The 144179-nt window shown below is 41.7% G+C and overlaps 1 protein-coding gene across 1 annotated transcript; it reads right to left on the bottom strand.

Moving 5' to 3' along the window:
- Positions 1 to 30818: 30818 nt before the first annotated feature.
- Positions 30819 to 108674, bottom strand: sema5a (sema domain, seven thrombospondin repeats (type 1 and type 1-like), transmembrane domain (TM) and short cytoplasmic domain, (semaphorin) 5A; the record flags this gene model as incomplete). The annotated part of the gene is made up of 21 exons (XM_079234626.1): positions 30819 to 33118; positions 36235 to 36446; positions 37269 to 37313; positions 39232 to 39387; positions 39567 to 39737; positions 41857 to 42066; positions 52224 to 52449; positions 61239 to 61386; positions 65023 to 65166; positions 65817 to 65998; positions 68825 to 68942; positions 70713 to 70920; positions 74034 to 74238; positions 79033 to 79168; positions 80962 to 81247; positions 82530 to 82743; positions 86988 to 87086; positions 89800 to 89862; positions 97773 to 97818; positions 100180 to 100279; positions 108527 to 108674. The coding sequence occupies 21 exons, from the start codon at positions 108672 to 108674 to the stop codon at positions 32999 to 33001; spliced, it is 3237 nt and encodes a 1078-aa protein (XP_079090752.1). The 3' UTR covers positions 30819 to 32998.
- Between the last annotated feature and the right edge of the window lie 35505 nt (positions 108675 to 144179).

Here is a 144179-nt window from a genome sequence, read left to right as displayed (position 1 = left end):
CACAATTCAAGTTTAAATAGAAGGCAATGTCCCCGTTTTAATAAAAACTTTGCCCAAAGATGACAAACATTATTTTGCTGCAATCATGTTGTGGATTCCCTAACATTCCAGTTCCTGTTGGCAGGATGTTTCTTTGAAAGCGGTTCTCTAATGTGGTGAAGTCTACTTGCATCAGTGCAGTCAGCAGAAAGCCTAATCTTTTCAAAGTTCTTCGCCTCACCTGTGTTTTATCATTAAAAAGGACACCTCCACTCTGTCTCTGCGATTCTCAGTCTGCCGCCAATGACCCAAGAATGTCAACTCAGCTCTTTGATGTGGCATTGATGACTGGCCTGCTCGCACACAAACACACACAGAGACACATCGAGAGCCACAGTCGGCCTGCTTTCCAAAGTCCCAGCTGTGCACAAACACTTTAACTTCAGCATCTGTCAAGAGTGCTGGAGGAAAATCTGTTTTAAAAAAATAATAAAAGGCAGCAGCCCTTGTATTGAGTTTCCTGTTTTCACTGTGGTGGTACCAGTGTTGTTCTGGTCTCTGTGTATTGATGGAGCAGGAGCGATATCGCTGCTTCCCATTCGGCAGAATAAACAGTCGCTGTAATTGATGCTGGCCGGAGGGGAATGTGTTCAGTAAGAAAGTACTGTTCTCTCAGAGGGTTTAAATAAACATTTCTCTAGTAGATTAAACTGGCCAAGAAAAGAATACTGTAAAAATTATCCGAATAAATGTATATGCACGGACATTAAGAAAGATTCCTCATACCAGCCAGGTGCTATTTTCTTCAAGTGAATTAAGTAGAAACTGCTTGGCTCATCAAATGTATTAATGACATTGCATCGATGGATGCTCTTTCTGTCTCCATTAGTCAAAGAAATGTAAAAATTGGTTGGGCTTTTTTAAACTTACAACGATGGATGAACACTTAGCAGAATTTATAGCCTCCTCATCCATAATGACTTATGCAAATTGGAGGTTAAGTACTGAGTTGAGATTGTGCAGTTAAAAAAAAAAAGATGCACGTACAAGGATGGATGGATGGAAGGATAAACTGTGCCCTTGATATTTGTCTTTATTTGTTGTGTGGGATGTGAATGTGTGTCACCATGGAGCTTAATCTATGTATATCTCCGAGATATCTAAAAGTGCTTTCGAAAAGGTTAATGTGAAAATGACATGTTCTCCATATGCTCTCTATTTGCTTTACAATAATTGTGGAGTTATTTATACAGCAGATGTGGAAGTGAACTAAAACTTTATATTAAAATAAAATGAGAAAAAAAGATGAAAGTAAAGTTCTAAGAAAGAAGACATGCATGGGATGTAGAGGATCGCTGTCGTGATACTTCATTTTAGAGGCATTTATCAAAGGAATCATTGTACTATGAAAAAATTAAAATAATAATAAATGCAATCTCAGTCATTGTTTTCAATGAGAATGGGCTTTTAGTCGTCAAGAGTCCTGTTTAAAACATAATCACAGTGTTTTTCCCCAAGTCTTTGCATTGTCCTCGTGCTCAAACTCTACTGGCACCAGTGACGGCCCTAATCTTACCCGGTGCCTGATAAACAGCCGTGAGCTGTCTGGTGAGTGCAGCTCATCAGTGGCAGATTAATGTCCAGCTGTACTGCCCGCACCACGCTGCGAAAGAGACGAACAAAGGGAGCCCGAAAGTAGAATGACATTGTAAAGAGGGAAAGATTGACTGTTAGTGCCTGAGAATTGGGTAAAATATAGAGAAGGCGCCGAGATTGAGAGAGGCACACAAAAACTACTTTCCTCTGAGGAGTGCAGGATGAACAGAGACGGGGTTGGTGAGGATAAAACAGTGACTGACAACAGGAACAGGCAGGAGTGCAACGGCAGGCTGTACAAGGTCCCTGACTCTGAATTTATTACTGTGCTTTCGGTGCCGTGGGAGGTGAACCAGGGTGAGTTACAACATCACCTCACCCTATTTCAGATTTGACTCCTGTAGAGATAGCCTCAGAGTCACACACACACACACCCCCCTTTACAGCTAGAACCCCAAACTGGTGGGTCTCTTACGTAACAAGGTTCCAAGAGCAATGTAAAAAGTTTATACCTTCATCAAACGCAGGATGAGGAAAAGAGGTGATATGTAGCCCCTGAGGCGGAGGGAAGCATTTAGGATGTATTTAAAATGAGCAACTGTTTGTGTGATTAATCATCTTCTCATATTGTGCCGAGCATATAATGGGACAACCGGGATTTTGCTCAGTAATTACTGTTTTATGGAAAAATCTATATGTACGAAGAATAATTACAGGTAACGGCATGAAGTACTGTTTGTACTGCGGTATATCATTGTTATCAATGCAGCAACACAGGAATTATGTTTTCTGTTCATTTGAGAGATTGGGAATTATATTTGTTTGATATGCAGAGCTATAGACATTAATTTAAAGTGGAGATTAAAAACTGTTTAACGCCACTAGGAAAACAAAACAAAAAAGTACTAAAAAACTTAGTCCACCTGAAATTTCAACTTTCAAACAGCTTGGATACAGTTAAATCAGGGATCAGCAACCTTTTTGATGTGAAGTATAATTTCTTTATAGTCTTGTTAATCAGTGTGCCATATCACCTTAAGGTTGACATTAGGTTTAACCATGACACATCAAAATGTAAATCTCCAACGGTTGTGTAATTTTATTCTATATGTGCACAGCAACCTTTTAAAAAATATTTTTTTTCCACAATCAGCACATTGTATATATTATAAGATTGCTATTCAAGAAGAACACCATCCTCGTGAAAACATTCACATCTGAGTTGAAATCACTAACCCTTCCAACCTTTCCCCAGTCTTGTTCATCAGCAATTCATGTAACACATTCTGCAAAGAAAGCAACAAGTGCTGATGCAGAGTGGGTGAGGAAATGACCTAAATGTCAGGCAGCGCAACGGTCCTGGTGAAAGAGGTAATTGTGCATGCGGATGAGAGAACGCGTATTGCTCGTGCCATTGGTTAAGCTACCGTGTGGCTGAGGTTTCCTACCTCTGAGTTAAATGATTGCCTGTATTTGCCGTTTCTAAGTAAAATATTAACTCTCGTTTTAGTTCTGTTTTGGTCTCCGCCAACTCTAAAGTAGCTCTTTAGCTGCTAAGTACTCTTCACTATCTGAACCCAACCCAGGGTTCAGATAGTGCAGGCCTTGTTGAAGTAGTAAACAGGAATACATAAGCTACACTACATACACTTGCAGGTACACTGTCCAGATTGACCGAGTGAGCGCCTTCTCTGTGAGAGCAACGTCATTAGAAAACCGCTTGAGCATCACATTACACAATGTATCACATCAGAGGACCAAACAACTGCACACCAACACACTCGGTTAAGGATCTCATTTTTCCAGAGAACCATTACACCGGAGTCTGATCCAGAGCCAGTGATTAAAAAGAGCTTACACGTAGCAGTTTTTCTTTTGGAGGCATTTTTAGTGCTATGATACACTAATACTAATACTGTTGCTAAGTAACTGGTACAGCAACTAATCTTTTCATCATTGCACAAATATTTGAGAGAGAGCTTTAACATTCACAGTTAGTTTTAAAGTAGTGGTAGCAACATGACATGTGATGTAATTTGATAACGGTAATGTTTGAAGAAAACAGGAAGGGCGCTTTTCTTCTACCTTGCCGGTGGCTCTTCAGCGAAGAGTGTGAGCCCACATTAAGTTATGCTAGGAACACTTTTAGATCTGGAGGAGGTTTTCTTTTAATCAAAGGGTAAAATGAAATAGGTAAACTATGGGACAGCCTCATGTTGGGAAACACCAGAAGAGCTCATAAAGCTGCAGTATTAATCTGCTGACTTTGATGCCCCAAACCATCAGCTTTCAAAACATTGACATTGAGTATTTTCCCGTTTATATTTTAACTGCATCTTGCGTTGCACAATTGTGCTATTAATATAGTTAAAAGCAGAGTGAGAAAACAAACAAAGGTTTATGTGCATGAGCAAAAAAACAAAGTAACAAGATGAAACGCGCAATACAAGTTAATTTATTCCCTTATAACACCTCATTGTTTATGCATTTCAAACTTCTGTATTGATGAAGCTGCAAAAATAAAAAGAGGTGAAACGTACAAACAAAATTATGATTATGTACAAAACACATCCTTGTTCTTAATAGAAAAGAAATATTCACCCAGAGTACACCGTAGTAGACTTTTGCCAACTTTATAAAGTTATAGTGTTCCACTGAGCCATGACAGTGGGATAGTTATCCAGCATGCACAAGGACCCTGAAACTGAAGCAGCTAAATAGTATTCCGCCATCATTCAATTTATCACTTCCATCTGCGCCTTTCTGTGTCGTTTTCTGTGAAAAGGGGCCTAATACTTAAGTATTAATTAGAATAAAAAAAGTGCTCATGTAACTGAACTAACACCAGTTTAATAATTGATGTATTTTGGTCATTCCTTAATGCAGCAACATGGACGCAGCAATTTCAGGATGATTGATTTCTTTAGTCAACACTGATTCTGCTAGTCAATATGGCCCGAAGCAACCAATTTAAAAGAGCAGCCGATGCTACGCAGATATATCACTTCTGGTGTGGCTTTTCTCTCAGGTTGACTTCTCATTCTGTGTTTTTACTTCAGCAATATACTATCATGACACGTTATTACAACTCTTCTTCTGTGCAGTGGTTTTAAATCTTGTTTTTTCCTCTCCACAGTACTCCCAGTAATGCTGTTTTCTTCTTCTTCTCCCACCAGCCAGTTAATTGCAGTTAATTAGGATCACCTGTGTGATCCAGGTGTAAATCAGTCCCTGATTGGGAGGGTAGGATAAAAACCAGCAGGCTCTGGTCCCCGAGGACCAGGATCCAAGGTTACTGCTCCAGTCTCGCGTTCCTGTAGAGAAATATAACTCATAAATTGAGAGGCCTACCATGTTTTATAAATTTAAAATAATGAAAAGGCATCTGCTGTATGAGTCTGCAATATATTTCCCTCAAGATTTTGGGGCACATGCTCATGTATGCATGTTTACATGTCTCACTCACTCACTCTCTCACTCACTCACTCGTTGTGTAGGCAGAGACAGGAGACATGCTTTACCAACTTATTCACAAATGCTATCTGGCATCACAGATTCACTATATGGAAACAAGCAGAAATTAGTTTCTCTGTAGTTTCAGTCTGAGGCGATTTTGTGTATGTTTCCAAGTAAAATGGAAATGTCTCCTCAATAAATGTTTTCATAAGGAATTAACTAGAAGTAATTTCAACCAACTCCCACTCTAAAAAACGTTGTGACAGTATTATTTAGAATAAGAAAGAAACAACTGTTATAATTTCCGCCTGGGAAAAATACCTTATTTTTTTTACTCTCATAAGGTGCACAAAACAGTGCTTTTAATCGCCCTTCAGAATTGATCTGTCATTCTGTTTCGAGCACAATTTCCTTTCTGTTTTCCCGTTATAATGAAATGAATTACACATGTTCTTTTCACACCAGTATAAATACTTATTTAAATGTTTTATTTGTATTTCTTTTTAGGGACAAATAAAACATAGATACAGACACATGTATCATAACATGTACAGTCTCAGCTGTAAATGATTGGGAAAAGGTGTTGTCTGTCTTTTTCGAGTTGTTTGCTTTTTTTAGGCAGCCCATCGATGCAAACGTTGTTTACATGTCTCACTCACTCACACACACACTCTCACATACACACACACACACACACGCACGCATGCACTCTCTCTCTCTCTAACAGCAGGTCTCACCTCGAGACAACTGCTGAAGCCTAACTTTGGCCATTTATCTGCAGACTGATATCTCGAGGTTTCATGCAGGATCATGAACATCACCCTGAGAGATGGGGGGACTGAGAATATATCATGAAAATCCAAGAGGAAGCAGAGCAACATTCGAAAAGTGCTCTGGTTTAAGACAAGATGAAGTGCTGCTTTATACTATGTTGTTATTCTGATTAAATAGCAAAGAACCAGAGGTGTTACATCAGTACTATGTGGATATTTGCAAGATAGCTCTGGAGATTGATAAAAAACAAACCACCTTGAAGTCGCCATCATATGAAAATGCTAAACATTGCACTTTAAAGCAGTCCAAGACAAAGACAAAGAACATTTCTTTTCAAGGTCTTGACTCTCTCATTGTTCCAGTTTTAATTAGAGTCGTACACCCAGCTTCTTGTCCTCCCTGATGTTCCCAGCATCCCTCAGGTTGTTTCTGTTTAATTGGGATTGTATAATGCAACTGTTGTGTCTTGGAAGGGAAACTTTGAGGAGGGAGAGAGGAGTGTGTTGTACTGCAAGCAGGAAAGAATACAATTACAAAAAATAATATTATCAACTAAATGTGAAGAATTATAGGCTGACGTCAAACGGGAAGATTATTAGATAGCAATTTTGTTTTGACCGGCTCAGAGTTTCAGCACTTTGGTCCTATTTTGCATATTCTTGCCCTGCCCCTGGTTTTTAGTATTTACTACTACTATTTGTGATGACTGTATTTAGATTGTATGGACGCAATAGTAGAGGTGATTTGGAGCATGTGGCCAGGCATTACACATTGCACCTTTTTAAGAAAAGAAGTTGTCACAAGCAGTGATTCCATGAACATATTAATATGCACACTGAAGTATTGCATTAAACATCCCAAACTGCCCCTCCAGCACTTATACCTCCTAAACCAGCAGTCAGCCTCATCCAATAGCTTCCAAACATACGGCATAGATAAAAAGGCAGGCCCTTTTATGAATAAAGGCATGATATTTGCAACAACTTCAATAATACCGGTTCCGACATGTGTCAGCTCCTTCTGTGGAGGAGGCCATGCCCACCCAGCGTGCCCACACAACCCCACTCGCATGACCTAGGTAGACACCTTTTCATGGCCAACATTCCAGCCTTTACAGCAGCACTTCAAAACAACCTTGATCCTGCTTTCATTTAGTTCCTCATCAAGGGGTTTAAAGTAGTCTTCCACCCTGGAATTTTCATACAAACATCTATCCCTCTCCAAAGCAAAAATATTCAATCAGATATAATCGAGCCAGATTCCCTCGACCGCTCGGTATCCCAACCAGGAAATGCTCACATCATCATCATCATTGATCTTTCAGCACCCCACAGCAGTATAATTCCCAGGATCAACAATATGATTCTGAATGAAGACTTCTCTCTTCATTACACCACTATTAAAACCATGTGATAGCCCTCATAAAACTCGCTGGGAAGGGTCGTGGCTATTGCAAACAGACATCACCACAATTTCCATGTTCTCCTTATTCAGCCCGACCTCTGGCGGTTCTTCAGCATCTGCTGGTGAGGCACATATTTATTCTCCATTAGGCTCACAGTTAAAAAAAAGCAGACCTAAACTCTTGATACCCTATCAGAAGCCTTTGGTTGGATCCTGTCTTACAACCCTAAAATGTGTTGTTTGTTGTGCTTGGGTGAAATGGCGGATTCCCTGCCGATGTTCCCCACAGCGCATTCGGCTAAGTGGATGATCTACAAGCATTTGAGCTTTACTCATCAGTCTTGTTTTTTTTAAACATCTTGTTGATGATATAATCCTTGGTAGTGAAAGTCTGTTTCAATTAATGTAGTTTTGGATCAAGATTATTCATCAAAGCAAACAACTCTTGAAAATACAGGCAAAAGTCAGCCTGGAAAATTACTCCACCCGACTCTGCATGCAGCATTATGTCTCATTTCTTGATTTGGCTCACTTATGCTGTCTGCTTTCCTTCTGCAAACGCCCTTTACTCCCATTTATGTTTTTCACGAGTGTTTTCTTTTTAATTTTCACTGGCAGGAAGAGACCAATTGCAGACAAATATCTTGAGCTTCAGAATAAGTAAAGCAACAAAGTTGCAAGCTGACTGATGAGGAATTTAAGAAGGTAGAGGTGTATCTGCTGAAGCTTTACCAGTTAGCAACAACTGAATAAGTGAACCAGTCAAGCACCAACGATTGTACTGCTCAGTCTGTTACGCCAAGGGGGAGCTCTCTGTTATTAGTTACCTTGAGCTCCGGCCTGGTCTGAACAGATAGACCTAATCTAACCATCTTCTGTTGAAGCATGCAGAGCAGAGGCAGCTAATTATGTATTCCTACGAGTGGTGAAGATGATGAGATGGGAGGGCAGAAACGCAGACAGTGATATCCAAATAATATGTCACTCAAATACCTGAAACTTGGACCACTCCAGCGGCCTATTTAATAGTCTAGTTTAAAATTCAGCTTTACTTTGGTCATGGGGGAAAAGAGGCCAACATCCTTCTCTTCCCGACTGACAAAAATGAGTGAAAATTTAAGGCTGATTTTTAATGCGGAATCAAAGATTCAAGACCCACAAGAGAGGGAATGAAGAAAAAAATATTAATAAGGGTTTCATGTTTGCAATTAGATCTAACGACCGTTTTTACCCAGCTGCATAATGTGGAATAATATTTTGGCAATATTCCAGTGTATGCTGAGTATTTTATCTGCACCCAAAGACCTCTAGCAACCAACTTGAAGAAAACTAGTCCAACGCTTGTTGACATGCCTCGGCCCGCTGAATAAGAAGAAACGGAAAAATGGTGCAATTATGTTGAATTGAAGTGAGAATATTTTGCATTTATTTTTTAAAGCATTGACATAATTCTAAATCCAAGAGTATGCAGTTTGAAACTGTAGAATATATTTATTTATGCTCGGCCAGGCTTTGGCCTTTCAACAAGGACTGGACAAAAATGAACTCATACCACTATTGCAATATTATCGAAAGTACAACTTAGTGAACCTTTTTTTAATGTTATGACCAATGTTTAGTCATTTTATAAGCTACCATATGGTTTAGCTCCCCCATCATTTAAACAATGTATTCTATCACCTCATGGTGAAATAAGACATCAACAAGGGGAAACTGTAGAATATACAGTGGAACAGTGGAATGCTTTCCCTACAATTTTAGAGAGTGTAGTTGTATTCACTGTTAAAAGGGTCACGTTGTCAAGTGCCTCTCTGCCTGTCAGAGTCTGCTCTTTCCCTCGCCGCTGCCTGCTGCTCTGTAGCCGGTCTGAGAGCGAGCTGTGCCCGCAGGTGCTTGTGGAGCTTTTCAGCTCTGAAAAGGCAGATAAGTCCCCGTTTATTTAATAATGGACATTTGTGTTGTGGTATTCAAACAAACCATCCGTCAACAGGGAAATAAAAGCATCTTGTCTGCTAGACCGATCTCTTGAGAGAGCTCAAGCCGAGGAACACTCCCCACCAGCTCCAGCCAGCTCACAGCGGGATCTGAAATTCCATTAAAAGAAATTGTACAAAATGTTGGCTTCTGTTGTTGTGCCGCTTTGCATTGTGGGATACAGTAGGCAAGGTTGACTGAACATACTGCATATGGAATACTACATTTTTGCCAAATCGGTATGTACTGCTAACAGAGTATGCAGTTTTGAATACAGCTAGAGTGTGTGAGGGGGGGTATGCAAGAGGGAGATTAAGACAGGGAGGTTCAACCTTGGTGTGGTCCTCAGGGAGATAATTGCTAGGGCCAGAGATGGAGACTAAGCGACTAATGAGGCAAGTCACTAATTAGCCACGGGTGTCACTGGCCTTTCTACCTTCACATGCCATGGCATGTGTGTGGGAGTGTGTATGGTAGAGACAGAGGAGGAGGACTTGCCAATATCATTTCAGCAGGTATGCATTTCTATCATCAATTTAATAAAGAACAAATCCAACCGAATACCTTATTTGTTTGCATTTATAAACAGCCTCTAATAATTCAAAAATGCCTTATTTACAGTTAATAGCACAACATAGCAACATCAATGCCTCAGGTTCACAGCATGTCTCACGTTCTGCCACGAGTCTCCATTTATTGCCCATTTCCCCCCGTCAAAGGTCTTTAAGATACAGACAAAGCTTTGCCAATGTAGGAAGATGTGTGACATTGATGTTGTACAGCATTATGGAAAGTGTTGCCAAAAAATGCATTTGCCTCAAGCCATCTCTCCTTGGGTGTTGGAGAACAGGGAGTCTTCAGTCACCCCCTCCTGAAACTCTTCTTGCCAGGGTTCAGGTGGTTAAGTATCAGTGACACATGCAACCGGCCCTCAGTTGGAGCTACTTGTGGTCCTTGAGGCTCTCTGTGGGGAGTCTTTACAACCCATCAACCGAATATCTCCCAAGCTTTTGTCTATATCGCTATACATTACATTACATTTAATTTAGCTGACACCTTTATCTAAAGTGACTTACATTTTTGCTCTACACACCGTAGACACAGCAACGGGGAGCACTTATGAATTGCAGTAAAATGAATGCTATACCACTCACCATAACGTCAGCCAGGAGACTGAGCAACCTTTGTGTTTTCTTGGTTCATCATCCAAACGGCATGCTTAGAGATGGGCTCCAAAGGCATTTCACAGGTTATTATTCTGTTGGTGTTACAGTCAATGCTGCTGTATGAATAAGGGGTGAATAGGGAACTTCAGCTTTGGCTCCAGGCCTGACTGTCTACTTCATGTCAGTGTTAATAGGTCTGCCCCCTGCTCTTGTATCTAACTGATCCCATCTCAAGCCCAGGTCAAGTATTGTTGTATTAGTCCTCTCGCTATGGAACCAGCCAGTGTGTAATGACCTTCAGACATCCCTCTGGTTTTGCTGTGTTTTTCTCGTCGGCTCTTTAGCTAGAGGGCAGAGATGATGGGACTTTACTGTAATTGCTATAGAACAGAAAATTGGAGAGCTGCCAATCTTGTTGCTTCCCATGTCTGCGAGCACATCAGTCAATGGTTAGAAAGCCTCTCAATAGCATTGACTGGGATGAACATGATTCACCTTTGATTGGCTACAAGGTTGGTCTATTACATCGTTTGTAAGTGAAAATAATGCTGCTAAAACCCAAACAAAGAGGATATGGAATATCCCAGAATGAGAAATGCTTTCTACGCTCATTTCCAATCATATTTTAAAGAAGACTGCAGTAAATCAGTGGGAGTAATACTTCAGATGGCTGAATATATATATATAGCAGTGTTTTATTGCTATTTTGTTACAGTACTTTGTAGTTTGTGATTTGTTTCACGCGTGGATGTAACATTACAGCATTCCTGGCGCTGCAACCTTTTCAGTACAAATCTGTAACGTGATGAAATTCACACCAATGTGATTATCTTTGGAAGTACGGCATGATAAAGACATGTGAAATAATGAGCCTGGTGTTTTTCCTCCACTGTGAGTGTTCTTGATAAGAATTACCAGGCGCCATCCTTTCTGCTTCAGCAGTTTGGAAATTGTCCTTCTATTACTTTTCATAGGTAGCACGGCTCCATCTCATATCACTGTGCCTTGTTGCATAAGCTTTGCCGAACACATGAAAACTTTGAGATTGTACCCCCGACTCCTCAGGCGTTGATTGATTGGAATAGATCTGTGGCACTTTTACCACCGCATCCTCTCCTTACCGCTCAGTAGGGCAGTAAAATGAATCTTAAGTGAGGGATACAGAATACTAAACACTCTGAAAAGGTCAGTCAATATCTAATTGCTTTGTCAACTCAGTCTTTATTCATAACCTAAATATTTAATATTGTCATTAATAATGTAGAGGTGATGGTCAAGTTTCAACTCACAAGATGGTATCCGGGAAGATCTCATTAAGCATTTTTCATAATGAATGACATCTTTCCTGTCAGTAACAGGCTGCTTAACATGGAAACTCACACCTCCGGGAGAGATCACCTTGTCTCCGATGTGTGAAATGTAAAACAAAGGAAATGAGAAAATGTTTTATCTTATCATGAGGATAAAAGATAAGAAACCCTGCAGCGGCTGTGGGCATAGTAATGCCAGCATTGTCTGCTTTCAACAAGGGAATGTGATAATGTATTTATTTGATGAGATTTCGGTTTTTAAAAAGGTTCACTACAGTACTGCTTATCTCACACACTACCGGGAGGTTGTCTCTCAATATTAGCAGTTTTGGAACTTCTTATTTCTCTATTCCCAAATATGAAGACCAATTCACTTCATTTTTAGAGTGAGTTGCCCTCCACAGTCCTATCAACTGTAAAACAAGTGCAGCAGCCACCATTGATGTAGTTCTGGCAGAAGCTGAACCAAGAGTGCGGATAAAACACTGTGCTCCGAGTCACGCACTGAAGAGCAAACTTTGTCAAGCTGGATTAACACTCACAAGCTCCCTAGCAGGAAGGCAATTACTTGTGTTAACACTGATATCCACTGCAACGCCCCTTGAAGGCTGATTTCTCTTTGTGTGTGTGTGTGTGTGTGTGTGTGTGTGTGTGTGTGTGTGTGTGTATCTGCGTTTGTTTATGTGTGTGTGTGAAGGAGAGAGAGGAGATGAAGAGCTTTCTTCCCTTCTTGCCTTACATGGTGTATATGTACCATCGGGGCTCAACTGCAATAAAGACAAACAAACAGTAATGAGGTGACACTGTGGATGTGTGTATCCGTGAGAGAGAGCCTAATTTGCACCTCGGTGACTTCATTTTAAACTCTATTGCATCGGAAATATATATACAGTATACCATGAAAAGCTATGCACCTTCTTTCAATTAAAAGAGAGTGCGGGCACAACAATGAGCTGTACTGCAGCCTAACCGATAATTAAGGTTTGGAGGGCCAAACTGCTATTTTGTACTCGGGCTCAAAGGCGGCCTTTAGTCAACAAAAGCTGAGCTTTTGAAGTTTTTAGTCTGAGCATATCCTCGAGTTGGGTTTGAAAGATTTGGACGGTGGTATAAGGGCAATGAATGTATTCATAATAGCAGTGATATGTTCGATAGTGTATCTCTGGGGAAGTCTATTTTTAGCGTTATTGTCTTTACACATAGAATGTATGCCTTAAAAGTTTCCTGACATAAAACTTTCTCCAAGCATTTTTTATTTTTGTGTGACATCCGTCCCAAACTTCTGAGCTAATGCACTTTTTGTCTCATCATGTTGCTTTTTTATTATTTTTTTATTTTTACTTCAGAGCCACTCAGATGTTGCTGCTGTGTAGCAAGGTCACCCCTACCAGCACCACCGCCTTATTTTTTTGTTTAGGCCCCACACTGGCAAAGCCCCCCTTCCCTTGAACCACACACACATTTATGCACAGACCTCGTCATCCACCTCACTGCATCCGTGCTACCCTGCCCCCCAGGTGGATTGACAGCTGATCACTGTGATTTACACACACACACACACACACACACACACACACACACCTACACACACACACACACACACACACACACACACACACACACACACACACACACACACACACACACACACACAGAAAGAGAGAGAGAGGTTTATTAGAGACTGATACAGCCACTGAGGAATACAGAAAGAGAGCCAGACAAGAGAAACAAAGAGTGTAAAGCAACACTGTGAGAGACAGAAAGAGGAGAAGGTACAACAAGAGAGGGAAAGAAAACGAGAAGGAGACAGAGGCAGAGATAAAAAGCGAGACAGAGAGCATTGAGTGTGCAATGTACTTGAGTGAATTGGCTGGTGTGTGTGGTGAATTTCAAGCTGTGTGTGTTTGCTAATACAGTCGAGGTAATAGTGTTTGTAGGAGCTGCTGGTTCAGGAGTGGGTCTGCTCAGAGGAGAATGGGGCACCTGTGCCACTGGTTGAATCGCTGCTGTGGAACCGCTGGCCCACAGAGCCATTAAACACTGCAAAGCCTCTTAATCAGCCAGTGTCCCGAAAGGACAAAACATGCAACCTCGACCTGGAGTGCCATCGAAGCCCAGTCACAGCAACACACACATACTCGCCCAAGCGCTAACTGAAAAGCTCATTTTCAAAGTGAAACTAAATAGAGTGAGTAAAGTCAAGGTGAGAGCAAAGAGAAGAGAATATTAGAAAGGATGTTGTCTTTTGTCCTTCTGTGAAGAGCGGTTGGGTGAGGTGGTTGACATTTACTTTGATGCTTGACTTGAATGAATTATTCAGAGTATTTGAATACATATTATATCTTTTAATTTGATATTACAAATTGTTCTGCTGAATCTTTTAGCCCTGATCGCGCTGAACAAGTTTAAAATAGTTCATAAGCTATTTTCCCAGACAGATTTGTCTGAATTAATTTGTCTGATTTATCTGAAAGCACATTCAGTACATGGGGCCTGAGGTAACATTACCAGACTACACACACCAAATCTCTCATCTCTGCCAGTGGGTTCTTCTCGTCTTTGTCTACATTGAACAAAATAATCTTACAAAAAACACATTGCATGAAACAAAAACACTAAAGGTTCCTGTCTGCTCTTGAACACCAGAGGCCATTGCTGTTCTCTTCAGATATTCTCCGTGCTGCATTGCTTGGAAATCCCCATGCTCCTCCTGCCTGTTCATATCTGTGCTTGGAGATCTTTCTTAACAATTGACTTATTAGTTGGAGACAAGGAGCAATGGCGGACACGCCTCAGCTCCAGCTTCACGCTGAGCTAATGCAGCTGCCCGGGCTCATTTCTGAATGCTGTTATTGTAATTGAGATGTTTTTGGAAAATCAGCAGAAGGGTAAGAGAGGTACCCCGTCCTTTTCTCCAGTTAGAAATAGCCTTCATGTCTGACAGTATTTGATGCCGAGTATGTGCTTCCTGTTCTGGACCCATTATTTCCTAATGATGAATTTCTGCTAATGGTTAGTCTCTCCTGTGCTGCTCTGTGGTGCTCACAATGGGCTTCTTGTTAATTGGCCTTTTGACAGTGATGCCCACCCACTGGTGGCCAACTGGGGTTTGATAAATGAGGTGCTCACTTTACTTTCACTCCCTCCATGCTTCATGTTTGGAGAGTTGAGTGAAGTGGGTGTTTGTTTTCCAGAGCACTTCATGAAAGGCAAAGTACGCTTTGATGCACACGACCACTCATAAGAACCGCACAGTGAACAATACTCTGAGCTCTCTGTACTGGCCACCTCAAAATGAGTTCACGCGTAAGGCTAACCCTGCAAATACATTGAGAATTTCTGGGCCTATTTAGTTTTTTTAAGGTGTGTATTGCTCTTCAGAGGTCAGATGTATACAATATAGGACACTAAAAGTCTGATTGCAGAATAATTCCCACTCATAAAAGCATCAGTGGTGAACACCAGGTGCTTTTTCAAAGCTCAACATTTTGCACTTACAGCAATCACACAAGTCGATCCCAAATAACAGTTTTCCCACCACCAATAATTCTTGGTGGACCAGAATGCAATGCTGCTCAAACCGCTCAGATTTCTTACTTGACCTACATAGCAAACCATTTTCTATGTTCCACTCTAGAAAATGCACCAAACCAAATCATAAAGGCCCTGACAACCGACTTTCTCAATCAGAAATTTGTCTAATAAAGTTGTAAACAATTTTGGTTAATTCACATGCTGGATGTTTTGTATTTTTGATGTCATCTACTTCTTTGCCCCAATTAAGGTGGAGCAATATTAAAATCCAATTGCAAGTTGTGTCGTTGTTTGCTTATGTTGTTAATAAAACCTGATGAAGCAGCTGAGGTTGCAAGTAGTACACCTGAAGTTGTTGTTTTTCTTTTTAAAACTTTATATTTGACTTTTAAATATTTAATGTCACAAACAAAAACCATGTTAACAAGACTTTAAAGTTGCAGTCGATGATGTGGGTTAAGAAGCATATGGTGCCAAAAGGTATCTTTCCATAAATGGAATATGTAATTAATACTGTAGAATTGTGGATGTAAGGCTTATTAAACAGCTGAAATACAGTAGTGACCTCCAGAGGGCACTGAGGTACCAAATTAACCTCAGGTCAAGGTAATTTACCAGAGAGGGTGCACAGATTCCAGACACTCTATTGCCATTTCTACACTCATCTCACCAAGGCTGCATTATTTCCTATTATAATAGTCCTGCTACAATTGGAATTCTTACCAAGCGTCACTCTGTGTCCTTGCAGGAATCGTTTATTGAAAGTATGGCTGCTTTTAAAACTTATAATAAGTGGTAGTAGGTCAATCAACATGCCGGGGAATCTTTTGACCAAATCTTCTTCTAGCCTTTGTTTTGCCGATATTGTCCTGTGTTCGTCATTGCTTCCTCCTCCCCTTCTGTGTGTCTCTTTCAGTTTACTTTTAATTCCATCTTGTACTCCACTTTTCTCCGTACACTGTGTTTATTTCCTCACCCGTGCTGCGGCTCAGCCTCTTAATGGATTGATGTAAGTGCTCTCCTGGTGCTTTGCAGCTGCTTGTTGTTCTTTATTGCAGCAGAAGCTTGGCCTTAAGGCGATGTAGTTTCTTGTTTATCCCGCAGTAGGGCGACGACTGATGCCCTTGATGAGATGGCCCTGTTGCAGTCAGACTCATTAGCTAGCAGATGTGAGGTGTCGCCGCATAGCACAACATCAGGTACCGTTGGACACCTTTTTGCCATGGTGTGAATAATACATCAAATTTAGTCTTCCTAAGTCAGTTATTATGCAGTCGGCAATATACTTCCCCTATCTGGCCACTAGCACACCAGAGGACAGACAACACTGCCAGCACACCTCCGGTGTTCTCTATCACCTTGCATTTGAGTGTACAGTTGCCTAATTATGCGTGGTGACACTGCCCCATGCAAGACACATTGGGAGTCACTGGGAAGGACATGTCACAGTGTTTGATACTATCTCAGAGGACAATCGCAACAACAGAGGAGGTGTGTGTCCTCTGGCCTCCAAATCCTGTTGGTTGTGGAAATTGATTAGAGCATCCCTGTGTGAGGAGGCCAAATCAGATCATGTTTGCTGTTCCCAGTTTGATTAGGGATTAATTGAAATAGGAACCAAGCCTCCCGGGAGAAGGATGGAAATAACGAGGGTTGCAAAGCTTCACACACACTTCAACTCCCTCTCACTTTATTGCTATCTTTGGTTTGGCTATCCCGCCCTAATACACTCTCATCAAAGGTGGAAGAACAAAACAACTCGCATGCATAATCACCCATACTAATTGCTCATACTAATAAAGCCTGCTCTGCTTGCTTAAAATATCTTACATTTGGCTGACTTCAATGCCTGTCGTGTGATCAGTTTGTGTGTGTGTGTTAGTACGAGAGAGAGAGAGAGAGAGAGAGAGAGAGAGAGAGAGAGAGAGAGAGAGAGAGAGAGAGAGAGAGAGAGAGAGAGAGAGAGAGAGGCTGATTTCGCATTCTGCTGCAGTGTTCACCCAGCATTATATTTTGGGTGCTCAGTTATGGCTGCATGCGCAAGGGCGTCTAGTGGTTACGGGGACTGACACTTTCTCGAAACACCTTCTATTGCGTGTTTTATACAGCCATTGCCTGCTGACTCTTCAATCACTATTCTTAACTAGTGATAACGTAGAGGGGAACTCAGCGGGCAGGCAGCAAGATTGCTTGAAGTGTCTTATACGATGACTTCAAGACAATTGCTTGCACACAAAACCGCTTGTTGAATAGAGTTGCAGGCTCAAAACAAAGGTGACTGTTTTTAATCTCGTCATGAAATTGTTGCAAGGTTTACTAAAGATTTTTAATTGTAGAATTGAACTATGATTACTACTATATGAGCTAGGTAGGAACAGACAAACACAGTATAATCCATTACTCACAATTTTGCCTTTGTATTTGTGTATTTGGAAAGGCTAAAAAAAACACCTTCTGAATTATTGTGTATGGGGTATCATTCTTGCAACAGCCCCATTCACATCACTTCAACATGTGGGGTAATGGAAGGATTGACCTGCTTTGCCGCTTTACATTTCGCGGGGGCTTAGTCAAATACCATGGCCTTAATCTTCATGATAGAATATGGGTTAATGAAATCAAATGTTAATATACAGTAGTTCAAGGCAGTAATTTGCATCTCAACAGCCAGATTCTACAATCAGCATCATATCCCACTGAGGAATAATTTGCATGTATAAACAAAGAAAGTATGTAACAATTTAGTCAAGAACAGCACCTCACTGACTTGAGTTTAAATATAAGGCTTTGTGTGCGACCATTAAATGCTCATTGCGCACGTCCATTAAAAACTTCATATAAACAGCAGTTGGTGTAAGTGCTCTTGAACAGGCACTGAATAAGTTGAAACCCCTCCGACCTCCTTTCCCCACAGCAGGGGTGATATTAGTGTTGTATTACACTGTGAGAACTGCCTGATGCTCAGCCATTGTAAAAGGCTTGATTGCTGTCGTGCCGGTTAATATGGGCCTACTACCGCCAGGGTTGCTCCATAAATCTCCCTCGTTCAGCTGCTTCTGCTCCTCTGATCATCTTTTCTTCTTTTGATAGAAGCCATTGACCAGAAACATTAATAAGAAGAAGTGCTTTAGTCATGGCCCATAAAGTTACACTTTGCAGTCGTTAGAGAACACTGGGAGGAAATCATTTGTTGTATTTTTCATGTGAATACTTTCAAAGACAACACAGTCTGATGAAAGACAACAAGACAAGCAAACCATTTGAGTTATTTTGTGTTCTGACGGACAAAAACATGTATTTGAAATCTGTTTTTTTAATACAATTTATCACATTATCTTTCACAATTCATCATGATCGCGTATTGTACTGGCTGCGTGGTTGATGATTTGCCATCTGCAGATTAGCATAGCCAGCTTCTGTGAGTAGTGAGACATTTGCTGTGTTAAGTTTGTGTGTCTAGTCAGTGTCTGGGCTTTTATTTGCCGCCTGATATCTTTGGATGTGTATCCTCAGTGGAGAGTTTTGTATCTGAATGCAGACTGTCGGTATAAATTCAGCATACATTTATGTGTCCTCTCTAAGAATTGTGATACTTTATCCACTTACCGAATATCTATTTCTTCTCATCTCTGTGCCTTTCTATGTAATATATACTGTATATGTGTGTTTGTGTGTATGACTGCGTCCTTGAGGCCTGTGGAAATGTGAGGCTGTGTATTAATGCTTATGTGTGTGTTTCTCTTCTTTCTCTCAGGACGAGCAGTGCCATCCGTCTTCTGTGCTCAGTAATGGGGGCTCAGGGTGGCTTACGCTTGGCCCCCTGATCTGTCCTCATTTGGTTGGCATTTTGTTACGGGCCAGACAGTCTTCCTGTGTCACCGAAAGAAACCCAGACTACCCCACCCCCCCTCAACCTGCCATTATCGCCACTATTTCTGTTTTCCTTTTCATTCTCTTCACTTCTTTCTCTCTGTCTCACTTTGCCTGACAGAAACAAACAAACAAAGACACACACACACACACACACACACACACACACACACACACACACACACACACACACACACGCAGACAAACATTTTTCCTCCCTTGTCTGCATCTCAGATTTTGCACCACAACCACAGAAATGAGGGAAAATTAACACAAATTGGTATGAATCCCCAAAAAAGAAGCCAGGGGGTAAAAAAAGAGAACATTTTGAATTCACTATCAACATACATTCTCAATGACAGCTCAGTGGCTGATGCAGGGTTGATCCCACAAACTCTGTGGCTCTGACTGATGTATCCATAGTGGATTTAAAAAGGTATGCAATACAAATAAAGGCGGACGAAAGTCAACCTGATAGAAGTGATCTACCTCACCTGGCAAAGGATAAAGCATGCAGGCGGTATGCTGCAATACACGCTGAATACCCTGTGGCTTAAAACAGGAGCCGGCAGCAGCCTCATCTCAGTTAAAGGCAATTCCCCTTCACAGTGGTTCTCTAGCCCTGAGCTGCTGGGTCCAAAACAAAGCCAGTCAATCTAATCATGAGAAAAGGTGAGTGGGGAAGGGAGGAGAGAAAAAGAGATGGAGGGAGGCAGAGCAAGAGCCGTTTCATGTATGTGTGCGCCTGTTCAAGAGAGAGAGTGAGTGGGAGCTAGGGCTCCACTACATCAATCCTATGAACTCAGAGGCCCCTGCCTGGCTCTCAGAGGTGTTTATGTGTCTAAAATCCAAAATCACCCTGTCCATTGCTCTCACTGTCTGAGAGAAGACTGTGAGAGATGCTGCTTTTTCTGCCCACTCTCAAACCTCTCCTCTGGTTCAGCAGTATGGACATCTTCCTTTTTGCATATAGTCCCCGATGTAGTGCATCTACAAAATGTGTACTCACACAGAACAACACTTTTATCCAGTGCAATTTTATGAACTCTTTAAACCCCAAAGCACAAAACACACCCACAGAAGCCACATGCACACTTTGTGGTTTTCTCTTCAGCTCAAGGGAATGAAGGTCCATTGTCTGCGAGGTGAGCGCTCAAGTCTAGTCAGCACAACATGGCTTCTCCGAGCTGCTGGATAGCCCTACTGCTGAGCGCTGCAAGTACAGTACATCTCAATTTGTTCTGGGAGAGATCAAATTCTTCTGCCTTGCAAATCCTACCAAGCAGCAGGCGAGACACACTATGAATAAATGGAAAAACTGAAAAAATACAATAGAGCTGTGTTTGAATCACTAGAATCCGATTGGATCCTGAGTATCTGTATCTATGAATTATCTGTGGGGAGTCTGGTCATGCTGGATGTGAAATAAATCAATAAGATTCAGGATAATTACTTGCTGAATGTTCTGGAAAATTGATTCTCATTTTTGCATTTCGTAAATAAAAGGCATATTTGCTGTGAACTGTATAGGTGAATCGTAAAAAAAAAAAGGATGATTCATACAAGTCTAAAGCTTATTCATAATCACAACCTCCTGATGGAGGTTCTTAATAATTCATTTGGAACTGGCCTGAAACAGAAAAGGATAAAGTCCTTAAAGGTCTGGAGAAGGTTGAAAAGCAGAGGTTGAGATGAGGAAGGGCAATTCTATCCTAATTACTGTCATCACTCAGTCTTGCTCTTAATGTATCTGATACTCTTTAGAAAATTGAAATCCTCAGCACTAATACCTGATAGCACCTAGCTGAGGAGGAGTTTTACCAAGAAACTGTTTCTTGCTGATATTTTATTGCTTCAAGGTGGTCAGAGGTCAAGTGAATCCCCATTTGTTTGTATAAAGGAAAGAGCATGTTGACAAACTAGCATTTAAGTTAAACAGGTTAATGATTGATTAACATTCATTTAAAAAGGTAAGCTATTCACATTGTGACCTTTAATTTCATGGCCAGTTTGGTGTTGCATTGTCCTTGTCTTATTTTCATGTGACCAGAATGTGACCACTCACAGGTTAAATTAAATAAGGCATCCGTTGGCGCTCTAACGTAAGGTGCAAATGTTAGCATTTCTGGCTAAATAGCTTACTTAGCTCGCTCTTAAAGGCAATGGGTTTATAATGCTCTACACGCTATATCATTTTTGGGGTTTACAAGTTATTTTAGAACAATATGTCTTTCCGGTCCATTCTTGTGAACGTAATATCTCATGAACGCTTGGAGAGAATTCTTTCAAAGGTGGCACATGAACTCAAGGAAGAGCTGATTCAATTTTGGTGGTCAAAGGTCAAGGTCACTGTGATCTCATGTCCGGCCCATTCTTGTGAAATCTCAGGAACGTCTTGAGGGAATTTCTTCAAATTTCTTCAAATGTCCAGGACTCAAGGATAACTAAATAATTGATATGCTAATTATGACAATATCACACAAATGTTAAATAGGATAAAATTATGAAGTGGATGGACATGGATGTAAACTGACTAGTTGGCACAGGCATCAACCACAGTGTTCCTGTGTAAAATTGCAAAACACGTTATAGCATACCTGATTAATAATAATAATTGTGTATGCAACACATATGCCTTAAAATTATCATAAAAAAACTGTGGCCGGCATGTGTGTGTACAGTGGCCCTCAGAAACATGCAATGCATCCCTCGATTGTTATATGAAATGCATGCATTACATTTTAATCGTCCGCAGTCCATTTCAGGACTTCACTTTCAATACCAAACCCTTCCTAGCTACTACATCCTACTGCATCCTACTGCATCCCCATGAGAAGCATCTGTCAGGTCAGGTTAAGAAAATAAAACTCATAGAAAGCCTGCAGTGCTATAGGAATAAGGTTCTGTCATCAATGCTAGTGCTGTTAGCCAATGTCAGCGTTATGAATGGGCCACTTTGCAGTTTAATGGGGAACTGAGACAGAAAAGATTTTTTGTTTTATGTTCACACTTTTCCTTCACTGCCCTCTATCATAATGCTAAATTGGAAATCATTATTCAAAACTTTGAGAGGCCCTGGTTTTCCCCTTTTGTTCTCTCTCACTTCCTGAGACACCTTGCTGAAGATCAATAGCTCATCACAAGGCCCATTAGCAAAGAGGATAACTCTAATGGGGTGGTGAAATGAAAAGTTGGTTTATTCCGAAGCAGTTTAGCCTGATTCTAATTGTTAGTTGAAAAGAGGTAGAGAAGGATGGGTTACAGGACGTTTTTTAAATAGGGCACAAATTAACACTGATTAATCCCGTAAACAGCTTTTGTGGCTGACTTGTCTTTAGAGCTACATGTGCTATTTTCAATGTAATTGTAAGGGCATCCAAGTTTAAAAAAAGGGATAGGTTGAGGCTTCATTTTAATCCAAACAGAACTGAACTTGCATCTTTGTGATATTAATATTTCATTTAGTTGTATGATGCCGGTAGTCGAGGAGCACAAGAGTTTTTTCTTCATAGGAATGTTTTACTCTTACTTATATGAACCATTAATACCAGAGTTGTACGAAACATGGCGATTGCGTTCCTGGACCCTGTAATGATCGTGAAGTAAAACAGGTGCCCAGTCATTACACTTCCTCATTCTCCATTGTTTTCTAGTTAAAGGTAATCAATTTCCGTATGAGCTTGAATCCCTTAAGTGTTTCACTGTCTATGTTGAGAGCTTTCATTAATCACCTAGACAAACCTTGGAGGGATGCTTAGTCCTTTATTGGAAATGTTGAAAATGTCAGTAAAACAAAACCTTCATAATGTTTAAAAATGAAAGATATGTCAACACCAGAAGACGCAATAATAGGAGTAACTTCCTCCATCTTGTTTTCTCTGCCTGTAGCCATCGACCCAGGTAGACTTGTCGACTTCTCTCGTTCACTAACTTTCTTTTCTCTCTCATCTCCTCCCTTCCTGTGGCACATGAAGGGCTTCATTTGTCATCCAGCAGGTGATGAGTGCAATGTTTTTCACCCTGACCTCTACTCTCTTTCTAATGAGATATCAGCTATACTGCTTCATGCTCCCACAGCTAAGACTGAGACCTGGGTCAAATCACATTTGAAAACACTTTTTCACTATTTTTAGCCTCTGACGGTGTCAGATGTGATGGCTTTTCCACATGGGAAACTGCAATTAAAGCTAAACATGTAAGACTGCTACCCAGGTAAAGTATATGAAGTAAAACAAATGTACAGTGAGTCTGAAAACATAAATATTCACCGCCTACTCTTCACATTATATTACATATCTTTTCCTCGAAGATCAGTTTCTGGCAATGTTGCGTCTCAGGTGAAAAATGTTCACTTCTCATGTCAAGCCTTCACAATCAGAGGACTTAGTCTATCTACATGATACATGTCATTGTCTTCTGTTGAAATCTTAGCTCACCTGTCACAGTGATCCGTCATGGTTTTAGCCACAGCTAAAGCACTTTCTAAAGTACACTTTAGAAAGTAAAGCACTTTCTACGAGGTACAACTAGGTCGTCCGTGCTGCATATTATTGATTTAATTTAACTTTAATTCAACTTCCAGCTTAGAAGCTTCACTGCTACCATCACAAAGAGCATAATGCACCACTCCTGTGTCCTGCCCACATTTGTTTGCCATTTAAATTGATTGTTTTTCTGCAACTGACAAGTCAGATTAAACTAGTATACCAATAGTTTTCTATCAGTGATCTTGTTTGCTTGAAAGTCATATTTGCTATATTCCAATCCAATGGTTTACAAAATACTGATTGTAGTAATGGCAAGTGAGTTGCCCAGAAGATATTTAATCATTTCTTAAATGAGTTCAGAATGAGGGTTTCGGTGGTTCAGATAGTGCTATTATTTTTATTTTCAACAGTGAGGGCTCAAACGCCCGATCCATCCATTCCTGTTATGTGTAACTAATTGAAAATGCTCAGGAACACGTTTCATGACCTTGACACCAGGCCCAGTGAGCACCAACTGTTATTAAACGTAGATTTTTAGTTGAAAACTGGGTGATATTTGTTCTTAACGCCTAAGGCCTATTGTCGTATTTTCAACCAGATAAAATGTGACGACAACATTAACAAGTCAAAAAACACCAATTTGTTGGAAAATGTGGATAGTTTGTTCAGTTGTAGGTTAAGATAGAGATAATATTGGTTATTGTGAATATTTTTCTCCAAAGCACTATTATACTGGTCGGTGAAATGTGGTTAACACAAAGATGTAATTTGAACGCATTTAATGTTTCTTATAAATTGTCATAAATATGAAAATATAGTGTGCTGCCAACAAGATGCTCCCAGCACATCATAATGGGAGCAAAGTACATTCTTTCTGTACAGAGAAGCCTGGATACCAGAGTCAGAGACACTGAGCTTTCGATGAAGGATGAAAGGAGAGAAGTTTTGCTTCCGGCAACTGAACTGGATAACATGTCGATTTGTGTTATTTTATTGTATTTACATAAGGAAATATTTCAAGCAGAACTGCAAACAACGCTTAGACAAATGAAATGTGACAAGGGGCCCCAACGAGACGAATCTTTTGTCACAAGCCAAAAAGGTTGGAAACACTGGTTTAATCTTTAATAAGGTTTTATATTTTATAATCATGTGTTTTTTCTTCTGATGTATGATATCAAAAGTAAAAAGTATATATGGAAGGTTGAGGGAAAGCGGGTACATCTCACACACTCTGTAACAAACAGATGATTCACAACAGTGAATTGCTCCCTATTCTGAGGAATAAAATAAATGGGATCCTGATTCTATGAATGCAGAAATAATATCCACGATGATTCACAGGCATATGAGCATATGAGCACATTTCCTGCTTCATAACTGTCAGCTCTACTTTGAAATACAAGTCATTTAGTTGTAAAAGTTTCCACACAGTCAATATTTTGGTTTGTTTGAAGTTTGGTTTAAAGGAATTTATTATGACTTCTATCACTGTTTATTATCTCAAATATTGATTCAAATGTTATGCTATTTTCAGGAATAAAAAAAATAAATTCAGCTCAAGGCTATGCTGAATATTTGTATCAGATTTTTTCTGAAAATATTTACAAGAAGTTGGAGATTGTTTTTGAAAAAATGTGTTGAATGTATTAAATGTGTTGAATTAGCAGCTTATTATGACCTTTTATTCAAGTGTGGCCTCAATGATCAGTGAGGCTGTTTCAGGTTAAATATTTATAAAATATTTATTTACTACTCACATATTAATAATGAATTGCGAAAGTTTTCTGAAACATACAAAGTTTTTCACAAATAACAAGGACCAGTTACTGGAACTAGCCTTGTCCTTAACAATGAATTAATAAATGATGACTACCTCTACTATTACTAAAATTCACTGTACTAAAGAAAATAGAAAATGTCCTTGCTCTTTTGTCAGCAAACTCAGAGCAAGAAACCAAATTAAATGTTGCAGGATTAATAGTGACAGCCAACATAAAAGAAGCAGAAGAGCAGAAGTGACTCTGCAAGTGGCCATGAACAGCCAAAACAATGAAATATATCTAATGCAGATTCTGAAGGTAAAATTAGATGAATGACTTGAAGCTAAAAGCTTATAAATCACTTCATGCAAAGCCTGAGAAAGTCACATAATATAAATGATTAAACTATTAATGTCAGTTCCACAGTTTTATTATGTCTGTTTCACTATTGGAAGCTTAATAAAACATAGAAAATAGGTTTTCCATTTGACATATTACACTTTGTCTAAATATCTCAGCTGAAAGATATGTAGATATATAATTTTGTTTTATTGAATTGCTTTGTGGTCAGTGCACACAAAAATGTAATTTTTTTAGCATTGTCCACTATTTATCCCCAATCACTTTTTTTCCAAAACGTGATTAGCTACATTGTGCTTTGCATTATGGGACAATGGTGTCCATCAACATCAAACACACACACACACACACACACACACACACACACACACACACACACACACACACACACACACACACACACACACAACAAAAACAAAATCTACCAATTTTACAGTACATGCTGTCATTTTTGCAGTGGGTGCACTCATGCGATCTATTGAGATACAGCCACTGGAGAAGCTAATTCAGGCTGACAGCTTGAGACCTCTGTTACTGTGACATGACTTACTCTTCTCATGGCAACATAAATCCAATTCACACTTTGAAAGTGGAAGTGTACTTGAAGGGGAACTGCAGCGATTTTACACATGAATGTGTGTACTGCTCACTTGGTGCTACAGCTGCTGCTGCTGCTGCTCTTCAGAGAAGCTTTCAAAGCGCCACCTCCACCCCAGAATACACCTGTAGGCTCTGAGTCTAAGATAGTTTCAGTCCGAGTTGCATGACTGAAATATGTTTACAGCTGTCTTGAAAAGAAGTTAGAGAATTTGGACAAAACACATTTAGCTAAACCTTTTCTAACCTCAGGGCCTTTTGATCTATCACCCAATTTCAATATTCATTCTGTGATTTAAACTCAACATAAACATGCGATTATGTATTATTTCCATTTCTTTACAGGGAAGATTGCTTTCTCTGTTGGTTTGAATAGTCGAGTGGGACAGTTCAACACCTACTATTGAAGTACAACCAAATCTTTATCAACATTGGCAATGCTTATAATCCTAGTAACAAACAGATGCCCACTGTTCACATTCCTAATTGTCACAATGCTTTATGAATACATAATTACTTATTTTTAGTTATCTTCTTATTCAGGCAAGTTCATGGCACCAGTCAGGGAAGTTTACTTCTTCAGAATTATTGCATTTGATGGCCGCAATTGGTAACTTTTGGACTTTGGCTGCACTGCAATAGCCAGAAAGCAAAGTTGAACTGGAAAAACAACAATAACCAAGGTAATTTGTGCCTCTCTAATGCATTAACTCTACAATGAGATGTGGTGTACGTGCAGATTCCCACTGGGTAGAGTCTTACCGATAATCAAAATAATCACATAAGCACTGTCGGCGGCTTCAGTATGGTTCATGGTCACAATATTAAATTGCTTGTTTTCGGTGAACCAAGACATGGTTAAATACTAAATAACCAGCTATTGACTAGTCATCCTGAAGAATTTAACAGTTTTTTTATATTTTGCTTTGATGAAAAAGCCCTAAAATTACTGATCTAAATTACCTGCTGTTAAGATTTAATCTGAGTTGTATAAACTGCAAGTCAATATAGAAACATATGCTTTTGTTGTTTCTTTTAATAAAGACAACAGGGCAACAAGGTGGATTACTATGTTTGGATTAGATCGTTAATTACCTCTATGTAGTAATCTCAAGAGGAAGAACACATTCATTGGCACACTTGATCAAAGGTGATCTTAATGAGAAATGCTTCATTGTGTTTGCCAAAAGAAAACAGAAAACAATGTGCCAGAGATGCTCAGCATATTTAAAATAACAATGTAGGGCTACATACATAGCATACATGTAGTAAAATGAGAAAGAAAATAGGGAAATGTTTTAAGTTCATTTATGAGCACAAACTAATACAAAAGCAATTGAAGCAACGTGTTTAAAACAGTTGAAAATGATGAAAACAAAAAGTCATGTGAGGCTGTACATTGAGCTAAATGCTAGCAAACTAAAGCTAATGAGCTGAATGCTAACACACTCAACATTTTAGTTTATAATGTCGCATATGTTTGCTTAATTATTTTAATTATTTCATGTCTGGGGGAAACAATTGTGTGCAGACTGCAATATAAATAATATAAGGAATTCAGAATGAATATCTAAGTATATCTAAGTTTTCAAACTTCTATAATTATTTTAATTAGAATCTTATTTAAAACAATGGAGTACAGCTCTGACTTGGGAAACCAGTATTAGCCACTGACATTGCACTTTGAGATACCTTCCCGCTGTACCAAACCCCATAGCTCTCCTCTATAGTCCCAGTGAGTGAATCTCGCCCTGACAGAGCGCCTCTGTTCTGAAAGGTCTCCTTCTGTACCGATACTGAGGAAGCTGAGCAGCGCCAGACCAGCTGGGCACGCTGAGGAGAATCAGGACTTGTGGGGAAGCTGGCAGGGGAAGATGGAAGAGACATAGTGGGTAATTGGAGCGCAGCGATATCCGCCATCTTGGCTCGTTACCTAAATAACAGCTTTGATAGAGGTGAATAGGCCCATAAAGGGTTGTGGTGGAGCTGATAAGCTTCAGTGTGGCTTGGCTGGTGTTGCGAGGCACTTGGCATCCATGAGGGCTCTTGGCTTCCTGCAGCTGAGACCTGGATCGGCGAGACGGGCACCTGGGATTCCAGATGTCTTGGGGTTGAATCTATGGTGGCATCTCTTAACTGGCATTAGTGCCTACGGTGACATTCATCCTTCACTCTGGCATGATGGAATTGGCAGCACAGAGCCAGCTTCCTATCTTCCCACACATATCTGTCTGAGTGAGTGCAGCTGAAAGTTGTACTCCTGTCTGGGATGAAGAGAAAGCAGAGTTTGTGCAGGAAGCTAGGACTGCTGCTCTATCTGGAAACTTGGAATTTATACACATGCTAATAAAATGAGTATATATTCCAAATATGAGCAGTAAAAACACATTTTCCTTGAAATGAAAAATATTTATCTTTAAGCATGCAGCCAGGGCATTATGGAGATTAAGGCTGCTTTGAAAAATCTCTCTCATCTGTTTGCTTTGAATACGTATAGCACTGCTAATCTGGACTGAAGCTGCATTAAGGAATGTTTGCTTCAAAACATACAAGTACGGAGAAAAATATTCTTAAGAGGTTGATGTAATGCTTTGGGGGATGGGTAAAGAATCTTCCGTCTGAGTTGGTCTATTTACAGCCTCAAAGTAACAACAAATTAAGTGTCAAATCACCTTGGCTTCAGGTGGAAACAGATACAGAGTGATGTGATAGATAGCACCGTGGTGCAATGCTGTGAAAAACATCTAATTTAAAGGTTCAGTGTGTGTCTGTGTGTGTCTGTGTGTGCCTGTGTGTGCATGTGTGTGCACGGACGACCGCGTACTAACTGTAAACCCCACTGTTAAAGGATTCCACTGCATGACAGGCGTCAGTAATCACTGATATTTTCCTGCAAAAAACACAACATTTCATGACAGCTCATAAATTGCTGAGCAGTCTTCAGTCTTCCCTGGGGTTGTTTAGTCAACATCTACTCCCATCACTTCTCAATGCTCATGCAAACATAACGCAACAGCATACATTCATCACTGGGTTTTCCCCCTGAAGGCGTTTATCAAAATTCACTGCGCTGCCTGCATGGGGTCCCACACTCTGCTATTAGTTCTTCCGATTCTCTTTCTTTTTTAGAAAGTGTTGGCGGGATTAACCATTGGCCTTGAATAACAACAGCCGATTCATTAGTAGTCAGGGGACATCATATTTGCAGTATTTGTATGGTTATTCCTGCTCATATTACAGTGCCGACGGGGAGGCAGATCTGCTCAGGAGGTGCTGAAAGGCCAGCTAAGGAACAGTGATTCATGTGAATGAGAGAAAATCGAGTCTCGAGAGGAAAAAGACGTGTTTAATGGGACGTTCACGCTCTGTTACCTGCCTGACAGGAACAATCTCCTTCACTCACCTTGTTTGCCACTCATTGGCCTCTGTATACAGGCTGCTAATTAACAGAGCTCCTGAATGCTGCATGAGCAGAATGGTTACATGCGCAGAGAAACCTGGCTCATTTGGAGAAAGCTATTTATAGTGAATGCATTTAATATTCAAATCACATCACAAGGGTATCAGTCAAGGAAGTATTCAGAAAACGTCCGCGGTAGCAGAGCTTTGATACTCTAGATTAGCTGTTTATTGGTCATTATTTTATTCTCATACAATTGTCATACAATAAATGATATTTGGACTCCATAATAATACAAATATATTAATATTAATTTAACTGAACTTTTTATATGTGACCTTTTGCCGTCATCTGAATTTAATTTTTTTGCCTAAAGTTACAAATTCCTTTTGACCAACAGATGAAAGCAATGCCCATATAAAGGTGTTAAATATGAGATTTTGAGTATTTCTACTGCTTCTCAACGGCTCTCAACATTTAGTCATAAAGCAAAGAATAGCTGAAAAGTTCAAAGGTTGCCAGTCAGTAGGATACATCACGTGGGAACCATAGCTGTCTAAACCACATCAACATACACATACATAAAAAATAAGATGATGGTAGTCCATCTTGTGCTGCGAGTCACATGTGATGACACTTTGACTTCTTTATACTCAGCAAGCATTCACACAGTCAGATTCTCTGACAGGCACACGCCCTGCTCTTGTGACCTTTAGCTGTGACCTTTATCAGTGCCAAAATGCTACTTTGGGAAGGTAATTTATTGTCCCCAGCTCTGCTGTCAAAGAGGAATGTCACATGTGTCTGACTGACTACGAGCTGCACAGCTCATGTTGCTAGGATGGTGTTGCAGGAGCTTCAATCTGCTGGCTGTAGATGTGTGTGTGTTTGTGTGTGTAATGTACATTATATGTGCATTCAGTGATTATTCATCAATAAAGGTTTGGTTGGTCCATTTTTTTAGGCATAACCGATGAGGGAGAAATGCCCATTTTTGGAAGTGGTCATACAGCTTTCCAACCTTTGACACACACATGTACATGTCAGTATTGCCCAAAGCAAATGTTGTACTTGCTTGTATAGACATTGTTTTATTCATTAGCGGTTATCAAATAACAACAAAGACTAAAGTGAATTGTCACGTTTCATCTTTATTTAAGTAAATTAATCAGAACTGGGAAACCGTGTCTCATAGATGCAAAGCAACACACATTCATCATCAGCTCCGGGAAAAAAAACAATGCGTTGAATATATATAACCTTAGTTCGGACAAACCTGATTCTTGAGCCCTGCATGTGCATACACACTCGCATATATACCCACTGTCCTCCAGCCCTATACAGTAGGTGCATATGTGCCATCTGTGTGTCTGCATTGCGATCTCAGGTATTAAGAGTGAACTCAAGGTATAGAGATTGACTCAATGGAGTCAGATGGCGCTAGGCTGTACATTGGGCTGGATTAGCCCCCCACCACCCTTCCTTACTCCCAACCGACCAAACGGCGGGGTGATTAATAACACCCCCCTCATTACCCTCAGCACACAAATGGGACGTCAAGTTGAAGGTTGATGGAGGAACAGCACTGTGTGTGGTGTTACACGCCATCATACAGATTAGAGTTTGGTCTTCAGACATCGCCCCCTCCACCTTTATCCTGCTGCCTTGTGCGATTTGTATCCTTCAGGTATCCTTCTTCTGATGCCATTTGTCACTGCAGGGCTGTGCTGAAGTCTCCTTTAAAAGTCGGGTGTAGGGACTCTTCTACTCCTGTTTTCAGTGATTTATGAAGTGCTGGTGCATGCTCACCGCGCTGTGGTATAACAGTACTTTCCTCGAGGAACATCAGAGTTGTCAGAGCAAACCACACAGGACAGAAGTGTCCCACACTTGTAAATGCTTTCACCCTGGTTCAAGCCATCTTCAGGTCATTTATAAGAGTTGCAGAGAAAGTCACATTTTACAAGATCACAGCTCTACAAATGAGATATTGTAAAAATGAATCTGTATAACTCACACTATGACACAAGTCCCTTGTGTACGAAGCAGATTTTAATTTATGCACAGTAACACAAGCAAACTTTAAAAGAGTTAGTTGACTTTGAACTATTGAACAACCTTATATGTGGCTGTACACTCTGAACAGAAATATCTCAACTTGATGAATAGATTTCATCTCATAGTACATGGGTGGCACTCCAGTTGGGGTTCAGGAGAGAAGTCTTTGCTGCGTCTGTACAGTAAATGCCATTAATTAACATCCTGATCTCACAAATTACGTATTTAACTCAGAAGCCAAAGGAATAGCGAACACTATCAAAATTCAAAAACATTATTTTTTGTTTTACAAAAAATATAAAAAGTACGGTGACAAGGACTGAACTTGATGTCGGCTGATATGAATACTACTGATTACTTGTCAGAATGCGCATAAACGTTTTCTTTCTTTTCAAAAGGAAATGTTTTATTCTTTAAACACTTGAGACATTGAATAAATGTATTTAGAAAAACTACGGACATAGGCTTCAAACTTAACATTCTGTACAAAACATGTATACCTTTAAAAGCAAAATATGCAGAAAATAAAAAAAGAGAAAAGCAAAATAAATGGTACACTAATCACTGCTAGCTGCTAGAGCTTGTAACAGAAAAAAAGTGGACAAACTTGACCACAGACTTCAAATATCTACATCCTGATTTTAGGACTCGGGGTGGATGTTGATCCATCTGGAAATCGCTGCAGCAATAATGGTAAAATAGTCACCAGGCATTACCACAGTCTTTGTTTTTATGACTTAGAAAACCAGTCCTGAATCAAAGACCAGCTAAAAGCGCTGCTTGCGAGTCCCCAAACCCTGGAATGCGATCAACCATGCAAAAAACAAAACAGAACATCAGAGAAAACACGTCAGATGAAGTCATGCAAAGCGGTTTTGTGGTTATTTCCCATCATTACAAATACAGGTCTGTTTTAGAGGCGTTGCAGGAAAGTTAGAAGGGGATCACATTTCCCAGTCTTCGTTTTCGTCCACATTGGGAATTCCAGTTGTCAGTTTCTCAGTGAGAGGCAAGGCAAGTTTGCCCACAAAAATTGAACTTTCCGAGTGTACCCCAAGGCACCTGAGAGAAAGTGGGCATTTCACTCTGTTGGCAACACTGCAGTCTGTGTTTTCATTACATACCAGCTGCCATAGAGTATGAGTGGGACTATCCCCCGCATGGTGTCACGAATCTCAATACAAAGCACAAAAAAAAAAGATACAGTCAAAATGGATGACAGGGTTGGTGTCCCAGCTATGATATGGAGTCTGAACTGCCAAATAGAGGCTTAATAGTCATCATAGGTGTTGAGGTCAGTGAAGTATGCGTTTGTATAGGTCTTCCCGGCAAGCTGTGGGTTGAAGTACTTATTTCTTTCCTCCAGAATCAGATTGTTTTTGTTGAAGGCCTGTGGATAAAATAAAAGAAACGGAGGAGAGTCAGTATGGATCAAGGGATTATTTAGCCCAGATGGCAAGGTAAAAGCAAATCCATCTAGCCCAAAAAAGAAGAATAAAAGGAGCAACACAAATCAATGGGAGGCCGCTCAGTGAATGAAACATACATTTCACAGAGCAAGGTCAAAGCGTTTGCAAATAGGCTGGAAAAATGATAAGCCACCACAGGGCTAAATTATTTTGATGCATGTCCGTATGTCCACCTCTGTCATCTCTAATACCCAGCATCAGCAGTTTTTATGGACATCCAATTGTTGGTGCTCTAGGACAATCTAAGCCATAACAATTGATCAAGAGTGAGTCTCTTTTCTGTTAAACAATAAGGAAGAGCCATGGGGGCATCTTCTCTGTCCCCGCGTGACAGAGAAAACACGGAATGAGCTTCTGATGTGGTGCTCAATACAGCATCAGCAATTTGGCAAATGGATCCGTTCATATGCAGTCTGTTGTAGAGTGTGTGTGTGCTGGGAGTCCCTTGGGGCAGTGTAATTGAACACTTGATGATGCTGCATTTGCTGTTGATGGATGTTTCCAACTGACACTGACAGGGGAGTGTGCTGGACAAAAAAAATAAAAAAATCCTATTTTTGCTTCATTCCCATTATGTGATTTGCACACAAAGGGAATGTAATCAACACCACTGCAGCTTTGGCGACGGTTATGTGTCTCTGTAGGTGGTCCCATGGCTTATTTTATGCTAATAAGTATTGTCGCACAGCTGTGCGACAATACTTATTAGCATGATCTACTTTGTCTTTCCGCCTTAAACTCTTTTAATTGGCTGAAGAATGATTATATTTTAGTTTTTGGTGCAATGGTGTAATGTACTTAATCTAGGAAGTGGCATTAGTGATAGAGAGGTAACAGTGGAGCAAAATAAACAGCATAACAATGACGTTTTCTTCTTAATCCATCAAATTAACCATCAAGTAAAAACAGAGGACAAAACAAGAAAGACCAACATGAAAAACACATGCAAATGGAGGCACTTGTTGAAAGAGAGGAAAAAAAGGAGGGATACACTGCCTTCTCACAAGCCGGGAGGGAGTGGGGGGGGGGGGGGTGATGGGAGGATGACGGGGTCTGAGCAGAGAAAGAGAAACTAGAGTCTGTACTCCAACCTGCCAAACACAGGAAGTGCCACAGGAAGTGGAAGGGCAGGGCACAGTGGGGAAGAGGAAGTAGTGGTGGTTGGGGTCAAAGAGTTGTTGGGGGGAATCGAGAGGCGTGTTGTTGTAGAGGTTAGTAGAACATTTCCAGGCCGCGCATTGACACCCCCATGTTAGCAGAGAGAGGCTGGTGCATGGCTGGGTCGTCCAATGGCAAGAGTACCGATACATCTGGCTGCAAGGAGAGGAATGGGCAAGAATCATCCTCAAAGAAACCCTGAGGCTGTATTCTGTCTGAGCCTAAACAGTCACCATGTAGCTGGACATAACACTGCTGCTCCATGGTGACTTAGGTTGGTGATCATCTAGACAGCTGGAAATACAGAACAAAAGTAATGACTCATAAACATTAGGATTATGGCCAAACAATCTCATATTTGGCATCAGGTGTTCATCATTCCTCCCTATAAACTCTCAAAGGAGATATATTCAGTTTTGCACACTTAATGTTTGAATATTCACTGCAACAACCAAACGGTTTAAGTCCAGTGAGTGAGGCTTGGAAGCAGAATGTTCTTTTGTAAAAAATTAGACAGTGATTATTTTTCATGCAGCTCCTTTTGTATTTCCACGTGGTCTGTCTATATTCATATCCGCCTCTATCTGTAATTGGACAAACTGAATTATGCTCTATGCGTCTGACTCTAATTGCATGACAGATGAACGCTGCTCACACCTTTGTTCTGCAATGAAATTACATTCAGAGATGTTTGCTTCCAGCCAAAGGATCCGTTCTCACTGACATTTTCATATCTGATAAGTAGAGTTTGCAAACAGAGATCCAAGTATTCACTTAGTTTATAATGTATGTCTGATTTTGAAGACTTCCTCTGACAGAATATCAAACACAAACAAATCGAAAACCTGCCAAAAAAAATCCTGACGTATCAGCATTGCAATAAAAAACAAGTTATAATACCAAGCTGAGTTTCAGTGTAAAACTTTGAAGAATACCAATTGACTGTGTGCTAAACCCCCTACCTTGAACATAGAGTCTGTAAAGCTTTGCGTTTCCCTTCACTTTGTACTGTAGCTTCTCTCTATGATTCATGCCATGTAGCCTTGCAGCAGGAAGACCAACAGGCGCAAGTCTTGAAGTGGCACGCTGGTGCCAAACCAAAAATATTTTGAGGCAAATTATTTTATTGGTATTACATCATGCAACCAGATTAATTTCTTCTGAAGCTTCTTTTTAGGGTAAACAATGCACAGGGTGTAGACGTTATTAAAAACGCTCTATAATACATATCACAAGGATGCTTTGAAAAAAGCCCAGCTGCTGCATGGAGTAGCTATGGACGAGCACTAATCACCAGCTCAGTCTGCCACTAAAAGCCTGACGTATCAGTGGATAAGAGGTTGTTTGTACCACGAGAGTAGCTGGAGCGCCGTCACGGGATCGGATGCAGCCAACTGTCTGCAATTTTGGATGCAATAATTAAACACACAAAAAAACCTGTGTCTAAGCAGGGAAATGTGCAGATGCAGAGCATCTTCGCTGATTACCTTCCCACGCACCGATTAGTAATTAGTATGTTATGAGAAAGCAGTGTATGACCACTGACACAGAACAAAGTCACACACTGAGACACACAGCAGAGGAGCACACGGAGAGAAGATATACGCACAACTGTCTATCCGTTACACAACTAGAGAGTGTCAGTGCACGACAGGAGGTGGTGTGACAGTGAGAGTCATGCAGTAAGAAGTGTATTTAATCACAACTGACACTGGAGGAAGAGGCGAACCGTTGCTCAACAGCGGGGTGTGGGAGTGTGACATCAATTGATTAGGCCAAACAGTAAGGAAATGTTACAAACTGCTGCTTTGCCTCTACCCATCTGGACATCAGTCAAGTGTGACCCGCAGTGAACCCCAGTGCAAACCTGTCCACAGACCTTGATGGCTTCCACCGAGTCGTATTTGTCCAGTTTGTTGATGTGGTTGGTGATGCTGGTGTTGAGCGGTGCGGCTGAGATAGGGTGGATGACGGTGGCGTCGTGAGACTGCTGCTGGTAGCGCTGGCAATACGAGTAGACCAGCAGGGTGACCAGACAGCCGAGGATGGAGCTGCTGAGCCCCACGGCGATCATGTGGAAGAGGTTAAAGTCTGGAAGAAGGCAGGAAGGGGGAGAAGTGAGATGGAGGTAATTCTCTATCAGTTCACATAAGTGAAAGTGGTGATTGAAGCTGCAATTCATATGGTAATGATGAAGTGTTCGGCAATAAAAAAAGACACTTCTCTTAGTCTTTTTCTCTTTCTATTTTATTGTTCAGACTGTGTGCAAGTGGGACTGCAATACAGATGAAAGATGTGCGCCCTGTTTGTATCTGCCATTCACATGCAACTTTCATTTAGATATTGTGCATATCAGCTATACACAGCTATTTACGGTAACACAATTTATAGTTTAATTCTGTGTTATTTATAAAAGTGTCTGTTGCCGGCCAAAAATGAAAAGAAGAAAAAGAGAATATATTGAGATATTTAAAAGAGTTAAATACATACATACATATACTATACATATATATATATATATATATATATATATATATATATATATATATATATATATATATATATATATATATATATATATACACAAATATTTAGACTGCTATATTAAGCAATTAAGCAATCATTTTGCCAGTAGAATTGTAATATAATAACTGATATGCTGATGTTTTTGTGCTTCTCTTAAGATGTCCTTTTTTTCTTTCTCGGAGTGAATCATATTTAAGACATAAGAAGTACTTTGACTTCCTCCAGATATGAGCAGATTTGTCTTTAATGTATCTTTGGTGTGTTTACAGTTGGATCTATGTGTGTTAAGCAGTATTGGAAAGCTACCTTATAGCCAGAGTTATATGTATATGTGTATGGCCAGGTGTCTCTCTCTCACACACACACACACACACACACACAAATTACCTCCACAGCGCCTCTCCTCCTGACTGGAGCGTGCAATCGAGACTTCTGACAAAGGCAAAGAAACAGCAAAAGGAAACAGAATTCAGGTTAAAAAATAATGTACATTACACATACACTCTTGTTAGCATGACAAATTGTACCCTTGAAGGTTGAGTGTAGAAATGAAAGCTGTACCCAATATGGAACAGATTATCGTAAAAACCCCACAAGCTAATCACGGCTGTGGCACCTGGAGCGGTTTATGAAAAGTATCAGCTCTCATTAAAGGAAATTAAGTACAAGACGTATCTAATGAACCTTAATGGACTACCTTTCCCATTAAAAGGGATGGATGATAAGGTATAAAAGGCAAATGGGTAATTCTATAAAGACCTGTGAAGGGTTTTCATGATTATTATATCCCTGCTAATTAATACAGAAAGGTTACACATTTGTGTTTCAATCAAATGTTTATTCTAAAGCCACAATTAATGAATCCTGAAGTTTAAGAACTCCAGAACTACTTTTCCCCCAAATATTTACAAACATTTCATAGCAGTTTTAGTGTTTGCAGTAATGCAATGTGAATAACATAAGCATCCTTTGTAAAAGGAAGACATTTTAATGACCTCTGTGCAGCACAGATCAATGCTCTGGGCTGTCTCGCATTACTGGCTGTCAATATGGAGATGCCGTCTAAAGATATATGGTTTGTGAGATATGTGTGCGTATGTATTTTTTTTTTTGCGGGACTTTCTGAACTTTCAGAAAGAGTTTATTTAAACAACTGTTCACTACACCCGCCCCCTGGGCATCGACTGACTTATGCTTAGCAGCTGTAACTAAACACACAACAGACAGTAAAGGCAGGTTTTTTTTTTTTTTTTCAGGGAAGGGTCTCCATAAGTCTTTCTAGATTTATTGCAAGATTTATTATATCTTCAACAAATTGATCAAACGGTTACATTAAAAAAGTCTTTCACGTGGGCCACGGGTCAAAAAGGTTCACTTCACATGCAAAGGCTCATCTCTGTATCAGAGTTTTATATTCTCATCACCATCATATAAGCAGCTAGTCTGTTTTGAAAAACTCAATACAAGTGAATATTATTACTTATGGCTGATTTAATGTCTCTAGTGAATACAGACAGCTTGAAATGTAAAGCAAAAATAAGGCTGGAAGGGCTGAGAGAACAGTTCATTTCACTGGCTGGAATCAATAAAGTGGATCTCATCTTACAGTTATAAAAACAAGGATCTTACACCGTTACTGCACTTACATTGTTAACAAACAACCAAACAGAAAAGCTGTGGGGCACACTGTCTATTTAACACTACTATGACTCATTCTGAGAAAGGCTGCATTATTAGCACAAAAATATTGGATGCCAGAAAATATTATATAAAAAAATAAAAACGCTTGAAAAACCAGGTACAGAAAACACCTCACAGGAGCAATTTCCCCCTTTCCATCTAACATGAAAAAAAAAGTAAAACTGCTGGTGTAAGTGCTTTTTACATGGCCTGACAAGACTCCTAGACTCATAATGAAACTAATATAGCAGCAGGGTTGTTGGAATGAGTAGGGAGACTGCCCTTAAGTGTAGCACCTGGGTTCACGCCCCCGTGTAATCACCTGCCGCACTCGGGAGTCCTTGAGCAGGAGACACTCTCCCTACCTTGCTCAAAAGTGCTGCCCTGCCGCTGAACCTGACCTCCGACCTGATACGAGTCCCTTAGAGGGATCACTAACGTATTTCATTATCACAGGATTCTCGGAAATAAACTGAATTGCCGCTGAGGGCATATGGTGGTGGGTGATGGAGAATAAATGTGTGTGTGCTCAAAGTTGTGTATTAAGTCATGCATGAGTGGCCAAGACATTCCAGAAGAAAAGCAGTTTTCGTTTGGACACGTAGATGGCTGTATTGGTGAGTTTTTTGTGAGCGTGTGTGTGTGTGTGTGTGTGTGTGTGTGTGATCACCTGGTATTAAATTGGAGTCAGGGGAGCATGGCCTGTTCTCGCTGTTGTTTCCCGAGCACTGGTTACCAGTGGGAAACAGGACATCACAGTGACGCACGCGCATCTGGGCCCCGTTGGAGTCACAGTGGGACCACTCCGACCAGCTGGACCAGCTCTCTAGGAACGGCATTGACAGTATATCTTACAGTCTGTGAAGTGTATGTGTCCATATGTGTGTTTGGATGAGTTGCGTGACCCCTCAGCATGAGTCTAAAAAAAATAATCAATGAACCTTTGATGGATTGGTGGCCGAGTCAAGGCCCTAAGCTACTTGTCATTGAGGTGTGTGTGTGTACCTGGACAGGATTGTGTGTTGCACAGTGCCTCTTCAGTGTGCAGGCCTAGGCAGATGTCCCCTCCATAAGCTGGCGGGGGGTTGCTGCAGGTGCGCGTCCTCATATAGTGTCCCCCGCCACACGTCACAGAGCACTTGGACCATGAAGACCAGCATGACCAGCTGCCGTCCACTAAAGGGAGGATATCAGTGTCGTAATGTTTATGTTAATGCTAAAAAAACTGAATGATTATAAACATTTTTTCTTAGGTTATTCATGCGTATACAGTCACTAAATTGAACAGTTTCTTGTTTTCTGGGAGAATATTCCCCCAAATTTGTGCTTACGTGTTTTCTGGGATTTGTGTTCCAGGTCATTTGAAAAGACAATTTCCTCTGAACATCAAGTGATTGGAAGTCATTCCAAGCCATTTCAAACAGCGATGCATGACGCAGAAATATGAAGCAATTTGGACATGTGTGTGTGTGAGTGTTTTCAAATAACAGGAAGTGTGCTTCATCCAGCTGTTACAGCAAACGCCTGACCCTCTCCCCCCCCGAACTCAACAATCTTCTCTGATTAATAAAGATAAATGAAGCATCACAATCTGTCTTTGTTGTTGCTCGTAACTGTATGTGGTGCCAAGCGGCAAACGCCTGAAAATTCAAGACAGCATCAGCACACAAAAAAGATAAACAGAGGGAAAGAGGGAGAAAATTAAGAGAGAGGGAACAAGAACAATAAAATGGGGGCAATCTTTGGCCGTGAATCAGAACAGAGGGAAATATCCATCGCCAATCATGTCGATAAAAACCTTACTTCATTGTGGCAGAGAGATATTACCTTTTCGGAACCACTTGAGAATTGCTTTTAAAGACCTGATGATGGCTGGCAGCACAGTGCAGGTAATTGAAGTTGCCGATGCTTTTTTCTCATCTCAGTGTAATTTCTCTATCACAAAGCGACACATAAGTCGATTCCTGGCCATCGATGACGGATCGTCTCATCTCGGGCGCAGACGCAAGAAAAACACGGATTCATTTGTTTCCAAAACAGATGGATGGTGGCATAACACCTTCTCCTTCATATATTTAAAAAGCACTGGATTAGCCATAAAGGAGGATTACAATTGGTCTACCAGCACGGTCGGCTTGCCTCAAAGTAATATCTCACTTTCAGAGGGGTGCTAATTGAGTAAGCATTAGTATTCATAACTACTCAGGCTGAGTTAAGTCGATTCCTTTGGGGGACAGGAGAGCGGAGCTGATCATCAACACACTGTAGCGATGATATTATTACAGTCAACATCCCAGAATAGGTGTACTACATGTATTAGCATAGTGATACAGGGCAGGAAAATCAAAGCGCATTCACTCTACATTATAGGGGAACATTAGTGGCAACCACACAGGCAGAGTCTTCCTGAACAAAGCAAGTCTGATGCTCTTAGGTTTCAAAGTCTTCGTCTGAGCTCACAGCTGATAGCACCTTAGCGGCCGCACTCAAACTGTTGGGAGCTGAATGGCGTGCACTTTCAAGGAATGAATTAACCGGCTGTAAAAATATAATCGATGGCCGTGCACTCTCTTGGCTTTTTCGCTTGGTAACGGCGTGGCAGCAGTTATGAAGACAAATCGCGGCTGCTGATATGATGCGTAGATCCAGGATCTATGCTTTTTGTGAGACACCTAAACCCTACTCCAGAAAGATTGATTAATAATCATCTAAAACAACATTCCTGCTTGTCTACTTGGCGCCTATGCAGGATAGCAGGTGTGCTTTATGCCAAACTAAGCACTGGATTTCCATTTAGACAGCTTACTTCCCTTTTCAGACAGAGTATTCGTTTATTGGAAACCTTCCTCTCTCAGCCTTTTGCTAGAGGAGTGTTGAAAATGCATTGTCTAGGGGCTTTTCACAACAGAACAAGGCCTCCCATAGCTGGCAGCATAATTACCCTGCAATGTAATTACATACTTGATCGCCACAGGAATTGTCTCTTCGATTCCTGGTGTAAATTGGGGTCTTTGTAACACCTCTTATCTGAGACTGATTTCTTTTGTGGTTCCCAAAAATGTGAAGTCATGTTGTCACTGTAACCCTTTATCCATTTATCATGGAACAGCATAGTTTGAGTACGGTGCAGTAGTATGTATTTATCAAGTGTGAGTGACAAAGAGAGCTCGCTATGTAAATTACTTCTGGTATTGTGAATGTTCTTATCTCTGTGTCCTCTGTTTGATGTTTGTGTACAGTATAAGTCTTTGCAACTAAAACTGGCTTGTAATGCGCAAACGTGTGCATTTCTTACCTGGACAAGGAGTGATGTTACACTCCTGATACTCTTGTGCTTGCCCCAAGCAGGTCTGACCTCCGTACTTGGGCTCCGGGTTACTGCAAGTCCTCTTCCGGCTCCGGATCCCCCGGCTGCAGTCTCTGCTGCACTGGGACCAGGAATTCCAGGAGGACCAGCCACCGTTCACCGTGTGGCCTGAGACCCTGCCAAGGCGAAGCACCTCTCCTGTTGGGAATAGATTGGGGACTTTTGTCAAAACAATTTCTACTGGATGTCACGCCTGTGGTGTTCCTAGCTTTTCTCAGCATTAAGACATCACTTCCTATGAAATCTTGCTGTTTTGGGCAAGAAAGCAGATGATACTTGTCCTCCATTCCTGGCATCACTGCTCACATTTATTTTGAAGAGCAAGACGAGGGCATAGAGAGTCAATAGCAGCTCATGATACTTTAAAGCTTTTAGATCTATTCAAAAAGCTTTAACTTAATTTGTGCAAAAAGAGCAGAGCCCACTACATGTTTTGTGTGGCTGTTAAGTCATATTCTGCAAAGCGATTCAAGAGATTTAATTAAAAATCACCTCGCGGAACATTATGTGCACAGAGCGTAGAGGCTCATACACACTGTCAATCTTAAGTTCTGCCTGTTTATCAAATCATATTTGAAATTTTACTGACGTCTTTCAGCAGATAGAAACAAAAACACAAAGACAATACTATAATGTTCTCCTTTGTGGTTTTGACAAATATTCGATGGATTCCTTCGGGATTAACTGTAATAACTTTAATCGTAGCTTTTCATCCAGCGCCATCATCAGGCCAAGGTTTCAATTTGTCCAAAGCGTTGGTTTATTACCAAAGTTAATTTACTGTAAAATGACATTCTGCATCCAGCCTAAGCTGTTATTTGTGTGCAAAATAGCAAATGTTGGCATGATGTTAAGCATAGAAATGATCATACATGGCAAAGATCAGCATATTGGCATAGTCACTGTGCGCATGTTAGCATGTTGATGTTAGCATTTAGCATACAGGGCCTAAGTACAGCCTCACAGAGCTGCAAGTATGGTTGTAGACCAACTTTTAGTCTTGTTTGTGTAAAGATATAACTCACTGAAGTAAGCACAATTACTTAAAAAAGCTATTTTTATTTAAAATATTGTACTAGTAGTAATATTGAATGAGAATGGAGACAATCGATAAAACCAATACCGAGACAAATAGACGGATACCACTTTGATGGTGTCAGAAATCAGCTGTACAGATGTTATCCATCATTTAACTCTTCACAGACGTCTTGTCAGTCTCTAAAGATGGATTCAGTGAGAGCGGAGTGTGTCCCGTGAACACACCAACGCTCCCCCTCATCAAACAAAATCAGTCGACTAATCTGTGTACACTCGTCTGGAATGAGTCGAATAGAGGATTCCTAATGAAATATGAAACCGTCATTACTATTACACTATAATTACTGCATGCATTAATCAACGCTGTGAAAATAAGCAGAATGAGTGAGGAGAGAAAAGCTTTTGGCCATTTTAAATGAAGAGAGAGTGAACTAATCTGTTCGAGTGAATAATAATCACCTTACAGTCACTGTCCAAGCACTTCTCTGATGAGTCACTCGTTCCACAAACTGGACTTTGATCCACTTTTCTTAGATGGCAGTAGAGGTCTTTTTGTGTGTCTGTGTTGCGTCTGCGTCATCCTATTATACACCCATTCTGCTATTTCTATCAATATATATTTGTCTTCAAAGGAAAGAGTGAAGAACAGTTGTGTGTTGTTGAAACAGCCAGCAGAATCCCATCTGGATCCTGGGTGTAAACCACTTGACCATGTCACAGCAACCTTCCACTTTGTCTCGTTCTATAATCTCTGATTTATTTTTTGTTGCATCACTGTGTCATCTATTATGCTCACAGCCTCTCTGCCTCTCTGCCTCTCGATCCATCTTTCCCATTAACCTTCTCTCACTTGTTGTCGCTCGGCCCCCCTTTCTGTCCTCCAACCTGGCCTCGTTGTTTTGTCAGCCTGTTCTTTTCACTGACAGTTAGCGTGGCATGGCTGCTTTGTATTCTCACAGAGAGGACTGTGTGTTTACCTAGCCCAAATCCTCGACCTCTTCATAACTACGGGCGACCTTGGTAGAGCACTGGCTGACTCTCCCCGGCTTCAAGCTGGCGTGAGTGTTGACAGGCCCGTCGAGGCTCCCGCTCTTTATCGATTCTGAGCAGACAGTGGCACGGAAAGCTCCCCCTGCTACTCTGACCCGTAGTCTTTATCAAGCCCTCCTTAGCCCAAGTGACTGGACCGCTGCTCTGCTTTCATGTCAATGAAGTGCCTCTCATACATGCGAACAAACACATTTGATATACACACTTCAATGCACTTGCCGATACATGTACAAATACAAACACTTACTTCCACTAGTGTCCATAATACACCCAGTACTTCGCCCACATTGCTTGCTGAAGCTTTGGCCTGAGACGGCTCTGGTGTGCTGCACGTATTGTCAATGCGGCTTCACAGGGACCGTCCTCCCGTCGCCAGAAACAAACAGAATGGTGCCTTCCCTTTCAAATAGGCAGCGACTGGATCTATCGATCCTCACAAGAACCACACACAGCCGGCGAGAATTAATCCTTTATCTCCTGAAGGGCTTGGCTGAGCCAAAACTAAGAAGGATACAGCGCACCATCCAATAGTCTCTGATGCAAAGAAACTACGGCATTAAAAAGGTTCCATCCTCCCTTTCTTCGCTCAACCTCACACCCTGCTCAAAGGCAAAATACACTGTCAACAAACATGTGAACTTGTGTGAGTGTGAAAGAGAGAAAGTGTGGAAAAAAGAGGATAAGAAAAGAGAGGATCCTGTAAGGGCACACATATTTGCAATTCTGTGCAATCTAATGTACACTAGAGGCGACTGTAAAAGCACTCAAACAGCAAAAGGTGTGAGAAGAAATGAAGTGAGAAAAAGATAGATAGAGGCAGATGGAGACGAGATGACATCTGCAAGTCAAAGAGACAACTCCGCTTCGAGACGAACAGATGTGAGAGACGGAGAGGTAGAAAAATCACTATCCTTCAACAGTGAAGAGATGCACCGTCATGTGTGAACAAAATTTTATCGACATCAGAGCAACACGAGACCACACTGAGTGTGGAAAAAGCAGAGAAGTGCTTTTTCCAGCCTGTCCTAGATTAAAAACTGCATATTTACTCCCTATTACTCTTCCTCCCTCCTCTTCCTCTACTTTCCCTATCAGATCAGCAATGTCTCCATGCGAATATTTGTGTTTGTACATATATGGCTGTTTTTTTTACAAAAGTCATGCCCTCCTTTCTGCTCTCTTACATTGGCACAATTTGACAGCGCTCCCTTTGCTGTCCTAAGGTCTGCCAAGTGATCAACCCTGAAACTCTCCAGACGGATATTCTCATGGAAAAGCTAATTTAAACTTTCTAAGGGTGCAATTAAAACCCCACCCCATTGAGGGATCCGTGCACAGCCACATGCACAGAAACATGAACGCACAAATAACCCAGAACAAGGATGTACATGCTAACCTGATATGAGCCCAGGGAGTAATGGGTGTTATGTGATGTTTCATTAATTCACTCGAGGTGATGCTTGTGAGTGTGACACATTTTTTTAAAAATGAGGTTTAAAGGCCCAACCTGCACCTTCATTGTCCTCTGCTCTTTCCCCACTTACAGGTTTGATTGCAGAGATATATTGGACTGGAGGGGTTTTATTCGCTGTCTGTCTGTAATGTTTGGTTTGCTCAGAATAATACAAGAACTGAAAGCACAATATTAAACCTACTGTTAGCATGAGCCATATGTATTTACTTTGTGGTGTTTGCAGGGTTCACTGTTATAAGAAGGACTTGCAGTAGATTACACTTCAGTACAGGGTTGCAATAACTTGAACTCACAGACTGTCTCCATCACTGCCAACTGACATCCAACAGCATTTTAATGCAACAAACAACCAATCCCATGTTATTGTTTTCACATCATCTATGGATGTTGTTTATTTGGTGAGTTTGATTTTCTGACAATGTGATTCAGCATCGCATGATAGAATTTTCAGCTTCCGACCGACACTTTACTCTTGAATGTGCCAACAAGGATAGTGTTAAAATGGTTCACACTGCTCCAAACTGCAACAATAACACAACGTTAACAAGAAACTAAGGCAACTAAATGCTGACTGTGATGGATCACCTTCCACATGCAGGTTTCAAGTCACCACAGGATGTTTTTTACACCCAGAAACTGGTTGGAACACTTTATGGTATGTTTCATAAAATTGTTGTTAGGTAAAACTCATTCATACCAATTTGTTCAAATACAAAAGTATTGTGTTTGAGTTGGCTGTTGTTCATTCAAGTGAACAAAGCAGAAAAAGCATCTAAGATGATGGAAAAATTCAAGACCATTTTGTCTTCATTTATCCCTCTTGCCACGACAATCATAGATAATACAAAAGTCCAGCTGGTACTGCTGGTTGTGGTGGCAGACTTCAAGCGCATGTAGGTTCTTTCAAAAGAATGAGATAATTTCAAAAACCTGCTAACAAACAGCACACATGTTTTTTTTCTACCAAAGGGAAACTTGCTTCAATCAAAGAAACAGCCCTTTCCTTCTCCCTGGCAATTTTGAGTACCAAAGCACTCTTCTCCTCTCTGAGACAGCATAAAGTCGTCTGATTGGTCAAAAAAAGCAACAGTGAAAAGTGAACCGGTGTTAGGGAACACAGACAAAGACATAACTTGGGTGTGTCTAATCTCCCAAAACCAGCTGTTATGATGTTTTCAAGAGCTCAGAGCGTAATCTCATGCAGGCATGTTCAGCAAGGAGTGACTTCATGTCAACAAAGAAGATTCTGACATGCAGTTATGTTTTTACATCTCCGATGCTGTCTGCTAATTTGTTGACTTAATGTCGCTGTCACCAAAAACTGTCACTCTTTGAGAGCCCCATTGAGGACAAATGTCATCGACACTCCAATGGTACTCTGCAAATTTGGTGTCAAGGATATTTGCAATAAGGTTGTGCACTCTATCTGTCCAGTTATGTACTTAACTGAAGCATAACAGACAAGGAGAGATCATATAGGGAGAGAGCCTGTCACCAACAGCCTTATAAGAGCTAGTGTATTATAAGAGATGCAATAGTATCACAAGTAAGCCTTTCAATATCGTAAAGACTGAGTAACAAGGTGGGGATGAGCAATTGGGTGAGAGGGACATACCGAAGGAGAAAAGAAGAGCAACATTGAATAATCGAAATGCATTTCATTTATTGCAATATAATCTAAGTGTAATTGCACATAAATGCACAGTAGGCACAGAACAATCAATCTTGGGCCTAAATCTTTACTTTTTTTCACCATATAATATTAGCATTTTGTGTGAAAGTATTCATGACAAAACCACAGTTTAAAATAATATATTGTCATGCGAATTAATTGCAAGATCTTTCTGTATAATATCTACTTATTAAAACACATACATCAGGGACCAGACGTACTTTATAGCTACTCAACTGCAGGTTTACATATTACCACAGTTAGTTCTGTTTCTTTCTTGATACTGAGATGTCCACAGAAAAAGAGAGCCCCGACTGTAGGGACCGAGAGCGGAACAGAGAAACAGAAAGACAATAAGGATGCTGGAATGGCTGTCATCCGTCAGAGCATCCCTCAGCACTGTCCTGTGTCTACTCAGTGTCTGCTCATGACATCCGTGCAGGAGAAACTAATCTGTCGCCCATGAGAAGGCTCTGGCCTTGATACCAGATCAGCTGAAGTGAAACACATCAAGCTGCTGACACTCCACCGTTTCTCCCTGGGAAAAAGATGAAGCCATCACTCACCAACACAAGCCGGCAAAATTACAAACTCACAGTCTTCAACAGGAATCTCTTTCATTTTTCCAAGGCTTTCTTTTCTCTCACTGTGTCTGCTTCTGTCTTTGTGAGATGCAAATGTGGGGAAAAAAAGAGCTTTTTTTGTACCTTCACATTACTGCTGCTGCATCAGAAGATCAGCTGACTGAACTTTTATACTCTCTTTATTCAAAGAGTACATTTTTTATCTTTCAAAAACTAGAAACACAAGAGCAATTCTGTCTGTCTGTATATACGTGTGTCCTTTGCATATCTCATGAACTGTTTATCCAATCTACTTCACATTTGCCTCCTGTATTGCTGTGGACACAAGGACGTGCAGTGTCGACGTTTGCGCAATTTTGACACATTCAATATTAATAATCTAATAAATAAAACCTTGACTGAGTTGAGCATGTCGTCCGCAGCGGGCTTTTACAGGCCGCGGCTCATTAACTGCAGTTCACTTTTGCGGCCGGATGATGGATTTACTAAATTTACAACCAAACTCTTCTTCACGCCATTGTTCGATGGAGTCAGCCAGCAATGATCGGTTCTTGACAACGCTCTAAGCAGCACTTTCCAGGGATAAGCAATCGGCCCACTTCAAACAGCCACATGCCCCGAATGAAGCCTCACATCCAGAACGGGCACTGCACGATTAGCATTTATTCTGCAGAGGTCTCCTTGAGAAATCTATAGATAAACAAATATGATTAGGGCGGTGTGCAAGATGGAGAATAAGAAAAAAACAACTGTCTTCTCGAAGCCACCTAGGAATATCAATTGTGTTCCCTGCAGAATTTTGCTTCATGGGCATTAAGAAAATACACGTCTATCAAGGCGATAATATCAATGATCACATTTTTTTTCTCATTCAGGCATGTGAAAAGTGATAAAAAGGAAAATTGTCTCTAAATGCTCCAAGACTAATCACTGGGTGTAGAAGACAAGAGAGGTCTTTAAATCACTACAGATAATAGCAATTAACTTATCGCTATCATTAAGCTATGATCACTGATATGAAACTAGTCAGTATGGTATATAAAAGCTCACTGTAAATGCTTGGTTAAATCCTATTTTCATAATTTATCTCTCATAATAAAGACAGATAGAGATCTTAATACAGGAGACATTGAGACACAAAGAAAAAGAGATAGTGGGCGCAGGTCGAGAAAGTTGGGAACATATCTCAAACATCGATTTCTTGTCTCCATTGACAGGGGGATTATTTCCCCATATCTGTGCTTCCCAGATGAAACTTCCAGGTGTTTGTCAATAACATAGTATACAATCCAATTCGTCAAATGTCAGGTATATCTGATAGCTTTGATGCTCCAAGCCACAAACATGGTGACATTCTGCCTGAGCAGGGAGAGATGAAGAAGATTTAAGACAACATGGCAGAGGGGGCTTTTTATTGACTAGCGGGGGAGCGACATCAGTGCGCTGGCGAGACAGCGAAATTGTCTTTTAAAGTTCATGCATCTGTTTCAAAATAAAAAGGACAGCGTTGTCTGGAGGGAGAGCATGAAGTCTCTAGTCCTTATTGCTTAAGATGTTTGTTTAAAAAAAGTCTCCTTTTTGCATACGCAATCTTCACACGTTTTACCTCCTTTTACCCTATGTTTTGTTATGGCGTGACACATGCATACAATACATGCATATAGTGTTGGCAGAAACAGATGATTTTTACAATGGCAGATTTATTTTATCAGTAACAAGTCGGGTAAGAGATTACATACTGAAATTCAGTACTACAGTTGCAAATCCCTGTGATCCTCATTTCTTCAACAATTTGGGGTATCAACTTGATTGCCGTCTTAATGGGAGTTTAATAAAGGGTTGAATACATTTCTGCTCTGTGTGTACATCTGATAGACTGCTGTGGGATCACATATCACATGAAAATCCATCTGGTCAAGTAATGCGTTTGTGTCTGGGAAGCTAGAACTCGGTTCAATCTACTGGCAGCAACGGGCGTCTCTGTACCTCAAAAGTTGTCTGAAAGTTGTCGAACCCATAATGTCTTTCTTTCTATCTACACATGTTTAATACAGAATATGTGACATCTGGGTCTAGAGGACTTGGAGCTGTTTACAGGCACCTGTCACAAAGCTGGGCTGAGTAATGAAATGAATGAGTAATGTAATTAATTACTTTATTTCTCATTAAGTAATATGCCCACTGCTGACATGTTTTATGACGGCTGGCACATTGAAACAAAAACTGTCATGTCTCACACCTACGAGCATGCACACACACACACACACACACACACACACACACACACACACACACACATACACACACACACACACACACACACACACACACACACACACACACACACACACACACATCTAAACACAAAACAGGCAAACATGCACGTTATCCCACCCCCATACACACACAAATACACACACCAGTGCTCCCCAGTGGATCGCGGCTTTGATACTGGTTGAAATGAGGATCACAGGAGTTCATTCTCTTTTTTTCTACAGTTATGGCCTAAAACTCCTCAGAGAAGTAAATCACATTGACGTCCTTCGATGAACAATTAACGTGGGATAAAAGGAGAAAAATCCACAGAGGCCACACTCACCTCAATAGGTTTTTTTTACATGTGCTGTACACAGCTGTGCAGCTTGATTGAGTTAAGTTGAGTTAAGTTTTTTGTGAAGAATATGACATTGATTCATATTCTACTTCCCTCAGACTTACACAGTTGAACATCTCATGAAAAGAAGAGCCATGACTCTGGGTGAACCAGTTGTAATGTGGAAAATAATCGTGTTTAACTGACCATTTACAAAAAGTGAATACATTTTGGATTTCATATAAAATATTCTTTTCATTCACAAGGCCATGCTTTGCAGTATTGCCTGCAGTGATGTTATCTAGATAAAATGCCAACATCCGTGGGTGGAATATGAAGTGCAATAGCATCATGACTAATCACTGCTGTTGTTAAACATTGGCACTGAGTGTATAATTAAGTTTTGTATTTATTACCGGGGAAATTATAACCTCCCCAAAGAAAAGGTGTCTGAATAGCACTGCTATTACATCATTTGGACCTGAATAAACTGAGTTAAGAGTGCCTCCCATGTTTCCTGATGGCAGATCCGTGAAAACAACGAACCATGTTTTTTTACACGGGTTGTTGAAATGATTTGACGCCCATACTGCACATCCTCCAACACAGCCTGACTCACAGCCAACAGTGACTGCTGAACCTTCCACCTATGTTTTTCAATTGGTGTAATTAACACTAAAGCTAATGTGATGTGTCAGGCTTCTGGTGACAACCTCTAATGAAACACATTGTGTCTATTACTTCCTCGCGCTAATCAGAAACAAGAGCGACCAATTAAAGCTCAAGTCTTTGTTCCCTAATAACGTCACAGATGTGTGGCCGTCAGTCCTCTTACAGCTTTGAGTCTGCAGTCAGGTTTGCTCTGTTCCTGCCAGCGCTCATTTAAAACCCTTCAGCAACCTGTAAGCGTTGGATTCTAAGTGTGAAGAGAGCAACTTGTACCGGCGACAGCGCTGGAGGAAAGACAGTGATGCATAATCAGAAATGAGGTAAAAGAGATAGATCAAACGAGAGGAAACCCCCACTGATATTGTACATTAGGGCTATCCACTGTGATTACTGCAGCATGTGGCATGAGAGTGGTGTAGCGACAGACCACCCAGAGACATAGAAGAAGTCAAAGTTATGGGAGGCTGGCACATCGTAGCTAAGTACTAATTCTTAAGCCTTAAATAAATAAATCAGCTTTTCCCTCTGAGGCAAAGCGTTGTAAAGAAACTTTAACAGATGCATTTGAAGCCTCTTTGCTGTGGTGGGATGCCACCCCGCCTCTCTCCCCTTTAATATGGATCCTTCCAACAAGCAACATAAACAACTTGCCAATTTGCAGCCTGCTTGTACAAACGTTTACAGCGTTTAACTCATGAGGGGTGGCTCATGAATGTGGCTGACTGAGACTGTGTGGTGCACACACAGGCAGAAGGGAAGCGATGGGATGACGGATAAAGAACATGTGTTTGTGCTTCTTTGGGAGCCTATAATTGAACTTTGTGCATGCAACGGTGTGTGTTTGTGTTTTTGTGTGTGTGAGTGTGAAAGAGAGCTAAAATTACTTGTAAACTGCTGATCGGCTTTGTGGATTGGAAGTTCATTAACATGTCTGACACTTTGATCCTCTGATAAAGTCGAGGACGACAGCGGGAGCTGATTAAGATAGCGCTCGTTCAACTTTTGCAGAACAGAGAGGGGGCAAGTTTGAAAAGGAAAGAAAGAAAGCTCTAATGAACAACAGACACAGCCAGAAAGAAGAAAATGGCTTTCGGCGAGCCGGCCAATAACTAGCCTGCGGAGACGCAGAAAGCCAGTTGGAGTGAGATAACAGAAGCATCCAGAGGCTGAGATAGCTGGAAAGAGACCATCTGTCTCCTCTTCTCCTGCACTCACCGTCAGTGGAGCAGCCGGTGGATCCGTCGCTGGAGCAGTAGCGCATCTCGATCCTCTGCCTGCCCACTTCCAGCAGGCTGGGATCTGGGATGCGAGCCTTGCAAGTGTAGCGGAAACGCTGCTCATAGTGCCCGCCGTTGTCCGAGATGTTCACAGGCGTCCAGGGAGTCCAGGGCGTGGTCTTCTTCAGGTCAGGGCATGGCAGGGAGTTGCATGACTGGTACTCCTGCAATCAGAGACAGGGGAACATTCAGCTGCATTGAACAACGACTTATTTCCTGGTGAGCACGTATACAGGCAGGTGAATTTGACACATTCCGTGCAGGAAGAGATAATCTCAAATCATTAAAGCAATAATTAAAGCAATAATTAAACATGACAAGCTCATACCGAATATGTGGTGTATTTCCCAAGCATAATAATGGACAGGACAATGGCTTTTGAAATTCTCAGCAGTGACTAATATGAAATTAAACAGCTTTTTTTATGAGGAAATAAACAGCCCTTTCAAAGCTTTCATCATCATTCATCCTTAAAAGCCTCTTGATTCCAGTTCTGGCTGGTTTACTGTACTGTATGCTGCCAGATCCAGTACGGCTCATCCCCCAAAATACCCCTCACAAACCAACCAAGCAATGTTTGCCTGGCCCCACCACACCTGTCATTCTGCCTGCATGCACTTACTAAGGATACATTCTCTTTAGGCCACTTGCTGAACATGGCAGGAGGCAAACAAGCCAGGCAGAAAAGGTCATTCATCAAGTTAATTCATAACCAACGGGAAAGAGGAGGAGGGGTGATAGAGAAGTTGATAGAGAAGGAGCAAAATGGAGGCAATAATAGCAACTCTTTCTCTCCTCTCCATCTGGCTTTGAGAGCCGGGCAATAATAATGAAAAACGCAACACTGACGCACCAACAGTCTGATGTGTGAGTCTCATTCAGGAGAGCCATAAGTATATATCTTGCCTCTGCCTTTTCTCAACCAGCTTTCATTTGGACTAGTGGTTGAAAAAAATCTTCTACTTCTGTGATGCTATATTTGATGATATGATTCAGTATGATAATAGGTGGGTAATAGGCCACTTTTGTGCCAAGCTAAATAAATAATGTGGCGGAGGTAGTGATACATCTGGAGAAAATGACAGCACAAAAGAGAAGGTGAGATGGCCACCATTTCCCTCACTGCTTGTTTATTTATGCTGAATAGGCCTTGAGTGACTGCCAGACCTTGACAAAATAAGATAAGAGTTCCTTTCTGCAATCCGTCAGCCTGTCACATAGGATCGTCTGACAGGTCAGCTGAGGAGAGGACCACTATACATTATTATACAGTATGCAGCTCTATCTTTCACCATCTTGCCTACTCTTTAATGCTCTCTCATGGTCTCACTTTCCATCTATCTATCTTCATATTTATTTCACCCTCTTTTTCCTACACTGTTCATTGCTCGCTGTGTCAGCTCTCTCTCTCTCTCTCTCCTTCCTTCTTTTTTCCTCTGTGCCTCTGCTTCATCTCTCTCTCTCTCTGTCTCTCCCTCTGTATTTCTGTCGCCTCCTCTCCCTCGCCTCACTTCCCCTGGGTACCAAGGTTAAAAACACAGGAAGGATTTAGATTCTGTTTGGGCCCTGTGATGAATGAGGGTGTCACCTCCACCGCACTTCCTGCCTCTCTCCATCTAGCGCAGTAATCATCTCCAGACATTAATATTTAACATCATCACGCCTCACAGACCAGCCCACAATCTGGGATTATCAGCCAATAACAAAAAGGAAGCAAAAAAAGAGTCAACCTCAGCGTCTCTCCGCTGCCTACGGCACCAAAAAAGAAAGAAAAGCAACACGTGGCACGAATGGGGGAGAAAAAGGGCAGACGATCTGTTGGTGTGTGTTGTGTGAGTTGTTGATGGTGGCCAAACACAGTAAATATTTAATGAGGCTTGTCTGGTAAGCGTTTCTTCCTGCACTCTCTGAGGATTAGTATCGATGCAGAGGACTAAGGAGATAATTAGTGGGTTTAAAACTAAACCTCATTCAAGGTCTCAGAAGGTATCAACATCAAGTACAGCTACAAGTGCAGTTTACAGTAAGGTGGTCACTGTTTATGTCACAAAAATGTTGCGCTGATTGAACACAAAGCTCTGTGGCTTGTTGAGGACCAACCTTGTGAAACAACTCATGTGCTGCAACTTTGAACAGATATATTTTTAAAGTTGAACCTTAGTTTTCAAATGTCGAGTCCCAATTGACTGTATATATAATGCAACGTACAAATTGTCAGGGATGACACCTTACTAACTTATATATGTGGAAGGGAATAGGCTTAAGGCTTTGTTTTTGATGAGAGAAGTGGCCCGTTTGCTGAGAATTTAGAAAATTCAATGTAATTTAATCAATGAGAATAATGAGGAAGAGGAAGGCGAAGAATAAGAAGAAGTTGTAATAGTAGTAGTAGTAGTAGTAGGCTGGTAACAAAGCTAATACACTAAGATGGTGAGAATATGACATAATGCCACAAAGATGATGGCGGTCCCCAGAATTGTTGTGGTACAATCTGGGCATCCATGATATACAACACATTGCAGAACCCTGCTGTGGACGATGTCATCCAATAACAAATGCTGAAAGACAGCGGACAGCTTATTGCCTTTTCCTGCAATAAAATAGGCTTTTTATAGCAGGTGTGCACGTGAATACAAAATCTGGCATAATAACAAAAACAAAAACAGTCCCCTTGCTTTTTTAGTGGCAATTTTTATACCATGTTTTGAATAATGCATTAAAAATGGACCCGAGGATGTGAAATAAACATCAGTATAGCCCTGTCCATAAAAACCCATAAACCCAACACACACATACACCCACAAGCAAATAAAATAACTCCATTAAAATGACATTCACTGAGCCAGAGCAGTGAATAGGTCATCTTAGGCATATATTACATGCTGGCTATGTAAATATGCTTCTGAACACAACAAAGAAGCTACACTGTAATTCAACTTTGATTCATTGTTCGGCAAAAAGAAGCTGATCAAAATGAGCTATTTAAATGTTTCATCGGCGTCTTTCCATTTGATATTGTGAGCTAATAAAACAAAGTAATACAACTATAAGTAAACAACAAAAAACTGGAAACATTTCCGGTACTCTTCAGCCACACTCAAATTCCAATTTTAGGGAAATTAACCCAAAGTGAAAACATGACGGAAAGCAGTCGAATGGGACAAGTGGCAAGTGGAACACTAAATTGGATTCAATTAGTTCCCTGATTTCGACTCATATTCGTGCCACCCCCCTCCGGCAAGAGCAGTGATATGCATTGTGGGCAAATGGAGAGCAGCGATTTTATGCTGTGCAACACCTTTAACAGGCAGCTGCTCAGAGATGGGCAGCACTGTAATGTGTTTCTGGCTCAGGAGCCCAGGAGAGCTGGGTAGGAGAACGCCTGATAGCATTTTACTGCCTCACAAACAAGCTGCCTGGTTGGGCTGTTTGTGTGTGCATCTGCAAGGCTGTGTGTATGCATGTGTCAAGTTGACTATAGAGTGGAAGTTTGACTTTACTGGCACTAATTTGTGTGTGTGTGTGTGTGTGTGTGTGTGTGTGTGTGTGTGTGTGTGTGTGTGTGTGTGTGTGTGTGTGTGTGAGTGAGAGTGAGTGATGCATGTTTATAACTTTATGCATAACTGAGTTATGGATTCAGGCAGCTCCTATCTCATTCTGTCTCCATCCGCAGACCTTTCTGCTTATTTTTTAGGTGTTATAGGCTGAGGGGATACAAGATGAGGAAGACGAAGAGCAAAAAAAGAAATGGAGCGAGAGAGTGTGTGTGTGTCATAATAGTGTCTTGAGTGCTGTGGAAGTATAAGCCCTCAGCCTCTCCTTATTTTTATTGGGAAATGTATGATTGTGGAGTGGAGGGTGAAATACAATGTATATATTTACTTTGTGTGTGTGTGTGGAGAGAAGAATGTGTGTATGTGTGTTTAGGTATAAACGGCTCTCTGTTGTGTCCAGCCAGCGGTGGGAGGTGAATAATACAGAATTGTGCCTCTCCAGCCTCCTACCATCATTACACCCATTATACATCTTATTGAACTGAGAGAGCTGTGAGTGTATATGAGAGATAGGGAGAGAGAGAGAGAGAGAGAGAGAGAGAGAGAGAGACAGACAGACAGACATGTATGTTGGTGTATGCCTACATATACACACGTGTACCCTTGTAACATTTAAGTGAACGGTCCAGATGTGAGATATGAAAGTGACTAATCCTCTCCAGGGCCTACATCTTTATCTAGTGCGGGCGAGTCCACAGAAATGGAGGCCTAATGTTCCTCAAGTCTCCATGAGACATCGCTTCAATTAGCAGCGCCGACCAAAGCGCACTTTGTCAGACTCTGACTTCTCTCTCCCTCTCCCCACCAGTCTGACTCCATAATGAAGCCTGCTGTCGGCCAGGAGCAGGTCTCCAGGCTACACACCAGTGCACACACGCACGCACACACACACACACACACACACACACACACACACACACACACACACACACACACACACACACACACACACACACACACACACACACACACACACACACAATGACGAACACTGAACAGTACAAAAACACACCAGTGTGTTCACACGTCAGTCTGCCAGTGCCTACACAAACACAGGGTACTTAACTTTCATTTTGCAGTCTGGCTGCACGACTGGCAGGTAAATAGAACAGCTCTTGGTGTCATTAAGCAGCTCTGTGCTTCGCCAGTTCGGCATTGGCCCATATTTGATATTTAACTCTGAGAGGCAGAGTCAAGATGTGCTGTTCAGCTGAGAATAATGGTCCTTTTTGATCCTTCGATGTGTGAGATATTTGATGTACTTTACTGTATAAAGTAGGAAATACCTCGGTGAATGAAATCTTCTTAAAGCGCGCTGAAGCAAGTTTTCTTTCCTCTAATACTATTAAGTTAAGTATGTGAGTGATGTGAATGTCACATCGCAATATTCCGATGAATCAGCAACTGATTTATATGTTGCACTTTCAAGTGCTACCGCCAAAACTGTGATGGCAGAGTTCAACTTAATATCTATAAACTCATTTTGTATTCAGATGTTGGTATCGGAAATGTTCTGGTGTCCGTTTGTAGTCTTATTGACAAATCTTGTTCAAACAGGTTTTTGTGGAATGCAGGTTAACAGTCCTCGTGGAGAGCAAAGGAGGAGGGATACACTGGCGAAAATCCATTGAATCCATCCTTTGAATATTGTCTGATGATTACATGGTTGTATTTTTTTAGTTTAAAATGAGCTTGAAAACTACTTGAAATAACCCATTCATAAGATAAAATAAGACAATCCTTTATTAGTCCCGCAGTGGGGAAATTACAGGATTACAGCAGCATTGCTCACAAATGAATAAAAGAATAATAAAATAGAAACAAGCAATATAAATAAATATCAATAAGCAGTAAAACAGTAGAGAAGAATATTAATATACAGACTGAATAGAAAAAGTATATATCAAAAACGCATTTCCTGGTTGGTCATTTTTTGGAATCATGAGGATTTAATGGAGGTTTATGAAAGTAATATTGATTTAGAGGAGGAGAGGCCCGCGACTTTTAGTGAACCCCAAAGTTGAAGTATATTACTGCAGTTGTTCACAGCACAGAAAAGACATCCAGCTGTGGAATTGGTGGTTCTACAAGTATTGAAGCGTATAACCTATATTTTCAAATTATTTATGGACTACATTTCAACATCTAACTAGTTCTACTGGATTTGCTGGATATATTTCTTTGCAAAAACATTCTTGCTGAAAAACATTTGCTGTGATAAATTATGTAGTTTGAACAAGTCTGTGGACGTTTTTCTCTCCTCATTTCCACTTCTACATGGAGTCCTCTTGGCTGATAACTAAGCTGAGTGTAGCACCATCAACAATACAAGTAAACGGACATCTTTCTTTCTTTTTTTCTCATTTATGCTCTTGAATAATGATTCTTTTCCTTATCAACTCCTCAGTCAGACTCACTTGGTGTGATCATCATCAAAAGTGTGCATATGTATTACATTCCTTGAGCAACACTACAGTTTGTCAACTCAAATGTTGTTATTAATAACCTCTATTTAAAAATACCTAACGTCTCAGCAATAATTATAATTATTATATTTAAATAATAATAATAATTATTCTTTTTTCTCCCAATTATTCTGAAGACTTTTTAGCAGACTTTTCAGGAGTAGGCGGGGTGAAGCGCTGCACTCGTGGTGCAGTGCTTCACTGCCGGGCCACCAAAGCTTTGCTTGTTTATTTCCAGCCCAGATTCCGCTTGCTCCTGTGGGGATACAAACCTGTAATGCAGATACAGTAAAACGAGAGAGACGGAGCAGCGCTGCAAGGAGCAGGGCTCAGACTGATGAAGTTGCAGACATGTGGCCTTTTGCATCAGCAAAATGAGGCACCCACAGGACTAAATACTTCCACGATGATAAGACTGCTGGGGCTTAAGTCAATGACACTCAGGTCAAACTCACAGAAGGTTTAATGGAAATAGAGCAGCGAGAGAGTTTGCTCTTTTAATCATGCATGGAGCAACATTTTGTTTTTAGGATTTCAGAGTTGCATAGTGAGTACACTTTTGTTTAAATGAAAGTGTCCTTGACCTGAATACCTATTAGCTTCACTTGAGCTACTCTGTGTGTGACTGCACTGAGAGCTACCTGCGGAGAGGCATAGACAATTTTTGCTTCAGGGATCAGTAGAGAAACAAAAAAAGTAACAACTGAATATTTTGTTCTTCTTCTAAGCGCTTCACTTTACACCATGTGGGAGTGTTGACCAGACTGTCCCCCCCAACTTCAGTTAATCTTTGATACTTTAAAAAAATAACTTACAAAAGTTAGTGTTTCTTGCAAATTCTCTGCATGATATCCCTGTAAAACACCAAGCAGATGTTAGGCTCATTGCTGTCGATTAATGTCTGGCAAACGCCAGGAGCTGATCACAGGAGGTTGCTGCGGCGATATTAATCCTGACAGCTAAACATTAATGCACACACGCACCTTTGCGCTACAACGTCCAAGAAATACACAGTGTACATCTTTTCAGGTCTCAGTAGGGGGTCGGTCTAAAAAAGTAGCTGTGATGACAGAAGCTGCAACCTGTGTGTGTTGTGCGTGTAGGTCTGTGTGTGTGTGTGTGTGTGTGTGTGTGTGTGTGTGTGTGTGTGTGTGTGTGTGTGATTATGTGTGCGTGATCTCCTTCTGTTTAATTAAACGTGGATCTGTCCGGGGGAAGAGAACACAGACAGACAAAAAAACGAACTCCATCACACTTTTCACTTCTTTGGGGGGTGGTCCTTGAAGAGATCAAAAGAATGTATTTCCTCCTACTTGATCTTCAAATGCTAAATGCAAATTTATAAAACCAACTTTATTGGAAAGTGTTTCCTGTCTTGACCACTTGAGCGTGACTTCTTTTAGGGTTTAAAATGCATTGAAGCAATTGTTAAACATTGACAGCTGTACCATGTACGCACCGTATCAGAGTTGTAAATGAAAGGTAGCAAGTGTTTCTTTGATCTGAGTAAATATGCAGCTATAATACAAGTTAGCCACGTTGTCCAAATAAAGTTCTCCCAGATAAAGAGAAAGTGTCTCTGAAATCTGCATAATTACAGCTCCAGTGGAGAGACAGCCCCATTTAAGTCCATGTTGCAATGGCTGAAGACATGGAGTCGATGAGGTAGCAAAACAAAACAAAAATGTGCAAGTCAGTGAATGTAACTCTCTTCTGCCCAGACACCACTGAAAACTACCGCAAATATCTCCTGCTGAGTGAGCAAGAGCTCATCTTCGCACATCAAAAAAAAACACAACTCCAGACAGACAAACACAGACTTTCCCTTTGGGTGACAGCAGTGACGAGGCACTGAGAGTTCCTCGTGCTCGTCATCAGTTTCCTTTTCTGGACTGAGTTACTCTAGGATCACTACTGCATTCCCAGGATGCCCCAGTGAAGATAATGGTCGAAGCATCAATGCCAGAAATAAGACAGCTGTCACCTGATGGGAAACTGTGTTTATGTGTGTGAGACGTCCATGATGTGGTGTGACTGCTAAATTGCTACTTAATGAGAAGTCAGTCTTTTCATTTGGGTTTTCTGGAGCTATTAATGTGTCATGGGTAATTATCAAACACTATCTGCTCTTGAGGGTGCAATGCTGGCACTATGTTATTTAGCTTCACAACAGGCCATTACACAACCTGCGGGTTGTCCTTTTTTTTTGGCTGAATGTGAAGTAGCTGTCTAATGTTTTTTTAGCAATTTGTAGATTACAAAAAAATGGGCTCCTTTTACTTTCACAAAGTGAATGAGCGTACTCCTGATTTTAATCTCAATTCTGAACTAGGATCAGGTTTTTCCATTAACCATCCACAATAAACCGATATGGTAAAGAAAGCCCACAAACAAACAAACCAAAACACACTTCAAGGATCGCATGTATCCTCAAGCTCATGACCCATATTCTTCAATCCAAGAGGGACACGAGGAGGTACAGCTAATGTTCATTCCAGCTTGTTTTTACCAGGACTGTGGATATATATATATATATCCACAGTCCTGGTAAAAACAATATATATATATATATATATATATATATATATATATATATATATATATATATAAATAGCACCAGAAATAACACAATCAGGAGAACACTCATATTTCACCCCTTCTTTGCATCATCCGTGCTTTGGAGAAAGCTTTGTGGCAGAAAAATAAGCCCATTCATATGTGGAGTGACTACTATGTGTGTGGTATTAAATATGCCTTGGTAATAAATCTGATGGCTGCTGCCACTGTATAAATATAGCCAGGGGATTTGGTCGTGTAAGATGTTCCAATTTCATCACCACTGACTGTTTGCATCACATGGTTTAAGCTGAGTTCCTAAACAATGAATAGACAGAGACAAAGACGGATTTAAAGATGTTGTTTTGAGCGACATACCTGACCACACCCGGGACAGTCGTTGCCGTTCTCACAGGTTCTGCGTCGTGACTGGACGCCTCCGCCACAGGGCACGGTGCAGCGCTCCCATGCCGCCCAGGCCGCCCAGTAGACATGCGGTGGGCAGGGCAGGTGTTCATTACAGTACCTGGGAAGCAAGAGCAAAGACCACATGGGATCAGCACGTAACGCCATTCATTAAGGTAAATCGGGAACTCTTCTGATATATTTAGTTAAAGTAATGAAAAGTGCATCATTACTTCAGTTACTGGATTGTGTATTGTAGTGACAAGATTTACATGACAAGATATATGAGGCAGTTAGCAAGCGTTGACAATAGCGCTTAACTTATACTGGGAACATAAAACTGTATTATGGACTGTATGTCAGTGTCTTTTGGGTGTTCTGTGGGAAATGGAAAAGCTACTTCATCTGACAGGACACTACAATGATATGTGAAGGACACTGGAGACGTCACCACACTTTTGAAACCTTGCCAATTAATTTAATCAAAATAGTGACAAAAGGTTCATACCACAAGGATTTCTAAATTGGCACTATATATATATATAAAAAAAAACACTCAAACCAACACAACACAAAGCTTTGATGTGGCCATGGAGTATAGAGAACACGCTGCAATGAGAGACAGAACATCTGAATCATGCCACAGAGACGGGTCTGCGGGACATTTTTGGAAGGTGTAATGGCCAGTGTTGCATAAAAGTACATCTAAAATTCCATCTCAGATCTCAATAAACGTGCATATGCACTCTGCATAATTCAGTGATACAGCCTACTAAAAAAGCCACAAAGACGCATGCATCACATCTAATTACATTGTTTTTACAAGACAGTATTACAGCAAAATCTAAAATACTTAATTACTCCGTCCTCATTATACAACAACGACAGTCAATTGCCAGCCTTATTAGAGCCATATAATATATTTTATAACTTTTACGCATACTATAAAATTGCTTTTATTGCTATTTTGTTGTATTTTGGCACGTAAGTGTCTTTTGAGGAAAACCGAGTCTTCTTGTTCTAGCTTTAACTTTATATCCTTCCTCCAGAGGCTCGGGCTGGGTATTTCTATTATACCATTCCCAAATACTCTGCTATTGTTCATGGCAAATCAAAAGCTACATTCTGTATACTCCTGGTTGTACAGATCCTCAGAGCAGTGTGTTCTTTCTCCACTTTACTAATCTGCAGGCTTGTAGTGGGATGATACAGTGGGGAAAGAGGAGTGTGGAGGAGTCAGGAGTGGGGATTACAATCTTGCAAAAACACACGCACACACACACACACACACACACACACACACACACACACACACACACACACACACACACACACACATCGACATTCACGCACACAGGCTTCTTTGCAGAGCCGAAATACCCCTACTGCACCACAGGACAATGAAAAACTGCTGTGATCAAGCAGTTTTAGAGCTTTAAAATCATCACCATCATCATACACACTTTAATCATTTTAGACAAGTCCTAGCTTTTTTAGTCCATCTCCCCTTTTCCTCTTAACTCTAAAACACACGCTGATCGGAAAACGCTTCTAATTACTCGCTGTAGGCTGAGTAAGCAGTGTGGACGATGTCCGTGTGTGCTGAGGGAAATACCAACAGACGGTTCATAAATGCAGGCATTACCCAGCCAGATTTAAGCCCATAGCGCTGTTGTGCACGGACGGTTTCAGAGCATTTGCTTTATCTTTAAAGGCTCTGCCTGCTGCAAACAACCAGGGTCAAACTTGTGGGCAGCCTGTTGGCTAAAAAAGAAGAGGTGAGAAAAGAGGTTATGTATATATTTTTTATAAATATGTGTAATTATCAGCTCACACCATATGTATGCATATTTGAACATAAGTCCTGCGCATTAATCCAAACAGGGAACTCAAGGCAACATGGGAAGAACAAAGTGAGCGGTGAGGCTTATTGCAGATGCCTAACACCTCTGAAAGGGGGCCTGTGCCCCATAAAATAAAAGTATTTCACAGCATTAAAAGAATAGTTCGGCACGCTCAAGCTGATAAAGTGCCAGACCTTTTTCCTTTTTCATGCCATGCGGAATAAAGCTTGTACAGAAGAGCTTGGGCAACTATAAACAACAGATGTGGTGGAAGTTTTTGGACACCATTACACAGATTGAACATTCAATGAGAACATTTCCTTGTTTTCTGCAAGCATTGGTGATAAACATGTCTGAAACACCTGTATATGTTCATATTGAACACACACACAAACAATGTATAGCCTATCGGATCCTATCCTTATTCTTTTCTTCCTCAGGCAGAAACACATTTTCTTGATTGATTTGCATTACCGTCCATCCCTCTGTCTCCCACTGACCCACACACTCACGCACATGCACACTCACGCACATGCACACACACACACACACACACACACACACACACACACACACACACACACACACACACACACACACACACTAAAACACACAAAGATCCCTTTCCAGCCCTCACAGCTGGCCCCTAACTGGCTGAAGGTGTTTTAAAGAGCTGAACAGAGCAAGTACTGAGAGCAGGAAGGGGAGATGAAACAAAGGAGATTAAAGCTGGGGAAAGAAAGGGGGGGAGGGGCAAAACCTGCTTCTGGCTTCCCGTGGTCTTTAGTGCCAGCCAGCGTTTTTCTGGTGTGGCTTGTGAGTAACAGGGCTGTGCCGGTTACTCCATTTATTTTCCTCAGAGCCTCTGGTGGAGCAGTCCTCTTCTCAAGGACCGCTCCACCAGGAGCATCAGTGAGGGAGGAAGGAAATGACAAAGTGCAAAGAAAGGAGCGAAAAAAGGATGTAATATAAGGTTCATCCTTGAAGGCCATATCCAATTAATTGTCCATCATGATGCTCTTTCTGTTGTCGTGACAACGATTGGTAACACTTACTTTCTACTTTTTGCTTTCCTGTACCCTCTGAACTGTATTTGTTTGCACTTTTTCTGTCTCATCTATGGTTAACTGCAGGAGTTGGATGAAAAACATCAGCAGGAGGCCTTGCTTGGTGACGCAGAGGCTTCATAGATACAGAAGTGGAACGCCTCAGCTCATAAAGAAACACTTAGAATCAGTCTCTACGAAGATGGAATTGAAATAATGTAATATAGTAATATAATAATAATTATATAATAATAATGTAATTGTATAATAATAATGTAATCTAATTTTCAAACACCATGGAAGCTGTCACAGCTTTCCTGAGTCACTTTTTGATTTGGCAAACACTGAAATAAAGTTTGAGATAGCCAGAACCAATTGAGAGAAGTGATTTCCCTTTAAGAATACGCATTGCTTGACCTGATCTACCTGGGATGCTTTGTACGTCTCTTTGTGCGACTTCACATTCTTTCTCCTTGAAAAAAAGATTTTTCTTTCAGACCTAGAAGGTTGCTTAGAAACTACAAAAACACATCTATAAAAAGGCGATTATTTCTGCTGCAAAGCCTCCATAGCTTCAAAACGTAGACTCGGACTGTGTGTTAAAGCCAGATAATTATGTGAGCCCAGGCCTATCCCACTCATTCCTTAATTGGCTGTCACAAAGTTGGACAGAGTTGAGAGAAAAAAGGAAGTCACATTCTTAAGGAATTCATGCTTCCTAACTGATGGCTAATCACTGTCTTTTTTTGTAGCATGCACAGAAATACAAACATGTGCATGTACAGCATTTCTTTGCTTTAATTAGTACGTGTGACTGAATGTATACACCTGTGTGTGTGTGTGTGTGTGTGTGTGTGTGTGTTGTACCTCTCCTCACGGTTCTGGCCCACACACACACGTCCTCCGTGGCGAGGGGTCGGGTTGCTGCAGGAGCGTTGACGGACCTGGAAGCCGATGCCACAGCTGGTGCTGCAGGGGGACCAGGAGGTCCAGGGAGTCCACGCTCCGTTTCTATGGAGACACACAGAGCAGCATCAGTCTCAGCTACTTTAGCTACGGATGCAGCGGTGGCGGTCGCTGGAAGAACAACAACAAGACTACGGCAAGAAGATATCAACTATTAAGTTCCATGAATCTCAGGGATTGATCCCACCATGACTATTAGAAAATAATGAACAGTTCAAGAGCAATTCCGTGTTACGGATTTCATAGCTTTACTTTTCTGTTTCAGTGTCACTGAATTTAATATATTTTTGTTTTACTGCTAGTCAGATATTAACATTTTTAGTATTTAATTTGGGCTCTGGTTACTACTTTCAGAAATTTGACTCAAAGATAAATATATTGTGAAATTGATAAATTATTAATAATGATGATGATCCTAATGTACTTCCGTCATCAACAATGCACATATTTGATACACAGCAGCATCTCAGTCAATATAACTCTGTTTATAAATCTGAGCAATAAACTGAGAGAAACAACATCCAATCAACACTCACCAGTAAAGGTGTTTCTGATTTCAGATGTGTGGATGCAGTTAATTAATCAACATTTTTAAACACAACCTTTTTCTTTATTATAGAAATAGGTGCATTGATATTCATAGTGTGTTGAAAAAAAGAGGAGGATTTACAGATGTGTATCAACAAAGAACGTACCTGGAGCAGTTTGCGACCTCGACACTGATGCCGTAGCAATGCTGGCCTCCACACTGAGGGGCGGGGCTATCACAGGCTCGTGTCCGACACAGACAGGACCCCGCGCTGCCGCCATCACTATGACTACATGTGGACCAGCCTGACCAGGCGCCAAAGCCTCCATCAACCGTCACATTACGGATCTATTAGCAAGGAAAAGGGACATAAATAAAACAGTTGAGAGTAATGGCTTTTCTCAGAAACTGATCATTGCATTAGACCGATGCTCTCAGGAAGGTATTGCTGTGGGAGACGCAGCCCACGGCAAGTGTGGATGCAAACAGAAATCAATTTTCCTCAAATAGATGCAAAAATAACAGCATGACATCAACTAGACCACATCTAAAATTGTGCAGTTATATGGACAAAATTTGCTGAAAACATGAGGAAGCTATATGAAAATTGGCTCAGGATACGATGATATTCCAAGAGAGATTCAGAAAGGCAAATGAAAGCTCTGAATGGCCATGTTCAAAGGAGAGAAATATGAGGAAATAAAAGTGGCAGCATAAATAGATATCTGAAGCAAAACAGAATGAAACAGGAAGGCTCAGATATTACAGGAGCTATGAATTACGAGTGATGTCCTGGGCACACGAGCTAAATACAAAAACGCACCGGTGTGAGATTCAGAGCTGCAGATGATATGAGCCATGTCGCTGCTACATTTCAGTGTGATTTACAAATGCAAAGAACAATTTCATACGGGGAGAAAAGAGAGCATGATCATCAGCTGCTTTGGCAGAAGCAGAAATAAGGCCTGACCTCCGCTCTTTTGGGTAATTGTACTCTGCCGTGAAGCCTAAATGGGGGATGTTGGCTAAGACAGGCAACGTTTGCATCGATGGGCTGCCTAAAAAAAGCAAACAACTCGAAAAAGACAGACAACACCTTTTCCCAATCATTTACAGCTGAGACTGTACATGTTATGATACATGTGTCTGTATCTATGTTTTATTTGTCCCTAAAAAGAAATACAAATAAAACATTTAAATAAGTATTTCTACTGGTGTGAAAAGAACATGTGTAATTCATTTCATTATAACGGGAAAACAGAAAGGAAATTGTGCTCGAAACAGAATGACAGATCAATTCTGAAGGGCGATGAAAAGCACTCATGTTTTATGCACCTTATGAGAGTAAAAAAAATAAGGTATTTTTCCCAGGCAGAAATTATAACAGTTGTTTCTTTCTTATTCTAAATAATACTGTCACAACGTTTTTTAGAGTGGGAGTTGGTTGAAATTACTTCTAGTTTATTCCTTATGAAAACATTTATTGAGGAGACATTTCCATTTTACTTGGAAACATACACAAAAGCGCCTCAGACTGAAACTACAGAGAAACTAATTTCTGCTTGTTTCCATATAGTGAATCTGTGATGCCAGATGGCATTTGTGAATAAGTTGGTAAAGCATATCTCCTGTCTCTGCCTACACAACGTGTGTGTGTGTGTGTGTGTGTGTGTGTGTGTGTGTGTGTGTGTGTGAGTGTGAAAAACCTCCACTGGCCTCCAGCTCAACACTTCCACTTTGCAGGAGAAAATAACAGAGCAGACATTCAGCCAGTGGAGCCGTTTTCTAAACTGTTAATGGACTCGTAGGGAGTGAAGCATTAACTGTGATGAAAGACAGCTTCATGTTATGCAGTTTTCACGTCTTGGCATGGAAATGTTGCAAGCAGAACATTTTCCCATTCTGGTTTCAGAAGCCCTATTGTAAAGCCATTCATCTCTGTCAGAATACAAAGTGATTACCGCCATAGTTAATTCATGCTCACTCTAAATGGATTGGATCTGCTTAGACCAAGGTTTAAGTGGGTAAATACATATTCCATAACTAGTGTGGGCAGTGGTATGTGGCCACATGAAAATAAATCAAATCTAAAGGATTGGTGGCTACACTGCTGTTGGAAAGATGGACAGTATCTGTAATCAAAGCCTGCATTAAAAGTAATAGTTTAGAGACCGTTAGCTTAGCATACAGACCGGGAAACATCTACCAGCCCCGTAGAGCTCAATCAACTCATTGCTTATTAATGGTGTGCTTAAAACTGTAAATGTGAAAATGACTTTTTATGGAAGGAGTTGCTGTTAATAAGTGCTGGTAAGAAGATTTCTTAATATTTGGACAGAGGTGCCTGTTTCCCCCCCTGTTTCCGCTCTTTATAGCTGACATAAAAGTATGACTATGTTTGATGTAGTAATGACTACAGAAATACTTGGCTGAGGGAGCCTTAGACTCTGACATAATCTTTTTTTTTAACTGCAACCAGTAGTGACTTTGCAAAATTATGTATATATATATGTGCATATGCATGTACAATTGTGTGTGCCCATTTATATATCTGAATGCATTTGAGAATGCAGTGTTTCTGCCAGAGCTCTGCTGACAGATGCCACTGGGTGCTGCTCAGTGGCTTGACTGCCAAATATTCTTCTGAACATGAAGCCACATAAAAGGGCACGGAGGCCCACAGCACTCTCCGCTGCGACTGGCTTGAAAAAGTCTGAAAAAGAGCAGAGCCGCCCGCTCCAAAATTTGGTGCATGTTCAAATAAATGGAAAAGCTGTTTTGCTAATGAACAAGCAGTCAGAGGTGAATGATTGAGGCCGTGCTCTGGATCAGTAGCGGGGTACACGTCGCTCCCTTGAAGTCAAGTTGTTCAGTCCCCAAGATGCCTTTTTTTAGGAAAGATATGTTTCACAGGCTGTTTTTAGGGTAGTGGCTTGTAAGTGAACGTATGGAAAGAATACAAAGCAGGCTGTAGCTTTCAAAAGAGAGGAGCAACGATGAATGGGAGTATTAAATTCATGTGGAGGGGAGAGCGACCATGAAGGCCGAGTAAGGATAATTGAGTAGTCTACCAACTTTAAGGTTTCACAGTAGAGACAGCAAAGAAAGTGAGTAACAAGCAAGTGAACCACAATGAGGTGTGTACAGGTCAGACAGCAGCTCAGTGACACTCACAGGGCATTTCGTGATGCTCTGCTCCCATTGGCTCATCCTGACGCTTTCCTCCAGAGTGGTGCACTTCTTCAACAACAGGTCCCAACCACAGTATGGGTCCCTGGCTCCCACGCAGGCTCTGGAAGGACAATAAATATCACTTTTAATAGGCTTTTATTAACCAGTCATGTGAAAACAGATAGCTCTGCATTGTGACAGAATATGATATCTAACATCAGGTTGAGACAAAGCAGGGAGATTATTGAGAAAGCTGGGAGATAAAGTGGTGGAAGAAATGAAGGGTGGTAAAAATATGAAATGGGAGAGATAAGACTGAAAGAGAGAAGGAGAAACAGGAAAGAAGAGAGATGTGTAGAGGTGCAGAAAAAGAGGTGAGCACAAAGCAAATTAACATAAAAGAGAGTGACAAAGAAGAGGAGAGATATAAGAAAGGCAGGAGAAAAATGTTAATAAGCGTCTTGCAATGCTCTACAATGCGTACAGTGGATCAGCATCCTAAAATCATGTATTAACACAATGCACTGACTGATTTCTCAGGTAATCTTCAGACAAGAACCAGGATTATAGTTTTGAGCATGCATACCCACACATACATTTATGACTCAAATGCCTTATCAGCTCCCCAAAGATTCACTGTGAGGATACTGTAGCGAAGATAGCGGGTTCTGTCTTTGCCGCATCTGCTTCAGGTGGTTTACTGAGTGCAATAAAAAGCTGTTACTCTCTTCATGCAAATACGAGTCTGCGGTGACGGCACAATGACATATCTCTGCACCACAAGCTTCAACATGCACCTAGTGATATGTAACTAAAGTTGTCTGTGTGTTTCATAACAATGGACTGAGCACAGATGCAAACACGAGTGCAAGGGCACAAGATCATATGCATCCATCCCTGTGAAATTGCAGAAAGACATACGGCTTTCTTGCACACACTCTGGCGAAAACACAAGGCGGTTGACGTAGCGTCTGGGTGGCTTGTGAAAAGCAGAGCATTATGGACTGTATCTGTACCGACAAGGCTATCAGGGGTGACGACAGCAGCACAAAATTAAAGGGAGAAAGAACAAGATAATACTTGTCTTTCAGGGGGCCTTAAGGGCCTTGCAGATTGTACAGCACTCTTTTAGTGAGCCACACAGCACACATGGCCAAACAGCAGCCTTCTTTTATATCAAGCAGGTACACCTCAAAGACATACCAGTGATGAAGCAAGTAACTCCCCCAGGAGTGTAGTATTGTCTGTTTGCGTGGTTTTATTTCTTTTATCTGTTTTGTTTGTTTTCTGGCTCTCTTAAACTTTCTCACACTCTCTTAAAAAGGAAAAAAGGGAAGGTGTGAAAAAGGCAATGAAGTGCTATAAGGGTTACAGCATATATCACAGAGCCACAGCTGTAATATGAAGCCTAACTCTTCTGTGGATTCCAATAACAGCTCTTTGTGCGAGAGATAAGGAATGTAGGTGTGATTCCTTTTCTGCGCGCGATGATGGATGGGATCCCAATCTTGTGGTGAGTCTCGACACTGCGGCCTATGCCTCGGGTTTTTCTTCACTAATATTTATACCTTCACGGAGCGTCTTCCAGACAGACAGAAAGTCAATATATCTGCTAAACGCACACAGCTGCAAGAGAACTGTGCACAGGAGGCAGAAAACGCACGGTATGATGACGAGACGGACGGAGGGCAGCCGTGACCACCTCCAGTGGCTCAGACAAAAGCTGATTTACAGGGTTTTAAATATCAGCAAAGGCCCCTGACCAACACACAGGCCTGGCCCTCCCAGATAAAGAGCATCTTATGAAAAAGAAAACTTTGTTGTGTCCACATTTGCACATTTTTGCCAGTTTCCATTGAGATTAATGGTGCTGGTATGTGCATGTACTCACTCTCTGCTCTTGTGGTAGCTGCATCTCTTAAGCGGGATCTTGATGACCTGGTCTCTTACACCCACATAAAGCTCACTGCGGCTGTGCAGGATCAGCAGGCTTCGGATCGGCTGTCTCTTCCTGGGCGGGAACAACTCGATCTCCTCCAACAGGCAGCTCCCCGTAGACTGATTGAGAGGGGAAAGCACTTTCCTGATAGTACCGTAATCTGGAAGAGAAAGAGGGGGTAGAGGGGAGAATTTGGTCACAAAGAGGTAGGCGGTTGTTTATCTGCACTAGAAAAGGTAAAGTGGCAGAGAGAAAGAGAGAGGAAGGGTAAGAAGAGCAGGGAGTTTGATATGGTAAAAACAACAACAGATATATCTCGGATGAGCAAAGCTGCACACAAGCCAATGTGAACTAAATGTGAACCACACAGCAATCATCCTAACAGAGAGGTTCTGAAATAACTAGGGAACCAGGGAACTGGTACTGTGTGGCACATGAATTCATGATTTCTGTCTTTTCGTTGAAGGGATATTCCAGGGAAATAGACCACCTTGTAGTTCTGAGAGAGAAAAGTGTGGAAACCCATGCCATTGTGAATGCGTCATGACCCTTATTTTATGTAAGGTAGGCCCTGTGAGATGAAGTTGGGGGCAATTTCTTTTGGGAGAGCAAAAACCAACATAATCTCTTATACATGCAATCCGCTGGGTGAAGAAAAAGTAATTACGTGGACAGTAATGCCAAGGAAAGAAGGGTGAATGCTAATACATAGTTTCAAAGTAAGGAATGTAAAAGTGAAGTATTGCCCTAAGCAGTGTGGGACAGTAACACATTATTTTGTGACGTGTTAAAGGAATGTGATTACCATTTCAAGTGTTACTATTTTGACAATTGGAAATTTGACCTATTTGCTAATTTAAAGGAGGGTAGATTGCCAGCTTCTTAGCTAGCCCGATAGTGTTAGCCGCTGGTTTTTTTCACCTGGTTTTGTTCACAGGTGGACGATGCGAGAACCCCGAAGCTTCACTGTGAGGACGAGCTGTGTGCTAACAGTGTCTAAGGATAAACTATGTTGATGCTCACTCAATACTTCAAAATGTAGTCTGGATGCTTGTTTAACAACATAGTTGTTGCATCACATTATATTTCATACAATTACAGTGTATGTACAAAGCGTATTCTCTACAGTTTTCTCATTTCATTTGTTCCTGTCGTTGTACTTCTGCAACAACATTTATTATAATGTACCCCTTTCTAATCCTTCATGTGTACTTTTTCAATGAGTTAACCTAATGAGTAAATCATTATTATTTTTTCCTCCCAAGGCATTTACTTTCACCAACTTAGAGCTTCAGAATTGGTTAGAAACCAGAACTTCAAGGAAATCTTTGGATTTAATTGAAATCTGTTAACTGCAAGAGAAAATGTTGCCGCAGGGCTGAAATTACTAACGAGGGTTGAATAATGAGGTAAAGTAAATTTGCTGCAAGCCACATGTTTGAATAAAATAACCCCACACCTTGACATCTTTGGACCCACAGTTGGAGCGATTAGGTTTTCCACAATGGCCTCAATCAGCAGGGTGCTTTTACGCGTTAATAATAGCATGTGATTAGCTACAGTATGTGCGCTACCCAATGGCCTTGGCAGGATTTCAGATGTTTTCATTAGCGTCTGGTTAGTGTCTGGGGAACTTGCAGTGTGGGCAGCTCTGGTCTGACGCTACATTGATCACAGCACCATGCAAACAATGAGAGTGGAGTTTTTGAGGGATATGCCAAGCACAGAGCCAGTGAACTGGAACAGGTTGTGTGCGTGTGCGTGTGTGTGTGTGTGTGTGTGTGTGTGTGTGAGAGTGTGTAATATCCTAAAATAACACTGAATAACAACAGGAAGATCATGTTGACATTTCCCACTGGGGCTACGGTACGTTAGCACAGTGAAGTGGGTCACTACGTTCAAATTCTGTTCAGTACATCCAAATATAATCCATATTGTGTGTTGTATCATAAAACAGCACAGACACCAAACGCGGGTGTGTGTCTGGTGTTTAGCTGATACTGTTTTCAGAACGTTGCCAAGTCTAACATCACATATTGTCACACCGGCGTGATCAAACAGTCGACTGATAAGCAGGTGGTGTCATGCAGAGAGGGAAAACGAGTACAGGTAAAGTGAGAGCTGTGCGTGTGTGTTATTAATTACCCGTCTGTTTTCTTTTGACACATGGCTGTTTCATGGTATCTACAATATCTTAGCGATGGATCGCACGGGATTGATATGTGATATGTGTGTGTTCTGTCAGTGCATATGGAGGACATGTGGAAGGAAAGAGTGATCAAACTTGGGTCAGAAGATAATGCTTTGAAGCCTCCTCACAAGTACAGATATATTGGTTTCATTATTCTGACAGGTTTTTCTTATGTACAATGCCTGAACTTCAAATGGCTTAGTTTGAAGTATTCTATACAAAACAATCAATATTCATGACAGTATAAGTAAGAATTCAGGCTTCAATTTACAAAGCTGTGTTAGATGTTACTTATTAAGAGTTTAACGTGACTAAAATGTTAATCTATGCTAATTTGCTGCTCCAAGACTGTAGGTCTGAATCCTGTTCAGAGCATAGGAATGAACAAGCGGGCAGCACAGTCGTTAGGATTTTGGATGGAGCATTGAGCTGATATTAAAAAAAGTTGGAGCGTCACCTTTTCTCTGTCCCGCTCCGGTACCTTTTACTCACACCATCAGCCCGAAGCATGCCCGAGCCCGAGCCCGACCCAGAATGCATCCGTGTATGACGCACCCACACTATTTTTTTGACAGAAATCATCTGTTGCAAGTTCGACAATGGAGTTCACAAAGTAATTTCAAAAGGAAGCTCAGAAGCGAGCGGTGAGCAATTTGAGGGGAGCGGGGTGAAATCTGAGTTGAGCGCGGAGCGTTATCGAGCGGAGTGGCCTGGAACGGCTTCCAACGGAGGATAGGTGGGAATGAACCGCTCCGTGAGCAAGGAGCAGAAACTCTCACTGCTCCACTCACATCCCCTGATCCTGATTGGTGCCCTGGAGTACATGACATCAGCCCCCACCCCACACATCAAACCTGTGAAATAAAGACTCTTATTCGTAAGATAACCAGGGAAAGAGGACCCCATCATGCATATTAAGAAGGGATTTTATACATATGTTTTCAGGATTATGAAGAAATCACAAAATGCAAGCACCCAATAAATATGCCAATGAATAAAAAAACAGAATAAAAACACAAGTACTGTCTCAAAGTCTTGAGTCTAGTCAAACACAATGCATACACATATTGCCAATAGCTCACCCGTAGCCAGGTATAGGATGTGAAACAGCATGTCTTTCCCCTGCACCACATCCACCGCAACATGAGTGAAGCGCACGTTGTCCTCCATGAAGTAGGGCACGGTAACCACGGGTTGGACCACCTCGTGCATCAGCAGAAACTTCTGAGCGTCCTGCAGGTTTCTTTCAGTCAGGTTCACATAGGAGCCAGAGTCAATGGTGCCGCACTGTGGAGGTGGGGAAGTGGGGAAGACAGAGCAGGCAATGATGGACTGACGACATTAATACAAGCTTCAAGCTCTTTGGGATGAAAAGCCATGTTAATATGCTTATTTTTTTTAATCCAGAAGTACCACCAGAGATAAGAGCGTGGATTGAATGATTAAATGAACAAGGCTTTAAAGTCGATTGCAGCCTCGTTGGGATGCTTTGTAGTCAATATGGCACGGCTAATGGAAGACGACTGAAGGGATGTTTGACTGAACAGATAGTTAGCTCTTTTATTAGATATTTCCTCATATGCATATATATTGCTGGGGTGTTGTGTTGGTACCACTAGCAATGTCTCTGATTGCTCTTTTATTTACCCCCAAAAATAAGATCATGTCATAAAAATGTTTTTATCTTCAAAGCTTCATTAATGTTAGTCCTAATATTAAAGAGACAGTATTCAAACAAAATCTGACTTTCACTAAAAAAAGTCCAGTAAGGAAGAAGTGGAAACAGAAGTATCTCATATAAATAGGTAGATTTCATTGTTACAAATTCATTTGGTTGTATCAGGTGCTGTTGACTGTAAGTTATCATGTTGTGTCCCAGTAGAGTTTTTCTACTGAAGCCTGAGTCAGTGCTGCAGCACTCAGTTAAAATGTGAAATATCTAATATGTAAGACATTTCCCCGGCATTTTTTATTAAAAGAACTTCAATAAAGTGAACTGTCTCCAAATGGGAGTTAAAAAGGGGAAATATTACAGAGTCCAACATAGATTTTCTATTTAAGTGATACTGGAGGTTTATAAATGTGTTTTAACAATATATTGTGTTAATTTCTTTAGGTAGAAAATATTAAGGGATCTTTGGCTTTTCTAAAATATTGCTTCAACCAGCATTATACAGAAGATACTGGCATTAGAGGCGGACTGTATTATCATGACCCATGTAGCACAAATAGGATACCGGTACTACAATCTAACTGCCAGATACATACAGTATACATTTGGAAGCATGCTGCTGCTGTCCAGTGACAACATTCATGCATTCAATGGTCGGAATGTATTGCCTTTTTTGTTTTGTTTTTCCCAAAAAAATAGAAGGGCACTAAACAGGCACAAAGCCAGTCCAGCTGAGGCAGAGCCGGATCACTTAAGCTAACCAAGCATGTCCTTCTCAGGGAAAGAGGTCCCTGGCAGGGGTCAAGAGGATTGTGGCTCCATCCACAAAGAATAGGCCTACTCCACAATACAAAGAAGAGAAAACAAAAATAAGCCACGCACGACAATTACGCTGACCCAAATGACTGGTAGCGCTTTTGGTTTGAACATAGATTAGCAGATTCACAGCACAGATTCTCTGTAGGCTACCCGTACGCAGCCTCGTTATACTAAGCTGAGACTGGACCTTGGGTGGCGATTAGTTCCTGCTGACTAGCTACGGTAGCAACAGCATGGACACTTTATACAGATCAATCCCTGGCCTTCCGTGGGCTGACGGATGAGAATCATGGCGGGCTTCCCCGGGATAGGCAACGGATCAGCGCCCTCGCCACATCAGGAGATGGGAAATTAAAGCCCTGAAGGACAGGGAAATGCAACACTGTGTCGGTGCGCTGCTTGTATGCCACTTTCTCTCTGTGCAAAATGTGTAGTGTGTGTGTTTGTGTGTGTGTGGTGAGGGCTATATAATAACATATGTCTAAGGTTTCCTTCTATGGTTTGTCCTTGCTTGTGACCAGTGAGGGTCTATGCCATCTGTGAATGTACGGAGAGACGGATGTGGTGATTTCCTCGGTACAGTCAAGGTGAGGGACAGAACCATCATTTGGCTGAGGGCCCATACAACACTTTGCTGTCGTGCTCGTCATAAGTGCACTGTGCTCTGCCAGGATGATAAGTGCCTCTGGAGAAATATGGTTGTAATACAGCATGTTTTTGCCAAATGGGTTTTTTTTGAAAATTTGTCCTAGGTCATTAAATATTCCATCACCCTTGATCTGATGTAAAAGTTGATCAATTTTGGCTCCAAGTAATCATATTAAGCTGAAAGAAAGCACAACAAATTGACAACTCTTGTTTGCATCACTTAAAATATATAATACAACAAAATCTTCCAACAGCATTTGGCTCAGACTTGAACTTAAAGGGGAAATTTGGCCCCTTGTATGTGTATTTCAGAGTTGATGGCAAAAGTAGTTTATTTAATCAATAAATTCCTCAGTGCATGCTGTATTGACCCAGAAAGCTGAGTTTGCAGCTTCCAGTGAACATAGCTGGATGCAAGTAAGAATTACAGGCTACTATTTCAGTTTGGATTTCTCAGGGTAGCCAAGGGGTGCACTCTCTGCCGCTAAAAAAACAGAACTACCTTCTTTGATTCAATATGCATGCAGGGAGTGTTATGACCGAGAATACATTTGACAATGTTTTGCCTGATTTGGATACTCAACCCTATTTATTCAAGCCGGAGTATACGGACAAAGAACTGCAGCGGAGAGAGGCCGAGGCTGCAGCGGGGATTACGTGGCCGGCAGAGACCCTCCAGAACCTCAGCCCCAGAGAGCAAACACCGACTGGTTGTTGTTAGAGTAACGTAGCTCATTTGGACAAGAGCAGAGCCAGTACTGTAGTGTGTGTGTGTGTGTGTGTGTGTGTGTGTGTGTGTGTGTGTGTGTGTGTGTGTGTGTGTGTGTGTGTGTGTGTGTAGGGACTCAGGTGTGTGGAGGAGCGAGAGAGAGAAAGAGAAATGTGGTGTGAGCAGACAAGAAAGAGCGATCAGAGCATAGAGTTTCAGTATAGCGGTGACATTAAGTGAATGTCCAGTAGAGTTGAAAGTTTGTGAACAAATTAAGCAGCTCCTCGTGCGCGTAGGCAACAGAAGCTTGTGTGCAATGCATCCTGGTACCGTGAGCAGGAGTAATCAGCTCACTCCGTAGCACACCCTGAATAATGTATTGCTTCAATTGACTACATTTACCATCAACACTGATTGGACATCCACATAAAAAGGTGCCACATTTACCATATTTTTCTACACGTGGAGCTTGACAATTAATGTGTTTGTACAGTAAGCAATTGCAATGTGACAGAAAACCTATACAACACAGAGACAGTATTAGCTCCTAACGCCCAACGAACATGACTCATATAGGCTGACTAAACCGGGCAGGATCAATCCGCAAATAAATGGGGGGATTTTCTCCGCAGACAGATGGGGAATTAAGCTCTCAATCAATGACCAGTGTATGTGTGTGCGTGTGTGTGTGTGTGTGTGTGTGTGTTTGTGTGTTGAGTGATGAGTTCACAGTGATAATTATTCCTATTTGCCAGCAATCAACCACCCTATATTTTTGTGGGCGTATTTGTGTACAATAGATGTGCACTTGGTCGACGGCTTTTATAGGTGCTGGCCTCCCTTAGGTGAATCTTGCATGATTGCAGGTGTGTGTGTTTGCACAAAGGGCTGGAGGGAAAAAATGGGCAGGCCATAAATCCTACACTCGTAAATCTAATCCTCCAACATTGACAAATGCTTGATGAAGATGTCACTGAAACCTAGATAAAGTGTTCTTCGGTCCAGCGGTGAGGAGCAGCTATTGTGCCCGAGCTTAAATAGAGAGATGCGGATGGAGCGGAAGAACTGATCCCGGTTTATCCTTGAGGAAAACAGCTTCATAAAAGTCGATGGCATATATAAACCTCTTGGTGGTGTACTTCTAGTATTCTGAGCAGAATAAATATATGACCGGATAGAAGAAATTGATTTTCTTGACGATAAGTGAATTTCAGACATGTAGATATATGAACGCATGACGGCAGTGAGACGCGTTCTAAGTTACAGATGGGTATGTGCTTTTCTTAGTAAACTGCCACCGCTCGCACTTTTTTTCTGCATGAACATTTCCTTTGCTTTTTTTCTGCATGAGCATGTCATTATAGATAATGTGTGCGTGTGACTTCTCGATAGCAGCCATCGCGAATGCTCATGCAGCTGCTGGCTTGACGGAAACATGATCGAGGGTCTGTGATGGGAAACGTGTGGAAGTGAGGCGTGTGTCACACATTGGCAGCCAGACCTCAGAGGAAATTCAATCCCTCATGGAGAGCTGCGTGGATTAGCTCCATCACTATCTGCTAAAGCCCGCTGCGACTGAGAGGCACTTCGGCTAATAAAACATCCCCTCGGTATCATCGGTATAGAGCTGCGCCTAAAATCGGGATAAGGTGTCCTGGCACTGCTTGGTTGCTCCTCCGAGTTTTAGGACAGAATATAAACATAAAGTGCCACTTGTGCAAAACAAGGACAGTGTATTTATAGAAAGGGACTGCGGTTCACAAAACGAGGCTATGAAACACCTTAAAGGAATGATTGTGCAATTGTAAAAACCACTGGATTTTATAACGAGCGGTCGTAATGCGTTTGTCCATGAGTAGAGAGAGGGATGATTCAATGAGAGAGGAAATTAATGAGTGAGGAGCTTGCTGGGGATCTGAGCCAGGCTCATCAGGGTGTACACACATTCACACCACATGCATACATTTCCCAAGGCATGCACCCTGCCACACATACTATGTGCCTTGTTTAGCAGTATGTTGGGTCTAAAACCCCTCAAGCATGAACAAATGATCGTTAAGGATTAGCTCTGAACTTTAACTCACACTTCGCCCTGCTAGCGGCGCGACTGTTGTGATGCCAATCTTGTAGTTTTGGTCTGTTCAAAATTCTGAAATATCTCTTAATACCAAAATGTGGTAGTCTATATGCTGTTATAACAAACAAACAGGGTTCTTCTGCATAGCTTTGTTACCTGAAAGTCCGGTTTGGGGTTGGGGTAGGGCAGCCACGCTGACCGTGAGTTCTCCTGGTACTTGAAGGGCCCGTTGAAAACCTGTGATATGGCACTGAGATTGAAGGCACACACCGCAGATGCAGCAATGCTGTTTCTGAATGTCAGGAACAGAAAAAAGGGAAGAGAGACCCAACAAAAAGGGGAGAGAGGAGAGAGGGAATGATGGATGAGCGAGGGAGAAACAGAGGGAAGTATTGGATTAAAGACGTTTTAAAAAGGACACCGTAGCACAAGTAGAAAACTCAGATGTTGCTGGTGTAGTATTTGCGAATCTGACCTCTGTGTGTTTGTATTGCTCTTCGGCAACAATACAAATCAAACACCGGACAGACAGACGCAGACGCCGGCGTAAGTGATCGTCATTATTGGATTATAAATCCAGCCACAGGACACAATTAAGATGTTCAGCCTGTCTGATTAACTGTACAGATCTCGGGCCTGAAATACAGCTTTGACTTTTTAAGCTGTCAGTTTCAACAAGTACTGGTCTCTGCTCTCCGAAGAGAGAGTAAAGAATGAGAGTATTAACTCTCAACTTAAACTGAGAGACTTGGGCGATGTGAATTATAATCCTATGCGGCTGTTCATTAGACTCTGTGCCTGCAGGGGGAAATGTTTCCAATACCCTTCAAAAGACTTCTTTTTCAGCAATGCGAAGGCATTGACCATAAAGAATAGATTACTCAGCTTTTACAGTAATAATGGTCTGTACGTGTGGGAGTATGGGGAAGTAAAAAAAAAGATGGAGAGACAAAAAGAGAAAAGGGTGTTTGCGAAAATAGAAATTAATATTTTTCATCCATGGATGCATCCCATCTCTTACATCCCCCATGTGCATGATACAGTGTACACTCTAATAAGTGATGATAAGCTTCTTTCATGGGATTTTAATGTCAGATGGTACTGGAATGAGTGATCCTTGGATCCCTGGTTTGTTTATAGGAGGATATTTCTACTGGAAATTAAATTTAAGATGCACTTGGCCATGTAAACGTTCCCATCATATCACTCAATTGTATATGCCCAGTGTGCATGCTACGAAAAAGTCACATGCCAAGCTAATCTAGTTAAAGTGTGTTTGTTTACAAAACTGACAATGTGATGCCAAAAACACTGAATTATACATGAAGCTATTCCGCGGGTGCATTAAAAAGAACAAAGAATGAAGGAAAAGTATGATGATATAAATTGGCTTTTTCATCTGATATCAACATGCTGCGAGCTGGATCTCACTTTGGTTCATGCTTTATGCAAATAATAGAGACTGTCAAATATAACAGTGGAACTGGACTGTGGAATATAACTTTAAAGGACTTTAACTTTGAAAAGTTTGACTCCAACTGATTATTTACAAAGGCTGGATTTTTTTCAAATAAATTGGATGCAAATTACAATGCAAAATGGAACATAATAAGGGACAGTTTGTAAAAATTACTCTAGGTGGAAAGATAAAGCAATTCGTCAACAAAAAATATTTAGTAAATGCAAATTTGACAGGGTTCGTGTTTCAAAACGTCAAGTGGGAAACATCAGCTGGAGCCCATAGAGCCAACCTCCGTTTAATATGCTAGCCATCTACAGCTAATTCAATCTGCTGTGTTCAGTCAGTAAAATAGGCAGTCGCTGACTAGAAAGGAAAAGCTGCTTTTGTCAATCACTGTCTGAAATGAATTAATTCAAATTTGTGTCACATTTATTATTACAAAGTGAATGTGTTGTGCGAGAACAGGACGGTGTAGCAACAGTAACTAAGTCGGTATAAGTTTAGCTCACTTAATTGTGGATGTAAATCCTGTTTCCATACATGTTGTCAGTACAGTATGAAGAGAGTAAGGTGTTTGTGGTAACTGTGGCCTTTGTACTTTTGTAAAGTCTCATTTTACTCACACGTTGGTCGTGAAGATACCGTAGAGCAGCTCCAGCTCCGGCAGGTAAAAGGTTCCCTGCAACTCGTTGTAGTTGAAGGGTATTTCGCCCGGTCGGGAGCAGTTCAGCCTGGCCTTCATGAAGGTGGTCCACGTGTCCTCCAGGAGGAAGCGGCCACCGATGTCGTTCTTGCACACGCGCCCCGCGCGGGAAAACACCGTCCGGCCACAGTCATGCTCCACCGCATTTTCCCGGAAGAAGAAGTAGGTGAAGTTGCCGATATCGTAGGAGGAGACGAAGTTCGGTTCTGTTGAAGGAGAGGTGGCAAGAGACAATAAAAATGAGTGGGAGAAAGGAGACGGAGAAAGAAAAAAGAATTATGAGATCTTTGAAAGAAAGATGCAGGGCAGAGAGAGAGGAAGGAGAAACAGCGAAAGAACAATATTTAAGGTGGTGGGAGGAAGAGTGAGTGGGAGAGCGAATGGGCATGTGTTATGACTGATTGACTTGCGGGGTTTGTGAAGCCCACACAACAGCAGGTGATCAGGATTAATAACTACAGGCCATGTTATTAATGGCGTTGTACTGTAATAAGAAAACTCATTTTTCACTCCCTAAACCTAAAGGTTAGGATGAGAAATGACCAAAACAGGTGGAGTGTAATAGCTTTCACCCTATCTGAAACACGCGACCTCCACGACACTGTCACAGCTACGGCGTTCATTTTTATGTATGACATTATTGGATCTAAACCACATACTTTATTCTCGCTGACAGTGATTTAATTCACTCTTAAATGAATGTGTCCCCCCCCCACCCCCCCGTCCTTCTCATTTCAACCCTCCTCTTCTCTGCACCTTTGGAGGGCAGCGCAGGGGGAGACGGAGGGGAAAAGAAAATCAATTCGCCATAAAATTAGTTATTAAACCTTTTCCCAGAAGGCTGCTGCAAAGCAATGTATGTGGTGGCTTTTAATTTATTTTTTCAATTTAGCTTAAATGTGAATCAGATAAAAGTCACTAGCTGACAAGATACTGATTGACCCGCTCCTCTGTAGGCCGGACACCTGCAGCGGTCTGACGCTCTCCAATCTGCACCGAGGAGGTTTGTGCTTGAAGTGTGTCTGAACTTTCAGGGCAAAATACATCGATTTCTGACAATTTCACAATTTCCTGCTCCTTGAAGAAAGGGTGAGATAAATATATAAAGATTTTCCAGTTGCTTAGTAACTTTAAAAAATAAATGTTTTTACTGATAAAATGCAAGAGAACAATTATTATTTTCCAGCATTTGCTACACTACTTTGCGCACACAGTTGGTTTGAGGAGGATTACAATCCGTCAACCAAGAGAGACAGATTCCTCCTCTGTGTTAGATAAGCATCAATCAAGTAGTCTTCAGCGAAACACAGAATCTCCACAAGCTGGATGTTCAATAGCTGACGGGGGATAAGCTAAAAAGCAATTTTCTCCTTCATTGTTCCTTTCTATGTAGAATGCCCATCTTTTTTTAGCAATGTTTATAAACATTTACATAAACAGTAACATCTCCTTCTCTATCTGGACCCAACGCATTGGCAGTCCCCATACCGTTCAGCCACTTGGAGTTGTATTGGGCCGTGCGCAGAGGTGGCATGCCGCCCAGGCTGCGGTAGATGGCGGGGTCTCGCCCGGAGAAGTCCATGGCCGTGGCGGCGTAAAGCTCCCCGTTGGAGGTGATGAGGGCAGTGGAATTGTGAAGAGGGTTGTAAGGACACCGAGCCATCCCGCTGATCTGATCGTGGATCTCTGTCAAATTTGTCAGCTGCAACACAGATAAAGAAGAGGCTGAGCTAGGCAGCGAAAGTGTCTCAGCAGGAAAGAGTCGTTGACACAGGCGACGCTTCGATACTACTCATTTGATTGTAAAAGGAGCATCCTTTGAGTTAATATACAAAGACAATACAGTGTATTGTTTCCTTCTTTTTCAATAATGGATCACTGCAGAAAAAACTTCATAAAAATATAGGACAAGAGTGTCAAAGTGCAAAATTAAAATACTCATTACGTTTAGTTTAGTCAGTGGCGGGCCGTCAGGGCCTGCTAAGCCTTCACTGCTGGCATAAACAGAATCACAAAGCTATAGATATTTTATAATTACATTTAAAAACAATATATTACATTTATTTTTAGAGCCAGCTGTTTAACAGTTGACCGAGACTATGACTCAGACAGCACTGAATGCGCAGGTAGAAAATCCACGGCCTGCCACTGAGTTTAGTTTACATCTACTGCGAAACACACATAACAATGTATATATATGAGCAAAAGCTCCAGGAGCAGCATAATCAGAGAACACATTTAGAATCATTAGCAGCAGAAAACACACAAACAGAGCAGCTGCTTTAAGTCCATTGTTAAGAAGCAGGCTGTCAAGAAAGCAATACAATTAACAAAACAGGCTTCTTCACTCAAGTCACTCTTGGCTGGCTGCAGTGTTCCTTGGTGTGGTTGGTATCTCTACAGGGCAACCAGCTGTTTGTCTGTTTATAACATTATTGAACCACATCTTTGAGAAGCCTCTCTGAGTCCAAAAGTGGCTTGATGTGAGATGCCTTGCCGGGCATTCCGCCTTTGAATATAAGGCCAAATCCAACTCCCCGCTTTTTAAAAATACTTTACTGCATGACCTCGGCTTAGCCCTGACACACTGCACTGGTTCCTAGTAATAAAAAATCAAAAAAACATGCCATAGCTCAGTGACTCAGCCTTGAATACCAAAAAGAAGTAATACATTTTTTAAATCCAAGCTATAATTATATTTTATGGTGCAAAAGTAAACACCGTATACGAGGATTAGCTCAATGGTTTGTGCTTCCATCCAAGTTCATCTAAGTTCTGAGGGCAAATGCATGAGTAAAAAGATTGCACTAATCTCAGGTTTTAAAATCCGCAAATGATAATTACATTTATTCCATCTGCAATTACTGTTCCATCAATCAGAGCTCCACATGTTTGACTTCTCCGTGGTTGCAGAGGACCTCAAGCGAGATTCACAGCCCCAATCTCTCGTCACACATTTTGATTGATTCATTGGTAGACAACACTTCTACACAGGGGGCCGGATGCCATTCGGCGCATTTGTGTTAGGCAGAGACTTCTTCAGCCAATTTCCTGGAGCCGGTCGATTTGGGATCAAGGGTTCCGTTAACTTCTGCCACCTCTCTTCCTACCGAACCGCAGCAAAACAGAGCAGCCCTGTCTGAGCTCTGCCAGCCTGAGATGAAAGCCCGGTATTGACGGGCTCATTCTGTGGGTCGGAATAGCTACTTTTAGGTCAATTGGATCATTTAGAAAAACAAGAGGAGGAGCGATAAATAGAAAGACTGCAGTGCTTCCGTTGCATTTTAAGGGAAGTGGAGTGAAAGTCATCTCTATACTCCAGGCAGCAGCTGTGTGAACACTGAAGTGACTTTGAGTCCCTCTAATAGAGACGTTTGAGAAGGAGACAACTCGCAGCCAGTTGGGTGCTATGTGTGGCGCTACTGAGAGGCTATTGTGGTTGTTGAGAGCATTTTTAACTTCCCACTATGACAGGAAACAGGTTTTTTTTAATCGAAGCTGCTGCAACAGGATTATCGTTGATATTCCACCGTCGATGCAACTGACACATCCTAGCAGCTATCTGTTCAAGGATTGTGAACAGAATGAAAGAGTTGAATCAACTCTTAACTTTAAATAAACAATATATTATGTTGCTGTGTGTAACTATTTTTTCATACTGACGTACTTATCGCATACGTTAAAATATTATCACTGCCAGGACACTTTATTTCCTGCATTGTGGGATTTGTATGCACCAATTTATGATGGAAAGATCTTTATTTATGAAAAGGAAAACACAAAATCCAGATGACAAGTACTTGCAGTAAGGTATTAAGACGTCTGTATTGCTTTCAAATATTTATTCTTCTGCAGATCAACTTTTCTCAATTTCAAACTCTGCTGAGTCAACAAATATGTAGGCATGATTGACTCTTCCCTCTTATTTTGTGTCCTTTGTTTGGGGAAGTAATCTCTTTTAATTATATTCACGTCAGTGATCCATAAATTCATCTACATTTATAATTTATAAACCTCCGGAGTTTAGAGATTAAGATTTCTGCTCATTCAAAACATTTCCCACACATCTGTGTCCTCTTAAAAGAATAAAGTTATATTTTCAAGTGTAAGCAAACATAAATGTATTGAATTCATTTGATAATTGAATTGGAAAAAATAACTATATCTGCAAATCACATGAATGTATATATGAAACCAAAGAGTCCATTGACCCAAACTACTCAATGCTGGAAATGTGCTATTTTTTATGTTTTTATTAAAAGACATCCTCCAGGCGGCTATTCTCATCGTCACCATCATCGGTGGCAGCATGGCTAAACGTCAGAGAAATGAACAGCTGTTCAATCTTTAACCACCCAGCACTTATTAAACTAATAGAATATTCTGCTCCTCATCTGTCCATCCATCACCGCTGATAGTAAAGCTGTCTGAGCGTGATTCCATTGCTATTGCTATGCTCACCCTGTGTTTCACATTAACAATGTTCAGTGGGTAAATATGACAGCCCCTGATGAAATACTACTATAATAATGTCATGACATTTCAACTATATGTATTTTCACAGCGGTAAACAGTCATTATGAGCCCATGACCTTTGGGTGCAGTGCTTTTGGACCAAAACAAATGTCATCATAATGGTAAACTCCTGCAGTCTCCTACTCTGAAATCCCAAGACATCGGTATTTGATATGTTCTTAGAAATGCAGTAGTCTGACATTTTGAGTGTTGAGCTCGACTTAACTTCAGTGGACACTTGTCGTCAACTATAGTAGATGAAAAAAAAAACCCTTCAGTTACTAGTGTTGAGAATTAAATTTGTAGACGCATGAGAGAGAGAGAGAGAGAGAGAGAGAGAGAGAGAGAGAGAGAGAGAGAGAGAGAGAGAGGATTGAAAGCATTACACCTTCCAAGAATTAGATATAGAAGAAGAAAAGACAAAATGATTTGATAAAAAAAGAAGCTAATTAACACCAATGACTCATCAAAAAGGGCAAAGCAACAGACGAGACCAGAATGTATTATCGTGAGTAATGAGCTTAAGGAAATATTTTTATTCTGATGTTTAACAATTTTGAGGAAACAGGACTAAATAGGATTCATCTTTATAATTAGTCTACATACCTGACAGCACAACAGAGGAAGCGAGAACAGCCACACTACATCAAATCCTCTGATCACAATACCATCACATCTTGATTAAATGTGTTGATCAACCTTGGCCTTTTATATCTGACATTGTCAGTTTGATCAAGAACACTTCAATGTATATTAGCAAAGTTATCAAGCTTAGCCAGGTTGAAACATCACTGATATTGAAGGATAATGACTTATCAAGATGTGTTCCTGAGTATTAGGGTATTAGACTGACGAACAAATGCGGCACATAATAGAAAAGATTTAAGAAAACTCAGCAACTATGGCTGCTGTCAACTTCCATCCTACACTGCAATAATGGTGGGAGACTCTTAAGGGACGGTTAAGTGCATAAAGTGAGAGACACGTCACTAACAATTATGTGAACCAGAAAGGCCGTGGTTTTCGGAGAAAGAGAAACACTTCCTTTTATTGCTCATGAATTTGCCTTTTCATTTGCAAGTAGAAGAATGTGTAGTCTTCTTTAACAAAGTAACATAGTCTAGAACTGTTTGATGACTCACCAGATTAAGTGGTGGGTTTGAAAAGCTAAAATAATGCAGAGGAAATAACACAAAGAAGAAGAAAGACAAGACACGCCAACTGAATTATACAAAACAAATATAAAATAAAATATATTATTATAAAAATAATAAAAGAACAACACAGTAATAAGAATAGAATACAAAGCTTATATTTGACTAAGAATAACTAGCATTACCATGAACCCTTTCAACAAAATGGTAGAAACAGTAAATACAAGTAAAAAAAAAAACAGCAAGCGAGAAAGAGAAACTCTGCTGTTGCTTGTACCGTTCGGTTGGTGCAGATGGGGGTGAAGGCGTTGGTTCCACAGGTGAACAGCCTGTTCCCGCTCACCAGCAGCACCCTGATGTAATTCTGGCACTCCTCCTGTGGAAACACACCAGCGAAGGGCAGCAGCATCATTATCTCTCCATTGACAAGCAGCAGCATTAGGCAGAGAAACAAAATTACACTTTACGCCAATAAATGAGACAAACACCTGAAGTTGCGGGAGGGCTGCTCTAAAACGTGGCCAAGCTTGACAGAGTCAAATCAAGGCTAATGCCCACACGGCTGAGCCACGTCACATCTTAACTCTACAGGCACCAGATCTTGAGAGGGATCTGATTGAGGTAGAGAACAGATAAATGCAGCAGTTGGAAAGAGGACCACTCGTTTAGAAAATTGCCTTGTCTTTGTTGACTCGACAAAAGGTGAAAAGAAGGCGTCGCCTCACATACTCTTAATTAAAGCATTTTGGGCATGCTCTCTACATTAATCATTTCAAACTAGTTTTCGCTAAATTATGGTGAAGTATAGGCTCTTTTCTTGGCTCGCTCCTCCTGGTTTCTAGCAAACCACTGAGCGCTTGGTTCAAAGCACGCGACAAATAAAGCGCCGCAGAATGATTGACTGAATGATTGATTGCTGCTGAACGCCATGCACTTGCAACATCGCCGTAGGGCTTTAATGCAGGTTTACTGGGGATTTCCATCAACACAACAACAGCAGTCAGTATTTGTGTCAAAGAGCGGTGTTTGTTTTTTGTCCTGGGACAAGGTAATAAACTCATTGGGTTCACTCCAACTGAAAGAGGCCATGGCTGGGTTGGAACCCTCGTAGAAATTTAAAACCCTGTAAATCTGCTGGTGTCTGAGCCACTCCAAGGCGCCCAGGGCTACACACTTCCCCCTCGCTCTCAAGGGTCTGCTTTAAAAGTAGAGGGCACCCATTTGAGAGATGAGAGATGAGAGAAATGAGGGGAAGGCCTTTTATTCCCCCTATCAAGACGAAGGTTGACTCATGAAACAACTCTTTCCTGGTGCTAAGCACAGCCTAAGTATGTGTGTACGTGTTCATGTGTGTGCCTCTTCAAAACAGTGTGTGTGTAGTAACACCTGTGAGGTATGCCTATATATCTGTGCTGATTCTGCAGTTCATTGTGCACTGCATGCTTGTGTAAATGTGTGCGCACTGATGCAGGAGTGAGGTTGAGTTGTGAGGGGTCTGACTAATTAAATTCTTCCCTTGCAGTTTGTTTCTGCGGTAAATAACGGCATATTTAATATTTGCCCAGCCTAACAGTCTTGACTTGTTTACAAAAACTTCGTGACAAATGTTCCACGTCTGTACTGCTGTAATACCGAGGCTGTTATGCTTGGCTCCCACATTATAAAACAAAACAGAGGCTGCAATCAAGTCCTGTCAAGTCAATTTAACTCTCCTTTCTTCTCCCGGGTGAAATAAATCAAATACACAAGAGAAGAGCGGACGCGTGCATTAGGGGGAAAAAAAATACAATCACTTGTAAATTCACTCAAAGCACGGGCACGGTATCTGTTTCATAGCTTAAGCGATGGTATATTGCTGCCCGCTGAGTTAGGTAATAAACCATCGGCGGCCCTGTCAACTGCCGGAGAATGAAGTCTTTTAATGCTTTTCTTAGTGTACATCACAGGACCTGATCCTCCGAGGGGAACAGTGAGCAAAACAATTTGACTCTGGGCAACAGTAGTGACTCTCAAGGACTGAGGTAACTTCGGCCTGTAATTCACAACAGCTATCTTATGCTGGCTAGCCCGTGCACGCCTATTATGGGTCCCTAACCAGCGTTCATAGAAGGATAAATACACAGCGGTGCACAAACATACAAGGATCAGGGCTGGGCAGTTCACCTACAAGTCAAGTTTAACTCTGAACCAGCTGTTTGGTAGACAGTTTGCCAGCTAACCACATACAAAAACACACACTTCTGCACAAAAAGAAACTACAAAAACATTAGGAACTCCCTTTAAAAGGCCCATAAATCAGTGGTTTGGGATGATTTTTACTTGACAAGTTGATTTGGATCCTTTTTTAGAGATAACCTCTCATACCTCTCATACAAAGCAGGGATTCCCAGATATTTTAAAGCTGAATAAAGAGTTCCACATTGCTTTCAGTCTTCAATATGTTTCATCATAACTTGACATTTTTAACATTTTAGTGAGCTATTTGATGTGCTCTCTGGAGCTGATTTGATCAACACTGCCTGTAATGAAGGGGGATCTGTGATTCCTATCCTTAAGATCTATTTTGTGTAGCTGTTATGTAGCATTGATTCAGTTCTAGTGGCAGACAGCATTCATTCATCATTGTTGTCCATAACAACAACATAATAACTGATGTTAGCTTTTAGCTCCAGTGTAGCCTTGCAGAGCCGCTAACATGTTTGTAGACTCTTGCACTAACACCACTGTGGAGTTGGAAGTTTGTTCGCCACATTGTTAGACATAGCGGGAGCAACAAAACAAAGCTGTTAACAAATGTTATTGAGTTGCATTATTGGAAGAGTGGGATCTTGGCTTTTTGTCCTTCACACACCAACACACTTAATGGAATACTAAATCGCTTGAATACCCCTTTAATTGTCTTTATTCAAACCAATAGATGTTCAGTTAGCTGCAAAGACGCAAAACTGAACCACATTTATGAAGTGCACTTTTACAGACTTTATTTATTTATTGATTTGTTACTTGTTTTGCTCAACATGGTGACAAGTGTCGGACAAGGCAATATAACAGTGTGATGTTTGAAAAGTGTAGACATCACTCAAACTCACCTCAGACTTTCCACGGCTGAAGCAGGCTCCCTTGGTGAACTCATCGCAGTGCCACTCAGCCTCCTGCGGAGAGAAAGAAAAGCAGCGTAAGGCTCCCAATAAACCATCGAGAAGAAGCAAACATCAGAAACATTTGGTGCCAAACACTCAGTGAACCAAATCAAAAAAATGTCTGGCTCTTAACTCGTAGAATTCCAACCTTTCTATAAAGTAAATGTGATATCTGCCAATTTTGTCTGAGGTAGCAGGGGCAACAACAAAATTATTCTGTGTCTTAAATACAGACACAGAATCCAATTACGGTGCATACCAAGCAGAGACGAGTGACAAGTTTACGCAGAGACGGATGCTATAGATTTGATTTATGTGTGAGGGAAAAAGAGGCATCTTTAAGGCGTAACACGTGAGCTCCCTGGAGTAGGATGTCAACGTGATTTACATGTGAGGAAGAAACAGCGGGCTGCCTTTTACATTTTGCTACAGGAGGGAGAGGAATAAGAAGATAAGACCTCCACTCGTCTCCCCCGGGGTGAAGACACCAGCGTGCTCCAATTTCTACCGTTTAATTTCAGCGTGACCTCTAGGGGGGGCTTTCTCATTGACAAAAGTTCTCTATTCATGGAATGAGTGTTGGCCTCGGGACAGCACCGGGCCACTAAGACACTCACACTCGTGACAGGCGGAATTAACCATCACCGTCAGCACCTCCGACCGGCAGACAGAGGAATACTTAACCGAAAAAATTGGCCACGGCAATAATACACTTAACGCCGAGTCACGAAAAGTCTCCAAAAGCAAAACTATTCAACTTCTTTCTTGGCCACAAAGACAAGAGTTTCCTGCAGTAATAACCTGGCTGGTGGCCAGAGGCTCAGGATCTCACTCCCTGTGGGAATATAGTAAATATCGCGAACTGAAAGAGAATATTAGATTTCACCTTGCTATCAGGACTGTTTTACGCCAGGAAAAGAGGAAAAACAAAAGCTGACCCCCCCTCAGCACTGAGGAAAACTCAAATTTCCTCTTTGAGAAGGCGAGGAGTTTCCTGTGTGTTTTTTGACAAGGCTTTTGCTTTCCGCCTCACTGGCTTTTGGGAGGAGTAGAGCCACCCGACCCGTATGTACACACTGACACATAAATGCACACATAGGCAGTAACAGGAGGGAGCTTAGAGGGAGAAGAGAGCTCAGGGTGAGGGGTACTATTCAGAGAGGATAAGATATGGAGTATTAATGTGAGCTGGCTTCTCCCTCGCTCTTCTCCGTGGGTGTATGCGTGTGTCGGTTCGCATTCCAGGCCAAAGCTGGCTATTCTGGGGCCGTGCAGCCAACACACACACAAACCACACACATCAGCACGAGCAGCACAGCCTGCACACACAGCAGCACAGCGTGTCCCAGCTGAATTCAATGTAGGGGCTGAAAAGTGCTTTTGCTAATCACAAGGGTGGGGGCGGTGGGTGGGGACCTGTTAATGGCCTGGAATCTACTCACTCATGTTCAGGGTAGAAATCAATCATAATACAATGCAAAATTACACCTTGAGATTACATTATTGGGGGTAAAGTGGTTGCTTTTATCATTACGGGGCGATTATGTGATTTATCATCACCTGAAATAGTTTAAAGCAGGTAGTATACAGTATTACATCTTCTAATCCCAGGAGAAAGTAGAGTTTCTTCTGCTAATGTACTGAGAAACCTGAGAAACCTGTGAAACGGAATATTTGAGCAGTGTTCAGATTCAAATCAAATCCTTTGCATTTGTTTGGACTGCTAAAAAGTGGATGGGCAGGGTTAGCATTTAGATGGTAAATGGTGTTTCATTTAACAGCGCCTTTCTGGGCTTTTCACCACTTAAAGGGCTTTACACTACATGTCAACATTCACTCAATCACACACACATTCACACACTGACGGCAGAGGCTATACAAGCTGACAAACCACTCATCTAATCCATTGCTCGATCACACACCAATGGCACAGCCGTCAGGAGCAATTTCAAGTTCAGCATCTTGTCCAAGGACACATCAAATTCACATTTGATTCAGCTCCGCTGTCAAAAGGACAGATACAGGATTCCTGCCAACTGCTATAAGACATTATAATAAATCACCTCTGGCCAGATCCTCTGTCAATTAAATTATCAATAACCCTAGCACCACTTATGTCGTTTAGTTAGTCACTGAAAAATACTTCTATTCTATTTCACTGTATATACTATATATACACGTCATATTGTATATAAACGTATATACTTTGCATTTTTGCACTTTCTTTATTATTTCATTTTCGTAAATGTAATACGCTCTGCTATTTTATTGTATTGTATATGTTTAGTATTTATAGTATCTATCACTTCCCTTGTCGCTTAAAGTTGAAAATTGATTGATAGATGGATTTCATGATATGATTTGTTGGAATTGGTTGGTATTAGTTTACGTACGATTTTTTTTATATCCATACAGAAATAGAAAGAAATCACATTTTTGTCCGTTTTGTTGTACATTGTTGTTAAAAAGGTGCACAATATGACAGGAAATGTGATTTACATTTTTTTACGTCATTGCAACTATATTAACTTTATGAGGGTGATGTCAGTAGGTCTGTAAGTGGGGGATATGCCGGCATCATTGACCACTAAAGCCATTCTATCTCACTGCCTCAAATGGTCCAGAATAAAGAACAGAATCCCAAGTGCCAGTGCCATTAAGACACATTAAAATCTCATTAACATGCTTTTGTTCAGCCACTGTGCTCCTAAGATGAATATGTCTTGAACGGAAATATGTCTCCAATCCACTCTCGTTAAATAATAATTATTGGCTTTATCAAAGGAAGCTGCATTACAAAGACTGTTTTCTGGGCCATTGTCACCTATGAGAAACTGAAATGGAGATTTAGAGGGGAAACAAAGAAGATGAGAGAATGAGAGAGGACCAGAATTACATTTAGTGAGTTGAGCATGGTGGCGAATTGGCCCAAAAGAAAATGAAATATCCATCATGGCACTGTAATCATCTCTGGAGAGAAGCAACCATCGGATATTGAGGAAAATGAAGAGCTATACAGCTGTTAGAGGATAATTACGGTTTATTAAAACTATATATTTTCATTAATTTTATCGGGTATGATACCATTGTACTCACTCACTCAGTTTGAAAAAGGGGAAGATTTGGGCTCAATTGACATCACCACAACTGAAGTAAGAGGGGATCCTCAGAGCGTCACAGTTTGAAGTTTAAGCCACTGACCAAGCGTTGGTATTCGAGAAGTCGGGAGTGAGAATCTTTTTACAGGAGCAGAAATTGTTTCAGGGAAGATTAAAGAACATAGCGTGTGTCCGCCCTCTCTTCAGTCCCCTGAAATCCTCAGAGATGAACCATTGTGCTCTTGTCAGAGCGCACACTGAGGGGCTATTGTGGCCGAGGTGCGTTCAGGACAGATACCAAGGGAGAGAGTGGGAAGGGAGGGAGAAACTCAGAGACAGAGGAGAGGACAGAAAAAAGGAAAATAACAGAAAACAGACAACAGCAAAATAAATAACAAAGACAAAACAGAGTCCAACTTAGGAGTCAGCCAGAACCAAGGAGACAGTGTGGGCAGAGTGAAGTAGTCAGTGAGACAGAGGAGGGAGTGAGGAGCTGAATTTCAAGACCGCCACTGTTTCCAGACATGATACTGAATATATTTTGCATAAAGAGGGTCCGGAGAACACACTCTCTGCTGACAGCTGTCTAGCTCTATGAAACGACTGGCTGTGTGCCTCATTACAAGTGGACAGCGAGTTGAGAAGGAGAGCTGGACAAATCCTGCCGGGGAAATCTAATCTGTCTTATGAATAGCTGATATTGCCTTTTGATGTGCTGGCACAATATTATCCACTATACGATTCACACTGATGTCTGCTGATGTAAGCTGCTGAAAGATTTACACATGAAATTGGTCTTGATGTCATGTCTCAGCAAGTGTGTAGGCCTTCGTCACTACACGCATCATCGTAACACCACGGAGAGATACGTCAGAGTTGTAATGACCCCCTGCTCGGCCTCGTATTACTTGCTTAAACATCTGCATAATATCACTGAAAGTGCTGGAATGTGTATCTCCAATCCCGCTGATGCGTTTTACTCCATGCATGTAAATGGCTGAGTTACTGGCTCTAGAAACTGAATAAGCAGTGCGTCCAGAGCTATGGAGGACAGACAGACAATTAGCCCTGCTCATCAGTAGCTTACAGAAACTGACGAAGAAATTGCAAGAGTAAGGCCAGTGAAATACGACATGTGTGACTGTTGGGAGCCTCAAGTTTGCTTTGGAGTCCCATTACGTCATAACGACACTGAGAGGAAGTGAAGAAAAATGAAGGCACAATATACACATCCAAACACCATACAGTGACTATTGCCAGGCAGAGCTGTTATGGAAAGAGTTTTCGTGAGAACAGAGAGATTCTGGAGTGAATATTTACTACTTTTCTCCTCTGGTGCTGTATCGAATGGTGAACAATGCCACTGATCCTCCTCGTCCTAGTGCTTATTGACTAACGCTGTGCCACAGTGTTTCTGTTGAAACTCGCCATCAGTGTCTGCATCCTGTTTCGATCTGGCTTGGAAACAGCACGCTACTATTGGATTCTTACATCTTCTTCATTTAATGTCTTCTTACATTAGCACCTTTGTTGCAGATATTATGAATTCAACAAGCTCTTATTGTGCCTGCACATTAGATACTTTGGCTTTCAGCAGCAGCATGAACGTGTGTAGCCTGTTGTAATAGCATGTGTGAAAGGGTAAAGATGGAGCTAAAAGCAAGGTAAGGGGGAATCACAGCATTAGGGTATTCAACAACGTCAAAGGACATTATTTGGGGAGAAACACAACGCTGAGTGGTACATCGAGCCGGTTTGGCCATTCATCAGCCCTGGCAGCACAATGGCAAAATTGAAAACAATGCAAATGCAGAAGGGCCAATTCATCAGTGTTTGCCCCTTCTCTGCACTAGGCAATGGGAGGTGGATAATGGCAATGAGAGTGAGGATTCTGCTGCGTAAAGTTGGCAGCAGACCAGGGCAGAGAGCTGAATGACGGACAGAAGGACAATACCAGACAGATGTGAATTATAAAGTGGGATTCACCTGTAGATGGAGGAAGGATATTGTGCATTATGGTTGCTGTTTTTATTGCTTATCCTTTGGCTGAGTATTGTGCACTGCGCATGCTGCAGAGTGAAGGCCTAGTATTCCTTTTATTGAAAGGGGAGCGAGGAGAAAATGATCCACCTATTGTTCTTGGCAGTGTTTTCCAGATCAGTGAGGATGAAGGTAGAGGTTGACAGGGAGAGCGAGGCCCCTTCAGGCTGTTGAGACACTGCAGAAAATAAACTTCAAGTGCCAGATATTAACTCCAATCAAGGCCAAAGGGCTTGCTTATGTTTCAAGGTCTGACTCTTCCCACTTCAAACTGATTGCCATTCAGTTTGAGTACATGCCAGCAAGTCCATGTAATGTGGACGATTTTCTCTTTGTGATTCTCAAAGTATCTTCCTGACGAGTAAACTGACCTCTTTTATAGGTGACTAACCCTTTCATCTTTCTGGATTCACTGGAGAAAAAGATTTGAGGGGTAGCTTTAAAATTGGGCAATGAAAGCATAAAAGATGGCTTCACATCAACACTTTTAACAAAGTTCCCCACTCTCTCCTATGTCTGATGTTCTTGTTCAATTTTTTATTACCTCCAAGCTGGGAGGGCATTTACTGAGGAGATTATGGTCGCTGGGCTCAGGCTCTATCGATCTGTGAGTCTCAACTCGATATGTGCAATAGAGCGGGTTCGACCAGCAGTGGTTAGCAAGCACCCTAAATGTCACTACACTCTAAACCCTCCATAACACTATGCTAAGCCGACCAAGTATTCAGTGTGTATTGTCTGCCTTGCACAATGCATGAAAACAACGCATGATACTGCAACCAAGGTCAAGAAAAGTGGGTGGGATTCATTTTGCCTTCATGTAGCAGAAGGCCTTGGCTGTTGTTTTTATTAATGTTTCATGCATGCACATATACGATGAGATCAGCCCATCATCGATCATATGGTAATTATATCCCCTACTTTAACGTATTAAAGGCTGTTTGTATTACACCGGCTTTAAGCCTTGTGCTCTGTCAAACAATACACAGCCTCCCTCTTTACGCTGCCAGCCATGCAAGAACAAATCACCGCCACCGGGCATTATCTGACATGGCTGATGCATGAGATGGGGTGAAATCACAAAGAAAAGCGTAGGTGTAGCTTTTAGCTTGTTTTCCTTCTGCAGGAAAGGAAGAAAAAAAGAACCTCATGCAACTCTTTTGAACAGCGGCGCAACCAAAAGAAAATGTGCGGGGCTTCTAACGTGCTCAAACTTTCTTTGTTCGCTCTGACGCTCAGCACCATAGTCCCTTGCAAATATATTTGATCAATCAGCAATGCATATAATGTGAGTGGAGCAACGGGCGCCAAAGGGGAAATTCATTCAAGTCTTTCATATCCAACAACCCAGCCACAGAGTCAACCAAATCTCTGTGCAATTAATCTCCTGCTTTATGCCGGGCTGAAAAAGAAGGGAGGAGAGAAAAGGATTTTAGAGGGAGGTGAATAGAAGAATAGCACTGGAGCAGTTGAACTTAGCCTTCCCCTTAACTCTGCAGCCCTGGTCCAATCAAATGCAAAGCAGGCGCGAGGGCACAGGTCATTTTAAATTGGCGCCAGGGCTTGGCAGGGATTACCGGGTCCTATTCTCTTAAGAGAAGATGTCTTGGAGATGAGGGGTTGATTGGGTCGGTGGAATCTTCTCTCTGGTTCTGCAGCGCCAGCCGAGCGCAGGATGAAAAAAGGAAGGAGGGATGATTGGGTGCACAGACGACACAGAGCATGTTTAAAAAGCATTTGTGTCCCAGCGAGTGGCCACAAAAGACTGCATGAATCATCGGGGGTTGCTTCCCTCCGTCTGTGTGCTGTCTCACTGCGCCCTGATTCCTTTGTGTGTGCTGAACCTCCACTTCTTCCTCGCCGGCAAATTCAGTCTTGCCTCTTGTTTCGTCCGACCATTTTTCTCATTTTTTCCTTTCCAGGCAGATTTATATCGCCAGCCTCCCTCCAGCCTCCCTCCAGTCTCCCTTTTGTTCCATCCAGCTATACTCTTTCTCTCCTCTCCTCATCCTCTCCCCTGGTCTTCCATGGTGAAAATGGCAAACATCATGAGATGTCAAAGCATTAAAGAAGTCTGTTTGCTGCCATTGAGTGTTTGTATGGTAACTCAGTGGGTCACAAAATGCTTGGCATCACAGGGGGATATGGGCTCATACAAGTGAAGTAAAAATAAAATAAATGAGAGAATGCAGAAAGAAATTAGAATGACAACATGTGGGAGAAGGTGGAAAAAAAGAATAATTGCTACCTTGAGCATACTTCTATTTAAGCATTTTTTTTCCTGCTAATTTTACATCACGTCACCATAGGCACTGCAGTTGGCATTCTTTAAATTCTGTTTAATATTTCAGACACTTTGATTCACCAGCAGGATAGTTTAACCAAAATGGTGGAATCGTATTAAAGACATTGCACAGCATGTTAATGCTCTAGAAAATGTGGAAAGGTACAGCTGCAGAGAATGTGTCATATTTGGTTGTAAACTGGATTTAAACACGCAGGGTATTTATGCCGTCTACACTTGATATCATCACTCTTTCGTTCGGTCTGTATATCAACCCACAGCGCTGTCGCCCGAACCCGCTGTCACTCCACTGGATGGAAGTTGTTGTGACATGTTGAATGCTAAACCATTTTACTGTAACAGCTTAAAAGTTGTGGGAGCTGGCAGCATGCTACGACGAAAGCACGTCATATAAGAGCAGAGTGAGCACATACATACAGAAGATTTGGTGAGTCAGACTAAGAAACAGAGATACAGAGGGAGAGAGAATTAGCACTCACCTGGATCAGTGTAAGGTCTTCCAGATTGAGCCTGAAGAGGTGATTTCTGTAAAAAAAAAAAAATATATATATATATATATGAAAAGAAATATGTATATATGTATGTGAGTTGATGGAGCCAATTTCTTCAAATAAACCAGAATGTGTGGATGTTACAGCATCTCTGCTCTAAGGCCAAAGCTCTGTACACTTTTTTATCTGTTATCTCTCGAGTTCCTTCATTTTCACCCCGCTACCCATGGGGCCACCGGTACTAAGGGATTTCCACCTCCCAAAAGGGACCATACAGACTTAAACTGCTTAAACAGCAAGTTGGGGGTGAAAACAGTTCAGAGGATGTCGATACACTGAAAAGAGGTTTTTCCACCGATTTAGCATTGCAATACTATGACCTTGCCAAAGTCACGAGGGACAGTTTGAAAAATGATCCAAATTGGTGCAGCAGAACGAGATATATTGTCTTTTTTATTCCACACATTCTTCTTTCGTGTCAAAACCTGGTGCTGGCCGACATTACCCACAATACAACTTTCACATGTGCAGAAATGCAAATCAAGACCTGTAAACACACTTTATGTGTAAAATTGGTATAGTTCCTGTTTAAACTTGTACAGCTTCTTATACCACAAGTGCAAAAGTTAATTTTCCCTTATAAGTGGGGAAACCTTTAGAAGCAGTTTTAATCAGGGTTCTCATAGGGACCGAATGCAGTGGATGGCTGGATTCAACCACTGCAGCAAACAATGGACCTCTAGATGTGTCCAACACATAATTAAGAGGAAAAAAGACTGGATAAAGGAGTGCTAAAAAGTTTTACAGAATGCTCGACTGGAGTTTTGTATGTATGAGAAACAGAGATATAAAGAAAGAGATTGAAAAAAAACATGAAAGCCTAGCGGGGAAACCTGACTAATAAATGCCTATCCTGCTTTGCATGAAGCCTTTCACATTTGCACAGCACATACAAAACTGTTTCACTGGCATTTACAACTTTTCAAGAAACATTAGGTTCTAATGAATGCCCTCTCAAGAGGAATATTCTGTATACCGACTAACGATGTCTCGGGCTGTCTACTAAAACCATTATACAACATTACCAGAAAGAGATCACATGAAACCTGACAATTTGGACTAAAAGCATTATGTATTGTGATTTCCTTTCCTCCTTTGAGACTTCTGTCTTGTCGGTCCATGCCGGCAAAAGAAAATTGTCTTCAACATTCGGTAAATTTAGTGCAATTCACAGCAAAAAACCTTTTTAGAGATCGACATGAAAGATGTTTTCTTTGCATGGCTTCGAAAACTATTTTGCAGGTAGGGATTTTGGAAGAGCTTTAACAACAACAACCCATAATGTGTTTTTATTTCAGCAATCGTTTTTAAAGAGCAAGGATATTTTTTTCATAAAATAGATAACTAATTCCATATCTTAAAGCAGGTTCATGCACGCTCTTGCACACACGCGCAACTCTTTCACCGAGCTCTATCACTCTCCTGCCGAGTGGCTATCAGCCAGGTCTCCGTGTGGCAGCGGCCCCCTGTTTTACTCTATTGATATTTGCATCGATCTCTCTTTCCTTCCATTATCACTCATACTTCTAACCCAGCCTGCAGCCATCCATCCAGCCACAACGCCTTTCACAGTTGGTTGTTAAGTTGGCAAAGAGAAAAGAACTAAATCTCCTTTTGTTTTTTGCTCTAAATACTATATAATGATAGAACTAGTGAATTGGAGCAAAGAAGAAAAGATCGGCAGCAAAAAAAAAAAGGTTTCATATTATATATTATCACAAATGTGTCAGTAGTTTCAGTGAGGATCCACTCGCCTCCTCGACCTTTGCTCTTCATCCGTCTACACATACACACTCTCCCTGATTAGCATTTTCCATCTAAGTTGCTGAGGTGCATTAGTAAATTCCCTGGGCTCGCTTTGATTCTGTTTGTTTTGCTGTTCACCTTCCTGCTGGCTCCCTTGTTGTCTCTTGTTCACGTTGTGGTGAGTGTTTCTTACTATTGACAACGAAGCCATTAAGAAAAGTGCAGAGCGCACTTCATCTAGTATCAGCCAGAGACTCACACAGCGTGAACGTGTACCACACACACACACACACACACACACACACACACACACACACACACACACATACACACACACACACACACACACACACACACACACACACACACGTGCACGCTTGACTAGGCATGACAAATAAAAAAGGACTTGGAAACAATTCCAAAGCCAATTTTCTCTGTTTTTTGAAGATCAAGAGAAACTGATTATTGATTGATCATCACTGATCAAGAAAAGACAATAAAACAACAGAGAACAAAAATAAAGAGACGGGAGGCTAGACAGAGAGACAACAAAAAAAGAAGAGAAAGAGACAAAAAAACACTTGGTTACCTGGCGCCGACGATCAGTTCGTTCTGGCCAGGGTCAAAGATCAGCTGTGAGTAATCCACCGTGCCATCTGCCTTGAACCTGAAGATCCACGGCTCCATCTCTGCCAAACACACAACAGGACACAAAAAGTGTGAGCAGAGACTTTATGACTGCTGACTGACAGCTGTAACGATGAATGAGCTGCGTGCAAAGAGCTGCTGTAACTTTTGGATCCTTGAAGGCCGAGTTCATAATAGCAGCAAGTCTCTCCACAACTGCCTTTGTTCAGATGTTATACCTTTCCTCCCACATTGTGATGTTGTGTAGCATGTTTACAACACTTCTATAAAGTCGGCAGTTACGGTCTGAAGAGGTGGGGCTGATTTAAATAATGGACATTGTACCTGCTACATACAGTATGTCAATGATGTCATAACCTTTATCACAGTTAAACATAGTATTGCTTTACTTACTGAAATACTTCCACTGCATTGCATTTATTTAATCATTTTACATACAAAACATAAAATCAATTGCTGAAATAAAATGCATTATTATATTTTAAACTATCTAAAAGTATAAGTAAGTATGAGCGCCACGTCAACCAACTACAATTCCAAAATGCTGCTTATACATTATCGCATCAGTGACAATCTAATAATCCAATATATAATAGTAATACACTCACAAGGGCCAGAATAAGGAGTACATCTACTTTTAATACTTTAAGTACATTCTGCTGATTTTAATGCTCCATTGTGGTGGTTTACTATCTGAATATGTCTTCCATAAGTGGAAGTGGAGTGGGGACCAAAATAATCTTTGTTTGCATGCTTCAATGTTTCCATCCCTTTTAATAGTCTCATTGCAAAGTCTTCTTGACACATTTTGGGTTTCCTTTTGCACAATTAAGACACAGTAATATATCATTATATTTCTGCTACTATATTTCTACTACTAAAGAAAATGTAGAGGAGATGAATAAATAACACAGATTCTTAGAGCTGTCATTGGTAGAAAAAGCCATGCATTAAAAAAATAATTTTCCACGGATCAAACTCTTACATTAGTGCTTCTCAGGCTCACAAAAACCAACCAGACACCAGAAACCTCCATCCATAAGTGTGTAAGTTCAAAATACTGAAATCTAGCTTCTTGTGACTCAGTGGTCCTTTGATTTGCATAAAAACCATCACTACTGTTGACTGACCGCTTCCATGTAAATGTATACTGTGGATGAGCGATGAAGACCGATGAGTCAGACTTTTTATGGAAATGGTCTTTGGTATGGTGAATACATATACAGAGAGAGGGAGAGAGAGGGAGAGAGAGAGAGAGAGAGAGAGAGAGAGATATCCCAGACAGACACTGACATCTTATCCACAACATGCCTGTTCTCATGGCGCCCGGCCCATTAACCCCTGACCAATCGCATCACAGCCCTGTCTGGTTGCCGAACGATGAAGCCGGCCTGTCTACCGCCTGGTTACCCGATAGGTTTAGTCAAGGGTGGTCAATCAATCACTTTAGTGACGCATTATCCCCATTACTCGTCACATGCTTAATCTGCGGTCATAATAACTTATTTTGGAAGCGGGTTACTCTTCTATTGGGATATTTACCCCAGATAGCTAGAAACCAGTGGTTTTGAGTCAGGTGCCAGAACTCCTGCAGAGTTTTTAAGCTGTGGTTGCAACAGCGATTTACTGAAAAATCATTCATCACTACATTTGTGATTTATTTCCAGACAAAACATCTCATAGGGACTTTTTTAATTTACCAGGGAGCTCTCTGTCATGGCCAGTAGAGAGGGAGAGGACAGCTTGAATATCCTCCGTGCAACACATTATCTGCTTCTTCAGGCACACCTGTCAGACAGCGTTTCAAATGAAAGCACGCCGTCCCTTGACTGCATCAAAAGCAAGTACTTTCAGGTTTTCGGTGACAAACGTGGGATTTCTAGTTGATTCAGAACGAAGACAAACAAAACAAGAACACTGGGAGCTTCCAAACGAACATCTGCCTCCTGCAGCTCACGTACTGGGACCAAACTTCAAGTCTCCTAACAAAACAACATCATCTGCTGCGAGACAGCACCGCTGTCTGCAAAGACATGTTCCCTTGTTCTCTTTCAAGTCTCCAGCGACTTGTGCAGGGGAACTTACGAGCGGAAAAAGCATCCCGCGTCTGACTCCAGGTTTCATAGCGCTAATACATTTTCATCAGCAGAGGTGAAATAAATATCTGTGGCGATCACAAACAACTTCACCCCGGAGATTATATTTTGGTTAATGGCTGCTGCTCCGCTAATTCTGGAGGGAGACACAAAGTTTTGGATGTGCCAATCCTTTGGCTCCACTGGACTTGTTTTTCACGCCATCGAGAGGATCCTTGGCATACAAATGTAGCAGTGACACCCCCCGGGGGAAGACGCCGCTTGACGAACCCAGCTTCTCCCCATAAATCTCCCTGACTCACCATGGGAGGCTCGCTAACGGGGTGATGGAGTGTGTGAGAGTGTGTGCCTGGATGTGTGTGTGGGTGTGTGAGACAGAAGCAGAAGAGAGGATATTTTTGTAGTGTGGAAAAAGGGGCAAAAGGTTCTAATTGGACACAACAGCACTCAAAGGATTTATGGCCTTTTGTGACGGGGCCAAGGTCCATTCATAAAGATTCATAACCAGCATGGACGGTGCCTCCCAAAGCTGTGGAACTAAATATACGGAGCTACACAAAGTCAAGCTTGTGGGGGTTGAGCAGCATATTGTTTGTGTTTACTACATGTGGATATAATACGGTGGCACACTTGGAAAGATTTTAATAAAACTACACTGCAGGATATTTCTTAGCTCCACCTCTGATCTAACTTGTGATATGTATTGTTTTTGGACGGGCTGTAATAGCTAATTTTAGGTGCACCCAAGGAGGTTTTTATGATCCATAAAATAAACCTTGTTGTTAATCCAATAGAAAACAAAACAGTAGGATGACCTCCAGCTATTAATTATCACCAAAAAAAATTATCCCACTTCCAATCTCACTTCCTAGATTTCAGGCCTGCTTTGCATGTTACATGGGTTCATATCCGCTCCACCCTAAATGCATGTGATAATGTAATCACATCACAGCCATGCTTGTTGTTGAATCAGGGGATTGGATGCTGATGAGACAAATGCGTAATCGCACTCACGCGTGCAGACTCACACACACACAGACTGGGATGAGAATTCAGACAGCAGCCAGGGATCTGAGCCAACATAAGACCAACAAACACACACAAACACACACACACACGCACACACACACACACACACACACACACACACAGTACTTACACACCCCATCCCCCCTTTCTTGGTCCCATCTAATGCCTTTAACCCCTGTCTCCTTCCTCCTCAAAATAGAACAGCTATCACTCACATCCCGTTTGTTATCCCCCGCTCTGACACGGAGCAGTTGACACAAAGACAAAATGACAGGATATATAAATATTTACACCCAGCATCAGTGGGCACGCCGGTCTTCAATCTGCCGGCGCTCAAAGGCCAGCAACAACGGCAACATGTGGAACCAATTCTGAAACATGAATGGTTTGTCTGTGAGTGGTGTAAATAGAGTGTGGCAGCAAGCGCTCACATACATGGAGAGCCAATTCCCTCTGAATGCAGCAGTGTGGTGATGGGCGGCAGAAGAATGGCAAGTATTTTCCAACTTGATTTGAGGAAACAATTTGGCTGAGCGGTCGAAAAAACAAACACCTGCTCTGTTTGACAAAATCCAAAGCAAAAGGCAAGTTAAAACCTTCGCATACTGCTCTGTCCTCGAAGGTTGTTTTATTTTGATGTTATTTCGAGCAAGAAAAACAAGCACATTTTACAGCTAAGAGTCCTAAAAACTCAAATTACTGTGGCTGTGCTGTGGCTCCGGGAAAGAGAGTGAATCATGCAAAACAAACCACCGTGAAGCCACAAATAAGTGTGCAATAAAATATTTTAATCTTAATGTGTATTTAGGAATTGTTTGGTTCTAGGGGGCGCGGGAGAAGAGACAACCTTTTAACAAGATGACCAAATCTCTTCAGTCCCACTTAAAAAGAAGACGAAAAAAAAAGGGATGAAAATATATATTTAGGGAAATGACATGCGGAACTTTTATCGCAGCGGGTAAATGAAAGACATACAAATCTGAAAATATATACAGCGCCCTTCATGCCATGGTCAAATACAACATGGCTAGAACATAGCTGACCTCAGACAAAAATAAAGCAGACTTAATGTTTTGTAATTTAAGCTCCAAAGACCTCGGGGGGCTTTCAATTTAAAATAATCTCCCCCAAATGACCAATTAAAAGATTTCTGAAACTAGTTGTAGCTTGTTGCGTTTATGAATGCTATGAGGCCATTTGTTTATTTTCCTGCTTTCACTCCCCTCTCTATAACGATGTGTTAGCTGTTCAGGGATGATAAAAGCTGAGTTCAGTCTGTGGCTGTAAAACAAGTCTGCCGGTTCCCCTCCTCAGAGACGTGGCCCTCAGCTTGGCCTGTGAAGCTATTGTTTACATCACAGTTTATAACCTTTAAAAGCCTTCAAGCTTTCACCCAGGAGCACTTGTTAAATACAACACTTTATTAATACAGCATACGTATCTCAGGGGCCGTGAGCTACAACAACACGAGAACATGTTTGGTCAAAGAACCTTCGCAAAAATGAATTCTTTACCAAAAATACAGGGATAGTCTTTCAACACCCCTCTTAAAATAAATCTATAAATGACACACATTTACATTGGACCTCTGTGGAAGCTATATTCAGACCCGTTTTCACGAAGGCGTAGCGAGTGTACATTTTGTATCAACTTTCTCAACGGAGCTGCTGAGCTTTCTTTCTGAAACCCTCCATTTCTAAAACCGCCACACAAAGCAGAAAGTGTTTTTCAGACTATAGCATCCACTCTACAGTAGCAGGTCTGTCCGCCAAGTGTTGTGCCAAGTCAGAAAACCACCAGTCCCAGTGGGGTCAAACCCATTTGAGGCACGCCCTTCCACAGTCAGGCCATAATCACACAGAGAGAAAGTAATGCTCTCAGACGATCCTTGACCTTGGCTTCTCTGGTCACAACCACAAAAAAGTATATTGGACATACATTTAGATATATTGTTTAATATTTTTGTGGTTAACCAGCAAGTTGAACAAACAACAAGGAATTAGCTGCAGACCCAGTCCAAGAGCTACAAAATGAAAGCAGAATATCACTCTTTCATGTCCCTCACCTACGGTAATGTCCGCCCAACCTTGAATATAAAAAGACAACAAAGGCCAGAATAGATTAATACGACTGCAGTTGATTATTCAGCTATTTCAAGTAATTGTTTTACCTCTAAAATGTCGGGGAAATTGTGATGTTGTCAAATTGATTTTTTTGTCCCACCCACTCAACATTTTTCTTTCAAAGAAATAATGTGGTTTCCTGCCGAGAATATGATGAGATGATGGATAGCACTCTCACCAGCAAGTCATTTCACTTCAGCCAAGAAAGCAAAGCGTATGCACCAAACAGTGGAACTCTCTCTTTAATCAACTGTACGTCCTAGCTGTAAGACTCAAGCCAGATCTCTAAATGTATGTCCAAAAGAAAAGGTTCGCCTGAGCAGAGTAGCGTGCTGTGCTGTTGTGAGCCACAGGGGCATATATAATGTGTTTGTAGTCCTCCCAACTTGGCTGAAGAGGAGCCGTGGCAGCCTCGCTCTACACATTCTCAACAACCTGGGATTACACTACATTACATGGAGCACAATGACACACAAAGGAGAAGGATAATAGGTTTAACGAGAGGTTTCCCTCACACACTGCTTGTTTGTGTGTGTACGTATGTGTGCATATTTTGGAATGACTCAGAGCTTTTTTTTTGCGTTTATTGCAAAAAAAGCAAGGGCTGTAATTTGGCTGTGTGTGTACTGTACGATTCAGAACAATGAAATGCGTTTGAGCCGCACAAAGACTATCATCAGGCCATGAAATGAAAGTCATTAAAAGAACTGAGCATAAATATAACCGAGAAGGCAAAGATGAATGGATATCTTCATGAGACCATGGGAATAAGCAGCTGCTCTGCAAAAGGTGCTGATTCTTAACACAAAGTGAGAATAAATAAGATTGGAATGTGCGTAAACAAAGCATAAAGATGAAACCAGCATTAAAGGGAAGCTTGTTGTTCTTTGTCCCCTCATAAAAGCAAAAAAAAACACCTACACATGTAGAGTCTGCAGAGCTTTAGAGCTTTGAAACCAGGGCAACAAAGGTTGTGTATAGACAAGTCAACAAAGGTTGTGAGCTCAGAAACTTTGGCTGAACTTTTATGGTTAAACAACATTAACAAGCCAATGAAATGCACATGCACACTGCGCATGTGTCTGCATGCAATTTTATTCTTTGAACAATAATTTCACCTTTTAACAGTTTGAATGCAGATGTGTGGGACTCAGTTGACTGCCTCTGGTTTCCCATGTAGCCGTATCGATTTTTAGCTTTTACAGTACTATATTTACCATTATAAGATGTTGTATGTCTCCAATAAAGCCTCAGAGCATTCCTGCAGTAGGAAACCACTGTATCACCACAGCTAATCATTCAGACAGTGAATTCTCTGAGGTGCTCTCACTTTCTATTCTCTTCTGTACAGCCGGCTTTGTCTTCGTGAACCGTGTCTGATTACTAACTGAAATGCCAACCCTTTTCATTAATGCTCCTATATTTCAAACCAAAGCATTAGGCCACCGGAGCTTAATGGGCCATTCTTGTACATTACTGAACACAAACACGTTGACCACAGCTGACCCACTGGCTGCTGTGTGATCCCCCTTTTGCAGAAAGTACAAGGCAGGAACGTATTACGTTAGCTGGGCAGTTACTCATCATCATTGCACTCAATTGGCGCAGAGGAAAGAGTGCCACCTCAGCTAACAACTGAGAGCGGCTAACACCTGAACTGACAAAGACGGAGAAGAAAGACGGAGAGAGACTGGGTTGTGGAGGAAGAGTCCTTGTGTCTTTATTGAATATGAGGTATGCATGTGGGTCTTTGGACACACACAGTGACCTTGGTCTGCAAGTCCATTTCAATTTAGACAGAATCCTATGTGATTATCTGACTGGGCCCGCTGGACTGAAAACAGCTCAATGACATTCTGCTGCTTCGCACACGGCGGCCAGAACTGCATTGATCGCGTTAGATGCTTTCTTTTGACTAAGGTTCACATTATTTCATTACAGTTTAGTTGTTCAGTAGCAATGTAAGATAAAGGGGGAGGACGATGAAATCTGATGCGGAATATGCTGTACCTAAAAACTGCAGAGCCATGTAGTAAAGGCATACGAGGAAGGTTGTGTCTGCTTTGTGTCTCAAGGGAAGGAGCAAAGGGGAAAGGGAGGAATCAGATGTAGTCAGTTGGCTAAGTAAGCAGACCTAAAGTGGTTTGAAAACACAGTCTCCGGTTCGTACCGATAGATCTTACTTTTCTATTTTTTGGGGAAGTCTAATCTGCAATCCAGTGAAGGGAGGAGGGGAATTTTACAGATTGTAAAAATGAGCCCTATGTCGGGCATTTGATGAGTTTAAATACATTTATTTGTTGGAGCAAACTAGCGTGTGACATTGTACCAGCAAGAAATAACAAGTACAAGTTACTATATGCTTACAACTACGTTATCTGTGGTCATGGAAAGAACGTCAAATATCCTGACAAAGACTCAAAATTTAGCTAAAAGCCAAAAGCCAAAGTTTAGAAAGTCCAGTGCTAGTCGACACGTTTATTAGCTGCCAATGTTTCGGTTTAACAGGTGGCCGTTTTACCTGGTGACCCTCAGCTGAATGTGTGTGTAGTTGGTCGTAGTGAACTCAGAACATAAAGGTGTCCTCGCCTTCAATCTATTTTAAATACATACACATCTGTGTTTGTGATCTACGTCAACTATTTACTTAAGTTACTTTGAGCGACACATTTGGCTGAAAGTCATCAGTTACATGCAACCCCAACATGTCAGTAAATATCTTGTTTGCAGCCATTGCCAGGGAGAAATTACGTAACCAGCTAAATGCCAACTACAGTTCTGAAATTGTCCATATATTGTCTACAAATCCAAACCTTGTGAAGGTAAAATAGAGAGATTTCAATGGAGGAACCAATGTGATGAAGCTTGTTGTGAAGGAATAGAGGCAGGGATAAATGATGGTAGGGAGAAAGCATAATTAAAACACTATAAGAGTTTGATTACATACAGTTCACATAATTATGCTGTCACCCTGGTGTGTGTGTGTGTGTGTGTGTGTGTGTGTGTGTGTGTGTGTGTGTGTGTGTGTGTGCATGTTTACCTGAGTGTGGGATGAGCGGGTGCTCTGTCTTGTGACAGGGAGATTCAGGCAGCAGAACCGGCCCTCTCCTACTGGCCACGCCTGCAGGCCACAGGACCAGCATGCACTGCATCAGCAGCAGTGCATGCTGGGTAACAGGGCGTCCCATGGGGACCTGGGCTTGGCTCACTTCTCCTCAGGCCTCAGGGGCCAACAGCATTGGAGAGACACACCTGAAAGGACAGAAAGAGACAGATTTGAGTTTAAACAAAGACTTCATTTCACATTAGTTTGAATCAAAGCGCTGAAAAACTTAATACGCTGTAGCACTCCGCTACAAGCACAATGGATTCCCTCCAGGAGATGAAAAGCATCAAAAATAAATCCTGACAAAAGGTGAACGGGGGAGGGAGGTGCCGAGAGGACAAAGTGTGACTGATTGGGGGGAGAAGTGTTGGGAGTTTGGCTGAGTAAAACCAGGCTGTGTGCTTCACACCTCTGACACGCAGTGCATGAATCAGTCATGGATCTGTATTACCTCAAACACCTAATGTGTGTGCGTCTGTGTGCTCTAATATCTGAAATAATGTGCCCTTTGTACATGTCTTTGTTTCTACTGCAGAGGAGCTTTGTTTGTCTGTAACAGTGAAGGGCAGCAATAGTAATGTGCGCTGTGTGTGTGTGTGTGTGTGTATGTGTGTGTGTGTGTGTGTGTGTGTGTGTGTGTGCATGCGTCGGTTTTTCATTATTAGGAGTCTGTTTGTGTGCATGTGAAGGATATATGTTTGGAGCTGCAGTGCATAGCACTCCTTCTGAGTCAATTGACTCCTATAGCTGCTGTAAATCTGATATGTTTGTATTCACAACCAAGCACTCAAATTGCTGGATGTGATTATTATATAATGCTTACTGCAGATTTGTGTTTCCCAGAAAAGTCGTTCCCTGCGAGAACAACAAAGCAGTTTCCACAACTCAATTGTTCATGATTTCTTTTCGATGTGGGGGTGAATTGATGAGCGGTCTAGACCTTCTACATCATTACTTGTTAATCATTTATGTGATGCTATTACCAGAAATGATTCATGCCGTGCGCACGAAACACGCCTGACTGTATACCACGGTTTGAGCAGCGTGTGTGGTAAAGAAACTGAGTCGCTCAGCTGTAAAGTGCAATGGCAAGCCTCTGCTTTGCTTTGCTTTAGTTTTCATAACAGAACAATTTATTCCGCAGTCGAACCTGTGGAGCATTTACTATCTTATTGCATGTGAAATGGGATTTTCATCTGTCGTCCAGTCAGTGGGGGAAAGAAATGGTGCTTTGTAGAGCAAGAACAAAACAATCCTCCATCCATGACAGAGTGGATTCGTTGTGAATGGTGGGTTGGAAATAAGCAAAACAATATGAATACCCTGTTTCTTTTGAGAAGGCCACATGTAATAAGAAGATAAAACTAAAAATATGAAATTGAACCCAGCCCAGGTGGTGAACATTTGCTTTCCTCAGACAAAACTCTCTCCACGTCTCTCTCTGAAATATGAAGCGCCCTTAGTGCTGGAAAGCTTTCAGTGTCTATTGGGTAAAATATACAGCCAGGCACCTTTCTACTGCTTGCACAACCCTCATGCTGTGAGTGTGGTGGTTCTATTTAATTTTCCCCTTGAATGGAAAGTTACCTCTGCCTTCAGTGTGCATGAATAGGATCCATGACCTTGGGGCCAATATGGAATTCATTCAAAGTCCAGTGTATAAATGCACAGGCAGCGGGGAGATGTGGTTTGTCTTCGCCCACAGAGTAATGTAAAACACCTGTCATCCATGGCAAGGGAAGTCAGTGACAGCCAGTGCCAGTTGCCTCTCTCTCTCTGTTCTTTCTCCCTTTCGTCTTGACGGTTCACACGTCAGCTTCTGTGCTCTTTTGCAGCCTTGCTTTAGTCAACCTGTCATTTTGAATGTCACTTTTCTTTGTGTGCTAGTTTCCTTGACAGTCTGACTCATTTTTTTTCTTCACCAAAAAGCCATTTTACCTGTTGCAACTGAAAGTGAGCAAGTCATTTCCCCCAGGTAGTCTGTGGCTGAGACATTACTCTTGTCATTTTTAATTCAGTCTTTTGTTTTAAACCTTTATGTCTGCATTCACTATGGGGAAGTATAAACCTGATCTTATATGTACAGAGGGGCACTTTGACGTAGGAAATTAGATTATTGATGTGTTTACAGTCGTGTGTGTGCTAGCATATTTATAAAGGGTGCTGGTAAAAGTATTGTACATATGTGTCTTTCTCCGACACACAAACACATGCAGACCTCCAGCAGCAGGAGCTGAGGCCACTGAGCTGTGTGCTCTTTGTTGTCCTTGTTACCTCTGCAGCAGCCCTGCACACAGAACCTGCATCATGTCCGCACCACAAGGACACACACACAACATGTGCATGTTCAGAAAACAAAGTTCCACCATCTTATATATGCACATTTTGTAATGTCAAAGAACGTAGTTAAAAACAAGCATTCAGCTAACCATTTTGCATTATTATCAGTCTCTTTATCACTCATGCTTTCTCCTGGTTTTACTGATTCATGGGATGTTTTAATTTAATATTGAAAGGTGCTCTGAGATTTCAAGTTAGAAAAAGCCCCACCAGAGCACCTTGAGGTCAAACAAATGCATATTAATATATTTACCTCTATACAAAACACTTGCAAAGCAAATCTTTGAATATTTTAAATCGTGCAGTGTTTCCATCAATGTAGCTTGAAAACGGCAACAGGAATGTGTGTGGCCACCCAATCATAACAAAATGGCTCAAAAGCACTACCAGCTGGCAAGACTAAACAGGGTACCTATATTTAACCAAAACAGGGGGAAGAATTCCATAAATATGCCACAATTTGTGATATAACCCAATAAAGGTTCCAAAGGATGACCAATAGTTACCTTCTTTTTTTTGCACATTTATTATCAGACTCAAAATGTAAGTACACCCTTGTTGTTTTTCTCCCTTTCTACATCTGGATTCAATGAATCTCGACCATCTTTGTATTTGTATGAACTAATGCAAATACGTCATTGCATGGTGAAACAATTAAGAACTATAAAATTTAAGAAACTGTAAATATTCATGAGCCATAAATAAGAAAATATGCACATGCCACTTTAAAGACCGGATTTATGCCCACACACATGTATTTACATCATACCTTTTAAGTACCAGAGCACGGACAGAGAGCCGTAACTTGATTTAATACCAAACCATTTGATTGTTTCATTTCCCCTGAAGGGATCTCAGGTGGATCCTATTTTGTCTTTAACTCACCACCAGCCACCGACTGGTCCTGTGGGAGAAAACTAGAAGGGCTTTCTGTGCTGTTCGGTGGTCTAAACTCTGAATCATCTCCAGGGCATTAAAACAAGCCCCCACCGCCTCCTCCTCCTCATCATCCTCCTCCTGCTCCTACTTCTTTCTCTGTCTCTCTTTCACACCTCTACAAATACGGGCACACAAAAACACACGTACAGTGCCAGTGCATTCAGACACACACACACACTTTGAAATCACCCTGGGACCCGGTGATGGATAACACACCGGCGCATTCAGGGCACTTAGCAGAGGGATCCCCAGCCAGGCAAAAAAAGAAACATGCTGAAAAGGATGTTGTCATTTGAAATGTATGTGGAGAACAGATAATAAAATACAGTATTCCTGCAAGAATAGTATAAGGAGAAGAAGAGAAGACACAGACCAATGTGAGCTGCAACACAAGTCCATCGTCTAAAGGGCATGCTTTAAGTTAATACCCTCTTTTTTGGCTTCGTCAGGGTGATATCGCAGGCTGTCTCCCTTTAAACACAGTCAGTCTATCAGTTATTCATTTGACTCATATAACCATACACTGCATTGCCTTAAATATAAGACAGACAAAACATCACAAGTCACAATTAGCAAGTTAAAATAGTTGAATCTTAATTTTTCAGTACAAAATCCAGTATCCTTAAAATCTTTATGATAACTCAAACCTGTGTATAAGAAAATCTACAACCTCAACAGATTTTTCTCTCTCTCTTTTCCCCATTTGCCTCCTCAAAAGATCCAGTAACAGAGTAACAGAGTTAGAAGGTCAAAATGGATAACACTGCTTCTCTAATTACAACCCAGACAGCAGAATTTATTTATTTTTTTGCATTTTAGGTTTCTGCAAATTAATGTTTCATATCAATCAAATCAATGTTTCATATCAGCCTGGAATCACAATTGCAGGAATGTAATTAACGTTGTGAAGACATTGGTTAGCTTTCGCAAATAAAACGTATCGTTAAGGCTAGAAAGAAGATCATAGTTTGTGATAAAATAATACCGTGACACCGTAACGTAGCAATGTATCTGGCGCAAAAGAATAACAAGCGTCCTTGCTTGTCTTTCTTGCGCAAATGTCACTGAACAAGTGTGAAGTCAACAATTACTTTTGGTTCCACACGGGACACAAACAGCGGCCTCTTGTGAGAAAGCCGGCTGTGTTAGTCTGACGCTCCCATCCTAAATGTTCCTGTGACTGTGCTGCTAATGATCTGTGTTCTCTCAGACCCGCTCATCAACATGCTCATCAATCCTCACGTTAAAATGCTTGAGACAACTGCCAAAACCTATTAAGCAGAATTGTTTTACGAATTTTTGTAAATAAAAAAGAATTGATGAATGAACGACAGATACATCTCACGTAATATTAACATCCACAAATGTGATCACAAATGATTATACAGCTACTCTTGGTATTATTCATGTTTTTAAGCCAAATCTAATCCACTGAATCATTATGGGATTTGTTCAGCTATGTGTTGTACAGGTGGTGTAATGTCCCCTCAAAATCCACGATATATATGTCCAACAGGCAAAAAAGCAGACAAAGAATATTGCAATGGATGGGCTCAGACAATCAATAGCAGTTTGCTGCAGAGTTTTGGAAAGTTAAGTAAAAGCACATCCATCTGCATATGGACGGTATTACACCCCCACACACACCTCTCTGCATCTTTGCATTGTGGAAGTTGAAGTGTCAGCTAACTAATCAATTGAAGTCTTCCTGCAGTAACGAGTGGAGAGAGGATCATATTAACACCACTATTGATTTTGTCTGAAGGGGACTTCATGATGGTCGAATTACACTATACATAATGAATACACCCCCTAATAAACGCCGGCTTTGGATCTATCACGCTGGCACACACACACACACACACACACACACACACACACACAGGCTCACATACAAGCATGTTTGTCAAATGTGAGCGGTGCAGTGATGATCCATCTGTCCAAACACAGTCAGGGAAGGGTGAGTTTGGGGTCACAACACAGTGCTGATAGACGCCTCTCCCTCTCTCTCTCTCTCTCCCTCCCCCTCTCCCTCTCTCTCTCTCTCTCTCTCTCTCTCCCTCCCTCCCCCTCTCTCTCTCTCTCTCTCTCTCCCTCCCTCCCCCTCTCCCTCTCTCTCTCTCTCTCTCTCTCTCAGACATGGCACATCAGTAAAAAAATCAACCCAGACTTTGCTTTAGACCAGAGCACACAAAGACACCACAGAGCTTTTTCATGAAGCTCTGTGTTTGTCAGACAGAGCGGCGTGTGTGTGTGTGTGTGTGTGTGTGTGTGTGTGTGTGCGTGTGCGTGTGCGTGTGCATGTGCGTGTTTGGATGTGATTGACTGGGTGTTTGCATGTTTATCACTCTGTCTATCAAACGGGTTTTTGCCAGTTTTTGTTTGTTGTTCTGAGTCTTTGTCTGCCAATTGATATCTGGTCTAAAACACAAGATGCCAAAATCACAAAGCACACACAGAAATGAGGGAGATGTTTGCTCTTTACTTTGCTGTCTGTCTGGCCGAAAGGACAGCTGATTAGTTTGTGATTGAACTAAGTTATGGATTGATGAAAGAATAAAATGATGGCTATGAAGTCTAACCACAACTTACCAACTGGCAAACTGAGTAACCGGCAAACTAGAGGACCGGCAACTGACTGTCATAGCTGGGGGACTGAATGACAAACCATCTGACAAAGTGACGGATGAGACGCCTGAATGAGTGATTGACTGATGCTCAAAACACAACATGATTGACAGACCAAGTGGTCGACTGACGTTTCTTTTTTTCTGGGTGACATGAGGATTTTCTTTTACTGCCATCTCTCGGATTTCTTCTATCCTCATCAATCCCATGCCCCTTTCAGTTTCTACCTGTCGTTGACCTTTTCCCTCACTATTTATGCTCTCAGTCCACCGGGTCTCTCACGGGTTCGGCAGACGATGACAGAAAGAAAGACGGAGTGATGATGTCGCCATCAAAGGCTCATTGCCGCACAGCAGGGTCCTTTCCGCTTCGTGACCCCCGGATCAGGGGGGCAGGTTAATTCCGCGCGAAGAAATGCTTGTGTCTCTCCAAGAGTGGGATTGAAAAGCGCATTTGGATCAGATGGCTTGTTTGTTTCAAAAGCTTATCTGTGGTGCACAGTATTGCTTTTGATGTGCAAAATCAAATGTGCACATGTGCATTTTATCTTTTCAGTCTGTCACAATCATTCTCTTCTCTCTGTAGAACACACACACACACACACACACACACACACACACACACACACACACACACACACACACACACACACACACACACAGCCACACCTGAGTAGAAAGCTCTTCCAGTTTTCTCTCCAGCCCAGAATGCATTTCACACTTCAGCTTCCTTACTTTGAACCAATACTTCTCTGAATTTTGATCAAATAAGTAATTCTGCTTGCGTGTGTGTGTGAGCACGCTGTTGCCAGCCGTCGCTGGTATTGTTTTCAATTGTGAGTGTGTGTGCGTGTGTGTGTGTGTGCGTGTGTGTGTGTGTGTGTATGTTTGTGGACAGCTTTAGTTAACACCAGCGAAGGCGGGTCGATTTGGCATCGTGCCTGGTGCACTCCTATATTGCGTTGAATAGAATATAAAGTACATCTTTTTTACATATGTCAGTAGTGCACCAGGAAGCAGAAGATGATAGAACATCCATTTGTGGGCGCTGCTTTGGAAACGCCCGCAAAGAGGTTTGAAGCTGAGTTTCCACAGATGTGTCATCCGCTATGTACAAAATTAAATAAAAATGCAGCTGAATTATTGTAATTTATATTTTCTTGCACAAAAAGGGAGAATTAAAACTTAACTTTGTGACTAAGAAAGGTTTCCTTTGTCTTTGAGAAATCACTCTTCGGGCACGTATATTTGCAGATGCATATTTCTGTACCGTATTTTTGCCTGCACACAATCTGACTCCAAATAGAGTCCAATATGTTCCACAAACAGCTCTACATTGGAATAAACATTAAATCAAACAAATACAGGATCAGTTTTCCCCTGTCAGAATGATGCTCCGAGATTGCAATCTGTTGTTGGTTTGCAATCGCTGCAGATGCTTTGAAAAACAGAGCTACGACTTGTGTATTTTCTGCTTTCGGCATATGGAAGGACGTGATTTAGCTGATGAAACACAGGCGCAGGGGAAGAACAGCTGACAGCGTCTCTGGTGTTGGAATGAAACATCACAGGTACTCAACTTAGTTCAAAGTTTGTTTCACAAAACTTCTGCTTCAACTTTTTTACAATAAATAGTCTTTAGAAAATGTCACCCTCCTCTGCTCCTGATTAATGGTTGCACACACCTCTCTGGTATTTTTTATTTTTTACTTTTGGTTCATGCTGAAAAACACAATGAAACTTAAACACACCAAAGTCTGTACTGTACTTTTTTTGACTCACCCTGAAGACTGGCCTGACCACAACCATAGCTTTGGTCCAGCTAAATCTGGGACGTATATATACTCACATTTACACACACACACACACACACACACACACACACACACACACACACACACACACACACACACACACACACTTGCTCAAAAACACACCCAGCAATTTCTTCCTGAGTCCCACCCAAACTCTCCAGAGCTTCCCAAATCCTGCTGTTATTTTTACTCTACTGGTTTACCCGCTAGCACTTATGCTGATGCATTACCACTCGCCTGAATGTGGTCTGCGTTCCTACACAACACATCTCCAGACGAGCGAAAGGCTTCAACAGCATGCAATATGTGGCAAGAAAAGTGACATCATGCCTGCAAAGAGAGAAACATCCGTGTGAAAGCTCTCACACGCCACTCGGCACTAGATTACCAGCATGAAGTGGTCCGCTCGTGTTGCCGCTTTGATTGCTGAAGGTGCCGTGGTTCAATATGACCTGTGACTTAACACCTTTGCGGTGCTCTCGCCAGAATGGCCCTTGAATAGAGAGCATGGCTTTTAAAACCACTCGCTTAAAAATGTAGGTCAAGGTAAGGACTCAGAACTTGTGGCCGACACAGCCGACTTCACAATTACAGAGAATTAATCATTTCTGGGGTTGGTTGGTTTCTTCTCTGCTTCTGACATAGGTACTATGAATATAGATAAGTGAGTTTTCATTTGTATTCATTTCTCTGAGGAACTGTGCCTAGTTCTTCTTCAAGGAAAAGTTTGACATTTTGTGAAACGTGCGTACTCATTCGCTTTCTCATTCTCATTCGCTGCAGTTAGTACTTGGCAGAAAACAAACTACAAAATAATAAAACTACATGTAGTCTCTCTCCTGGTCTGTGTGTTTGTTTGACCCGTCCACTTCCCCTAACTCCCGCCCACCATACTTTTCTTTGAGTGAAGCATATTCACGCGTACGTGCTTATATTGCAGTCAATACAGACTACATGGCGTAAGAAAAAAAAAACGACGTTGTTGTTGTACTCCCAATGTCTTACAAATTGTCAGACTGGGATGCTAAAGCTCACCAATCAACACATTACAGATCATTTGTTTCATGAGTACAAAAACTGAAGTGTGAGAATAATAAGTTGCGGAACTATTTCTTGATCGGGACCCGTAACTCTGTGGCGTCACCACTGGTTGCCTGGTTCAGAGCCATGAACCAGAGCCCAAAACACCCTGTAAAACTGTGATTTGTTGTGTTTAGTTTTTAACAATGAAACAAACCTAATACAACATGATGATTGGTGTTCATTTCTAGTGTTTATGCAAGGCTAAGTTAGCCTACTTCAGGTCGTAGCTAGTTTCTAAAATGCTTTTCCTTAGAAGAAAAACGCTTACAAATTAAACAAGGCCACATGCAGCATAAACCGATCAGCTTCATCAGGATCTGTAGACTGCCCGCTCTCTGAAAAGTAACCCACACGCCCTCTCTCTGCCTCTACAGCCGCACTGCTGCTGCCGGTTCTGAGAGATGTCTGCATAACAGTGTCAACTTGTGAAAAAAATCCAGCGGCGGACGCAGGCACCGATCGACTGTTGAGACAGCGGCTCTGACACACAGCCCGGACCCTCAGGCTACTGTCTGAGTCGCTCTCAGTGTCAAGAAAGCGCTGTTCAGAGGGAGCAAATTGTCACAACAACCTTGCAGCTCTGGAGAGGCTTAAATGTCAGAGAAGAAACCCAGAGTTTGTCACCCCTGTTCCAAAACTACATCTCACTGAGAGTTGATATTTCCATAACCTCATGTACTAAAAACGCACCTCTGTGACAGGGAAGCAAGTGTTAGGTTGCTGCCAGCTCCCTGAGACAAAGTTTCAGAGTACGTCTTCAATGCTAATGTCATCAATGACTTTGACTTAACAGCCAGCGCTGAAGACGAACACAGACCCTAAATCCCTGAACTGATTTGCAAGCACAAGAACAGGGCTCTTTTTTTTCCACTCTGGAGATGATCAAACCAATCCCCTCGTGGCTGTTTGAAGAATCTCATGTCACTTTCTCAATGTTTAACTGCTTGAGTAATGCATTGGCATCAAAGATTTCATGCACTTCAAAGCCTTTGTCCTCGGCGCGGTGTATTAGCAGCGCCGATACACATGAGAGGAGCGGTGTCATCTGACGCCTGATCAAGGCAGTGGTGCGAGGAGGGCCACAACACCTGAAGTTGTCAACAAAAACACCTCGCCACACATGCATACATTAAGCTCATGCGCTCACAGCAGCACATGCATCTAAACTCCCCTGGGACTGCTGCAAAGGGGCATAAAGCCCACCACTACTGAGGGATGGTGACATTTTTAAAGCTTTAATTACATGCTTGGTTACCGGGTGGCCGACTGTCTCTCTGGGCACAGAATTATACTATCACAGTCGACAGCTGTGCACAGACTTGCCATTCACATAAACACACCTGCCCTCTGCACCTCTGAGGTGAAGAAGCAAATTGATTGCGCTCGCCTGCTCTGCCAATATCAAGGGTGACAACTAACTACAGGGCCAGCTCATAGATCTATCCTTTCAAAAGGGCACAGACGCGCCTCACACACGAATGAAATGCTACCTTGATGCTAACCAGACTCTAAATGAAAAGAAAATTACACCCATCCAAGGGTACATTCCTCTCATTCAGTTGAGAATGTGAAATCAGTGATGGGAGACTTTTTTTTGGCGTGGGGGATACTGCCGTTTTGAATCATCCCATTACTAATATGATAATCAATCATATCAGCTTTAGCGGTGACAGGATATGACTGGGGGGATGATGGATGAAATCTCATACAGATATATTCCGCTGCAAGGGAGGTCGAGTCTCTTCGGTTGTATTTGCTGTAAATGTTCAAAGCGTTCAGCTGTGTGTACTGTTGGTGGGTGTTCTACAGCGAGGTGGAGGTTTAACAGCACATGTACTCAATGTGAGATTTTATATTTGTACTCCACCACATATCAGGGATATTGTACTTCTTACTCGTTTGTAATACAGACCAGAGCTATACTTTTATATTAACAATGACACTTCACAATATGAGTAGGAATGAAACTAGGAAGTGTGCTGTCTGTAAATGCTTGTGAGGTGGAGATTTCAAGCTCAGAGCCTGGGAATAACATCATTTTGCCAAAACGGCCATTATAGATATATATTGTAACATTGTGCAAGACACTACAGGGGAAAAGAGTGAACAAATTAACTTATATATATATATATATATATATATATATATATATATATATATATATATATATATATATATATATCACCATGCTGATGCTGATTACTAATTTTAAGAAAATTCTTCAAGGTTTCTTACATTTTAAGTAAAGAAATGCAAATGAAACATTATCTAACGCTAACTTCATTTTGTGTATTTTGTCTAATGTCGTATCTATTGCTTCTCATTTTAAAGCGCATAATACTAATGGATTATACTTTATGGAGAAATTAGGTCAGCTACAATATGATCTATCTTTGACTACAAAACGAGTGGATTATTCTTTCAGCTACTTGGCTAGATCTAACAAAGTTGTCGAACTATATGGCCTAATCTTCTTTCTTTTAAATCTGAACCGTCACTGTCATAAGTCCCACATGGTCAAACCCAAAGGAACACAGTGAACTTCAATCAATCTTTCCACATGTTTTTTTGAAATGAACACAACCAAGATAACAAGCCTAACAGGCTGCCAACTCCTACAGCTCAGTAATTATATGTCTGAAAAACAACAACAACCACCTCTTTGGCAGAAAAAAAAACATAGACACTTACTTACTTCAACACACATAAAGGACCTACAGATGGTGGAGGGAGCCTTAAGGAAGTTGCCTGTAGATGAGTGGTCTTACAGTATCGGAAGAAATGTGGCAGGAGGGACAGTAAATTAGCTCTTGGCTCCACTGGAACCAATTAATTACCTGGGTGTGGGCATGTGTGCGTGTCTGTGTGTCTGTTGAGTGCATGGCCTAAGTTGGTAATTTGCCCCGTTAACGCCAGAGACAGGCACAATAGCAGAACGTTATAGCTTTAATGAGAGAGAGAGAGATGGGTTTGGATAACGGCAGCTGTTTTAACACCAGCAAGTAGTCATGTGTGTTGGTGTGCATGTGCGTGCCTGCCTGAGTCTCTGTCTCCCCGAACATGTCTCCCAAGGGTAAACTGGAACAACAGAGGCCTCAGGCATCCGATGTGATCGTGTCTCTGCTAGACCAAGCAAACAGATGTAGGATGATCTATCTCCCTCTGTCTCGCCTCCATCTTTCGATCTGTGTGTCTGTCTGCCTCTCATTCTTTTTCCTTGTGCGAGTGAGGAGTCTGAAGGATTGCGTTTCAGCAAGGGCTGAATGGACTGGTCCACTCTGACAGTTAGCCTTCTCAGAAATAGGGACACCTGAGACTTGAAGTCACTCTAAGATCCAACTTACACACCTCAGCCCAAGGCAACTCGTGTCTCTGGATCTAATAAGGCCAAGGAACGGCAAAAACTTCAAATACGGAGTGTATTACTTCAGTGATTCTTCTACCTCCTCATTTATGCTCACTTCTACTGGAGCAGGGCCTAAGGGTAAAGACTTTAATTGGGCATTTGATTCCCAGTTGGAGTCCAGAAGAAGACTTTATTAGTCAGTGGTACAATTAGGAGGCACCGGATTTGAAACATATTGATTCAGCATACACTGTATATGTTAAATGCACTTTGCATATTTCATGCATAGTAACAGATACAATTTATTGCAAGCACCTGCACTTTATACATTGAACCTAAAGTTAACTAGATCTAAGTGCTTTGTTCAAGGATGTTTTATATTTTTGTTTAGCTGTACAGTGCTTTCCAGATTTTCTACACTAACATAATTCTTCAGGCTTTAGATAAACACATTGACTGTAAATATAATCATTTCGCTGGTGTATCTTTAGAGATTCTATTTGAATAAAGTCAGTGGCTCCTCTTGAGGTCATTGGATGCTCACATTAAAAATGGCTAGTTAATAAGCTTATTTGCATCCTGTGAAGATGGGAGTGAGTAAATCAAATGATCTGTGCTGTGTCTTTGAAATTCAACGCATTAAAAAAGGCTAACTTTTAACATCAGGGCTCAGTGATTAGGATTCTGCTGGGAGGCGGTAATTGCATTTCCTTCTGCGTGATCCAGTGTATTTTCCTCAAGAGGCTTTTTTTGAATAAGCACAACAACGTACACATCTCGCAACATACTCTCTGAGGGGTAAAACCGCAAAAGCGAGGAAGAGCAGGGCCAGCAATCACAAAAATGAATAGATGTGTAGACGTCCATCATTACAGAGCTGCATTATGATGTCTGTGTAGCCGTTTTTCACTTGAGGACGATAACTGTAGTCTGCTTCAACTATGTCCCTAAGGATAGTCTACAAAACGTCAATCAAACAACATATTTTATTCATCATTACTTCTGCAGTATGCATTACAAACTGCCTTGTGGTTTCAGCTGTCTTCTCTTTTTTATATTTCTTGTTCAAAAAGACATATTGACCTTGATGCCATTAACGACCCATATTCCCCCCCCAAAAAAATTGCACTGCTGTAAAAACAGTGTGCAAAATACCCAGAGGTAATCTGGTGGTCCCACCTTCTGTGGCTACTGCTCCAGTGTGTTGCCAGATTAAGTTTTACACAGAATCAATATGCAACATACACGATTTAAAGGATGCAAGCCAAGGTAACAACTAGGCTACATCGGCTTTGCAAACACGTCACCAGTGCAAAAAGGTTGCTCGCACAACTACACAACCACGCAACAATTATATATGCCTTGCAACAGGATCACTCACATCTCCCTCTTTAACCCTACACACATACACACACACACACACACACACACACACACACACACACACACACACACACACACACAATTGGTTGTGCCACCCTATGCACAGCCGAGTACAACCATTATGTCGAAACAGAAACAAATCCATTGCTTTTCAGGTTGTATTGGGTAACGTTATTGACAATTGAAAGTGGCAATTTTTGGAAGATTTTTCCAGCAACCCCCCAAAATGTTGCTGTTGAAGGGGCTCTTAAGTGTCAAACAAGTGCTCTCGAACTCTCCCGACCCCGCCTTTCACATACTGGGTAGAAAAGACCACACCACAAACACCCCCCGACATTATCTCACCCACATCAATGGGAACCATTATCTCCATGCAGAGGTCCAAAGGCTTAATGATCAGGTTGTCCTTCACTATCTGCTTATTAACCACTGTGACAAAGCCTTTTTGTAGGTAGATTTCCTCTGTAAATGCCAATTGGAAGGACAAGAGAAGCAGTGAGTTTGAACAAAATTTTACAAAGTGGCAAGGAAGACACAATAGTTAAATGCAGGTCTTGGCCTCATAAGAAGTTGCCTGTGGTGATAGAAAATGGTATCGTTAACCAAATTAAATGGTGAACTACTTCTATCAGTGTAGGACTGTAAAATTGAAATTTCTCTTTGTAGCATTCACACAGGAATCGTAACGTTCCTAACATGTGACATACTTTCATAACAGCATGGAGGTGGGCATTTGAGATGCCGCCACACTTTGTAGACAAGGACAGGAGGGGACACATCAAACTTCTGAGGGAAATAGAAAACTGAGGCTCAAGCAGATTTTCTGCCGGTGACATTATTGATGCTGATCCCTTTGCGCGTCACGCTACACTCTTACTAATCAGGTCTCACTATAATGTTTCCACACTGTCTCTTTCTCTGATCAATGACACTCTACGCTCCTTTAAAAGCATGAAACCTCAGACAGTAAGCGTGACCTGCACAGCTAATCGCCTCCGACAGCTACTAAATCAACAACATGCCACATTAGATGGAAAGAGGGGCGGAGGGAATGTAAAGATACAAGTCACAGGTGTGCACAAGTAAAGAAACACACGGAGACACACACACACACACACACACACACACACACACACACACGTGTGGCACACTTTGCCATATTTCACCAACAGAGCTACATATCATTTTGAGACATTTGTAATTACTTTGTAGCTAACTATGTTGTCATCAAGAAGAATGTCAGAAACAATGATTCCCAAAACTTGACACAGACAATGTTCCTTCTTTTTTTTGCCTCAATTAGAAAAACAGAAGTGCAAATATTAGAGCAGTGTTCTTGTCAATTGTAATTATGCCACACACACACACACACACACACACACACACACACACACACACACACACACACACACACACACACACACACACACACACACACAGTCAGGTCTGTCTTCAGCTCATGTCATAACTGCCTTGCAGCAGCAACGCAGCCTTCTAAGACTCCATATGACAAACATTTGTGAATATTTGAAGACGTCACAGTCAGAAACATAATTGCACATCTTTGGAGTACGTTGCCACTGTTGCCCCCAAAACACCAACAACCCAACACAAGTTTCCTCTAATTGACCTGAATGAGCCATGTAACAAATAGAAATCACTTTGATAACGTGTCATCACTTCTTTCAGAAAAACTGAGAGAGCGACAAGGATTAGAGGCTACAAAGAGTGAGAAAATACATCCTGTCTGTCTGCGGGGCTGTGAGTGTGTGTTCAATGTCGGGACAAATCACATATCAAACAGACTTATAAAGCTGCAAATTGCAACACATCACACGTGAAGTGTGTCTTTAACATCTTTTTCGTCTGGGTAAAACTACAAAGATAGAATTATCCAAAACTCACCCCTACGTCTCGCTGGGAGGTGGGTGTGGATGCTCTATAATTGTTATAAGAATGCGTGTGTCAGCAGAGCAGGTATACAGTGGGGGAGCAGTGTGTGTGTGCGTGTGTGTAAATGCACTGAGCGGCTTAAGACTTCTTGTTGGTGTTTAATGAGTTTTGTGCGGGAAACTCCAAGGTTTCTGGGATAAAAGTGAGCCTCCGTAGTCTCTATTTGGGCCAGTATTAACTCTCCATTGCTGCAGGCTCCTCTGCTAACTTGATCAGGCAGGTATGGGCCAGGTGCTTTGTGCCCTCACTTCACTGAAATGAAGGCTCGCACAAGGGCATGCTGACACAAACACACACAGTAGTTACTCAAAGGGACATACACACACACACACACACACACACACACACACACACACACACCATCTTGCTTTGTTTTTTGTCTGTCTTTTAATACATACATGCCGCCACAACCCCATCCAAATTGCCGCATGGGAGCAAACACAATACCATCTAATCAGCGGGAACAGCTACATCAACCTCCCGGAGATGAAGAGACACACAAGCCGGTATGGCATGTGTCTATAGCTGTGACAGGTCTAATTTAAGCTCACGGCTAAATACAGTACAGCGCAAACGCTGCCCTTGTGAACCAAGTTTCACGACGCCTTTGATGACTCAACATCAAAGCTGAATATCACCAGTTTTAACTCCAATATATTAATTCACTTTCTATGTTTAGGTTATGGGGTGGGGGGGAGAAGAGAAAAAAAGTGAACTTTTCTTCACAATGTATATTAATGCAGCATACGCCGCGAGTAAGAGTCTCAAGCCACACGAGACGCTCAGCTCGTCGACTGACCTACATTTCCTAGAAATTATGGCATGTATTTGGGAATAACTTCCTGTGTCATTCTGATAACAATTACAGGTTGTGGTCCTGGTTAATACCCCTTCACTGCTCTAAATACCCCAGAGTCAGTCGCAAAGAATACTGGGCGTATATAATGTGTGGTCTCCATTGGTGTTGACGCACCAGCCCTGGGGTCCATCTGGGCTTGATTGTAGGCCAAAAGCAGATGTTCCTGCCCTTATATGCGTGTGTGTGCGTGCATGTGTGTGTGTGTGTGTGTGTGTGTGTGTGTGTGTGTGTGTGTGTGTGTGTGTGTGTGCATGTTTTCCTCCCTATACCTTAAAGCATGTGTGTGTGCATAGCTGTCTACCTGACCCAAATGTATCTATTACCGTTGAAATACCTCTTTTGCTAGTGTGAGTGTGCCTGACCCACTTGTATCAGTTTATGTTTACTTGCATGTTCCTCTGTGAGTGTGTGTTTGAATCTGTGCCTCCTTATATTTATTTTTACATTATATTCTGACAGTGTGAACAGCTGCTAATCTGATCTACTTTTTTGGTATTTAAATGTCTCTTCCTCCATGTGTGGTCATGGTATGTGCCATAGAAGGTTTTTTATTATGTTTGTAAAAGATTGATCTAAACCCTGAAGAAAGTGTTTGTGATTAACTGATTAGACTCATTCTCTGAACCCAGCTTCTCAAGTGTGAGGATTGATTGCTTTTTCTGTTCTTTATCAAAGTTAATGAAATATATTTTGGACTGATAGATAAAATAAGGGTATATCACGTTGGGATCTTGGACATTTTAGTGATCATTTTGATGGACACCGTGATCTATTGAAAGGTAATCAGCAGATTAATCAGTGTTTGTCCAAACTCTGGAAAGAAAACTTCCTGACAGGATGTTGAATCAACTAATAAGCTTGCATGACATGCATGTCTGTGCTGCCCGATGTTGAGGTTTTTGAGGTGTGTGCGCACATCATCTCATCTGCGAAGACCCATAACACCCATCTCGCAAAGACATTCACATGCATCCCCACAGAGGGATGATGGCTTGAGTGGAAAGATTTCTCAGTAGGGTTTTGGGATTATTTGGATTTGACTATATGCTTTTTCTTAATTGAAAACAAAATACCATTTATGTCAAGCTCGATTGATTATATGCCACTTCAGAGGCATTATAATCAAGCGTTTTTGCATTTAGTGAGCCTAATTCCTTTGTTCTCCTTCTTAAAACATCTGAACGAAATCCCTCTAACGATATCAACATGTGTTGCAGATTAGCAGACAAATCTGCTTCTATCTGTGATTACTCTCATATAAAACATATACCCAGTTGTAAATAGTCAAAATAATGTTGCATATTACAATATAAGCAGATAAAACTGTTGAGCTCTTCTTATTTTCTGTCCTGTGTTATTAGGTGGTCTGTAGTATTATAGCTGTCATAAATCCAAAAATGCATTATTACATGGTTACACAGACTTTGTGCAGTCAGTGGGCAGACTCATAAGGGATTTGTATATGTGCGTGACGAAGCATTATAGCTGTGCTGCGATTTACACTCCAGCAAGTTTGTCTGGATGCCTGCATACATTATATCTGCTTTGTATTATTTTTGTTCAAGTGAGTACGTGTGAATAATAGAAAATAAGAACATACATGTGAGCGAATGCATTGCTCGGCTGTCTGGGAAAACCGAAACAGTGGGAAGTAATGGCTTTCAGACTTGCACTGACCCGCTCTTCAGAAACATGGAGAGGTGCAAAAGACTGGAGAGGAAGAGGCATCAAGAAAGTCGTTTAGGGTCACTTGAGGTAGATTACTGGAGAGAGGCCGGTTATAATGAGAGGAATAGAGGAACAAAAGGATGGAGGAGATGCAGTAGAGGATGAAGATTAAGAGGTTGGATGAGATGAAATTAAGGGACGGACTTGGATAGAGAGGGTTCGAGGCGAGAGGAGAGGGGTGTTAAAGAGGTTAGGTGGGAACAAAAGGAGAGCTGAGTGAGGCGGAGAATGGAGAGGATTAATGGAAGATGAGTTCAGATGTGAGGAAAGGAAAGGAGCGAGGAGTTTAGAGGCATTTCAGAGAAAGGAGTTTGGAAAGTGTGGCTGTGAAGAGTGCAAGGGATCTCCATGAATAACACATGCCATAAAACTGCAATTCCTCACATCTCTAGCCCGGTGTGTGTATGCCATGTGTCAGGAGTGTGTTCCCACCGAGGTATTTGAATCAGCACATGAAAACAAGAGGAACAGACTCAGGGTGAGGTGGTCAGGCACAGCTGGAAAAGCAACAGTCCCCCCCTTTTAAACTAAAGGGAAAGGAAACACCGGGGGGAGTATCTGGGACGACGATGTCCAGAGAGCTGACTCTACATGACCTTTCACCAGCGCCACAGCTCCAGGTGCAACACAGCACAGGTCTATTTCACATTCAATTCTATTCCGAATCCCCATGTCTTTAAAAAAAATAGTTTGCCCATCTCAACTCCATATGTCTGGCGTTTCCACCACCACACCAGGTTTTTTGTTTTGTTTTATGTAAACGGTGGTTGTTATCGTCCATCATAGTGTGAGATGATGACGGAATGGGTGAAAATTGATCTATGAAAAATACCTATAACAACCCCGCCGCTTTTCCAGGCTGGAAAAATGTTACAGGCAAAGGAGCCCAAATTGTGTGGAAGGCAGTTTAAAGTGCTCTGTTTGCGATGCATTTTTTTAATCAGGTAAACTACGGCTATTGCAAAAAGGGGAAATTGCTTGTAAAAACTTCCACTCTGCTACCTCATGCCTCGAACCGGAGAAATCTGGAAGTGGAGGTTCATTTTGTGAGCGCCGTGTAAATAAACATAAACAACACTAGGTGTAAATGAGCCTAACAGGGAAATAAAAAAGTTGGGTTAGTCGCTTGTACAGCTGGCCCAGACTGTTAATGTCTGCACTTTTTCTATTAGACGGGACCCCCTGGCTGCCTCATACAATTATGTTATTCTTCTGGGGCTGTGAGTGTGGGTGTCTGCATTGTGAGACTGTGTCTGGAGGTGATAAAACAGCAGAAAGCACATAAATAATGACTTAATGATCCCCTCCCTCCACCCTTCGCTGTAATGATGACAATGGCGTTTTCCAAGCCGGGAAGCCGGTGGGGGAAGGCGGGGTAATCCACATGTGGCTTCCAGGTGCAATAGACTCCAACTCTGTTCCTTCTTAACCTCCCAACTTGCCATGGACATCCATCTTTTATTATCCCGCCATCAGTGTGAATCCATCGATAAAATGTATCCATCCTGTTGCAAATGTAGAAATATGTATACGTGTGAAAGTTTTCTGTTCTCAAGGGAACGCTACAGCCAGATGATCTGTGTTAATCAACCCGACAAGTTGCATTCTTGTGTCTACAAAGATTGTGCGAAAGGGGCAAGTCCTCACATCTCCAAGGGGCAACTGTGTGTAAGAGGGAGAATAAAGGAGAGAAATAGGTAATTTTGAGTGACAGAATGTGTGGGACCAGACCCAGAATCAGACGTGCGGCTAAATTACAGCCCAGCTGCTGAGGCAGAAATAACTGTTTGATTTGCGTAATTGTTTCTTTATGTGGGTTCTGCTACACAACAATAGCAGTAAATCATGTGACTGTACACTGCAATTAACATCCTTTTCCATCTTCACAGTAACCACGCACTGTGGCTAAATATGACAATTTGATCACTTGTGTTAGAAATATTTTCTTTTTCTGTTAGAAATGCTTTTTTAATCATTTTTCCAACACCTGACCGTAGCGTCCTTTGCAGCTTATGCTCAGAAAAGCATAATTTCGCCGAAGGAGTTCAGGGAGGAGTCTGACTGTCATTGGCTCACACTGCGATGGAGGAGAAAGACGACTAAGAAGCGCTTAAGAGTGAGAATCAAAGCTGAAACAGAGTGACTGTAACCTGCCAATTACTATAATTGCTTCAACTAAAACAGATGAACTCTGGATATATTATATGGTGTGAAATCCCATATGTGCTCATATATGATTATAAAACAAAGACTAAGCCAAGAAGAAACACATATTTGCAATGAGAAAGTGTTATTATGATATATGGGGCTCAGAGGGGAGAGAGGGAGGCTTTGTGGGTGTGGAGCTCCGCTGAGGACAATGATAGGTTACGTTGCATCTCATTGCGTTCAGATAGACCTGCAACCAGCTGTGGGACTAAACCCGTTCCAGGAAGCAGAAAGTGCTGTTGTTTCATGCCTGTAAAGACACAACACTGGCCACACAACTGAGCATGAGGGGTTTTAGTATCCTTGAATAAGTCACTGCCTCGCTCACAGTTCCAGCTGCCAGGCAACTCTGACCTTCCCACATCAGAGGGAGGGCCAGCGAAAAGATTATTTCCCTCTGGGGATGAATTAAGTATTGTATTAATATTATGATATTCAGCGCACAATGAGAAGGTGGGTGGGAGCAGAAAGAGGGTGGAGGGAAAGGAGGAAAAGCATCCTCTATTGTCTAAAAAATATTTGGAATGGTTTGTGTAGGTCCAAACTTCAGGGTTTTGTAACACCAGCAGATGCATTAAAAGAAACAAAACAAAAACTATCTTTGCCCGCACAATTACCTCAGCTGAGCAACAGTTTCCTCTTCGCAGTGTGCGATACAACTCCCTTTTTGTGTGCTTTTCTTAAGTCAATAAAAAGACGTTGACCCTGCAGGATAGAATCCCCCTTTGCCCTTAACTGCTGCAGAGAAGGGAGTGATTTCTACCAAGAAAGCCTTTGGGGAACATCGTGGAGCACAAAATAAATCAGGATGCCACAGGGCCCGTACGTCGGAAGGGCAGAGGTCCGTTTTTAATGACAAGAAGTGCACTACAACAAAGTGTTGTGGACGGGCAAGACCAGAGGAAATGTATCCTCCGCGTAGGAGTTCCTCCCTCACTGCGCCAAAACAACCGTGAAGCTTTCCTGCAACAAAATCCATGTTATCCTTCATTTATACCGATTTGACTGAGCTGATCTCGGCTTAGCCTCATTAAGGCAATTCTCTTCTCTGTTTATTTGTTTTTGATATGTTTGTTACTGCCTTGACTCGCTCTGGTTTGCTTATTCTTTGCGGTTTATTTGCTGATATCATCTTTTTGTCTATCTGACCGCCTCCTTCCTCTCTCGGTCTACATTATAAGATGCTGCAAGGTTTAAAGCTTGTCTCTTCTGTAAAGGCAACGTGACGACACGCAGCATACTACCTGAACGTGTGTGTACACTGGGATGTGTGTTTTCAGACACTTTGGTGTTTGTTTGTATTTGAGTCTTCTGCGTTCAATGCCTGACAGAGGAGGCGGGAAAAAAAACCCTCATCATATCCCAGAGAATCTTTAAACAATCCACTTCAGTCCCAACAGCGCAGAAGAAGAGTCAGCACAACTTTTCAACATAACTCACTTTTCTGGGGAACACAATAGGTAGAGCAGGAGAAAAGAAACATTCACTCGTTTTATGAAAAGCATAACCAGAGCACTGTATAAGCCAACCAACTCAAGAAAAGCACTCTCCTGGCAATATCACTAGAATTACTCCATTGTCTTTTACAGCAACTAATATCCTTATCGCGGAGACCCAGTACCTTGCTCGACTTCTAACAGACTTAATGTTCCATAACAAAATTCCCCTTGAAACCAAACTCCCTCTTGTGTATGATAGCGTTCAACTCCAAATGACCACTTCCTGTTGTTCAAAGAGCTTTAAAAAGTCAAAGTCAAGTCAGCTTATACTGTCAGGGTGCAATAAACACAATAAGGTGTTCACCGCTGGAAGATAGCCAGGCAGGTTTTGAACTGAGGGCTCTTTCTTCCTGATGGTTTAGTCAAGAAAGAATGAGATGTTATTCAGGAGGAATAATACGTGGTCTGCTGCTCACAGCTGCTGGTTTGGATTAGACCACACGTCCTCCGTGTGGTTTCGTCGTCAGAACTGAGGCAGCATTGTGTCTACGAAACAGGGTAGACTACACATACACGCGTGTGCCCTACACAGACCACAAAAGGGCATGACTCCTGAGGGTATCATGTCTGGAGTGTGTGCAGTGTTTTTGGGAAACAATACAGTAGGTGTGTGTGAAGGAGAAACCACGCGACTGTGTTTCCGGACTCGCTTCACACTTTTGTTCTTCTCCTCAAAGACCTTTCAAAGACTCATATGTTTGTTTCCAGACACACAATGAAGTCAGAGGTCTTTTAATGAATAGCTATGTAAATTGCTGCATTATTGTCACAGCATCTACTTTACTTTAAATCACATTTGATTAATGTTTAATTCTAGCAGGTTTTAAGGAGAATATTAAGAAATGTGAATAAAAAAATGATTCAATCTCTCTGGTGCAGAGGAGGTGGAGAGATGTTGTTCTGCCTGTGTAGTGCCTCAGCAACCTCCTGCAATAAGGGTGGCAATGCAATGATGGAGGAGGCGTCGAGATCCTTCACTTATTAAAAGTATCAATGCAACAATGTAACAATACGAGCGGAGAGTCCATTATTCAAAATCATAAGTATTATCAGCTAAATATGCCTCCTGTGACTGATATATTGGATTTAGTTTGAACTACCTTATAAGGTATGTAAGGTCAGTGGCATTTCAACCGTAAGATGAATTTGAGAAGATATGACTTGATTAATGGGGAAGGAAAGAAGATAAAAACAAAGTTCTGTGATACAAATCTATATAGAGCCCAAACTAGACTTTCTTTTGCAAGGGGGTCACCTGCAAAAATACTGTGAACCACAGGGTTTAATCCTTCACATTGTATTGTATTTGTAGCGCTGATCATGTGTTTTTTTTTGGAATTTGGCAAAAAAGAAAAAAAAGAAAAAAAGAAGAGGGAGGGCAGCGGGTTCCCTTCTTCCCCAGTGGAAAGTGAGCGCCTTCATTTTCTCTTCATCTTTTTTCTTTCTGTCAAATCTCCCTTCTCTCTCCTGTCTAGTCTTCCCTTCTCTCGCTGCCTATGCCTGCTTCTCTCGCTCTCTTGTCCTGTCCTTCCTGTCCGTCTGTCTTTCCGTCCCTCTCTAAGGACCTCTAGCACTGACAGATGAATCCAGCAGACAGATGCATGGGGGACCGGCGAGACCGCTAGAACTCCTGCTTGTATATTTAACAATTTCCCTCGAAACCCGCTCGGTCTGCCCGTCTGCGTGACAATCCTCGTATCGGCCCTTCTATCTCTGTATAATTCCTCTTCCTTTTTTCTTTGGCCTTTTCTCTTTCCATTGAAAAAGCAGGCGCCGCCCCTCTTTGTGTCTGTGAAACTTAAGTTCTTATATTTTCACCTCTATCTCACTTCCTCTCTTTATATCTCTCCACTAATCTCACTCTGTATCTCTCTTCCGCTCCCATTTTTTCCCGCGTGGCCAAACTACAAGCTCTTATCTTTTAGATGTTATCGCAAACTTTCATATAAGGTCGGATAAAAAGAATACAGCGCACTCTGTAATTTCATTTTCTCATTCATCTGCTGAGGAAAGCATCCTCTAGCAACCTGATTTTCTTTTTTTTTGGCTATTTCTCTGATTAGACCTTCCTAATGATTTCAAAGTAGAGATAAATGTTTTCATTTGCTGAAGATTAAAGGATTTTCTGCATTTATATCCACTCATTGATCAAATTAGGGCTTCTCTGGCTGTTTGCAGCGGTGCAATAGATGAAGCTCTGATAGTTCTAAACACATCACATCAAAAGAGCTTCTTATCGTCTAATGATATGCTTTACAAAGATAAGACGCTGCGATGAGCGTCCCATGAGAGGTAAAAAACTCAAACCCACGAAAGGCTCCAGCTACATCACCTCCTGCTGATGTGGAAAACATAAGGCAAACACGATAATGCACGACACACAAACAAACACACAGAAAGTCCCTGCACTTGCTTTGGTAATAGGTGGAGGCTGCTAATTTAGCTGTGACTATACATAGCGCCGAGTGTCAAAGTCTCGCAGGAGGCAGTCCAGATTTGCTCTCACCTCCGAGGTACAAGCTGCAGCCTGAAAGAAGCAGCAGCTTCTATAAAAGAGGAATATACGAGCTGAGCGCCGCTATCAAATGATGTGCTCATTCACGTTTCAAAGTCATCCATCTTCCAGAGCAATGCAACCGTATGACGGGCCAGAGAGGAGAGGGGGGGAAAGCGTGTGTTTCTCTCTGTGTGTGTTTGGTGACAACTCATGACTCATTTCACCCTTCAAATGGCCCTGTGGCGCTCATTCAGTCAATAAACAAAGACCAGCAAAGCCTCTTCACTCTCTCTTCCTCGAGTTCTCATTTTAAAAACTCTCTCTTTTCACCCCCGACCCACACACTCTCTCCTCGACTGCTCCCTCGGTTGCCTAAGTAGAAGAACAAACTCCAAACTTAAATAAGTTTACAATAATCGCTTCTCCTGTTGTCACAGAAGTTTGGCTCCATCTCTGTTTAACCTTTCAAACATGGTCTTGGCTTGATCCCCGGTGAAAAAGAGGATTTGGGGATTATTTAATCGTGACCCAAATATAGTATCCTTTTTCTTCCTATACTGGTGGTTAAAAGACAGATTCCTCTGCTATTTAAGTGGGGTTTTGAGGTTGTAGCGGAGAGAGGGACAGAGCTAAATGTGGTGTAACAGTGCTGGAGAGTGAAGGCTGCTTTAGCGCTACTAATTCCCTTTGACGTGTGGACATGAAACTGGATGTTTTACTCAGACCACAGTCATTCCTTCTTGGATCCAAGCAGCAGAAATAATGGCACATCCAGGATCACACATCGCTTGTTTCCCTGCCGCACCGTGAACTCAAATTATTTCCTACACCTGCCCCTGTGCTGTTTCTGCTGTTTAGCATGCAGTGGGAAATTATCACAGCTTCCCCAGCCTTGTTTTACAAGGAGCTGTCCCACCAGAGAAGTGCTGTGTGTGTGTGTGTGTTTATATACACAATACACTTTTAACACTTCATTTCCTGCTCAGATCATAAATCTGCCCTAATTTTTTTCGTGCGTGCTGTGTTCTCGCTTTAACTCACTCGCTGCCAGCTGCGTAGCATTTTGTGGTAATATTCCTCACAGAAAATAAAGTGTGCTGCTTGTTAGTTACCATACAAGCAGCACATCTTTCAGAACTGACCTTGACGGAAAAAGAAACTCCGCTTCATTCGTAGTGCAGACTTTATTGAGGACGTACAACAGATGCTATGGGGTGCTATAGTGCATCAGACTTGATAGCATCCTTGCGATCCCCATGGCAACTGCTGTGACACTTTGGCCTTTAGAGAACAGAAGTGCCGTGAATGACAAACTTTCATTTTGCCAACATTTTCAGGGTTTTTTTGTGACTGACGGGGCACTCAGATCCACTGCTGGAAACCTTGGAGTAGCCATAGCAACTCACACCATCTTACTAAACAACTGAGACTGGTGGAAATGAAATAATTGTTTACTCACACCCTGGCAACTTTCTCTATTATGGAGGGACAGGTCATAAATGTATCTGAATATGCTGCTACTGGCACAAATAAGCACGGAAAACGGGCATACATATTTTTGAATTATCATTTTGCACATGGGTTACAGTTACAGTCTTGAAATCAGAAGTGGCAGCCAGTACAAGGGAGGGATGAGATAATGGCAAAGTGGTTGTGATGTATAAATAGCCTGTGGTGGCGAGGGGACAAAGCACAGCAGGGGAGAAAAGCAAACCACTTCAGCTATTGTGTGAGTCTCCAAGTTTACTTGCATATAAGCAATAAATCATCCACTGAGGAGGATCTGTACAACCGGGGCTTCCATGCAATTCACAGCCAATAAACCCAAATCTTTTGTCAGGCTGTGTGTACGGAGAGAAAGTATCCCGAAGCCCCATCTTGCTGGTGTCAGATAAATAAGTAACCAAAGGGCCTTAAAGAGCACCGAGGGGCCAGAGGGTAATGGCTGTTTGGTTTACATGTGCACGATAATGCCTTTCACTTTCACTCCCAACGGGGCTCGACCCCCGAGGGGACGCCGAATCACAAAAGGTCGACGACAATGGGCTTGTCATTCAACCGGTTTCCATGGCGACCCTCGCTGCCCGCTAAGGCCGCGAGGGTCATTTTCATCATGGAGTCCTCCCGGCTCGGACTAATTGCTGTGTTTGTGCCGCCGTTCTGTGTCAGTGCTCGGGCAAATTCCCAACACAGTGCAAACATCAATCACGCTAATCATATGCTGCTTTTCAGTAGGCGCTGGAATGTGTGGCTGGTATACATTACGAAGGGCTCATCTGCATCTGATGCTCATCTCTCTCCACGGGGACGGAGTGTAAGTGGAGATGATGGTTAGGGCGGCAATTAATAATGATTTCCATTATTGATCAGTCTGCCAATTATTCTCTCAATCAACCAATTAATAATTGTCTGTAAAGTGTCAGAAAATACCAACACACTTCCCAAGGCCCAAGTGGATGTATTACATTTTCTTGTTTTAATCAACCAACAGTCCAAAACCCACATATTAAGTACAATAAGCTATCAAGGAAACCAGCAAATATTCAGAAGTAATGGAGCCATTAAAATGGCATTATATCATTCAAAAATGACTTACAATTGTTGCCACTTAATTATCTCAATCAAACAATTACTAGGGGACGTCTTCAAATGTCTGACCAACAGTCCAAAACCTAGATATTCAGTTTACAAGGACTTAAAGCAGAGAAACGCAGCGAATCCTCACATTGGAGAAGCTGCAATCAGGTTTTTTTTACCTTCAAAAAATCAATTAATACATTATTAAAATAGTTGCAGAAACCGATCCATTGGACTGCAACCTCTAATGTTGTTTTTCCTCTGTGCAGCTTTTCTCTACAGTTCAGCTGCAATATAAACTGACTACTTTTGCCAAAAGGCATCATGTCACATGATTCCTTTATTCGGCATTTTCATTTCTCTCTCTCTCTCTCTCTCTCTCTCTCTCTCTCTCTCTCTCTCTCGTTTTATATTTCTTTTTCCTCTCTTTTCCTCTGGGATTTTAGCATCCGACGTCTAATAAAGGCCCGGACGCCGTCAGTCCAAAGTAATTCTACCATCTGGATGAGGGTCCCTTTTTTCCCATTGGTAAGCATAGTGTGTCAGGGTGCATGAGCCACCGCATCCTTGTGGGTCCAAGGCCATAAGATCAGAGGAAGCTGACTGTGTTTATCAGAACTGAAGCTTTCAAGTCCCGAAAGCTAGCGGGACCAAAACAACCAGCGACCCGTATGAATTCCAATAAAATGGAAAAGAGTGCTCTGGGTGCTTTATACTCTGAACACATCTGAGAAAGAATTTGCATGTTCTCTAAAAAGGTGCTCGCCTCAGGCTTAAAATAAACAAACAACAATGGCGAATAAGTGACTTAGTTGACAATTATGTCCAGTTAATTGTACACCAATCACCACGGTCAGGGCTGGAGATTAGCATTCATCTAAATCCACTGCAGGATCGGTAATAGCCAAGGACAGAGCCGTGGGGTAACTGAGGAGCACATGAACCACATATCTTATCTCCTTCACATCACGTTGTTCATCTACTGCACAAACCATTGTATATTTACCTTGCGTCAGCTTCTTGAATCTGCCCACAGACAAATGTGTCAGGAAGGCTTTTGTGAAAGAGAAATGTTCGGTTTCAGTTGGATTCTAAGAAAAGTTCAAATTAACTAAGTTTTACAAAATCTCAGAAACTTTCAAGGACTCAGCTCTGGCTCTACAATTGAGTAGGAGGCTGATGTTTGAGGTTTGTGACTTGAAGGTCCTTCAAGCTCAACAAAGGGATGTGCGGAATAAAAGAAACTTGGCACATCTATTCACTTTCATTAAATGTGAAATGCAAGTATCAAACAGTACACGACCAGCAGATCTCGTAAAGGGCACACAATCTGCTCATTTCCTCACACAGTAACGTCATCACACCATAAGGCAAATAGAATGAAAATCTGAACATAGGCTGAACATAGCAGCAAATATACTTTAAAGATCACATAAGGAAGTAGAGACAGTTGATCTGCAGCCACTGACAAAACACTTATTACATTCAGAAATCTTAACAGAAGTAACAACTGAGTGTGAACATTTCCCAACTTGCATTAGAGCTTTCAAGGCACTGACATTCCAGCACAGACTATTTTGGTACAATACTAATGACCATATTTCCAATGCTTGTATTGATCCAGAAGACCTTTTGGACCATTGGTTATGATACCATAAACTCATCAATTGTCAAAAGACATTGAAAGGGAAACTAATTCGCAGGGATGGTTGCACTCTGCCAGCACCACCAAGTGGTCAGACATAGCAAAGCAAAATGCAAAACTTCTAAAACTGATTATTTATATTGTGGGGTTCATGGTTTGTGGATCATTTCATTTAATGATGTGACATTCTGGCATATTCCCCACTCTGCAACATGTTTGAACTTATTTTAACTTGTGATTTGACTGTGAAAAAGAGAGCATTTGAAAAGCAGGAAAAGTCATAGGTTTATTTTCAGGGGAAAATAAACGGAATGTCTGCAGAAGCAGGAGATACACCTTAACAATAATGACAATATATAATAAAATGCGCTTAGCCTTACCAAGTGAGGTGCCCAACTCCCGCTCATCTAGTAGGGAGCGAAGCTGCGTGTCTCGTCCCGGAGAGAAGAGTGGTACGGAGGAACACAAAATAAAGATGAGCTAAAGAAGATATATCCTCCGTTCTGCTCCGTCTCTCGTCAGAAATGAACCTCGGTAAAAAAAAAAAAAAACTCCTTCTGTCTCTGCAGAGATTCCTCTGAGCTTTCTCTCACCCCTCCGGAGCCCTGCGTGCTATTTGTGCTCCACGGAGAAGCGCTCTGTGCCGGTGGCTGCTCGGCGCACTGGTTGTAATCGGACACCGAACTGTCGCGCTGCGCCACAGACAATGTGCCTCCGCTCCTTTTGGGTTGGGGGGGAGGAGGAGGAGGACGCGGCTGCCAAAAAGCAAACGGCACACAAAAACTAACTGTCCTTCAACTGAAATAGTCAGAGCTTGTGCACAAAAGGCCAAGCGGAGTGGAGGTGGACGACGTGTCCGATGCTTGCTCTCAGGCACAGCTGCGCATCTCACCAGCGAGGTTTTGATGGCTGAGGAGTGCGCCCCCACTTCGCGCGTCGGGGAAGAAACGTGGCAGCGGCGCACAGCTGTCCTGCAGGTGGAAGAGAGCAATATAACCCACCGACTGCGCGGGCTACAAGTGGGATATCTGACATTTGGAAAAGTTTAGCTATTTTGACAGCTTAGCCTCAATGTGCTCTTTTGATTCCAGCGGTTAAATTCCCATGTGGGCTGCCTCTACCCAAGAGAGGTCAGGGGTCAACATCAGCCAAAGAAAAGCAAACACCCCTGGGACATCTGCATGTTGATCTGGGAGTCTTAAAATAGCCAACATTTGAACAAATAGCTATGGACAACCAAAAACATGTATAGAGCCTTTTCCCCTGCAAATCCTCGAAAAATGTATCCTCTGTGAGCTGGATTCAGTTTCAATGATGCTTACTGAAAGTGGGACTTGAACCCTGGTATGCATATCTGTCACCACTGGCACCCAGCTGTCCAATGTTGTGGATGAAGTGTTTTTAACTGCTTTACAAAGCCTACGCGTTTTTTAACAGAGAAAATGACAGAAAAGAGATTTATTCTTCCACAACAGCAAATTATAGAAAGTAAAAATATGGCATGTCAGATATGTGTGTGTGTGTGTGTGTGTGTGTGTGTGTGTGTGTGTGTGTGTGTGTGTGAGGAGAGGGAAAAGTAGCGACAGCACTGTGTTTTTGTGCCTTTGTGTATTTTAATAGCAACATCCCCAGTTCAATTACCTATTTATCCTCTGGTGAATGAAAGCAGCTTCTATCAAGCTCCAAAAGCCCGACGAGTTTTGTACGCAGCTTTAGGGCTATGACAGCAAGTGTGCGTCTGTCTTTTTGACAGACACGGAGTGGAGTCAACAACAGCCTATTAATACGCCTCTTCGTTCAACAGGAACGTGCTTCTGTGAATGCCCTGGCTCCTGTATACCTACATCTATATTCAAATCAGGTAATTTTCATAAAAATGCAGCTACCCACGAGGGGGAAGGGGGGCAACTGTGGGAAATGCGTGGGTAACCTTTTCTTTTCTGTTGCTGCTCAGGGAGCTAACGGAGCTTTCTTAAAACATCGGAACAGATTGGATGAAGGTATGGCACGCCAAAGGCTGTGACAGCGCTTGGCAAAACAATAAACTAAAGTTTCAAATGTAGTTTGAAAATCATGAGATATAGTTTCATCCACTGAAAGTGCTGTGACCTCCAGAACTTTGTTCTCCTCTTTTACTCTGCATAGTTTGCTCTCCCGTACAATAGATGTTTTAAAAGCGTAACCCACAGAGCTCCAGCTGAGCTTCAGAGTGAGGCTTCAGCTCTGAGCTGCACCGAGAGAGCAAGTTTCATGAGTAAAAAGAATGCAGTGTCTCTGAATGAGCCATCAGACTCAGTGATGGATGCTTTTGAGTACATTAGTTCATGATGGGAGGCCTGAGACGGAATGAATCAAACCGACTGCGGCTTTCAGGTCTCCTGTGGGTTAAGTGTGTGTATGTGAGAGTTTGCATGTGTGTGCATGTGTGTTTGTGTGGCCACCATTGTTGCTCAGCATTCCTGTTTTTATGTCAAGCAAACAAACTCAAGTTGCCAGGCAACTACAAAAAAATGTAGTTTCAGAAGAAGCCGTTTTTATTTCACCTGGTTGTATAAGATCTCCGTAGGGTGTATTTGTGTGTGTGTGTGTGTGTGTGTGTGTGTGTGTGTGTGTGTGTGTGTGTGTGTGTGTGTGTGTGTTTGCATAGTGTTTGATTTCTCAGCTTTTTGAAGAAACAGAGTTTTTTTATTCTTTGTAGTCTACTAAGTGCAGTGACTAAATAATATTTCCAAAGCAATGTCACCTGAAAGAAACTGAAGGCCAACGTTACAGAAAAAAGCCAGACCAGACGGGGTAAAATACTGATATGAGAATATTCCTATCTATTTAGTTAATAGTCTATTTAGTGTTTGCTTCTTGTTTATCTGATGGCATGTGTGAACACTTTGTGTATCTGTATGCAGTGATGGAGGGAGGAGAGACGCTACCATCAGGCCGCACCCTCGCTCTGGTGCCAAACCTCGGTTGAGCGTAGCCGAGCTCCCAGAATCCCTTTCTCAAACACGCCATCTGTTGTGCAGTTTCTCTGCCGTTTTGGAGGCCCCAGGACAGCGCTCACCTTGCTTAAACAGAACCAGCCAACCAGGCCAGCCACTGGTACATGTGAAACACACAGGCTCACTGACACCTCAATGCAAAACCTTCACATGTGGGGGTTGAGATATGGGCTCACTCTGCTACTTTCACATATGCATGATTGCGCAAGAATGACTCGACATGAGTGACTCAGAGAGGTGAGAGGACAGGTGAGGGAAAGAGAGAAGGGGTCATTTCCCAGAAGCAAAGGATGAGGCGGGGGGAGGAGGGCAAACCGGGGTGGAGGGAGGAACATGAAAAGATAGCGAGACTGAGAGAAAGAGAGTGCAAAACCGGCCAGCTGTGAGAGACTGCAGTCATTCCTCACGCTGAGCTCCATACCTGCCGACTCAATGAGCCATCCTACGATGCAGCAGGGCCAAAGCCATGCGATTTCTCAGGCTTACTCAGCCTTACTGCGCCCCTGCAGCAGCAGCATCCAGGGCCTTGTAAAGCCAGGACTCCACAAAGTCTACTTTCACTGATTGATTGGTCAATGATGCCATAACTGTCACAGTGTCAGAGGAAGTATGTCTGCGACAGCAGGGACAGCAGTTCTGGAGGTGACGGACTCAGCAAGATTATTAAGACGATGAAGTTTATCAGATCTGAGATTATACCTTGACCTCTTACTTCGTGCTAACGGAAGGATGGGTATGTCGGTCCAATGGTTGGTCCACCACTTTGGTCCAGAATGAAATATCTCAACAACTATTGGTTTGATTTGCATGCAATTTGGCGCAGATATTCATGGTGCCCAGAGGGTGAACCCTAAGGACTTTGGTGATTTACTAACTTTTTCTGTTGCTCCACCAGCAGATCAAAGTTTTCACCTATCCTGTGTAATATTTCAACCTTTTGTCATAAAATTGAATGAAGACATTCATGATGAATCCTCAAGACTGATCCTCAAGTGCCACCAGAAGCTATACATTTCTATTGTTTTTGTGAAACATCATTCCCACAAACCACAGGATACTTTGAATGTCGACATTTCAGAAAAAGACACAGGGGACACAAACAGTGGTCTCCTCTGTGAAAGTCAACTTTCAATAACGGGCGACTCGGCTGCTCAAACTATTGGATGGATGGCCATGATATCTGGTACAGACATTATGGTTCCAGTCAGCATTAGTTCAAACACCTCTCCATTAACTTTTCATCCAGCACCACCATCAGGTCAAAACCTTTATTTCTCCATTACTTTGGTTTATGACCAAATACCAGGAAAACTATCAACATATCTCATCAACCTCAGCTGTACTTTGTGTTGTTTATGCATATTAGCAGATGTAAGCGTGCCAACAAACTCAACTCAAATCATGAACAAACATGACACCTGCTAAACATCTCAGCGTTTCATGTTAGCATTCAGTTGTTCAACAGCCTCACAGAGCCGCTAGCGTGGCTGTAGGCTCTTTATCTTGTTTTACAATTTAAAACCTGTCAAAGTCTGTTGTAAAATAGAACACTTCACTGAGTGAAGTTTATACTCCCTGTTCTCACTTATAACATCATTATGGAAGTTTACACCATCTTCATCTTATTTCTGTGCGTCACAGGTCACATCAGCCCGCTACAATGCAGTGCAGAGGTGTGATCGAGTGTTTTAGGGCCTGGTCCGTCCGAAGGTAGTGAATGAATGGACGGCGTGAGATAATGAAATGCAGCACCAGAGTCCAGCGGGGTCATCTTTCTCGCTTTCTGCCCAGATTCTGGCTGGCTGTATTTGTCTTTGTCCTCCCCTCTATGGCCCATGATGGATAGCAAAAAGAATATGGCTGATGGTGAGAGTTTCTTTTTTCTTCGACTCTTCTTTTTTAGTGTCTTCTTTTTTCACGACCACTATTAGTAAAGTGGCAAAGTTAAGGGCTGGAGAGATGAACTCTGTGAAATTCAATCATGGGAATTGAAGGTTTGGAGGCGTGAGGTCTTGGCCCCCATGGGCAGTTTGGAGATTGCCTGAGATTAATTAATGTCAAAATGGAGAGGGTGAGGCTGCAGAGGACAATTATGTATGTGACTGCTGGGCATGGTGTTCGCCATTCACAGTAAAGAGTGCAGTCTGCTGATTTTCTTCTGTGTTAAGATGATATTTTATTCCCAGTCAGTAAATTTGAGATGCCAAAAGCAATTTAAGTGGAGATAAAGTAGGCAAAAGCTACCCATGGCTAAATGGATAGAAAAATAAAGCCACTTATGTAAGTACTCAAGGCGCGTATAATCCAGAGAAGCCACAGTGGGGAAAACTACCATCACCTCCTGTGCATTGTAATCTTCTGAAGGCAGGCCAGAGTTAAACGGGGACTACCACTCAATTAAAGAATTCATATAGCTCGAAATTGTCCAGTCAAAAATATATGAACCACCATTTTTTTGTGTTATTTAAAAAAGGATTTTGTATTACTTTGGCAATGCTTTCAGCTAAAATATAACTATCTGCAGTGAATCATCCTGCAGTCACAGCTACTTTCCCACTTCCACTTCAGAGTCAGTGGAGATTTACATCCCAGATTAAGAAGACAAATAAACTGTTTGCTGCTCTTTGTGGCCGCAGGGGGCCAAAATGATTGTTTACCAGCACTGGTCCAACTGTCTAAGAAAACAGTATTAAATCCTCCAATTTCAAACGCGGCAGAAGCAGTTTCTTTCAACACTATTTTTGTTTCAGGGTTTCTTCACTGGCCTCCCGCCGCACAGTGCTGTCTGTTCTCTTGATGCACAAGTGTGTCCTCGATAACTGAAGGCACAGACATCACACACTCCAATATTACATGCCCACGGTGTAAAAATATAGAAACGTGCATGAAATACTTTGTGCCTTGGTCTCCGTCTTTCTCACTCTCACACGCAAACACAAAACAGAGCTACACCCTCAGAGTCGACTGACGTAAAGGGAGCTTGCATTGGTGTGAACCGTGATGCACTCTAAGCAGGTGTGCGCAGGAAATCAAGATTGGCCTTCTCGCTACGCTGCGTTTCTATCTCCAGAGTTTTGGAAACCTTGATTTATGTGTGCTTCTTAGGTCTGCAGAGGAAAACGAAAAATGTCAAAAACCTGAGGGGCTTTCAGAGTTTGCTAGTCTAACGGATACAGACTAAAGAAATTGAAAAGCTTTGAAATAAATGTTTAACTTTCATTCAAATATGTGTAGCACGTCAATGGCTTTGTACATTACAGAGCTAATCTTCATATTCCTTTCATAACATTGACTTTCATAAACCGGCCCATTAAAAGGAAGGGAAATAAGCAACTAGGCTGACAACAGCAACCAAAACTTGAATTCACTGATTAAAATCATACTAAATACTTGGATATTATCATTTCTTATTATTCTCAGTAATGCTGCAGATCCTTTTTTTTATAATGAAGTTGCAACATGGCACAGGAACTCATTAGAAAGAAGGCACCACTGGAAATACAGACATCCATCATCTCTAATACGTCTCCTGCAAGGGCCAACTGCAACACACTGTAATAAGCTGCCCATTCTTTTCATGCTTGTGCTTGGGTAATTGTTTTTGCCTCACATTGGACAAGTTAATTAAGTTAAATTACTGACAGTTCTCCAGTTGGAGGTGAGAAGTCAATGCTGGACCAGGCTGTGTGGAGGAGGTAGAGTCTGTTATTTTTTTTCTCCATTTATCAGAAAGAAATACCTGTACGTGTGAGCGACGACTTACCGGTATATTTCGACACACTTCTCTCTGCAGTTGCCTTGAGAGCTGCTCTGCCTACTGATACGAGAGAGTGGGATCATGAGTCTCGCTGTCTCCACACAGCGGAACGGGAATCGTCAAAATGGCATTAGAAGATGGAAGCGCCTGGTGGTTTTCCTGAAATTTAGGCCACTCTGCAAAAAGGAAGAAACTCTTTTGCTTCGGCTTTGAACCAGCCTTTCCCCCTCCTCCCGCCTTCCGGAGTCACTTTCACCTTTACCCATCTCTGAGGCATGCCTTTGCACAAGATGAAAGCAAATGTCTGAACACTTCAGTCAGGAGACAAACTGTATG

This window comes from Taurulus bubalis (genome assembly GCF_910589615.1).
Source record: "Taurulus bubalis genome assembly, chromosome: 18".
Classification (NCBI taxonomy): domain Eukaryota; kingdom Metazoa; phylum Chordata; class Actinopteri; order Perciformes; family Cottidae; genus Taurulus; species Taurulus bubalis.
The sequence above is the reverse complement of the archived record's forward strand: the minus strand, read 5'-3'. Positions and strand labels throughout refer to the sequence as shown.